The sequence below is a fragment of the Aquarana catesbeiana genome, linkage group LG12, assembly GCF_042186555.1.
Source record: "Aquarana catesbeiana isolate 2022-GZ linkage group LG12, ASM4218655v1, whole genome shotgun sequence".
Taxonomy (NCBI): Eukaryota; Metazoa; Chordata; class Amphibia; order Anura; family Ranidae; genus Aquarana; species Aquarana catesbeiana.
In genome coordinates, this window is record NC_133335.1 from 123,404,902 (window position 1) to 123,549,080 (window position 144,179).

At 44.1% G+C, this 144,179-nt stretch overlaps 1 protein-coding gene across 1 annotated transcript; it reads right to left on the minus strand.

Annotated features, from left to right (window-relative positions):
* Positions 1 to 13,369: 13,369 nt before the first annotated feature.
* PSMB3 (proteasome 20S subunit beta 3) lies at positions 13,370 to 79,716 on the minus strand. Its single transcript, XM_073608315.1, has 6 exons — positions 79,559 to 79,716; positions 77,893 to 78,077; positions 76,683 to 76,790; positions 45,375 to 45,552; positions 44,152 to 44,246; positions 13,370 to 13,485 (listed from the first exon to the last, which is right to left on the minus strand). Exons 1-6 carry the CDS (start codon positions 79,559 to 79,561, stop codon positions 13,437 to 13,439), a joined length of 618 nt encoding a protein of 205 aa, XP_073464416.1. The 5' UTR covers positions 79,562 to 79,716; the 3' UTR covers positions 13,370 to 13,436.
* Positions 79,717 to 144,179: the final 64,463 nt, after the last annotated feature.

Genomic DNA, 144,179 nt, shown 5'->3' on the forward strand with positions numbered 1-144,179 from the left:
CCGACCGTAGTCACATGGTAGACAACAACAAGAGAACAAAAGGAAGTAGCAGACAAAAACCATTTTCCTGCCAAAACCAAAAATTTCTCCCCAAAAAATTACACATTTGAGATACTAAATGAACGCTTAGACAAACATTTAAAAGTGTTAAAGTTACAAAAAAGCACAACTTAGGAACACATGCTATCCAATGAAACAACCAAGCCACATAACCCACAATTACACGGCTGTAACATACCATCTCTTCTCAAACTCAGTTCACATCAGCTTTCGCAGGAACAAGACATTGAGGGACACAGACAGTGAATGCATGTATGTCTGTTCAGAACATTATAGTTCCCCTCCCCCAGCCCCTTTCAACACAAAAACAACAATGCCTGCCCCTTCACTAAACTCATGGCATCTTTACAAACAGGTTCAGCTACTTACAAAACTACTCAGCCACACACACATTGCAGGCTGCAAATAATCCCAATTCATACATTTCTATTTCACATATGCATTACAAACTTGTTACACAGCCTACATAATAAAACCTACAACTGCAAAATCTGTTTAAGCATGACATGAATTATATTAGCAGCATTGAATTTATCTACAGATATTTTCCTTCCAGAAGCAGTATGCTGGATACAAAAAAATACGGATGAACTTTGTGTCGTAAATTACTGAAAACGAACAACTTTCTTTTTTCTACAGTTTAAATAACTTCTAACTCCCTAAGCTCATTCATGGCGCTATCCAGCTGAGGTACATATTCAAAAGAATATAAAAAAGATTAATGAATCTTGCCTTCCACACACACACTCACTCACTGCCAATAACATTTAGAACTTTGATGCTAAAGTCAATCAGTCACCATAGATGTATCAAGCCCTAGCCTCTCCACAAAAGACACATACAATCATTCACATAGGGATTCATTTTACACCTCACACAAAAAAACCACACACACACACACTTAACTCATATAAATATAAATCCTCCTATCAAATACTAATAACAAGTGTCACGAAATCAAAGATATGACACAGAAAGTTCTAATTATATTTGTATGGAAGATACATACCATTTCCATATTCATCATACACTATGCAGAATTCAGCATCAGTTGCATACTTCTTACAATTCACTCATCGAACTAACACATAGGGTCCTTCCACACCAATGTTTTTACAACCACTACAGACTTATTCTATCCTAATTTGGGAGATGATCAGTCTCCCTCACACATACAACATTCCCTAACAGTCTACAAAGATTACAAATAAATTAACTTACATTTGTGAGCATTCATTAACAAAATGTCATTATCTTCTGTTTTCTATATAGCAATACACAGTCACTCCACCTAGCAAAGTATGCATACACATGAACACAAATTCCTGACTATATATAAATATTCACAGAATTATTAAAACTGACAGGTTAGTTAGTAAATACTTATGGACAGCAGTGCTCAGAGTAAAGCCAATAGGCACCGTACGCGCATACGTCTCCTTACCAAAACGCTTGCCACGGCGATCAGGAATGTCTCAACCTGATCTTAACTCAGTTAGTACACAGACCGTTACAACAGATACATATAAACACATACACTTATAGCACAAAGACGATACATACCTTTTAACTTTGTTAACAAATGGAGCTCCAAAACCTTTACCTCATTTACCTGTCAGGACTTACCTCTCCTGACATTTCTAAACTCATGAGTATTATTTTACACCACAATTTTTTATGTTCAATATTATACAAAACAAAGGTACCTTTTTCTACTAGGAACTAGGAACTACATATTAGTACTCATCCTAAAAAAAATATTTAACTTAGGCTTTCCATGGATCTGATAACCCCAAAGCCTTCTCCTGATTGATTACCAATCCAGGAAACAAACATGCATGTTAATGCAGGTTCTCCAGGGGTCTTTAAGTCCCCAAAACCTCATCCAGACTTAAATTCGCAGTCCAGGGAACCAACATGCATGTTAACATAGGTTCTCCAGGGGTCCTAAATCCCCAAAACCTCTTCCTGACTAATTTTTGCAGTCCAGGGAACCAACATGCATGTTAAACCTAGGTTTACATAGGGAGTAATTAACCCTCTACAGGGGTACCCCTTCGGAAAAGAAAGAATTGAAAGAAAAGGAAAAGAGAGAAGAAGAAAAAAATAAATACGTTTTCTACCCAGGGTATCTCATCCTGTACAATGTACTTTAAGGCACCTACAGTTGAGAAAACCCAACCTGCCATCACAAAGATCTGCCTGGTGGACAGCGATACCCCAACAACCACCTGCCCCTCCTAGCGCTAGCAAAACACGGCACAACACAATGCAGAACTAACAATAGGTATCTGCTAACCTGATATAAATTGCGCAAAATTGTGTTGAGCTCAGTGCCTCACCAGCATGGAGTTAGGCAAGATCGGAGTTGAGGTTATGCTGTCCCCGTACGGGCCACCAAATGAAGTAGAATAGTATCGAACCAGCCAGAACTTCAGCAATGCAGGTTTAACAGCTGATAACATACAGGTTTATGTTCAAAGTATTACAAAATACAGGTCTAATTTATACAGTTTCTTACAATGCAAGCATATTAGATATAGGTATTCTTATCCTCTAACCAAATTGAAACAATTGTGAATTGTTCTCACCATGAACCAGAATGGGTCTTTTCTGCCAATTCTTGGGAACCCATCACCTGATAGGGACCAGTCGATCGGCCGGGGGTCTGGTCCCCTCACAGAGTTCTGGGTTCCAGCTCAACCAAGTTCGTGAGGGAAATTCACCTGAGACCACATTCTGGAACAAGTTAAGAAGTCTTCTCTGACTCGTACGAGGAGACAAGTTACAGACAGATACTTGCCCATTGGTTCTGACCTCTATGACCCTTGCAATAGGGCAGTATACACAGAGTTCAGCCTTATGAGCTCCTATCTGACTTGTCTGTCTAACAATTGTAGAGCTTGCATTTATATACCCTTTTACAAGTCTTATCTCAACCATCTCTCTTACATATGATCGGTCGCTAAGATCTACGTCAATGTAACATTGACCAGATGTGTTATATGTTTCACTATATGTATGTATTTTAACAGTTTTAATGAGGGCACAAGCAGACCTTTGTTTGACCCTGTCAAACTTAATTGAATGTACTGTACATAACTTTAATTATTTCTAAACCACCTGTTTTCTTATCTTTATCTGTCTGATTTATATGCATTTCAAAGACTTGAGACAATTCTATATAACTTGAATCTATTCTAATGAACTTTCACCCAGTATACTATCTTAAAACATTTTCGAGAACACCTGTGTACAAGTACTTGTCATAAAGCAGAGGTCATTTAAAGTTCAACACTTAAAAATGAAGAATTTCTAAATCTATGGAAAACACAGTATACATTATCAAAGATTAATAATTTCTGCTTTACTTATTGAATAATAATATTGATACAACAACTACTATATAATAATAATATGAATAATAGTTATATTATCAATAAAACATATGCAAATCAATATGAATAATATGAAATACATTGGCTAATATGAGATTCTACAACAATTCAAAGAAGCTGCCCATGTAAGTGAAACAGGCCATTGTAAGGCTTCTGAAACAAAACAAATCCATCAGATAGCAGCAACATTAGGAGTGGCCAAATCAACCGTTTGGTACATTCTGAGGAAAGAACTGGTGAGCTCAGCAAAATAAAAAGGCCTGGACATCCACGGAAGACAACAGTGGTGGATCCTTTCTATGGTAAAGAAAATCCCATTCACAACATCCAGAGTGAAGGACACTCTCCAGGAGGTGGGCGTTTTATCATCAAAGTCTACAATCAAGAGAAGACTTCACAAAAGCAAATACAGAGGGTTCACCACAAGGTGCAAACCATTATAAGCCTGAATAATAGAAAAGCCAGATTAGACTTTGCCAAAAAACATCTAAAAAAGCCAGACCAGTTCTGAAAAAGCATTCTTTGGACGGATGAAACTAAGATGAATGTGTACCAGAATGATTGGAAGAAAAAAGTGTGGAAAAGGCTTGGAACAGCTCTCATGATCCAAAGCACACATCATCTGTAAAATATGGTGGAGGCAGTGTGATGGCATGGGCATGCATGGCTTCCATGGTGCATGGTGTTTATTGATGATGTGACAGAAGCAGCTGGATGAATTCTGCAGTGTTTGGAGATATACTATCAGCCCAAATTCAGCCAAATGCAGTAAAGTTGATTGGATGGCGCTTCACAGTACAGAATCGACAATGATCCAAAACATACTGCAGAAGCAACCCAGGAGCTTTTGAAGGAAAATAAGTGGAATATTCTGCAATGGCTCAATCCCCAGATGAAGGCAAAACCAAAGGCAGAAAGACCCATAAACAAAGAACAGCTGAAGACAGCTGCAGTTAGAGCCTGGCAAAGCATCAGAAAGGAGGAAACCCAGTCGTTGGTAATGACTTCAGGCAGCCATTGCCAGTAAAGGATTCTCAATATATATATATATATATATATATATTATTAAAAATTAACAATTTGTTTATGATTATATTCATTTATCCAATTACATTTTAGCCCCTGTAAATGGGGGGACTGTGTATAAAAATGGTTGCAGTTCCCACAATTTGTACTTGATATTTATGTTCAACCCCTTGAATTAAAGCTGAAAGTCTGCACTATACATTTGTATTGTTTCGTTTTAATTTTCATTCTGGTGGCACACAGAGCCAAACGTATGAAAATTGTGCCTCTGTCCAAATATATATGGACTTAACTGTATATCAAGCCCCCCCCCCCCCCGAGGTCATATCCACCATCACTTCTGCTGAAAGCTACCCACTGAGGAGGTAAAGGGACATGCTTGAAAGTCTTGCCTACAACTGTGGTCATTAGGCCTAACATCAGCCTGTTCTGCAAAGGTAAGCAAATTGGAGGTGAAACCCTTTTTCAAACATGGTGCCACAGCACTGTGGATTTTGGTGCAAGAAAATACGCACATCTCAGCAGATGCATGAGGGTGTCATTAAAAATTAAAGGCAGTGCTGTGTATCTGCTAAAGGGCAATACGTTTCTGTGGTGTCAGGAAAGCGATTCTGCATGCGGTCACAACACACACAAATGTGAGAGCAGGCTAAATGTTTTAGTTACATTGGTGGTCAGTGTAAATCTTCTCATTATATTGAGGTTTGGTGTAGAATCCTTTTATTCACACTAGTGGCCAGTGTGGAGGTCCCACTTACATTGGTGGCCAGTGTAAAATCCCTCCTTACATTGGTGGTTACTGTGAATGCTCCTATTACATTAGCGGTCAGTGTAAATCCCCATTACATACAAAGATCACTAATGTAATGGAGATTTACACTGACCACTAGGACAGTGCAAATCCCCATTACATTAGTGGTCAGTGTAAATCCCCATTACATTGGTGGCCAGTGTAGAGACTCCTCTTTATATTGGTAATCGATAAAAAAAATCCATACTTGCATTTGTGGTCAGTTTCAAATGCTCACTGACATTGGTGGTCCATGTAGAAGCCCCCTCTAAATTGGTGGGGAGTTATACTGGGATGATGCCCGCAGCTGCAGGCATCATCCCGGTACTGTTTTTAAGAGCCGGCAATTGGCTTTCCAAGTATAACAACCGATGCGGCTAAAAGCTGTTCAGCTGTTATACCGGAGGAGCGGGAGGGGACGTCCCCCCTCCCGTCGCCTCCCGCCGCTCTTACAAGGCCTCCAGATCCACCGGGAGGCCCGATCACCAATCCGCCGCCTCCAGCGGCTACTGACAGTCTGGAGCGAAGCCGTGAGCGGCTTCGTTCCAGCCTCCCAATAGTAAACACGGAAGCTACGTCATGACGTCACTTCCTGTTCACTCAGCTGCCAATGGCGCAAGTTTTAAAAAAAATATACAGTATTCAAAATCGCAGAAAAGGCAATCTGAATACTGTGAAGTGCAAAGGAGGGATCGGGGGTCTTTTATATCCCCGATCCCTCCATAAAGAGTACCTGTCACCACCTATTACTGTCACAAGGGATGTTTACATTCCTTGTGACAGCAATAAAAGTGATCAAAATTTTTTTTTTTTTAAACACAATTTATAAATATAAAAATAAATAAAATAAATAAGAAAAATTTTTTTTTTTTTAAAGCGCCCCCGTGAGCTCGCGCAACAAAGAAAAATGCATACGGAAGTCGCGCCCACATATGTAAACGGTGTTCAAATCACACATGTGAGGTATCGCCGCAATTGTCTGAGCGAGAGCAATAATTCTAGCACTAGACCTCCTCTGTAACTCTAACCTGGTAACCATAAAAAAAATTTAAAGCGTCGCCTATGGAGATTTTTAGGTACTGTAGTTTTTCGCCATTCCACAAGTGCATGCAATTATGTGTGACATGTTTGGTATCTATTTACTCGGCGTAACATCATCTTTCATATTATTCAAAAAAATTGGGCTAACTTTACGGTTTGGTTCTTTTAAAATTCATGAAAGTGTCAATTTTCCCAAAAAGTTGCATTTAAAACACCGCTGCACAAATACCGTGTGATAAAAAATATTGTAACAATCACCATTTTATTCTCTAGATTCTCTGCTAAAAAAATATATATATATATATATATATATATATATATATATATATATATATATATATAATGTTTGGGGGCTCTAAGTATTTTTCTAGCAAAAAACACAGATTTTAACTTGAGTTAAGAAGGGAATGAAGGGATTTTAACGGTGCAAGTGAACTAGACATAGAAAAGTTTTTCATAAAAAGGTACAATTTTTAATTCAACCATTAAAAAACATACAGTTTGTACAAAATTCATGAAATTTCAGTTTAAATAAAAACACAGTGGTCAAATAGGGTTAGAGTGTACAAATAACTTGGAAGATGATATAGTTGCATACTAGCCCGACATGTTTCGCATTGTTGCTTTATCAAGGGATATGCAAACTGAAGATGACATCATTTAACACTCCTATTGATTCTAGGAAAAATAAAAATTGCAAAAATTGACATTATGATTTGCACACAAAGTCAAGATAACACACATATTAGCCATAAACTAGCGCAATGTCGTCTCTGAAACAGCATTGAAAAGATGCTTACCCCCACAATGACCCAGAAACCTTTGTCGCTACCAGCGTGCACCAACCTGGACCAGGACCGGGATGAGGCCGAAGGTGGAACCACAGGGGACAGAAAGGTGGAGCTGTATATGGATTATAAAGTTCAGTGTGTCACAAGGGGAACTATTTGGTGGTGTTAAACGAGTAAATATATAACTACATTTTGTGGCTGTCAATGTAGTGAAGTATTTATTAGCTTATTGAGATTTTTGATCAAATTTTTGATCAATAATCACGGGGGATAGGAAGGAGTTAATTAGCTCAAGGGTGAAAGAACTCTCTAGCACTTACTCAATTGATTGGTCAGAGCAGCACCTGTAAGGTGGAGGCAGTCATCAGTGTCTATTAGGTTGTAGTTATAGGAAGTGATTCAGTAATGCTGATAAAGAAAGAAAAAACACAATCATAAAGATAGGGACTTTGCTGGGGATAAGGATAAAGAAAAGGAGAATCCGCTCTTTAAATAAATCACTGACAAAAATATAAGAGACACAGGGATGATAAATGGTAAATAAGAAATTAACGCAGATTGGTGTTTGTAGAGCAGTGTGTGGTAAGCTTACCAGTCACTAGCACTGCTGGAAAATGAGCTCCATCCTCCGGCGCTGACAGATTGGACTGTCAGATGAGCCAGCTTAAGTGCTGTCCCCCATCGAGCTGGCGTGTGACGTCACCAGCTCGATGCGGACGTGAAGGCGCCATTGCGCATGCCCGGGGAACCGAGATTCCCATCTTACTACAAGTCCCACGGGGCACAGCGGCCACGACCAGAGCCGACATGCGCAGTAGCTACGCATGACCTCCTAGTGCACCGCCCCGCCCGGACTGCAGGGATGGGAAGCGGGGCACAGAGGTGACCCACTGATGGAATTGATTTCCCAGGGAGCACGGCGCAATGTGGGCACATCTCAGGGATGTGCCCCGGGCGTCCGTATGGTTGCGATAGGCCACCCTGACACCGGGAAGAGGGCTGGGAGCGACCTGGCAGAGGGAAACCAGGGAGGCAACCGATCGGATGGAAAAGGACCACACACATCTCAATCCGATCAGTGAATCAGAGGAACAAAGCACTGTGAAAAAACACACAAAATAAATCAAACAATTATATACAGACATTAAGTTTATTACACATTTAAATCTATATCTAAATCAAAGGTTATATATTTGTAAGTACAAGCGATACATAATAGGAAAGAAAATAATATATTTAAACTAAAATTGGAGACTGATAGGGAGGGAGGAAAAAGTGGGGGAGGGAAGGGGGGGGGGAAACAAGGGAAGAAGGGTGAGTGTCAGATGAAAAAAGACACAGGTTATACTGGGAAATAGACTGAAAAACAAAATTAATGAAAAGTACTCCCCCCCCCCCTTCCCTCCCCCCCTTATTTTTGTCAGTGATTTATTTAAAGAGCGGATTCTCCTTTTCTAACATGTTAATAATGAGACAATGTGTCCATTACCATCTAGTTAAGTTTTACTGGATGATGTGTACTTAAACCTCGGCTATCAATTTTAGCTTTACTATAGTCCACTTGTTTATATTCCCTAGTCTCTTAAATTAACAAATTAACTCTTTATCCCCAGCAAAGTCCCTATCTTTATGATTGTGTTTTTTCTTTCTTTATCAGCATTACTGAATCACTTCCTATAACTACAACCTAATAGACACTGATGACTGCCTCCACCTTACAGGTGCTGCTCTGACCAATCAATTAAGTGCTAGAGAGTTCTTTCACCCTTGAGCTAATTAACTCCTTCCTATCCCCCGTGATTATTGATAAAAAATTTGATCAAAAATCTCAATAAGCTAATAAATACTTCACTACATTGACAGCCACAAAATGTAGTTATATATTTACTCGTTTAACACCACCAAATAGTTCCCCTTGTGACACACTGAACTTTATAATCCATATACAGCTCCACCTTTCTGTCCCCTGTGGTTGCACTTTCGGCCTCATCCCGGTCCTAGTCCAGGTTGGTGCACGCTGGTAGCGACAAAGGTTTCTGGGTCATTGTGGGGGTAAGCATCTTTTCAATGCTGTTTCAGAGACGACATTGCGCTAGTTTATGGCTAATATGTGTGTTATCTTGACTTTGTGTGCAAATCATAATGTCAATTTTTGCAATTTTTATTTTTCCTAGAATCAATAGGAGTGTTAAATGATGTCATCTTCAGTTTGCATATCCCTTGATAAAGCGACAATGCGAAACATGTCGGGCTAGTATGCAACTATATCATCTTCCAAGTTATTTGTACAATCTAACCCTTTTTGACCACTGTGTTTTTATTTAAACTGAAATTTCATGAATTTTGTACAAACTGTATGCTTTTTAATGGTTGAATTAAAAATTGTACCTTTTTATGAAAATGTCTAGTTCACTTGCACCGTTAAAATCCCTTCATTCCCTTCTTAACTCATAATCATGTTCAGGGATGTGGTGCTTATGTCTTAGGGTGTTTTACCCGTATTCGAAACCAAAACCTTAGTATACAGATTTTAACTTGTAAACACCAAATGTCAAAAATAGGCTTAGTCATGAAAGGGTTAAACCTCATTTGCCATGTAGTTGCCCACCCCATTAATTTTTTCAGATCTTTTTGTAAGGTTTCCACATCCTGCAGAGAAGTTATTGCCCTGCTTAGCTTAGTATCGTCTGCAAATAAGAGATTGAACTGTTTATCCCATCCTCCAGGTCGTTTATGAGCAAAATAAATAGGATTGGTCCCAGCACAGAACCCTGGGGGACACCACTACCCACCTCTGACCATTCCGAGTACTCCTCATTTTTCACGCCCCTGTAGCCAGTTTTCAATCCATGTACTCACCTTATGGTCCATTCCAATGGACCTTATTTTATACAGTAAACGTTTATGGGGAACTGCGTCAAATGCTTTTGCAAAATCCAGATACACCACGTCTACAGGCCTTCCTTTATCTAGATGGCAACTCACTTCCTCATAGAAAGTTAATAGATTGGTTTGGCAACGATTCTTCATGGATCCATGCTGATTACTGCGAACGATACCGTTCTCGTTACTAAAATATCAGTCAGTGAGCGATAATGATACACTGTAACCTCTCGCAACTAATCACAAATGGGGGCAAGGAAAATGTTTGCCCAGGGTCCAATCAATATTAAAGATGGCCCTGCTCTCTCTCATTGCAGAGAGGAAAAAAATGAGTAAAAAAAATAACAAATAAAAAAAATACCTAGATCAAGGTTTGTGCCAGGCTCAAGGCCAGTATTTTTTGGGCAGGATTTATTTATTTTAAATTAGTATCAGTTAGTGTCCATGTGTTTTAGGTAGGATAAAGTAAAAAACTGTGCACTATTGTTTCTGGGCTGTACTACAGGTACAAACAACTAACATACAGGGGTATTGCTGTGATCGTGAGGAGCAGAATTTATTTTGGGTTGTTCTTTGGTGGAAGGTTATGGTAGTAGCAAGAAATATATATATTTTTTTAACTATTTTGGGCCAGTAGTCTTTGATAAAAAGGTATACATTACCAATTTGTCCTTAAAAAAACGCGGTATAATCCACCTGAATGCAGAAAGTAGTCATGATATGTACAGTTTTACGAACACATGTCAAAGTTGCAAAATTGTGCTTAGGCATTAACATTTGTTTTACCCTTAAGCGCGATGGGGTTAATTTTTTGTTCAGAATACTACACTGAGTTTATTCCCATTTTTTTTGGACACAAGTCTCTGGAAGAGCAAAGTCGAAAAACATGGATGGAGAAGAAAGTCACAGACACTTGGAGATTGCGTCGTTTGACCTGTATATAATTAAGGGCCATGTGCTCTGGTGAGAATTTAAGAATTATAATAATAGAGGAAGATATAAGGAAATGCAATAAATTGTTTTATGGACATGGTCATTTAAAGGGTAACTAAAGGTTAGTTTTTTTTTAAACATGTCATACTTACCTCCCCCGGTCCTCCTCTTCTGGGGTCCCTCAGCGGCGCTCCTGGCTCCTCCTATTCTTGAGTGACCTGTTGGAGAGCCGATCACCCTTTGGCACTTGTACGGACATGCTCCCGTGTGCTGCTGCGTTTATTGACAGACGCCCCCGCGTCATTGTGTTTGATCGACAGCAGCAGGAGCCAATGGATGCGCTGCTATCAATCTATCCGATCAGGACCCGAGACACCAGCTGGATCGACCGGGTTCAGGTAAGTAAAAGGGGGCTCTGTGGAAAATGTACACATATTGCAGAGAAAGATAGTACAACCCTGCGGTAGGAAAATTATATCTGCTTACCAGATACCAATGACTCCTTTACTTAAAAAGAGTCATTAGTGCTTGCGCAGGGTTGTGCCTGCTCACATAGGACGACTGGATGCTGGGTGGTACTTAAGCAAAAAGACCCTTCCGGCCCCGATAGTTCAGACATGGGATATGTGGAAAATAAAAATAGCTTCCATAGTGTAAAACCGTTTATTAAAATGATAAGAAAAACAGATAAAAGTCCAAATGGCCACTTACATTTGTGGGTGCCTACCTGGCACTGGGGCTGCTCACTTGTCTAGGTAGGATTAGGATCGGGATCCCATCGCATCGAGGTTCGGCGTGCGTTCCCCCGGCATGAGTAGCAAACCAGAGAACCGGACGTAGGTGGAGATCACTTGACCACGTACCGCTCCGACGTACGTTTCGTAAGAACGTCTTCAGGGAAGCGCCTCTGAAGACGTTCTTACGAAACGTACGTTGGAGCGGTACGTTCCCTGCAGACGTTCTTACGAAACGTACGTCGGAGCGGTACGTGGTCACGTGATCTCCACCTATGTCCGGTTCTCTGGTTTGCTACTCACGCCGGGTGAAACGCACGCCGAACCTCAAGACGATGCGACGGGATACCGATCCTATTTCTACCTAGACAAGCAAGCAGCCCCAGTGACGGGTAGGCACCCACAAATGTAATCGCCCATTTGGCCTTTTATCTGTTTTTCTTATTTTAATAAACGGTTTTACACTATGGAAGCTATTATGGTTTTCCACATATCCCATGCCTGAACTATCGAGGCCAGAAGGGTCTTTTTGCCTAATTACCACCCAGCATCCAGTCGTCCTATGTGAGCAGGCACAACCCTGCACAAGCACTAATGACTCTCTTTTTAAGTAAAGGAGTCATTGGTATCTGGGAAGCAGATATCATTTTCCTACCGCAAGGTGTACTATCTTTCTCTCTTGGTGAAGGAATCTTTACTTGTGAACATCAAGAAATCAATCTAATTTAGAAGAAACTTATTTTCCTGTGTGTCACTCTCTATCAAGATAGTCCACTGCTGAGACTGTGTCATTGTCACTGATCATTGTGTGTCACTTTATATTATGTGACGTTGCTACATATTTACTATTATTGGTTTTCACTCTTTACTTCTCAATTTTTTGTGAGAAGTCCTAGCTAATAATTTCCTTTTTCCTATCACATTAGCTTTTATTTTTCACCTAATCTAGTCACTAGCGCCCCCTTATTTACTCACTTACAATCTGATCATTATATGTTCAAGTTGGGAAGCAGCTTGGTTTGGTCATTTAATCTTTTTAGACATTACTTACCTTATTTGGCACGGAGTTCTTCTCTTTTTCTTAATCATATTGCAGAGAGGTACTGATTTAATTTTTTTCCTTCATAAGCTTTAAAAGTGACATAACAAGAGTAGCTAAGGCTCTGGATGAAGCATCTTTGATCTCTCTAGCCTCAGCAAGATTATAAGAAAAGACATGCTGTAGCAGATTGTTGGGTACAGCTGCCCCTAGTCAGCTTCTTACTTTTAGAATTTTTATTTTACTAGTCACTGCAATACACGCACATATATTATATATATATATATATATATATATATATTATAATATATACACACACAATATATTAAAAGTATTGGGATGCCTGCATTTACACACACAAACTTTGATTGCATTGAAGTCTTAGTCCATAGGGTTCAATATTGAGTTGGCCCACCCTTTGCAGCTAGAACAGCTTCAACTCTTCTGGGAAGGCTGTCCACAAGGTTTAGGAGTGTCTATGGGAATGTTTGACCATTCTTCCAGAAGCGTATTTGTGAGGTGAGGCCCTGTTGTGGACAAGAAGGCCTGGTTTGCAGTCTCTCTAATTTATCCCAATATTTTTGGTGTGTGTGTGTGTGTGTGTGTGTGTGTGTGTGTGTGTGTGTGTGTGTGTGTGTGTGGTTTTGCCAAAAATAAAAACAAAAACGCAAAGATCCACCAAAAACGTGATTTATTAGAAAGAAAAAAAAAAATGGTTACAGTGTTCAGTTTCAGGAAAAGTTAATCCATGCGTGCCTTCAGTGTCCGTGTAGTAACCTTATCTTTTTCTCTGTAAAGATAGAAGTTCAAATTTTAGTCTTCAAATTGGGTTTCACAAAATTTTATATATAGGAGAATCTATAACAATCATTTCACAGAATCACATTCTTTTATTGATTTCTGACTTCAAGATATTTTCCAGAAAAATTGAAAAACATACATAAATACACAGTATCTCACAAAAGTGAGTACACCCCACACATTTTTGTAAATATTTTATTATATCTTTTCATGTGACAACACTGAAGAAATTACACTTTGCTACAATGTAAAGGAGTGAGTGTACAGCTTGTATAACAGTGTAAATTTGCTGTCCCCTCAAATTAACTCAACACACAGCCATTAATGTCTAAACCGCTGGCAACAAAAGTGAGCACACCCCCAAGTGAAGATGTCCAAATTGGGCCCAATTAGCCATCTTCCTTCCCTGGTGTCATATGACTCGTCAGTGTTACAAGGTCTCAGGTGTGAATGGGGAGCAGGTGTGTTAAATTTGGCGTCATCGCTCTCACTCTCTCATACTGGTCACTGGAAGATTAACATGGCACCTCATGTCGAAGAACTCTGAGGATCTGAAAAAAAGAATTGTTGCTCCACATAAAGCTGGCCTAGGCTATAAGAAGATTGCCAAGACCCTGAAACTGAGCTGCAGCACGGTGGCCAAGACCATACAGTGGTTTAACAGGACAGGTTCCACTTAGAACTAGGGCTGAAACAACTAATCGATTATGAAAATAGTTGTCAACTATTTTCATAATCGATTAATCAGCCAGCCGATTAGTTGGCCGGCATACAGAATGCATTATTTGTTTACATATCAGGAAACACAGTGCAGCACACTTACAGTTCAGCACACCATCCATACGTGTCAGTAAGTGCCTGAGAACTTGCGAATGTGAATGTGTGAGGAGCAATGTCTCATAGGACATGTAGTCCTGGGCAGGAAGTGAGTGGATCTAAAGGCAGAAGTTTTTTTACCTTGCTATAGGGGCTCACTATACTATAACTTGCAGCTTGCTATTGGGGCACTTTAAAGGCAGGAGAAGCCAGAAGCAATCGGTGGGGGACCCCAGAAGAGAAGAATTGGGGCTGCTCTGTGCAAAACTATTACACAGAGAAGGTAAGTATAACATGTTTGTTTTAAAAAAAAAATACTTTAAAGACTGTGCAGGGAAGATCAGCATCTGACCCCAGAGAAGGTGGAGGCTGATAGACTAGAGGTAATAGAAGGCATACCTATTACATTTAAAGTAAACTTTTACATGGGGGCAGGGCACATTTCAGGTTGCATTACATGCGCCCCAGCGTGAAAGGGGTCTAAATAAAAAATGTGATCTCCGAGTCTGATGATATTTACCAGATTCAACCTCCAATAGTATATACAGTATATCTCTTCTGTCTGTTATTCTCAGAGTGGATTAGAGATTTTGCTCCATAATCATATAGTTGGTTAGTTATATTTACCACTGCATATAGATTTTTAAGAATAAATTGCCTTTTTTTTTTTAAACTTTACATATTAAATTATACGCCACTTTTTTTAAGGTTATTATCCGATTAATCGAAACAATAAATTGGCCAACTAATCGATTATTAAAATAATCGTTAGTTGCAGCCCTACTTAGAACAGGCCTCGCCATGGTCGACCAAGCAAGTTGAGGGCACATGCTCAGCGTCATATCCAGAGGTTGTCTTTGGGAAATAGACATACGAGTGCTGCCAGCATTGCTGCAGTGGTTGAAGGGGTGGGGGGGTCAGCCTGTTAGTGCTCAGACCAGACGCCGCACACTGCATCAAATTGGTCTGCATAGCTGTCATCCCAGAAGGAAGCCTTTTCTAAAGATGATACAGAAGAAAGCCCGCAAACAGTTTGCTGAAGACAAGCAGACTAAGGGCATAGATTACTGGAACCATGCCCTGTGGTCTGATAAGACCAAGATAAACTTATTTGGTTCAGATGGTGTCAAGCGTGTGCCTACAGTCAAGCATGGTGGTGGGAGTGTCATGGTTTAGGGCTGCATGAGTGCTGCTGGCACTGGGGAGCTACAGTTTATTGAGGGAACCATGAATGCCAACCTGTACTGTGACATTAATGGTCAGCAAGTACCCTAGGCCTACACTTGAAGCACCACCACTACGCCTATGCGAGAAAAAATAAACTTATACAGCGTAGCTGGCACTTTAAAAAGTGCAAAAATGTGAAAAAATTTTTTAAACCTCTAACCAAAATGAGATAAAAATAGTAGCGCTAAAATTAATAATAAAGTGAACGTAAATATACATTTCTGAACATACAATAATAACCACCCTGTGACAAGTGTGAAAATAGGAGAACAAATAATCTATAATAAAACAACCATAATCTTACAGTACTAAAGCTTTATGTGATGTCTTCTCAAATCTTCCACCACACCACTATGTGACAGTGATTTCACTCCCTTCAGATAGCGCACTCACCAGCTTCCAATGCCTTACACTTCTCTGCTTGGCTATAGCGCTTTCAACCACACACAAAAGGGGTTAAGTGAATTCCAGAATCCAGCCGTGAACATCAATCGGGATCTCTCTTCAAATATCATTATATGTAGAAATACAGATTTGCATATCTGCAAATAAACAAAAATAAAAAAAATAGTATTGTGGTTGCGATCAAATATTTGCACCTGCAATCAAAAGAGCGTGGTTTCACCTTCTGACCCGGAAATGAGTCATTGTAAGCATCCGGAATTTCCTGTGCTGGTCAGGATCTCCATCTAGGTGGACATGGCGAGAAACCACACTCTTTTGATTGCAGGTGCAAATATTTGATCGTAACCACAATTCAAATTTTTTTTATTTTTATTTGCAGCTATGCAAATCTGTATTTCTACATATAATGATATTTGAAAAGAGATCCCGATTGATGTTCACGGCTGGATTCTGGAATTTACTTAACCCCTTTTGTGTGTGGTTGAAAGCGCTATAGCCAAGCACGGAAGTGTAAGGCATTGGAAGCTGCTGAGTGCGCTATCTGAAGGGAGTGAAATCACTGTCGCATAGTGGGGTGGTGGAAGATTTGAGAATACATCACATAAAGCTTTAGTACTGGAAGATTATGGACGTTTTATTATAGATTTGTTCTCCTATTTTCACACTTGTCACAGGGTGGTTATTATTTATTGTTGTATATTCAGCAATTTATATTTACTTTCACTTTATTAATTTTAGCGCCACTATTTTTATCTCATTTTGGTTAGAGGTTTAAATATTTTTCACATGTACTGTGACATCCTGAAGCAGAGCATGATCCCCTCCCTTCGGAGACTGAAGGGAGGGGATCAAACACACCTCCAAGACCACCACTGCCTTGCTAAAAAAAGCTGAGGGTAAAGGTGATGGACTGGTCAAGCATGTCCCCAGACCTAAACCCTATTGAGCATCCTCAAACGGAAGGTAGAGGAGCACAAGGTCTCCAACATCCACCAGCTCGGTGATGTCGTCATGGAGGAGTGGAAGAGGACTCCAGTGGCAACCTGTGAAGCTCTGGTGAAGTCCGTGCCCAAGAGGGTTAGTTCAGTGCTGGAAAATAATGGTGGCTTCACAAAATATTGACACTTTGGGCCCAATTTGGACATTTTCACTTAAGGGTGTACTTTTGTTGCCAGACATTAATGGCTGTGTGTTGAGTTATTTTGAGTGGGCAGCAAATTTACACTGTTATACAAGCTGTACACTCACTACTTTACATTGTAACAAAGTGTCATTTCTTCAGTGTTGTCGCATGAAAAGATATAATAAAATATTTACAAAAATGTGAGGGGTGTACTCACTTTTCTGAGATACTGTGGTTAGATAGAATGTTTGGGGTTCTGAGTAATTTCCTAGAAAAATAAATGATTTTTACATGTAGGAGAGGAATGCCAGAATTGGCCCGGTAGGGAAGTGGTTAAGGATGTTCTGTACTCAGACTGTGCTCACCCCGAAAAGGCATTTGCTCTGCCAAAAAAGGTTTGTTCAAGAGGAACTACAGTATGCTCACATAATTTGTAATAAAAACATCTTTGCCATTCTGATGCTTCCCTCCAACCACTTTGCATATTATGTTATATATACACTGCGACTCCGTACTTGCCAAATATGCTGCAGAAAATCTCCCTCCACTATGTCTGGCTGCAGCCATTTTAACTGTGGGCAGCTGAAGCTGCTGCCTGTTCACTTCCTGGACTTACACAGACACACATCTCCAGCTTTCATTGGACCTCTTATGACTGACTCATCCCCCCCCCCCCCCCGGCAAACTCTCACAAGAGTCAGAGTGCTGTGCATGAGGTCATAAGCCTAGGCTAATGACCAGACAAGAAATGGGAAGTGGGCTGTATAAAGTATTTACTGGCAGAAAAAAAATGTTTTACTATCCAAAAGTTAAAGCAACAAGGGCAGAAGATTTAATAGAATGGAAAGTTGCAAAAATGACTGAAGGTCCGCTTTCAGCAATACCACACGGAGAGCGAGTTCACCAACTAATGGGTGTTCAGTAGATCTGGCGATTTCTTATCTCAATCAGAACCTGGAGGATGGGGTAAACAGTTCAATCTCTGTATTTGCAGAACATACTAAGCTAAGCAGGGCAATAACTTCTCCGCAGGATGTGGAAACCTTGCAAAAAAATCTGAACAAATTAATGGGGTGGGCAACTACATGGCAAATGAGGTTCAATGTAGAAAAATGTAAAATAATGCATTTGGGTGGCAAAAATATGAATGCAATCTATACACTGGGGGCAGAACCTCTGTGGGAATCTAGGATGGAAAAGGACCTGGGGGTCCTAGTAGATGATGCAATGCCAAGCTGCTGCTAACAAAGCAAACCGAATATTGGCATGCATTAAAAAGGGGATTAATTCCAGAGATAAAACAATAATTCTCCCGCTCTACAAGACTCTGGTCCGGCCCCACCTAGAGTATGCTGTCCAGTTCTGGGCACCAGTCCTCAGGAAGGATGTACTGGAAATGGAGCGAGTACAAAGGGCAACAAAGCTAATAAAGGGTCTGGAGGATATTGGTTATGAGGAAAGGTTGCGAGCACTGAACTTATTCTCTCTGGAGAAGAGACACTTGGAGAGGGGATATGATTTCAATTTACAAATACCATACTGGTGACCCCACAATAGGGATAAAACTTTTTAGCGGAAGGGAGTTTAACAAGACACGTGGCCACTCATTAAAATTAGAAGAAAAGAGGTTTAACCTTAACCCAGTAAAGAGGGTTCTTTACTGTAAGAGCGGCAAGGATGTGGAATTCCCTTCCACAGGCGGTGGTCTCAGCGGGGGGCATCGATAGTTTCAAGAAACTATTACCTGAACGACCACAACATACAGGGATATACAAGGTAATACTGACATATAATCACACACATAGATTGGACTTGATGGACTTGTGTCTTTTTTCGACCTCACCTACTATGTAATCCCACATGTCCCGTAGGTGATGTCCTGTATTTAAAGATGCTTTGGACTAGTGTCTGGAGGCATTATCTAACCACCTCAATACTGGGCACTTTCACCCCTTTCCTACCCAGACCAATTTTCAGCGCTCTCACTATTTGAATGAGAATTGCAACACTGTATCCAAATGAAATTATAATTTTCACACATATAGAGCTTTCTTTTGGTGGTATTTAACCCGGAAGATTTGGCTGCTCAATGACCAGAGCACTTTTTACAATTTGGCACTGCGCTGCTTTAACTGGTAATTGCACGTTCATGCAATGTTGTACCCAAACAAATTTTGCGTCCTTTTTTTTCCCCACAAATAGCTTTCTTTTGATGGTATTTGATTGCCTGTGCGATTTTTATTTTTTGCGATAAATGGAAAAAGACCGAAAATTTTGAAAAAAAAAATATATATATATTTTCTACTTTTTGTTATAAAAAAAAAAAAAAAATCTAATAAACTAAAATTTCAGCATACATTTAGCCCAAAATGTATTCAGCCACATGTCTTTGGTAAAAAAAAAAGTCAATAAGCGTATGTTTGCGCAAAAGTTATAGCGTCTACAAACTAGGGTACATTTTCTGGAATTTACGCAGCTTTTAGTTTATGACTGCCAATCTCATTTCTTGAGGTGCTAAAATGGGGCAGTACAACCCCGACCCCCCCCAAATGACCCCATTTTGGAAAGTAGACACAGGGAAATTGCTGAGAGGCATGTTGAGTCCATGGAATATTTTATCACCACAGGGGGTTTTAGTTTTTGCGCTACAAATGAAAAAAAAAAAAAGAAGAATGAAAATTATGAAAAAATAAAGTTGCAGTTTGTTATAAAATTTTGGAAACAAGTAGTTTTTCCCTTGATAAATTTTGATCAAAATTTATACTGCTACATTTCTTTGGTAAAAATAACCCAAATCAATGTATATTATTTAGTCTGTGTAAAAGCTAGAGTCAAGCTATGGTACCAAACATTGAAATTTAATTGATCACAGCTGATGTACGGGCCTCATTTCTTGAGGCCCCAACAGAGGGGTAGGCAACCTCAGCACTCCAGCTGTGGTGAAACTACAAATCCCATCATGCCTCTGTCTCTAAGAGTCAGGCCTGAGATTGTGCCCCAACATGTCAAGACAGTACAAATAACCCCCCCCCCCCCCAAAATGACCCCCCTTTTTTTTTTAAAGCAGCCCATCAAAGGTATTTGGAAAGAGGCATGACAAATTTTTGAAGTTGTAATTTTTTCCCACAACTCTTTGTAAAATTAAGAAATTATTTTTTTTTTCCCACAAAAATGTCATAATTTATTAATCACACACGGCATTGGCATACTTGCAACTACACCCCAAAACACATTCTGCTACTCGTGCTGAGGATGGCGATAAAGTAGCACAACAGCCACAAAGAGCATCTTCAGCCATTATCCACTTTAAAGGCTAGATCACACCAGATTCAGCTCTGTGCGCTTTTTTTCTGCACTAAAAATGCATGCACCGTGTTTTCCATGTATTCCAATGGGTCTAGTTCACACCATGCAGTCAGTTTCCGGAAACTGACTGCATGGTATGAACTACAGCCATAGGAATACAGGGAAAACACTGTGCATGCATTTTGTGCAGAAAAAAAGCGCACAAAACTGCACGGAACTGCATCTGGTGTGAACTGGCCCTAAAAGGAGAAGTATGGGAATGCAAAAATAGGTAGTACATGCTACCTTCATACCTGCATTGCATTTCTTTCTTTCCCTAGTCTTTTTTCTTTTTTGCAGAATAGTCTTTTGAAATGTCCAGAATCAGCCTCTAATGGTGTTCTCTCAGTTCAAAAGTTTCCAAGGGGTGGACACAGCTCCAAAATCCAGCCACTCCTTCACTCCCTCCCTCTGGAGGACATGTGGGTGTGATTGGTGAAGAGGTGCACACCCAGGCTGCTATCTACAAGGAGCACGGTTTTCACGTGCCTCTGTTTCCATGGCAGCGTGTCCCCAGCTAAAACCTGGAAGCAGGGGCAGTGTGACTGCAAGTCTCCTCTGCAAAACTTCAACACCTCTCCCCTGGGCTTTGATGTTCCTGTGTCCTCTGAATCCCCACCACTGATACTGATGTAATCTCTATCCCCACCACTGCTGATGTCCTCCCTATCCCCACAACTGCCACTGATGTCATCCTTATCCCCACAACTGCCACTGACGTCATCCTTATCCCCACACCAACACTACTGATGTAATCTCTATCCCCACCACTGCCACTGATTTATTTATTTTATTTATTCCAGGTACTTATATAGCGCTGTCAATTTTCGCAGCACTTTACATATACATTGTACAGTCACATCAGTCCCTACCCTCAAGGAGCTTACAATCTAAGGTCCCTATCTCACATTCATACTAGGGACAATTTAGACAGGATCCAATTAACCTACCAGCATGTCTTTGGAGTGTGGGAGGAAACCAGAGTACCCGGAGGAAACCAACGCAGGCACAGGGAGCACATGCAAACTCCAGGCAGGTAGTGTCGTGGTTGGGATTTGAACCAGCGACCCTTCTTACTGCTAGGCGAGAGTGCTACCCACTACACCACTGTGCCGCCCTAATGCACTGATGTCATCCTTAACCCCACCACTGATGTCATCCTCATCTCCACACCACCACTGCTACTGACATAATCTCTATACCCGCCACTGCTGTCGTCATCCCCATCCCCGCCACTGATGTCATCCCTATCCTCACCACTGCTACTGATCTCACCCACACCTCCACTGATGTCATCCACCTCCCTATCCCCACCACCGCTGATGTCACCCCTATCCCCACCACCGCCACTGATGTCACCCACATCCCCACCACCGCCACTGATGTCATCCCTATCCCAACCACCACTGTTACTGATGTCATCCCTATCCCCACCAGTGCCACTGATGTCATCCCCACCAGTGCCACTGATGTCATCCCTATCCCAACCACCGCTGTTACTGATGTCATCCCTATCCCCACCAGTGCCACTGATGTCATCCCCATCCCCACCAGTGCCACTGATGTCATCCCCATCCTCACCAGTGCCACTGATGTCATCCCTATCCCCACCAGTGCCACTGATGTCATCCCTATCCCAACCACCACTGTTACTGATGTCATCCCTATCCCCACCAGTGCCACTGATGTCATCCCTATCCCCACCAGTGCCACTGATGTCATCCCTATCCCCACCAGTGCCACTGATGTCATCCCTATCCTCACCACTGCCACTGATGTCATCCCTATCCCCACCACTGCCACTGATGTCATCCCTATCCCCACCACTGCCACTGATGTCATCCCTATCCCCACCACTGCCACTGATGTCATCCCTATCCCCACCACTGTCGTCATCCCTATGCCCCACCATGTAGGCAATGCTGACAAAAGCCAGTGCTGGATTTTACTTTAACCACTTCAATACAGAGCATTTTTACCCCCTTTCTGCCCAGACCAATTTTCAGCTTTCAGTGCTGTAACATTTTCAATGACAATTGCGCGGTCATGCAACACTGTACCCATATGAAATTTTGATCATTTTTTTCCCCACAAATAGAGCTTTCTTTTGGTTTATATTTTATCACCTCTGCGGTCTTCATTTTTTGCACTATAAAACAAAAAACAAAAAAAAGAGCGACAATTTTTGAAAAAAAAAAAAAAAAAAAACCCACAATATTTTTTTTACTTTTTGCTATAATAAATATCCCAATTAAAAAAAATAAAAAAAAATAATAATAAGTAAAATTTCTTCCTCAGTTTAGGCCGCTATGCTACATATTTTTGGTAAAAAAATAAATTATAATATAATTAGGGCTGAAACAACTAATCGATTAATCGACAACTAATCGATTATGAAATTAATCGATTTCTAATTTAATAATCGATTAATCGGCCAGTAACACAATGTGGTTAAAAATAAAACTAAAATGAGCCCTTTATAGTGCAAAAAGAGCAAATAATCACTACTGTAACTATTTCTTTCACAGTAAAAAAAATGAACAGTAGTGATTATTTGCTTTTTTGTACTATAAACGGCTAATATTCGTTTAACCCCATTATGTTACTAAATGTCTTACACCTGGTTCACATCTGTGTGTTTTTTGGTGCGTTTTGCAGAAACGCACTACAGTTCATTAACACGGTTTCCTTTGGGACACGTTCATATCTATGCTTTTTCAGCCGGTGCGTATTTGGAAAGCGCCAGTGACTTTTTTTTTTTTTTACGCAAAACAGTGCTTTTTTGGTTCAACATACTTCAATGGAGAAGCAAAATCACGTGCACAAAAATCAAAATGCACAGCAAAGAGCACTGCATAAACAGATCAAAAGCAAACTGCATAGGTGTGCACCGAGCCTTATGCTGGCCATACCGATCAATTTTCAGATGAGAATATTCAGACGAAAAATCTTTGTACATTCGATGAATGAAAGAATGTTTGAAATTTTCACTTGTTTTTAACATTCTGTTTTAAAAATAATTGTAATTTCTGAACGAAAACCACATAGACTGATAATTCCTTTCACCAAGAAGTTTATTACTTCCAAATTTTCCCATTACTGTGGTTGAAAATGAACCCCCTAACGATTAGAAAATCAAGCGTTCTTATCTCTCCTCTAATAGTATATACAGTATATCTCCTCTGTCTTTTATTCTCAGAGTGGATTAGATATTTTACTCCCTAACCATATAGTTGGCTATTTTTATTTACCACTGCATAGAGATATTTAAGAATAAATTGCCTTTTTTTAAAACTTTACATTTTAACTAAATTATACACCACACTTTTTTTTAAGGTTATTAGCCGATTAATTGAAACAATAATCGACCAACTAATCGATTATAAAAATAATCGTTAGTTGCAGCCCTAAATATAATATATATATGCAAAAGTTATAGCACCTACAAAAAAGGGAATAGATTTATGTAGATTTTTTTTTTTTTTTTTTTTTTTTTTACTAGTAATGGCAGCGATCTTCGATTTTTGTCAGGACTGATATTGCAGCGGATAAAAATTGGACACATGACGCTATTTTGGGACCATGGACAATTATACAGCGATCAGTGCTATAAACATGCACCGATTACTGTATAAATGTCACTGGCAGGGAAGGGGTTAACATTAGCGGGCAATCAAGGGGTTAAATGTGTTATCTAGGGAGAGATTCTAACTCTTGGGGGAGGGGACTGACTGGGGGAGGTGACCAATCGGTGTTCCTATATACACAAGGAAAACACGATCTGTCTCCTTCCCCCTGACAGGAGGTGGATCTGTGCGTTTACACACACAGATCCACGTCCCTGTTCTGTGACAAGCAATCGCGGGTGCCTGGCGGACATCACGGCCGCCGGGCATGTGCATCGGCTCCCAAGTGACACGGCGGGAGCGTGTGCCCCCTAGACGGCCGGGAAGCTGAGGATGTCATATGACGGCCGCCCAGGATGAGAGAGCCACCTTGCGGCCGTCAAATTACGATACGCGGGATGGGAAGTGGTTAAAAATGTATTCTTTTGTATTAGATCTTTCTGTCTGCAACGGGGGGGGAGGTAGATCTGTGTGTTGTGTGAAGTCTCGGGAAAGAGCAGAGAGCAGACATCAAGCAAGATGACAGAAAAATGGGTGTGATCCAGACTCCCCATTGTCGTATGACTCTTCAAGAAAGATTTGTAGATATCAGCAGCTCATAAGGATTAGGATTAAGCAAAAAAAAAAAAAAAAAAAAAAAAAGAAGAAGGAAACCCTGTATTTTTGCTAGAAAATGACTTAGAATCCCCAAACGTTATAGATTTTTGTAGCGGAGGCCCTAGAGAATAAATGGTGGGTTTTGCAAATGTTTTGGATGCAATTTTACACACTAACGCATAAATACATTTTATTGAATGTCAATGCACAGAGACAATATAATATACAAATTTTTGGTAAAATATAAAATACGGTGCTGCGCCGGGTAAATAGATAACAAACATATCATGCTTTAAAATTGTGCACGCTTGTGAAATGGCGCCAAGCTTCGATATTTAAAAAAGCTCCATAGGAGCCGCTTTATAAGCCTTTATTGGTTACCAGTTTGGAGTTACACAGGAGGTCTGGTGCTAGAATTCCTGCTCTCGCTCTGATGTTCGCGGTGATACCTCACACGTGTGGTGCGATCACTGTTTATGTATGCATACAGGACCAACGTGTGCGTTTGCCTTTGCAGATATCACAATGGAACACTATTGCAGATGTTTTTTGTACTGGTACAGGTGTTTTGTGCACTGGTAGAGATGTGATGGGGCACTGACAGATGTTTTTGTACACTAGTACAGATGTTCAGGGGGACACTGACAGATGTTTTGTGCACTGGTACAGATGTGATGGGGACACTGATAGAGGTTTATGGGAGCAGGGACAGTGGTACTTGGTGTGTGGGGATCTGTGACGGCACTGAGTGTAAAACTATTTCTTACACACAGAGCTGTCAGACGTTGCAGATTCCCCCACACGGAGCTCTCACTGAGCACAGCAGAGAGAACACTCACAGAGACATGTGTCTGTTTACAATGTGAAGGCTGCGATTGGACACAGCCGTCACATGGTCAGGAGGGCCAATCACAGCGCCAATATTGGCTGTACCGTGATCACAGCCATCATAGGAACGAGCGGCCGCCCGATCTGAGGGACGTTCCTGAATGAAAGGCCGACCCCGGCCATTTATGTGCAGTGGCTGGGTGGGAAGAAGTTAAAGCCTCATTGCCTTGATGGGGCAGCTTAGCGGCTGGCGATTGCAGCTATAAGTGTCTGTCAAGGTCTTGCATGACAGGAGAGGGGGACCCTTCTAGTGAAGAGATACCGATTTAAAAACAGGAACCTGGAAGATTTTGCTCATGCACTTAGCTTCTCAGTGGGACACCCTCTGGTCTGGGAGTTTTGCACGTACAGGATTTGATGGCTGCAGTCTTGGTCAGCGGAGTCACCCTGCAAGAGGCATGTGGAACTTTACATTTTCAAGGAGAATATTTGTTTAGCCCTGCTCTGAATGATTGCATCCAGAAGATGCACAGTCCAGGAACAGCAGGGGAAGGGAAGGGGATCACCGCTCCAGGTGGATATGTGGATACAAGACTCTCCTCATTCCGGAATATAGCCTTTATTCTAAAAAGTCCAACAGACACAAATCATAGCAAAAAAAATGGGACAAACGAGCTGACACGTTTCACACTTAACAGTGCTTAGTCATAGCTACCCTACCACCAAGAGTGATGCAATATATATATATACTAAAATATTTCAGATATGTGACTCCATGTGTAGTTAATTGAGTCCAATTACTGAATTAGATATTCAATTAAGAGAAACCCTTGATTAGCAAACATGATCAACATGTGCGATTTAGGGGAGTGCACATGAAATTGTGAATTCAGTGTGAAGATTAAACAAATACTTTAATAATAAATTAAGATTAAACCAAACTAAAATAAAGTGTCTAAATAGATTTTTTTAATAAATTGTTCCAATGAACTGTGAATATATCTAATAAATATATAAATATTAAAATTATATAAATATATTTTCCAAAACATGCTTAGTCGCAGAAATATATGGAGTTAAATGAATAAATATGTGCTGTCTAACACCAACTATGTCTAAGGAACATGTAGTCATATATATTTCGTATATATATTTTTAGGAGATCCACCAGGTCTCTGTTGTATATGCGATATGTGCATCATGAAGTCACATATGTTCCGAAAAATGTTTCCCACTATTATGACTAGACTCATGGTGGTTTGCATGGGTTGTAGTGTAGACATTGTGTATTGATAGCTCTTGTGATTATATCTGGAATTTCAATTATATATTATCTGTGAGTATAGGGGTGTGCGGTCAGTTTGGTGGATACATGCATTTTTTGACATACATATAAGACCTCATCAGCCATGAGTCATGGGGATGTTTTTATTAACATTAATATATTAACATTTAGCATCAAACATGAGCAGTGAATGCATTTTCTGATGAAATGTGTATCTGATGCCTTGTTTGGGTGTGTACATTGTTACATAGGTGTCGGGACTGAGCAGTAAGCGTGCCTTGCTAATTAATTTTTATTCAATGCTTTATCTAGGGGGAGACACGCTAGGTTTTGTGATGGTTGCTATGCCAACACTCGTGTGAGTGTTGTTGCGGGTTCGTTGGATGCTAGCAGTAATTACATATATGCCCGGCCTATTATACATAGGATATGTCTGTGTACTTAGACATGTTTATCTAGGGACGTATTTGGTTATGACATTGACTTATTGAGTTTAGGTTTATCACACATTGCTAGCTATTAGCATGTCCCAGATAAGATTTACCATTTAGGTTTCAGTTTACAATGTTTCATGAAATCAACATTGTTGTGTGTATGCCCGTCCTTAATGGGAAGTGTGGCAAAACTCTGGCCGTCTCTGACCACTCTGTACACATAGTCTTGTGGATATGAGTGGGAGTATTATCCACAGATGGGTTTTCATCTACATGTTGGCAGTCTAGTTAGCCATTACGACTCTAAGCAGGACATGTCCTGAACATTATGAACCATTGGGAGGTTTGAGTGAGGATACGTCTACAAATTAACATGATTGGCTGTACGTGGCTATGTCTTCCATTGTCTGTTTCCATTAATAATAATCTCTTCCCTCTGCTCGTTTCCCTTTGCCTGTTTTTTTGTCTTCCTCTTCCCTTTCCCCTTTACCAGTGTAGAGTGGTTGATTTGGTTTTGCATTCATTTGTATCCATTCACATAATTGGATCCTGCTTTCATGTTAGACAAACTTATTAACAATGTTTCACATCTAATCCAATATTTTCACTAGCAGCCGACATTTTGCAATTCTTGGAGGTTTGCGACGCCGGCATGGGTGTAGATCATAGTTCGTGTGTCGGACATGACTAGTGATTCTTTTATAGAGGTTTGTTCCTATAGACATTTTGTATGCACATTTACATAGATTGCATATTTACAGCGTTACAACATGAGAATGCAAGATCCTTATCCAGTACCTTGTTTAATAGTTGTAGATTCACAATGGTTGCAGTGTTGACATCGTTGCAGATTGCTGTATCGATGCCGAACACTAGCAGCCACTACACATTAGGTCGATTGCGGTAATGATTGGAATGCAGACATATGGAGTGTGTGTGTGTGTGTGTGTGTGTGTGTGTGTGTGTGTGTAGATTTTTCATTAGAATACAACCTTGATTATTTTTTTTTGTGCTTGTGGTATGATGGCTCCCGTTTCCTTGATTATTTGGCCAGCTACCATTTATTTTTTTTCTATTTTTTGGTTAAAGGTAGTCCCCGGATCTCCCAAATCGTCATATCTAGAGTGAGGGTTCTTGCTACACTCTCTCCCCATGACCATTTCCTTTGTCCACTAAATATAATAAAGAACATTTGCAACATAGTCTTCATATTTCAATGAATAGAATGATTCATAGGCTGGATTTGCCTATTAGTTCTTTTGGACATCACAAGAATGCTCATAGGTGTATGTATATTAGTGTTTTATCGTATCGTAGATTCACTAACAGGGATGTTAGCATATGCCAGAGACTTTTGTAAGTCTTTAGCTGACACTCTAGGATTCTTCTACACCTCATTGAGCAGTCTGCGCTGAGCTCTTGCAGTCATCTTTACAGGACGCCCGCTCCTAGGGAGAGTAGCAGCAGTGCTGAACTTTCTCCATTTATAGACAATTTGTCTTACCGTGGACTGATGAACAGCAAGGCTTTTGGAGATACTTTTATAACCCTTTCCAGCTTTATGCAAGTCAACAATTCCTAATCGTAGGTCTTCTGAGAGCTCTTTTGTGCAAGGCATTATTCACATCAGGCAATGCTTCTTGTGAAAAGCAAACCCAGAACTGGTGTGTGTTTTTTATAGGGCAGGGCAGCTGTAACCAACACCTCCAATCTCATCTCATTGGTTGGACTCCAGTTGGCTGCCACCTCACTCCAATTAGCTCTTGGAGATCTCATTAGTCTAGGGGTTCACATACTTTTTCCACCTGCACTGTGAATATTTACATGGTGTGTTCAATAAAAACATGGTAACATTTAATTCTTTGTGTTGTATTCGTTTAAGCAGACTGTGATTGTCTATTGTTGTGACTTAGATGAAGATCAGATCACATTTTATGACCAATTTGTGCAGAAATTCATATCATTCCACATACTGTTTATTGCAACTGTATACAACAACAGACCTGGTGGATCTCATAAAAATATATATATATATATATATACACGAGATATATATGACAAGCTCCTTACACATAGTTGGTGTTAGACAGCATGTATTTATTCATTTAACTACATATATTTCTGTGACTAAGCATGTTCTGGAACATATACTATCTATCTATCTAAATTTTTTTTTTCCCCATCATCAACCCAGATTCATAATTGATTGTAATTGAGTCACTTATTTTCACCTTATTAAAATGTTTAGTTATTATCACATTTTGTTCACCAACTATTTAAGTGTTTACATATTTATTAGATATATTCACAGTTCATTGGAACAATTTATTAAAATAATCTAGACACTTTATTTTAGTCGGTTTAATCTTAATTTATTATAAAAGTATTTGTTTCATCTTCACACTGCATTCACACATTCATGTGCACTCCCCTAAATCGCACATGTTGATCGTGTTTGCTAATCAAGGGTTTCTTTTAATTGAAAATATATATATATTCATATATATATATATTCGCTTTTGGTGGTAGTGTAGCTATGACTAAGCACTCTTAAGTGTGAAACACGTCAGCTCATTTGTTCCATTTTTTGCTGTGGTTTGTATCTGTTGGACTTTTTAGAATAAAGGCTATATTCCGGAGTGCGGCTGTCCAGAACTTCCTTTTTGCTTCATTTTGCATCTATCCAGAATATATCAGGGGTGGGGGACAGTATTTTGTAAGCATGTTCATAACCCAGCCACTGCAATGAAAAATTCCTCTCACCAACCTCAGGCCTTGGGCCAAACCAAAGTCCAAGTTCTGTAAGAAACCATGGACTTCCAGACCTGCCAAGGTTGGTAGGCTGTAAACTGTCATGAACCTTGGAATACTGGATTGTCATAAGGCTTGGAATACTGAAGTATTTCTCCTTTGATTCTATTATACAGTGGGGGGGGATCTTCTGCCCTGTTTTAAGACTAACCCCCTCCAGACGGCTCCGTGGTCTGGAAGGAAGGCATTGTTCTGTGTTTGACTGTTTATGTACTTTAATTACCCCCTGGGGCTTCTCTGTGTCATTACACATATCAGTCCTCCTATTCAAGCTATCGGACCAATCCCTGCTGACCCTGTTTCAAGTCCTCATTTGCATGGGAAAGAGGACCTTAATTGAAGACTAAAGTGTACTATTGACCAATAGGAAAGTGGTTGTTGGGGGCAGGATGTTCAAACTGCTGTGTATAAAAGTGTGTTGTGTGCATCCAATAAAAGTGAGATTCCTGTTTGAACTTACATACAGCCTGCCTGGTGTTTGTTCTGAGCTATCACAACTGGATTTGAATGGCACATACCTGTAGTTCGATTCCCGGAGCATCGGATGACCGAACCATCAGACGTTGCAATCTGATTCAATAGCCACAGAGGAGTGTCGGGAGAGTGGAATCGAGCGAGCAGGGGCTCGTTACATAAACCCTCGTTTTTTTTCACCTTAATGCATCAAGGTGAAAAAATGTCTGACACTGACTGGCCCCTAGCCCCCCCTTACCCGCCCCCCCCGTTTTACTCACCTGAGCCCTCTCGTTCCCTGGGCAGAGACGCGATGTACCTCTCTGCCCAAGGTTCTCGGCTCTTGATTGGATAAATTGATAGCAGCGCAGTCATTGGCTCTCTGAAGGTCCGTATGTTTCCACCTGCCTCTGGGGGTCCCTCTATAGTTAGCTCACTTGTGGCTCTCTATGGTGGGTAGTGCCTCCACTATGGTGGTCCTGGGGTTCCCTCTCGGTATCCTCCGTGATGGTAGTGTATAAGGAAGAGACTCCTTTTGACAGTGTTTTAAAAGCATTTTCCCCACGGGCGAGCAAGCTTATAATCCTGCGACAGGGGCTCAATCCTGATGCGTAGGGTCACGCCAACGTGACTTCATCAGTGGATAACGACTGGCATAGATTATGTCCCTAAATAATGTGGTGAAGCAGCCATTTTCTAGTAGCCCCCTATTCTGTATTATAGCGGCCATATTCCCGTGGGTGTGTGGTCGGCCATTTTCTTGGGAGGTTGCGATCTAATATTCTCCCATATACCTATATTTTTAATTTAGGAAAACCTATGGGATAACTACTTAAGCTGGCGAGTGAAGGAATTGGCCCAGAGTCAAATGAACATGGATACATGGACTAGGGAAAAAAATAAAAAAAACATTTTAAAATGCGGAGCCCAGGGACACCGGAACAAATTTCTTAAATTATATATATTATTTTAAAAAATGGTAAATAGTCTAATAAGCAATAAAATGTATATACACATCAATAAATATATGAAGTATATAAAACGCGTATGAATCAAATTGATTATAAAAATATATAACTGCCCTGGAGTGCGCCATAACAGGGAAGGGAGGTTCCTGACCCTTAATGGCATACATTCGCACCATTGTCTGCCGAATCCAATGAGAAAGTGGCAGAGGAGGCCACCAATCCTTTCTTCGGACCATCCATGATCCCAAAGAGTGAATCAGATCTCTGAAAAGCAGCCATCAAAGAAAAGTACACACGTGGATCGCGCAAACCACGTCCAGGGAGTGCAGACACCTTCTGCAGAAAGGAAGGGGAAGGTCGAAGCACCACCTTGTCCTTGGGTAAAACCAGATAAGGCAGCTTGCAGAACAAAAGCTGTCAATTCCGACACCTGCCACACAGAGATAATAGCGACTAGGAGGGCACCTTTCTGCGAAAGCATAGCCAAGTGAATATCCGGATTCTCTCAAGGGAGGCTTCTGAAGAGCCGATAGCACCAAGTTCAAATCCCATGGTGGCAACAGAGTGCACAGGGGGGCACTACATGATGAACCCCCCCCCCCCCCCTGAATGACTTAGTTAGAAATACTGTCACCAGTAAGTCTAGGAGCCTTTCAGGACAGCCTTGGAGAGAGCGCAGCTCCTCCCATTTTCCAGGAAACACGCGCAGTCTTTAAATCCCCCATGGCCTCGGTTATTGTGTGGTCTCCGGCATACTGGAAAACAAAGCACAGAAAGCCACCATGATACTTAAACCACTTCTAAGATAAAAAGGGAGGGAAGTAACGGTTGTCCTGAAAGGCTCTTAGAAATACCATCACCGGTAAGTCTAATGCCCTGTACACACAATAGGATTTTCCAACAACAAATGTTGGATGTGAGCTTGTTGTTGGAAAGTCCGACCATGTGTATGCTCCATAGAACGTTTGTTGTCAGAATTTTCACCAACAAATGTTTGAGAGCAGGTTCTCAAATTTTCCGACAAATTCCGAGCGTGTGTATATAAGTCCGACGCACAAAAGTCCACGCATGCTCGGAATCAAGCAGAAGAGCTGCACTGGCTATTGAACTTCATTTTTCTTGGCTTGTCGTACATGTTGTACGTCACCGCGTTCTTGACGTTCGGAATTTCCGACATTTGTGTGACTGTGTGTATAAAAGTTTGAGCCAACATCCTTCGGGAAAAAAAATCCACTGTTTTGTTGTCGGAAAATCCTATCGTCTGTACACGGCACAAGTCTTTCTCAAATCTCCTTACAGGACAACCTTGGAGAGGATAACCGAAACTTACCCTAGGGGTGGGACCACTGCCGCAGCACCTTCCTGCCGAAGGCTTGATCTGTGGTGGATAGCAGGTCCAACCTATGTCGAAAAAGTTGGACCATGTGGCAGCCTTGCATATTTGTTCAGGCGTAGCACCGGCCCTTTTGGCCCAGGAAACTGACGCTGATCTTGTAGAATGAGCGGCAATACCTGAAGGGGGTATTTCTCCCTTAGCTTTGTAGGCCTCGGTGATCCTCCATGTAAGCCACCTGCCCAGAGTGCTTTTGGAAGCTTTCTTCCCTTTACGTGAACCTGAGAACATCACAAAGAGAGCACTTGATTTTCTAAATTCCTTGGTGACTGATAGAAAGTGTAGCAGGAATCTCCTCACATCCAGTGTGTGGAAAGCTTCTTCTCCTGAATTGGCAGAAGCTGAGGAAAAAGTGGGCAAGACTATTTCCTGCAAACGGTAAAAAGTTGGAGACCTTAGGTAAAAAAAAAAAAAAAAAAAAAAAAAACTGGATCGTTTTGAAGGATTACCTGTCCTAAAAAAACTTTTAGAAAGGGTTCTGCGACTGCCAGGGCCTGAAGCTCGCTGACTCTTCTTGCCGACGTGATGGCTACCAGAAAAATAGTTTTAAGGAATATGTTTTTAAAGGATGCTTCCTGTAAGGGTTTAAAATGGAGCTCAAGTGAGACCCTGCAAAACAGACAAATCCAACTGGGAAAAACTGTAAGGGCTACCGGCCTATTCCACGCAAGTGCCTAAAAAAAAAAAAAAATAAATAATAATCTTGAAATTGAGATCTCTCTGGATAGAGTCTTCTCGAAAAAAAACTTATAGAGCCGCCACCTGGGTTTTCAGGGTGCTGGCTGCCAGCCCCTGTTCCATTCCGTCAGAGAAATTCTAAGACTGACACTAAATTTTTGACCCGGAGGCCTTTAGAAGTGCAACAGGAATTTAACTTTTTCAAAACTTTCAGATATATAGCCCGAGTTACCTCCTTCCTACTGGGGAGTAGGGTCTTCACTAACTTAATCGGATAGTCCCTTGGCTTTTAGGAGGTCTTCTTCAGAAACCAAGCAGTTAGATATAACCGGTCCGCTTCCAGATGGTTCAGGTCCTCTCTCGGCGGCAGCTTCCATGGAGGTTTTGCGGCCAGATTTAGTAATGTTGCGAACCAGGGTCTTTTTGGCCAGAAGGGAGTGACCAGGATTAGATTGGCATTTTCTTCCCTGAATGTCCTTAGGACCAGCGGTATCAGGGGGCAGGGGGGAAAAGCATAGCACAGCTGGTAATGCCATGGATGGGCGAAAGCATCTATGCATACGGCCCGGTCTCGGTGGAGTGACAAAAACTTCTGTACTTTTGAGTTCTGTTGGCTTGCGAACAGATCTATTTGAGGTTGCCCCCATGCTTCGCAGATCAACAAGACTTCTTGGTTCAGACTCCACTCTGCTTCCACCACTCTTTCTGCTTAGTAGGTCTGCTAGCAGATTCTGGGATCCCTTTAGATGGACTGCTGACAATGAGTCCACATTTTATTCTGCCCAGGTAAGTAGCTGACTGGCCAGCTCCTGGAGTCCTCTGCTCCCGGTTCCTCCTTGTTTCAATACATAAGCTACTGCAGTGGTGTCCAAGAGAACCTGTACGTGTTGTCCCTTTACTGCTTGCTGAAAGGCTAGGAAACTGAGAAAAATGGCCCTCAGTTCCCGCCAATTTGAGCATTTTCGGGCTTCTGCTTCGAACCAGGCCCCCTGAGCAGTTTGGCTGTCCAGGTGGGCTCCACAACCCCAAGAACGCGCGTCTGTTAGACGCTTGTCTAGGGGAGAACCCAGGAGAGACCTCTTGCCGGATTGGTTGAAATCCTTCACCACCAGAGCGCCCGTTTTACGTTTGAGGTGAGCCTGATATGTTTTTCTAACAACTCCTGGTGCGAGCACTTTTGTAAGATATTCATCTGGAGAGGTCTGGAGTGTAGTCTGGCCCATTGTATGGCTGGGATCGACGCCGTGAGAAGTCCTAAAACTGCCATGGCTGATCAGACTGAAACAGATTGCATCTTCTCCATCCTCACTTGTAGCAGAAACACGTTTTGAAGCTCCGAGTTTATCGTATAGCCCAGGAACTTCATCTCCTGCGTTGGTTCTAGATTTGATTTTTCTAGATTCAGGAGCCACCCTAAGTTTTAAAGGTGAGCCTGAGACACCTGAAGATTTGTCGAGATCTGTTCTTTGGAGTCTGAAACTGTAACGAGCCCCTGCTCGCTCGATTCCACTCTCCCGACACTCCTCTGCGGCTATAGAATCAGATTGCAGATCGCAACATCTGATGGTTTGGTCATCCAATGCGCCGGGATTCGAACTACAGCTATGTGCCGATCGAATCCAGTTGTGATAGCTCAGAACAAACACCAGGCAGGCTGTATGTAAGTTCAAACAGGGATCTCCTCTTTATTGATGCACACAACACACTTTTATACACACCAGTTTGAACACCCCGCCCCCAACAACCACTTTCCTATTGGTCAATTGTAAAGTACACTTTAGTCTTCAATTAGGTCCTCTTTTCCATGCAAATGAGGACTTGAAACAGGGTCAGCAGGGATTGGTCCGATAGCTTGAATAGGAGGACTGATATGTGTAATGACACAGAGAAGCCCCAGGGGGTAATTAAAGTACATAAACAGTCAAATACCGAACAATGCCTTCCTTCGACCATGGAGCCGTTTGGAGGGGGTTAGCCTTAAAAGAGGGCAGAAGACCCCCCCACTGTGTAATAGAATCAAAGGAGAAATATGTCAGTATTCCAAGCTTCATGACAGAAACACAACAGGCCGTCCACATACGGGATGACCGAAATCCCCCTTAGCTTCAGAGGCTCCAGGGCTTCCACCATCATCTTTGTAAAGGTCCTGGGGAGGATGAAAGCCCGAACGGCAGAGCTCTGAATTGAAGATGCCAAACTGAAGTTCCTAGGTTGAGGGCCAGACGGAGAAAACATTGGGAAGCCGGAGCTATCGGGACGTGAAAATAGGCGTCCCTTAGATCTAGGGATGCCATGAAACAGTCTTGAGTCAGTAACTTTGTTAGATCATGTCCATCCAGAAATGTTTGTAATGGATCGATCTGTTCAGGATTTTCAAGTTCAGTATCAACCGATACTTTCCTGAAGGTTTTTTCGCCAAAAAGATGCGGGAATAGAAGCCCCGGCCTTCCTGATGTTTTGGGACCCGGATAATCACTTCCTGTTGAATCAGATCCTGCAGCAGGTTAATCATTGCGGAAGCTTTTTCTTGGTCCTTTGGAAGAGCTGTGACATAAAATCTGCTCGGGGGGGTTTTCTGAGAATTCCAGAGTGTACCCCTGGGAGATGACGTTTCTCACATACAGGTTTGTAGTTTTTCCCCACTGTAGGTGAAAGGCAGACATACAATCTTCCCCCCACGGGGGAAGGATTGTCATTTGTTCTTAGGGGGCTGGTCGGGGGGGGGGGGGGGATCTGAAGAGCACTCCTCTTACCTCTTTGGGAGGCCCAGCGCTTCTTCTGGTCTTGATCCCCATTTTTGAGGGGCTGTTGAACAGCACGAATAGTGTTCTTGATTGGTTGTTTCTTTTGGAAGGGAAAGCATTTGTCAGCTGTCCTGTCCAAGGTCTGGACCAAAAAGAAGATCACCTGAAAAAGGTTGGCCTCATAATTTTATCTTGGAAGCTGTGTCACCAGACCAAGTTTTTAGCCAGACAGCACGTCTGGCTGAGTTCACCAGCGCTGACGACCTTGCTGACCTCTTTACTGATTCAGCTGATGCATCAGCCATGTATTTTACTGCTTTCAGTATTAATGGAAAGGACTCCAAAAGTTCTTTCCGAGACGTACCCACTTCTACGTGGCACTTCAGCTTCTCCACCCAGCATTCTAGGTTTCATTGCGACAAGCGTGGAAGCCATGGCGGGTTTGAGGCTGGCCTATGTGGAATCCCACAGAGTCTGCTCTTTTATCCGTCACATCCTTCAGCGCCCCCATTTCCTTAAATGCTAGGTCTGTGCGACGGGAAATCTGCGAGAATGCGGCATCTACACAGGGTTTCTTATTTCATACCTCTGACTCCTTATCTTCGAAGGGAAACCTTCTCCTAAGGCTTTTGGAAAAGGGGCCTCTCAGGGTCCTTCCATTCTTTCTTCACTGCGTCCGAAAGGATTCTGTGGACTGGAAACACTATGTTTAGCGTCATCTAGTCCTTGGTACATTTTATCATGAACTGGCAGTTGTACCCTTTCCTCCTGGATCTCGAGGGTAGTGTAGATCGCTCTCAAAAGGTCATCCGCTTTCTCTAGTGATAGTTTGTACCTAGAGGCTCGGCTATCATCTTCCTCATCTGAATCCCTAAGGGAGGGAAGAGTACCTGTCCCCTCATCCCCTGAGTCAACGACCTCTGCTGATCTAGAGGTGAGTGCCCTAGGGCTGGACTGTGGATTCTGGGGCTCAACCTGGCCTGCTGGGCTCTGGACCAGCATAGATTTGACTGAACTCAATGCACTCTGCACACACAATCCTCAAGGTAAGCCTTCTCCCTCCACCTTGGAGAGTTCCAGCATGCGTTTCCACCATTGCAGAGGAAACAATAACTGATGCCATGGTGGAAGAGGAGGGATTTAAAGACGGCATGCGTTTCCTGGAAAATGCGCTGCGCTCTCTCCAAGGTTGTCCTGAAAGGCGATTTGAGAAAGTGTAAACCAAGAATGCGTGGCCAAGGGGCCCTGAATGAAAACAGCCAGAGCAGAGACTTAATCCTTGATCATGCTCAACACACGTTTCTGATCCACACCACGTTGGAGGAGGGCCAAACACCCGAGAAGGCGCAAGGATGGAACCCCCGGGCTTCACACCAAACAATATAGGCTTGCCAGGTGCGACGAGGAAAACATACAGGCCTTTAACATAGTCTGAATCAGAGCCAGAAAAAACCCAGTCAGTCATTTAGAACCTGCCTTTCAAGAGCCATGCCGTCAAAAACCAGCAATGGTAAAGCAGAGTGGAAGACCGGCCCTTGAGACAGAACATCCTCCCGAAGAGATAGCCGCCAGGGATCGTCCACCACCAACCGCATCACGTCGGCACGATCCCTTTGCCCTCAATCCTGCGTAATAGACAAAGAATTAGTCAGAGGGGAGGGAAGGAGTAAATGAGATGGTGGTGCTGTAGGAGCAGTACAAACGAATCGGTCGCATCTGCCAGAGGATCCAACGATCTTGCCACAAACCTGGCATCCCGCCTAAAAACGGAAGGTTTCACGAAGATCGACGTTTGGCATCCCCCAGTGAAGGTAGAGCTGATGGAACACCTCCGCATGTAGGGGCCGCTTGACCTGATTCAGCGTCTGAAGGCTGAGATAACTCACTTGCCAGTTTGATGCCTGGAATGTGTATGGTGGGCAAAGAAGGAACAATCCTATCCGCCTATCGCATGTGAGCCATCTCCTTTGACGCTGCTGCACTTCTTGTGGCTTCCCTGATGATTGACATATGCCACCGCAGTGGCGTTTTCTGACTGGATCCTGGTTGGCAGATCCTTTGGGCGATCGATCCGTTCAATGTGTCAGTGACAACCTGATCCCTCAATGCTCCAAGATATTGATGGGCAGTCAAGCTTCCTCCAGGATCCAGCGTCCCTGAGCCAAGTCCCACCCCAAGACTCCACCCCCACCTAATAGGCTGGCATCTGTTATGACCACCATCCAGCGGGTGGGGAAAAAAGGACTTTCCATTCCGCAGAGCGGGAAACCTCATCCAGAGAACATGCCCTTGTTGGTCTCTCTAGGTGAATCCGATTGTCCAGAGAGGCGAAAGACCTGTTCCACTTGAAAAAAGGATATTCTTTTGCAGTGTTCTCGTATGGAACTGGGCATACGAAACCGCTTTGAAGGTGGTCACCATCAGGGCTCAGACCTGCATGCAAAAATGCAGGGAGGGCCGCCTGCAAGTCATAAGCTGCTGGACCAGTGACCAGAGCTTCAGGAGTGTGTGTCTGACGGAAGTAACACCATGGCCCACTCCAAATCGAGGATCAGTCCCAGTTGAAAGGGTTAAAAAGGGTTAAACACCAACTTCCCAAGGAGCAGAATCCACCAAAAATCCTATGGAGAATGCATGGTGATCTTCACACTGTCTAGCAGGGATGAGCATGTCATCCAGGTAGCCGATCACAGCATACCTCCTTGTCTGAGCAAGGCCAGGACCGGAGGCAAGACCTTGGTAAACACCCGATATGCAGAAGTCAGGGCAAAGCTACAAATTGAGAATGCTCATCCCCAATAGTCAAGAGTGGGAAGCGCTGATGCCCCTCGCAAGTGGGAAGGCTGACTGCAGGTTGTATTTAAGCCCGCTCTCAAGCCTCCATTTCTTTTTGATGTTTCTTTCATGGACGATCGATGGGCGTAATTTCCGGGCAACTTGCTGATGTCACTTCCGGGTTTCGGATCAACATGGAGGTCGTGCGGCTGCAGCAGGCGTCGCTTCTCCACGCTTTCTCGCTCAGGGTTACAGGTATCGGGTGGGGAAGTACGGGCAGGGGAGTGGCCACAGTATCTTGGTGTGCCATTGGGGGGCAGAGCAAGGTCCGCTCCACATGGCATTTGGGGAGAGGGGTGGGTACTGTTGGGGGTTCCTCTGTCGGTGGGTGGTTTGTGGCATGGGAATGTCACACACACCTTGTTTCCATGAGGGATGGCGTCATCCGACACATGCTTCCACCACTGACTGTCAGACAGGTAGGGAGAGGACACTGGGTATTCAGGTGCAGTTGGTCAGTTGGGGGTTTGTGTCATTCTTGGCCACAGGTGGTTGTGGTGTCCCATCCTGTCACACTAGCAACGGGGGTCCCTGGTACGATGGCCATGTTGCTGGTGAGGGGGGTCTCTGCTGGACCCTGGCACCTCGGCAGGTTTTTAGGCTCAGAGAGGGCTGATGCGCGTTAGTGGGCATCTGGGGGAGAAGGGTTGTACAGAGTCCAGCGGCTTTCTTCCAGTGAGAGGTGACCAGTTCTTACACATTTTTTTGGCTTATGTTGGGCGTTTATTTCTTCTGGGCATCGGTTAAGTCAAAAGGGCAGCTCTGTGTTACCACCTTGTTTAACTTGTACCGGGATGAGCACTGCTTTCGGGGCACGACTCAAGAGCAGCCCACATCTGGCCATGGAATACCTGGGGGTGGGTAAGCTTAGGGTACCTCCCAGTACTCGGCACCCAGGCACCCCAGGCCCCTAGCATGGTTCAAGGGTGGTTCATCCCCATCCAAGCTCACGCCAACTACCACTTATTTATTTTTTTAAACCACAAAGAAAAAAACAAAAAAACAAACAAAAAAAAAAAAACAAAAAAAACACACATATCCTCAAACTGTAGGTAGGTCGTTTTACGCGTTAGGTGGGGAGTCATGCAATCGGCCTCATACGGTCTATATCCCCGTTTGGGTACTCTTATTTATTTATTTCAGGTACTTATATAGCGCCATCAATTTACGCAGCGCTTTACATATACCATTGTACATTCACATCAGTCTACAATCTAAGGTCCCTAACTCACATTCATACATACTAGGGAAAATTTAGACAGGATCCAATTAACCTACCAGCATGTCTTTGGAGCTTACCGCAGTTCGCGGCTCTAAGTGGTATCTAAGCATCTTACAAGGCTGCATCTCACGCATATATGTTTATTTTTTCAGGTTTCTGGTTGGAGTGTTTATGTGATCAGACAATCAGTGTTCAGTTTAGTGAGCTCAGCAAGTGTCATGTATTCAGTCATACATGGTTCGGGTTTCACAGATCCACATTTGTGTGTTCGCGTTAGAGCACGCGTTTCCCCACAGTGACGGTTGCACGGGTGTTAGGGTGAGACAGGACACTGGTGTGGTTTGGTATGGGTCATTGGAGGTTGTTGTGGGGTTGTGTTGATAGAGCCCTATTGGGTCAGTGTCTAGGTCTACATGACTTGGGTGCAGCATGGGTTTATACTCATCAGGTCCTCAGCGCATGGCTTGTGTCACAGTTATTGGTTCGGTTGACTGAGCCTCAGTTTAGCATGTGGGATTTTGGGGCAGCGCGGCCCACCACTTTGTTCCTTCTGTCAGCACAGCTCACATCCCGCTACGTCACTGGGGAGTAGCTAGTAAGGGCACCTGCCAGTTGTACCTAGCCATCTCACAGGTTGGTTGGCAGGGGTCACATAGTACACGTCTCATCCGGATGTGTAGGCGTGTAGAACCGTATCAACTAAGATAAATAGATTCAAACAGTCCTCTAAACTAATTTTGCATATGTCGGACAAGCTGCAAGAATTGGAAACAGCATATAGTGTAAACCCCAGCCCTGACAACCTTCAAAAGGGTTAAACTGCAAGCCCGGTTAGTTACACAACTGCATATAGAGAAAGCCAGACAACAAGTGTTCTTCTGTAAACAGCGTGTTTGAGCAAGGAGAACGAGCAGGGAAACTACTCGCGTACCTAGCCCATTTAAATGTCAAACCACCGGTGATAGTCTCCCTGACCACACCACAGGGTGATATCATTACTGACCCCCCCCCCCCAGGTAGCGGCAAAGTTCAAAACGTTTTATAGTGAACTGTATAAGACACAGAACACAAATACCCAACAAGACATTAAAAACTTATTTACATACTATACAATTCCCTAAACTTAATTCCGAACAAGTACAAATGCTTGAAGCACCTAGAACGCAGAATGACGTCACAGAGGCACTCTCAGTTATCCAAATTTAAGGCTCCAGGCCTGGACGGCCTGCCCCTAGAATTTTACAATACCTTTTCGGAGTTACTTATTCCTAAACTAAAACAATTGTACCACAACATCTTTGACAAGGGAGTACTCCCTCCCTCCATGCAAGAAGCACAAATAATAATCCTCCCCAAAGCCAGGGAAGAATCCCCACTACCCTGAATCATACGGTCCCTTTTCCCTGCTCCAGGTAGACATAAAAATACTGGCCAAGATACTCACCTCATGACTTATTGCAGTCATTCTCTCACTAGTACACCCTGATCAGACTGGCTTTATGCCGTGGAAGAACACGCCATGAACATTAGGAGACCATATTCAGGCCCAGCATGATAACTTTGTTACAAGGGTGGTGGTGGCCTTAGACACTGCCAAGGCCTTAGAATGGCCATACCTATGGGAGTGCCTCCGGGGGCATGGAATTGGGCCAAATTTCATCAAATGGGTGCAGCTTCTGTATCAGTCACCTAAAGCACGAGTATTTGTCAACGGATGGTTATCTGACCAATTCCCCCTCGAGAGGTGCCCTCTTTCCCCTCTTCTCTATGCCCTGGCAGCTGAACCTCTGGCCATTGCCATCAGGGTAGCGTGCGATGTGGATGGATTACGCCTGGGCACGTCTCTGGAAAAAAATAGGACTTTATGCAGACGACACCATACTGTATCTGGCGGACCAGGGACCATCACTGCAGGCGGCACTGGGAATCATTGAGAAGATGGAAAGTTTCTCTGGGCTGCGCATAAATTGGGATAAATCCCAGATCCTCCCCTTGGACCAATTTTCCCCCACCTTCCACATATCCAGACTTACCACTAGCTAGAGTAGACTCAATCAAATATTTGGGGGTGCAGGTCACGAGAAACCTGGGAGATTACAACACTCTTAACGTAGAACTGTTACCTAGCCTCACAACTATCTCACATGTATAATTATAATACGACTGATATGCAGCGCTATAGAGCTCTGGTGTGTGACAATCCAGTGAATTCACTGACATCCCCTATTCAGGCCATTCTTCGTGGAGGACAAGCACGTAGAAAATCTCCCCGATATAATGATGGTATGCTTTCACACCACCAAAAAGTATGGGAAATAACTCTGAAAAAACAAAAAAACAAACTGGGACACATTCACTCCCACACTCCTCTCCAATGTTTAATGTATACAGTATTTGTGCATTTCCAGTTAATAAAGTTGGTTTTCCCAAAAAAAAAAAAAAAAAACAAACACACACACACACACCTCTCAAATGACCAACTAACGGCTAAAACCAGCGGACACTATTCTGTACTACTTCTCCTGGATCTCTCTGCTGCCTTTGACACAGTGGACCACCCCCTCCTCAATAATAAACTCCACTCCTTTGGTCTCTGTGACTGTACTCTTTCGCTGGTTCTCATCCTACCTATCCCACCACTCCTTCAGTGTCACAACTCTACTTCCTCCTCTCCTCTACCTTTACCTTTCTCCGCTGGGGTCCCCCAAAGTTCTGTTCTTGGACCACTCCTTTTCTCAATCTACACCACCTCCCTGGGTCAGTTGATTGCCTCCCATGGCTTTAAATCTCAACTCTACGCTGATGACACCCAAATCTCTCTCTCCATCTGTCTCCTCACGCATCACCAACTTACTAGCAGACATATCAGCCTGGATGTCACATCACTTCCTCAAACTGAACCTATCCAAAACAGAGCTCATGATATTTCCTCCCTCAGGTGCCACTTCCCGATTTCTCTGTTAATATCAAACGGCTCAACTATCAACTTGTCCCCCCACGCCAAGGTCGTAGGTGTAATCCTGGACTCCGAACTAACCTTTCGACCCCACATCCTATCGCTATCCAAAATTTGCTGCCTCAACCTCCGCAACATCTCCAAGATACGCCCCTTCCTAACCAACGTCACCACAAAGCTTCTAATCCACTCCCTGGTCATCTTCCGCCTCAACTACTGCAACTCCCTCCTCATTGGCTTACCTCTAAATAGGCTATTCCCACTTCAGTTCATCATGAACGCTGCTGCCAGGCTCATCCACCTCACAAACCGCTCAGCCTCTGCTATACCCCTCTGCCAATCCCTCCATTGGCTGCCAACGAATTAAATTCAAGATACAACACCTTACAAAGCCATCCACAAACTGGCCCCCAGCTACATCACTAACCTAATCGTTCTCTTCGCTCCTCCAAAGACTTCTTGCTCTCAAACTCCCTTGTCGCCTCATCCCATGCTCGCCTTCAGGACTTCTCCAGAGCCTCTCCCATCCTCTGGAATGCTCTACCCCAATCTGTGCGATTTTCTCCTACTTTATCCACTTTCAGACGATCCCTGAAAACGCATCTCTTCGGAGAAGCCTATCTGGCCCCCACTTAACAACTGTATATTTATCTTCTCAATCAGCATATCGCCCACAGTTATTACCTAGTATCTCTTGACCGTCCCTCTTAGATTATAAGCTCTAAGGAGCAGGGCCCTCTGATTCCTACTGTATTAAGGTGTATTGTATTTGTACTGTCTACAATCAAGTTGTAAAGCGCTATGTAAACTATTGGAGCTATATAAATCCTGTATAATAATATAAATAATAATAAATAATATTTTGCCAATAAGGCAGATCTGTCAAGATTAAGAATAACTGGTACTCACATGATGTGTACAACCACCCCCATGCCAGACACAGCATCTCTGTCCACAGCATTCAGCATGGCCTGCGAGATGGTTTCAAAAAGGTCCTCTGGCTCCTTGAGGAAATAAGAGTATATTGTTGAGCAAAAAAGAAAAAAAAAAAAAAAAAAGTGGGAAATGAGAGTATATGATCAAGTAAACTTTTTGGTACTATAATGTTAACATTCACCTGGCAGTCCTTTTTGTCTGCCTGTTAAGCTTTTCTAAGTGTGCTGTTCCCTATTGGCATTTTTGTATTTTCATACAAAAAGTTTGAGATTCAACCTAAATGGATAAAAACAGGCAATAGCTACATCTTGATAGAGTGGAATACATTCATAAAGAACGGTGAATGGTAAAGCACAACCACTGTGCAGTGCAGCTCAATAGATTGCACAGTCCAACTGTGTTTTTAAAATGCTAAACACTCACTTATGTCCTATCCACCCAGGTACAGTATCTCACAAAAGTGAGTACACCCCTCACATTTTTGTAAATATTTTATTATATCTTTTCATGTGACAACACTGAAGAAATTACACTTTGCTACAATGTAAAGTAGTGAGTGGCTGTGCGAGTTATTTTGAGGGGACAGCAAATTTACACTGTTATGCAAGCTATACACTCACTACTTTACATTGTAGCAAAATGTAATTTCTTCAGTGTTGTCACATGAAAAGATATAAAATATTTACAAAAATGTGAGGGGTGTACTCAGATTTCTAAGGATACTGTATATCCCATTCAATGCAATGCTGTACATTTATGTGCAATGTGGTAAACCAGCCTTTACATTTGGATAGGCTGGGTGCTATGAAACAAGTTACCGCAATGCAACGAAGTGAATGGACTCAAAGTGGAACGTCACCTGAAAATTAAAGTTTTTCTTACTGTTTACCTCCTGCCAGCGTCCAATTGAAATGCACCATTGTTTTGGGTTAGGGGTGGAGGGGGAGGTGGTAGTGGAACCTTTTTTTTTTTTTTTTTTTTTTTTAATTAACAGGTACCATTTCCCCAATCCCATGTACCCACTTTCCTAATCCTTACCTACATGAGGTGAGGATAGAGTCATCTTGGGCTGCAGGACAATTTACTACAATCCAACAGGAATCTATGACCCGTATTTTCAAGCAGTGCAACCACTTTAATTTTATTTAAAATAAAAAGTATTATCTGGGCTACTCAACAAATCCTTCTATACTCACCAAGTCTGGCTCCCAGAGAGATTCACACATGCCATACATCTGTTCTGAACATGTCCCACTAACTACAAAGTCTTCAGTCTCCATTGGACATCCGATAAGATCCAGGGAGCAAATGAATGGCTCATAGGTCTTGGGGTCCAAACCAGCAATAACTGGTTCAATATAGTACGGACCAAATCTGGCAAGAAAACAAAGTATTTCTGAAAAACAAATCTAGATCAATGCATACGCTATATAGCAAAATCATCAAACTGTAGTCTCCAAGTAGAATTCTTACCCAAAAACATTTTTCCTTTTTTTGTATTAGATAAAACAGTATAAGAATAGAATATAACCTGGCTGCCTTCATTACTGTCTGTATCCCTAATGGAGAGATTTCCTCTCACTTCCTGTTTGGTCCCAGTAAAAAGTTACATAGTAGGTAAGGTTGAATAAAGACAATAGTCCATCCCGTTCAATCTGTGTAGGTGTACATGTGTCAGTGTTTATAGCAATACTCCCTGCTGCCACCACCAATTGTGGAAGAGCGTTCCATATCCTTACTGTCCTGACAGTGAAAAAAACCCCTTTGCAGTTTAAAGGAGTTGTAAATTCAGAAGTTTTTTTTTTTATCTTAATGCATTCTATGCATTAAGATAAAAAAAAAAAACTGTGTGTAGCAGCTTCCCCAGCACCCCCGAATTACTTACCTGAGCCCCATCTCTCTCCAGCCACGTCCACGAGTGTCTTAGCCGTTCGTTACGCTCCTCCCGATTGGCTGAAAGACAGCAGCGGCACCATTGGCTCCCGCTGCTGTCAGTCAATTAGCCAATCAGGGGAAAGGGGCTCTGTGTCTGAATGGACACAGAGCTGTGACTCAGCTCGGGTGCCCCCCCATAGCAAGCTGTGGGGGCACTTGATAGGAGGGAGGGGCCAGGAGCACCGAAGAGGGACCCGAAAAGAGGAGGATCCTGTCTGCTCTGTGCAAAGCCAACTGAGGAGCCAAGTAGAAACATGTTTTATTTTATTCTTTATTTGTAAACAAGACTTTACAATTTTAAAGTGATTATAAAGACTTTTTTTTTCCTCCCCTCTTAATATTACAAACATGTTATACTTACGTGCTCTGTTACAGTGGTTTTGCACAGGGCAGCCAAGATCCTCCTCTTCCCAGGTCCCTTTTCGGCTCTACTGGCCCCTCCCTCCTGTAGAGTGCCTCCACAGCAAGCAACTTGCTATGGGGGCACCCCAGCCGAGTCACAGCTCGTGTCTATTCAGTCCCAGAGCCTTGTTTCTGCCTCGCCCAGCTATCTCCTGTCTGGCTGACTTTGATTGACAGCAGCAGGAGCCAATGGCGCCACTACTGTGTCTCAGCCAATCAGGAGGAGTCCTGGATGACTGAGGAACTCGCGGACATCGCTGGAGGAAGATTGGGCTCAGGTAAGTAGTAGTAGGGGGTGCTGGAGGGCAGCTGCTGCAGACAGAGGGTTTTTAACTGGTTCCCGATCGGCTCACGTACCTATACTGCGGCACAATGGCACCGCTGTGCTAAGCCCCCTATGGGTACGGGGTCCCCTTTAAGAGCCGCCAGAGGCCATGAACGAGAGCCAGCTTGGGGATTTGTGTGTGTGTGTGTGTAAACACACAAATCCCTGATCCGTCAAGGGAGAGGAGACAGATTGTTTGCTCCTACTAAGTAGGAACAACGATCTGTCTCCTCTCCCAGTCAGTCATGTCCCCATACAGTTAAAACACATCTAAGGAACACACATTTACCCCTTGATCGCCTCCTAGTGTTAACCCCTTCCCTACCAGTGACATTTACACAGTAATCAGTGCATATTTATGTGTTGCTATGGCTATAGTGACTTTATTGCAATAATATGGAGTTAGATATATTATTTAAAACCATATGTTTTGAAGGAAGGAAGCTAGCCCCCCCCCCCCCCCCTTCATTGATTTGTAAAAAAAAAAAAAAAAAGAAAAAAGGAAGATAGGTTTTGGAGCTGAGCAGAGGAAGTTGGTGGGAGGAGCTTGGGGTCTTTTTGGAAAGAAACATGTGGTCAGACAAGGAGATGTGTTTGGAAAGACATGGCTACCAAGAAGCTGGAGAGTTTAAAAACTTTTGAGTTGGACTGTGCAAAGAACCATGAAGGCCATTACATCTTAAACCCCAAGTTGTTTACTTATTGCTTAGATTTGTAGGCATATTTTTGTAAGCAAAGTTGTGTTGTATTGTGTATCCTACAGTTGTATGTGCAGCTTTCCTGTTTAGTAAAGCTTGGATACACTACAGAAATTTAAGCTTTCTTGGTTTTACCGCAAGAACCTTAATAGATAAGACGCTCGTGCCAGGATTTGCAATAAAATCTCAACTGAAGCAGACCTGTTTTCTGTGGTGTGTTTTTTTTTTTTGCTTGTGCTGGGGGAAAATGCTGTGTACACTGTTTAGGAAGAGTAAGGCTGTAAAGGTTTCTGGTGTCCAGGAGGACTTGAAGGCGTGCACCCTTCTTACCTGGGCCAGAAATAGTCAGTGGATGTCTGTTGTAAAAGGAGCTGACTGGATATGCTTCTCCTTTGAACAGCGCGGGGGGGGGGGGGGGTCTGATCTTTCCTCAGATTTTAGTCTGTTCAGTAAGGGAGAGATGCAGGCAGTTGCTGCGTTTGGTTTGCTTCCTGCATGCTCTACATATTGAATCTGAAAAGTGGGAAAAGACAGAGTTAGAAAGATTTACTGAAGGAGCAGATTGCAGTAGCATCCAAGTGTTGGAAGAAACTGCAAGCAAGGCAAAAGATTTAGAAAGGAGGGTAATCAAAGTTAAACCTGCAGTGGCTTCAAAGTGTGTTCAAACCTCTGTAGGCCAAGCTGAAGATTTGAATGAGCGGTGTGCAGCCCCAACTGTGCAAGGAAACATGAAGGGCATTACATCTTAAACCCTAAGTTGAGTAACAGTTTAGTTTACTTATTGCTTATATTTGTAGGCATATTTTTGTAAGCTAGGAGTTGTGTTGTATTGTGTATCCTGCAGTTGTATGTGCAGCTTTCCTGTTTAGAAAAGCATTGATACACTACAAAAGTCTAAGCTTCCTTGGTTTTACTGCAAGAACCTTAAAATAGGATGCAAAGCATAACATTTATAGCACTGATCACTGTATAAATGGTCCCAAAAATGTGTTCAAAAAGTGTCCGATCTGTCGGGCGCAATACCGCTAAAAATCAGACCACCATCATTACAAGTAAAAAATAAATTAAAAGTCATAAATCTTTCCCAAAGTTTGTAGACGCTATAAAAAACTTTTGCGCAAACCACTCAATATACGCTTATTGCGTTTTTTTTTTTACCAAAAGTATGTAGAAGAATAAATATTGGCCTAAACTGATGAAGAAATTTGTTTTTGTTTAACCAGTTGCCGACGTCCTTGCCTGCCCGCGGGTAGGGGGGGTATGATCGGACTCCCCCCCCCCGGTGCCTGCGGCGGTCAGATTCAGGTCAGGGGCGATCAAAGGTGAGGGGGAGGCCACTCATTCGTGGCTCCCCCCTCGCGATCGCTCCTGGCCAATGACGGGCTTCCTCAGCTTCTGTAATGTAAACAGAAGCGGAGGAAGTGATGTCACTCTCCTCGAGCCGGTCTTTTCGTTCCGGCGCCGAGGAGAGAAGTAATCCAAGTAAGTTTGCATCAACACTACACTAACAGTAGAACACGCAGGCACACTTGTAACCCCCCAGTCACCCCCCTGTACCCCCTGTCACACTGACACCAATAGCAGTTTTTTTCTTCTGATTATTGCATTGGTGTCAGTTTGTGACAGTTATAAGTGTTAGGGCATTTAGGGTTAGCCCCCTTTAGGTCTGGGGTACCCCCATTTAGGTCTAGGGTACCCCCCTAACAAAGTTTTAACCACGTGATCACCCCCCGTCGCCAGTGTCACTAAGCGATCGTTTTTCTGATCGCTGTATTAGTGACACAGGGGACGCTAGTTAGGGAGGTAAGTATATAGGTTCGTCAGTGTTTTATAGCGACAGGGACTCCTATATACTACCTACTAAAGGTTTTAACCCCCTGATTGCCCCCTAGTTAACCCTTTCACCAGTGATCACCATATAATTGTTACGGGTGACGCTGGTTAGTTTGTTTCTTTATTATAGTTTATTATAGTTTTAGGGCACCCGCCGTTTATTACCTTAAAGGTTTAGCCCCCTGATCGCCCGGCGGTGATATAAGTTACGTTTTTAGGGTCAGATAAGGTCTGCGTCGCCCCAGGCAGCGTCAGGTTAGCGCCAGTACTACTAAAACCCATGCACGCAGCATACACCTCCCTTAGTTCTATAGTATCTGAACGGATCGATATCTGATCAGATCTACATTCCCCAGCAGTTTAGGGTCCCCCAAAAAAACGCAGTGTTAGCGGGATCAGCCCAGATACCTGCTAGCACCTGCGTTTTGCCCCTCGGCCCAGCCCACCCAAGTGCAGTATCGATCGATAACTGTCACTTACAAAAACACTAAGCACACATAACTGCAGCAGTCGCAGAGTCAGGCCTGATCCCTGCGATCGCTAACAGTTTTTTGGTAGCGTTTTGATACAGTCGCTGACAGTCAGGAGCTTTTTTGCCTGCGAGTCTTATTAGTGTACCCCTAAATTTAGAGCCCAAAATGGCAAATCGAAGGTACACTAGTGAAGAGGCCTACACGTTTCTGAGCATGACAGATAGTGAAGAGGAAGTCACTCATCTGTCAGATTCAGGCTCAGAATACGATCCTGTAGAGGACAGCGGCTCCATGACAGATAGCTCGGACGACGGAGTTGTGGTCCCTGCTAAGGTCAGGCGTACCAGACCCCAATCTTCTTCTTCTGTCCTTGAAGTGCAAGAACCGCAGGTCCCTCGTATGGAGCAGAGAAGAAGTAAAGCCGCTATTCCTTCTGGTGAACTGGCAAGCACCAGCGGCCTAGTACACCCTGGTCGTACATCCAGCACTGCAGTATCACGTGGTGATGTGGCGAGTCCCATAAGTGCAGTTCAAGCTGGTGAGGTGGCAAGCACTAGTAGTGTCCCGCTGCCACCAAGAAGACGAACACAGGCCCGTCGTGCCCATAGTGCCCTTTCTGCTGCATTTGCCAATCCGAATTGGGTACCCACCACTTCTGCAGCACCCGTACTGCCCCCATTCATTGGCCAACCCGGAATTCAGGTGGAAACAGTTGATTTTACACCACTGGATTTTTATTCACTGTTTTTCACCAAAGATCTCTATAGATCTATTGTGGACCAAAGCAATTTATACGCTGTCAACACATCGCCGCTAATCCCCAGTCCTCCCTTGCCAGAGATTGTAAACCAATTACGGTTTCCGAATTTAAGCTCTTTCTGGGCCTTTCCCTCAACATGGGCATAAATAAAAAGAGAGAGTTGCGGTCATATTGGTCCACTGACCCAATTTACCATATGCCCGTGTTCTCTGCCTCCATGGCTAGGGTACGATACGAGCAGATTTTGCGGTTCATGCACTTCAACGACAATGAACTCTGTCGTCCTCGTGGAGACCCTGAATACGATCGGCTCTACAAAATTCGGCCCCTCGTAAACCACTTCAACCAACGTTTTGCAGACTTGTTTACTCCCCATTAAGTTGTCTGCGTTGATGAGTCCCTGATTAAATTTTCTGTCCGCTTGTCACTCAAAAAGTACCTTCCCAGCAAGCGTGCCAGATACGGGGTCAAGATGTATAAGCTCTGTGACAGGGCCACAGGCTATACATGTAGTTTTATGGTTTACGAGGGCAAAGATAGTCACGTAGAGCCGACAAACTGCCCTGACTACATAGGAAGCGCTGGCAAGATAGTGTGGGACTTGGCATCACCCTTATTCGGAAAGGGGTACCATTTATATGTGGACAATTATTACACGAGCGTGCCACTTTAATCACTTTTTTGATCATCAAATTGGAGCATGTGGCACCGTGCGACCTAATCGCCGGGGCTTTCCCCAGCGGCTTGTAGATTCCCGTCTTAGGCTGGGGGAGAGAGCCTGCTTGCAGTGTAATAATTTGCTCGCTATGAAGTAGAGGGACAATAAGAATGTTTTCGTTCTTACCTCCCTTCATGCAGACACGACGGTCCAAATTACTACGGCGACTGGTGTTGTGGAGAAACCCCTCTGTGTCCACGAATATAACCAAAATATGGGAGGGGTGGACCTCAATGACCAGTTGTTGGCGCCGTACCTAACTGCCCGTAAGGCCAGACGCTGGTACAAAAAAGTGTCTGTATACTTATTTCAATTGGCTTTGCTGAACGCTCATGTGCTATACAGAGCTTCAGGACGGACTGGATCCTTCCTTAAATTCCAGGAAGAGATCATCAGAGCCCTTCTGTATCCAGACGGTGCTCCACCTCACCTTCCCCAACCAAATGCAGTAAGCCGGCTGCATGAGAGGCATTTTCAATATGTCCTCCCGAGTACCCCTACCCAACGAGCCCCCCAAAGAAAATGTGTCTGCAGAAAGCGCGGATTTAGGCGTGACATCCGGTATTAATGTCCCTCCTGTCCTGGCAATCCTGGTCTTTGCATTGGTGAATGTTTTGAGCGCTACCATACACTAGTTGAGTTTTAGCGTAGGGTACAGCATTGCACAGACTAGGACACACTTTCACAGGGTCTCCCAAGATGCCATCGCATTTTGAGAGACCCGAACCTGGAACCGTTACAAATTTAAAAGTTAGTTATAAAAAAAAAAAAAAAAAAAGTAAAAAAAAATTACACAAAAAAAAATAATAAAAAAAACAAAAATAGTTGTCGTTTTATTGTTCTCTCTCTCTCTATTTTCGCTCTATTGTTCTGCTCTTTTTTACTGTATTCTATTCTGCAATGTTTTATTGTTATGTTTTATCATGTTTGCTTTTCAGGTATGTAATTTTTTTATAGTTTACTGTGTTAACCATTTTTTTGTTTTCAGGTACGCCACTCAGCTGCAGCGCGGATTTATTTATCTTGACAGCAACAGCATTTGCTCCCACGATACATAAAGCCGTGACTCCAGCGCCGTCGGAGGTGATTTCACCACCACAGTTGCTTCAGCATATATGCCGAAGCGTGGGGGCAGCAGTGGGTGGAGGAGCGATTTGCTCCTGCCTTTTGTGGGAGGATGCCCCCATGCTTCGGCATATATAAACGGTGCATGTATGCCCATCATTAGAAGTGGGTGGGTGAAGGGAGGTATTCTAATAGTGGGCATACCCACCGATCAATATCTTTTTTTCGTTCAGCCCACAGGCTGCATGAAAAAAAAGTTTACAATATATGCCCAACAAGGACCAGCAAAGTACTGGTATGTGAGTGGTTATACCAGAATGATGCCTGCAGGTTTAGGTATCATTCTTTTCAGTCAGCAGTCGGCTTTCATGTAAAAGCAATCCTAGCGGCTAATTAGCCTCTAGACTGCTTTTACAAGCAGTGGGAGGGAATGACCCCCCACCGTCTTCCATGTTTTTCTCTGGCTCTCCTGTCCCAACAGGGAACCTGAGAATGCAGCCGGTGATTCAGCCAACTGACCATAGAGCTGATCAGAGAACAGAATGGCTCCAAACATCTCTATGGCCTAAGAAACCGGAAGCTACGAGCATTTCATGACTTCGATTTTGCCGGATGTAAACAGCGCCATTGGGAAATTGGGAAAGCATTTTATCACACCGATCTTGGTGTGGTCAGATGCTTTGAGGGCAGAGGAGAGATCTAGGGTCTAATAGACCCCAATTTTTTCAAAAAAAAGAGTACCTGTCACTACCTATTGCTATCATAGGGGATATTTACATTCCCCGAGATAACAATAAAAATTATTAAAAAAAAAAAAAAAAAAAAATGAGAGGAACAGTTTAAAAATGAGATAAAAAAAAAAAAAAAAAAAAAAAGCACCCGTCCCCCCCTGCTCTTGCGCAAAGGCGAACGCAAGCGTCGGTCTGGCGTCAAATGTTAACAGCAATTGCACCATGCATGTGAGGTATCACCGCGAAGGTCAGATCGAGGGCAGTAATTTTAGCAGTAGACCTCCTCTGTAAATCTAAAGTGGTAACCTATAAAGGCTTTTAAAAATGTATTTAGTTTGTCACCACTGCACGTTTGTGCGCAATTTTAAAGCATGTCATGTTTGGTATCCATGCACAACCCCCCCCCCAAATGACCCCATTTTGGAAAATAGACACCCCAAGCTATTTGCTGAGAGGTATAGTGAGTATTTTGCAGACCTCACTTTTTGTCACAAACTTTTAAAAATTGAAGAAAGAAAATTTTTCTGGTCTTTCTTCATTTTCAAAAACAAATGAGACCTGCAAAATACTCACCATGCCTCTCACCAAATAGCTTGGGGTGTCTACTTTCCAAAATGGGGTCATTTGGGGGGGGTTTGTGCCATCTTGGCATTTTATGGCCTTCAAAACTGTGATAGGTAGTGAGGAGTGAAATCAAAAATTTACGCCCTTAGAAATCCTGAAAGCGGTGCTTGGTTTTCGGGGCCCCGTACGCGGCTAGGCTCCCAAAAAGTCCCACATATGTGGTATCCTCATACTCAGAAGCAGCTAAATGTATTTTGGGGGTGCAATTCCACATAGCCCATGGCCTATGTGAGCAATATATCATTTAGTGACAACTTTTTGTAAATTTTTTTTTTTGTCATTATTCAATCACTTGGGGCAAAAAAATAAATATTCAATGGGCTCAACATACCTCTCAGCAATTTCCTTGGGGTGTCTACTTTCCAAAATGGGGTCATTTGCTAAAAGCTGTGTAAATTCCAGAAAATGTACCCTAGTTTGTAGACGCTATAACTTTTGTGCAAACCAATATAGATACGCTTATTGACATTTTTTTTTTACCAAAGACATGTGGCCGAATACATTTTGGCCTAAATGTATGACTAAAATTGGAGTTTATTGGTTTTTTTTTTTATAACAAAAAGTAGAAAATATCATTTTTTTTTTAAATATTTTCGGTCTTTTTCCGTTTATAGCGCAAAAAATAAAAAACGGCAGAGGTGATCAAATGCCATCAAAAGAAAGCTCTATTTGTGGGAAGAAAAGGACGCAAATTTCGTTTGGGTACAGCATTGCATGACCGCGCAATTAGCAGTTAAAGCGACGCAGTGCCAAATTATAAAAAGTGCTCTGGTCAGGAAGGGGGTAAATCCTTCCGGGGCTGAAGTGGTCAATTTTGGGGGATATTTATTCTAGCAAAAAAATAGTTTTTCTTCAAAATTGTTTTTTTTTTTTTTTTTTTTTTTTGTGCTATAAAAAACGAAAGACCCAGGAGGTGATGAAATACCACCAAAAGAAAGCTCTATTTGTGGGGGGGGGGAAAAAGGAATTTTGTTTGGGTACAGCGTTGCACGACCGCACAATTGTCAGTCAAAAACGACAAATTGTAAAAAGTGCTCTGGTCAGGAAGGGGGAAAAAAAAATCTTCCGGGCTGAAGTGGTTAATCTTAATGCATTAAGACAAAAAACCTTCTGACTTTACAACCACTTTAAAGTTAAACTGCTTAATCTTAAATCTCATTGTGTCGCCCTGTGTCCTCTTATGCTCCCTAAGACTGAATAGTATTTTTCCTACGTTGGAATCACCATTGGAGGTATTTGTAAATGGCCATCATGTTCCCTCTCAAGCGTCACTGCACTTCTTTGGACTCTCTCCAGCACATCCCTTCTTAGGGCTGGTGACCAGAACTGGACGGAATACTCCAGATGTGGCCTAACTAGAGTTTTATAAAGTGGCAAGATTATAGTTTTATCTCTGGAGTATATCCCCTTTTATATGCATGCTAAAATTCTGCTGGCTTTGCTAGCTGCAGCTTGACACTGCATACTATTGTTCAGTCTGTTATCTACTAGGACCCCCAGATCTCTCTCCATCTTTAATTCCCCCAGATGCTCTCCCTCTAGCAAATAGTTTGTGTTTATGTTTTTAGCTCCCCAAAGTACACGGCCCTTGACATTTCTCCACATTCTCATTTGCCACGTAACTACATTTGTAGCCCACCTAACAAAATATTCTTCAGGTCCTTGTGTAAAATTTCTATATCCTGAAGAAGTTATTACCCTACTTATTTTTATGTCGGAGATTGAGCCATTTATCCCATCCCCTATATCATTTATAAATAAAATTAAACAGAATTGGTCCCAAGACAGAGCCCTGGGGCACCCCACTTACCACTGCAGACCAGTCTGAGTACACGTTATTTATCACCACCCTTTGGACAAGCCCCTGTAACCAGTTTTCTATCCAAGAACAGACCTTATGGTCCATGCCTACAGACCTCAGGTTTGTAAGATTAGGCGTTTGTGGGGCACTGCATCGAATGCTTTTGCAAAAATCCAGAAACACCACATCCACAGGCCTACCTTTGTCCAGGTGGCAGCTCACTTCTTCATAGAAGGTTAACGGGTTGGTTTGGCAAGAACGACCTTTTGTAAACCCATGCCGAAAATGTGGCGTAAATCCTCAGCGCTCAATATATCAGAACTCACAGCGATGGTAAACCTTCACTATACATTTGAAAAAACGTTGGCTATTAGGGCCAACACCATTACCTAGTTTGAACGGACATGGAAAGACTGAAATCAAGCTGTTCCGGGTAAACCAGAAGTAAGATCTCTAAATGATTGTTGCCAACCCACTGTTGTATAGTTGCTTTCTATTGTTTTCATCGATTGCCTACAGTATTACTATACTATTTCATTTGTTATATTGTGCATACTCTGTATACTCTTGATTACCCTTATATCCCCTTTTAGACAGACAAGCTCTACTCCCATGTTGTATGAGGACTATGTACTACTACAGAAACTTCAACATTGGTGAACATACAGTGGATCACTTCCACGAACAAGACCATATGCACATTTTAGTAAATGATAAACAATAACTGAAAAACAAATAAATGGACTTCAAGGTCTAGAAGACTCGGCACCCCGCACAGCATTTTGACGGTATACACCTTTTAAATCCAAGTGTAGAGAGCAGGTATATCACATATAACACAAAGGGCTGAGCAGCAAGGGAGAGCAAAAGAAAAAACGTAAAGAAAATGGAGGAGAAGGGGGGGGGGGGGACCACCAGCCAATGAAATGAGCCAGTAATTTTTGTCAGAAAGACCCACAAGGGCTGGGTCCTCCATAGATTCGTTGCCTGGTCATCCACTGTCCATTGGTAAGTGAAGTGACGGACCTGGCATCTCTTAGTCCGGGACGGAAGGCCGGGTTCCCAACAACATGGGTCAGCGGCAAAGAAATTGTCGCGACTAAGAAATCACAGAAGGCTTTTTGGGAAATTCGCCACATCTCCCCAACAATGGGGTGGTCTAGGATCCGGCTTGACAAGTTCTTCTGGCACCAGGGCACCGAATCCAGCTGGGCCGCTGCCAGGATCTGTTCCACTTGTACCCACTGTTTCAGAGGACGGTGGCGACACCGGTCCAGGATTCATGTCAAATGGCAAGCCATGTTGTAGAGGTTGGCATCCAGCAAGGCCATGCCTCCCAGCAGCTTTGGCAATCTCAGAATAGACTGAGCCAGCCGTGGGGGTTTCTGTGCCCAGAAAAAAAAAAGTGACAAGAGCGCAGTTCACCGCCCTCAGGAAGGAACTAGGGATCTGGACAGCAAGGGCCTGCAGATGATAAAACAACCGGGGCATAATGTTCATTTTAACTATGCTACATCATCCAAACCAGGAGAACAATCCCTGCTGCCAGGACTGAAGGTCTTTTTTGATGGCCATCAGAAGGGGAGGAAAATTGCATGGGAAAATGTCTTCAACCTTACTTGGCAAAAGGATGCCCAGGTATTTGATGTGTGTAGTTGCCCCATTTGAAAGAGAAGTCCGCCTGAAGTAGTGTGGCTAGTGAGGCTGGCATGGAGATGTTCAGCACCTCCGATTTCTGGTAGTTGATTCGGAAAAAAAGGTGGTGCCCCATACGTCTTCAATTCCAATAGCAGATTTGGGATGGAAACCAAGGGGTTGGTCACGAAGAACAATCTGTCTGCAAACGCCGCAATTTTTGGGGACAGTGTGTCATCGAATCGAAGGCCTGCAATATTGGAATTATCCGTAATGGATCAGAAAAAGGGTTAGGATAAATATCCAGGGGGAACAGGGGGCACCCCTGTCTCATCTTATTGGCTATCCTGAAGGATGAGGAAAGGGGGCCGTTCACCTACACTTGAGCCGATAGGCGAGAGTAAATGGCATGTAAACAATTCATCATTTGCTGTCCCAAACCCAGCCACCGAAGAGTTTCTATCAGGAAGGGACAATTTACGCTGTTGAATGCCTTTTCGGTGTCAGTCGAGAAGAGAAACATTGGGGCCCTTCGTGTCTGATCAGCCTGAAATCAGGTTAGTCGCCTTGGTGGTGTTGTCCCAAGCCTCCCTTGCAGGTACAAAACCCAGTTGGTTGGAGTGGACTAGTCGAGGGATCAATTCCATTAAGCGTATCGATAGGATTTTGGTGAAGATTTTAAGATCTACGTTCAGGAGCGATATTGGCTGATAGTTTTTGCAACGTAGTGGGTCCTCACCCTCCTTTGCAGGCTTACATTATGATGATCCCAGTGTGCCAATCCGGGGGGGGGGGGGGTTGGTACACCCCTTCCCCAGTGGCATTATATATGCCGTAAGAAAACGTGGAGTCAAGAGATCCCCAAAGGTCTCATAAATACAAGGGGGAATACACATCTGGGCCCAGGGCATTGCCTGGTTGCATTCACGCTATCGCCAGCGCCACTTCATTCACGGAAAGGGAGGGGTGATCAATTCCTCAGGCAGACGAGGCAGTCCTGACCTTTGCAGGTACTCCTCAATGGCTCTCCGTTCAGAGGACTTCTCCCTCTCAGAAGTCAGGCGCGGAAGATTATAAAGCGAGGTATAATACCTGTGGAACGGGTCAGCTATCTCCTCCATAGCATGGACCTTTGTGTGACTGTCACTAAGAAGTTTGGGGACAAACGGATGGGCTTGTTGTGTTCAATGCCCTCAACAGTTTTTCGCATTTGTTGCTATATTCATAGAATATTCGTCGGCATTTAGCAATCACGACCTTGGCCCTGACTAAGGCAACGGAACGCAGTTGGTTTCTCAGATTCATATGGTCCGCTAGTGCCTGGACAACTAGCCATTTCTTATGAACGGCCTCCTGAGACCTGATCTTTTCCAAGAGATCGACTTTGTACTACACATTGGCCTTGCAACCTATCTGTATTTTGTACTTGATTGTTAAATGTTAAACCCAATAAAAATATGTATTGTTGGGGAAAAAATAAATGCATTAGCCAAAAAAAAAAAAAAAAAAAAAAACGAAACGAACGAAGCAACACCATCTAAAAGTTGGTTAGTATCAGTATATTCAATTTTTGTTCTAAAGTTTAGCTATGCTTTAAGCAAAACAATTGTAAAGGGCACATTATTGGATTCAGGTGTTGCATGCAAGTTTGTAGCAGGGAACCTTACTCTTGAAGGCCCCTTTCACACTGAAGCGCTGCTAAAACAGCCGCTAAAGCACCGGTTGTTTTTGTGGTGCTTTTCAGGCGCTAGCGGGGCACCCAATACGCAAAAAAAAAAAAAAAAATTTTTTTAAAAAGTTAGACTTAACCGGTAACTTGTTTTCCCTTATCGTCTTTCAGGACAGCACTTGAGAGAGAGTGACTCCTCCCCTTGCAAACAGGAAACACCTCTTCCACCAAACTTTAAAAGGAGGCTCCTTTCCACACATTGTCAGTTTTTGTGTTTCCTCTGGAGGGAACACTTCGTGGGGAAGTCAGGGCTCTCAGGTGCTGTCCTGGGAGCTCAGGTTTCCTGTGTTTTTTCACCAAATGCTTTTTACCTCATGAGAGCTGTTCCTCCCATTCCACAGCTGAGGTTAGGTGCTGCTGGCTGGGCTCCCTCTCCCTCTTCATCTGGGCTCAGGGTGAGTCTGACTGTCGTGGGCATCGCTCCTAGGCGGCGGCAAGACAGGCAGTGGCCGTTTACTATGTTTTTTTCTCAGGTCCATCGCCTGTTGCTTATTACACCGCCGCCATCTTGGGGTTGGCAGCAGGGCTCCATCCGCCGGAAGTGAGGCATCCGGGAAGGGGGCGGCGCCCACGGAACAGGCGTGCAGCGTCATTTCCGCCGGAAATCGCAGAGGGAAAGGGGAGGAATGGGGCTGGTGCCTATTTAGCGGTTCCGGTCCGGCAAACTGGCGCTATTGGAGTCCGGAACCGGCGTTTTAGCCACAAACACAGCAAGCGCTCCTCGATGGAATCGATGGCGGCAGCGAGTGGGACAGGCACAGGCACCAGCAAGGCCCAGGTAAGGGGCAGTTGCCAACATGAAACACCTCTTCCAACGAACTTTAAAAGGAGGCTCCTTCCCACATGTTGCTAGTAGTAGTAGTAGTAGTATTAGTAGTGAACCTCCAGTGCCAAGCTGGAACGCATAATCACAATATGGTTAGTCACAGCACACAAGACAAAAACAATAGAGAGGGTTGTTGCTGTCCTGAAAGACTCCTGGAAAACAAGTTACCGGTAAGTCTAACTTGAATTTTCCCTTAATGTCTTTCAGGACAGCACCTGAGAGGATAAAAGGCTTACCCCCTAGGGAGGAACCACAGCCTGTAGTAACTTTCTGCCAAAAGCCTGATCACCTGCTGACAGAAGGTCCAGTCTGTAATGACGGACAAACATTAAGTAAACTTGACCACATGGCCGCCTTACAATTTTAATCTGGGGTGGCAACAGCTTTTTCTGCCCATGTAGTGGCTTGAGCCCTTGTAGAGTGAGCTCTAATTCCCAGCGAGGGAGATAGACCCATCTGAGAATAGGCTACCAAAATAGCTGATTTAAGCCATCTGGCAATTGACTTCTTCAATGCTTGGTGGCCTTTTTTGTTTCCAGAAAAAATAACAAATAGAGAGTGAGGACCTGAAATCTTTCATTACTTCCAAGTAATGCAATAGGGTTAGTCTCACATCTAGGTTGTGAAACTGACCTTCCTTTTCTCCTGAAGGGTTTGAGCAAAATGTTGGCAGGATGATCTCCTGTGACCGATTCTGAAACGTTGCCACTTTTGGCAAAAAACCTGGATCTGTCTCAAGTACAATCCTATCTGGATAAATGGACAAAAAAAAAAAGGTTCCTTAACGGATTCTTCTTGCAGATGTGATTGCAACTAGAAATACAGTTTTGAAAGTCAAAATTCAAATTCTTCTGTTTGCTGTGGTTCAAACGGTTCCTTTGAGAGGGCTTGCAGAACCACTTTGAGATCCCATGTGGGAAAATGCTTAGCCGGAGCTGGTCTGGATCTGGTATATGCCTTGAAAAACCTTGTGACCAAAGTTTCTGAAGAAATTGATCTCTCAAGAAAAACCCCTAATGCGGCCACTTGCACTTTAAAAGTGCTGACTGCAAGACCCTTGGTCTGCACCCTTTTTGTAAGAATTCTAATATTGAAACAATGGTTTTCACATCTCTATTTTCTGAATGACACCAAGAAACCTAGACCTTCCACACTTTGGCATAAATAGCTCTAGTTACCTTTATCCTACTGGAAAGTACAGTGGTTATTAAAAGGTTCTGAAAAGCATTTGTTTCTTAGTATCTGCTCTTCAGATACCAGGCACTGCAGGCAGTGAGATTTAACCTGGCTACATCCGGGTGATGCACTGGGCCTTGTAGAAGCAAACCCTGTCTGAGAGGAAGCTGCCAAAATGGTTTGATTGCCATTTGTAAAAATGGTGGAAAACAAAAGCTCCCTTTGGCCAGAATAGAGTACCGGTAATTAAAATCGACACTTTTTCTGTATTTTGCTAAATACCAGTGGAATCAGCTGGAATGGGGGAAAGGCATAGCCCATGTGAAAATTCCAAGGGTGCGCCAAAGCATCTATTCCGAAAACCGTCGCTGATGTGAAGGGAAAAGAATTGCGGGAGCTGTGTGTTTTGCCTTGATGCAAACAGGTCCACTTGTGGATGGCCCCAGGCCCTGGTGATCTATGAAAAAACCTCTGTATTCAGGCTCCACTCTGCCTTTTGAACCTTCTGTCTGCTCAAAAAATCTGCCACTTTGTTTAATGCGCCTTTGAGATGGACTGCGGATAAGGACAGTAAATGGTTTTCCGCCCATTCCAGAATTTTTTTCTGACAGTAACTGAAGAGTTTTGCTTCTCGTGCCTCCCCGTTTGTTCAGGTAGGCTACGGTAGTGGCATTGTCCGATAGAATCTGGACATGGAAACCTAGGAGGTTTGGAGAGAAGGCAGCCAACCCTAAGGTGACTGCTTTTAACTCTCTCCAATTTGAAGATTTTTCTGTTTCGGTCTGTGACCATGTTCCCTGTGCCAAATCATGACCCATGTGGGTCCCCCCATCCCCATATACTGGCGCCTATGGCATAGTTTAGGTTAAAGTTCCCAAGGCTGACATAACTTTTCTAACCGACACCTGCTGATTCGATTGTAGTATAGTTACCACACTCTGGACTTTGATTTTTTTCTCTTCCAGTAGAAAAATTCTTTGTTCCACTGAATTTATTTGGTACCCCAGAAGTTGTACTTGCTGAGCCGGATTGAAGTTTGATTTCTGAATGTTCACTATCCAACCCAGGGATTCCAAATGACTGCGGGCCCTGCCCAGATCTTCTTGCAACTTTTCCCTGGACGGGCAAAGAAGAGGAAGACATCTAGATACGGGATTACCGCAATCCCTGAAGGCGAAGAGGGTTGAGGGCTTCTGCCATAACCTTTGTAAAGACGCGCAGAGTCGATGAAAGGCTGAAAGGAAGGGCCCTGTATTGCAGAGGTAGCACCTCCTTCCCCATATTGACCGCCAACTTCAGGAATTTCTGGACTGAGGTGCTATAGGAATATGTAGGTAAGCATCTCTCAAGTCGATCAAAGCCATAAAGCATTCCCTGGTCAGCATATTCCTGACCGTAAAGATTGAGTCCATACAAAACTTCTTGTATAGGACTGACTTGTTCAATGGTTTCAAGTTGAGAATCAAGCGGAAATTTCCAGATGGCTTTTTTTATCAGGAATATGAGAATAGAATCCCTGATAACGCTCCTCTGGAGACACTGGTGTCACAACCCTTTGATGCATGAGATCCTTTAACAGGTTCTGCATAGCCAGGGCCTTTGTTGAGTCCCTTGGTAGGTTTGTTACAAAGTATCTTTCCTGGTGCCTCCATGGCAGCATACCAATGGTTGGTTGCTCCGCCCCCGACCAACCCACAGGACCACTTTAACTCTATAAATAAAAGAGTTGTTCCTCCCCACCGTCATTCTTTTCGCTGTCCTCGTTCCTACAGGATCAAGCTCTCAGCCCTACCTCACCGCTTTACGGTGTGACCATTGCAGGTTCATGCTCTCCTGCCCATTGCTTGGGCTGCTAAAGGCGCCAGATAAGTATGGGAGCCCGTTTTTCTGTGGATCTTTTTGGGGTTTGGTGGGTTAACAGGAGCCAGTTTTTCTCCTATATATTCCATAGAACCATAGGAGCTCGGGTCATTCTCACTCGTCCTCGGCCCATACTTCCCGCAGTGGGCGCAAATCACCCCGACATACCTCTAGTAAACAGGACTCCCAGAACAGACCTGTGTATCCAGGAGAGAAAGCATGCTGGGTGTGTGGCAAACAAGCCCTCCCTGATAAATTGGTATGTGGTCAATGCCTCCTGGAAGCTCCAGGAGACAAAGAGAGAGAGAAACTTGAGTCAATGGAATCAAAAGAATGATCAAAGACTATCCGGGAATTAGCCTTATCCCAAGATCAAGTAACCCCACCCGCAGATGAAGCAGCGGTAAATACACCCAATCCACAGCCGGACACAGGTTATTTCTGAAAGCGATTCGGACGTGGGAGAAGAAAATGCTTCAGCTTTTGATTTTGCTCTAGTGGAACCCTTTATCAATGCAGTAAAGGAAGCAATCCAATTGGAGGAAGATCCAGAGCCTCCATCTAAAGCAAAGAAATATTTTCCACACCTGAAGAAAAAAAAAATTATCAACCTTCCCCTTAATGGAAGAAATAAAGGAAGTTGTGACAGATGAATGGCAGAAGGTGGATAAAAGACCCTTAGCTTACAATTGTTTTCTCAAATTATACCCACTTGCTGAAGCAGATGCCCAGCTTTTTGATTCGCTTACAACGGTAGATGCTTCAATTATGAGATTAGACAGGAATACAACACTGCCTCTAGAGGATGCGGTCTCTTTCAGGGATGTACTTGATCAAAGGATCGATTCAGATCTAAAAAAAAATCTTATCAAGCAGCAGGAGGGGCATGCAAGCCAGCAGTAGCCTTGACTTCAATCTCTCGGGCTACTAGAGTATGGTCAGACAATATTGAGACAGCCCCCAGACAGGGGGTGGAGTCTAACGAGATCATCAAGGCACTAGATGAGCTGAAGCTGGCCTCAGATTTCATGGCGGAGGCCGCCATTGATGTCCTGAAGTGTTCCTCCAGAGCTATGCTGTATTCCATCACTGCCAGAAGGGCATTGTGGCTAAAACCATGGTCAGCCGACCCAACCTCAAAACAATCATGGTGTCGCATACCATACAATGGGAAAGCTCTGTTCGGCGACAAAATGGATGTGGCAATTACCAGAGTCACAGGAGGGAAAAGTGGTCTAATTCCCCAGGACAGAAGCAGGAGGAAAAGATTTGTGTCACGTCCAGCTGGTCAGCAGAGAGCAAGAGACTCTAGAAGGTACCGCCTGGGCAGGGAGTACAGAAGAGGCTGGAAGGGCTCGCAGGCAACTTTCTTGAAAGCAGGGAAGCCTAAAGCCTCAACATCCACGGTTGAGGGCCAGAAGTCTTTTTGACTTCCTATCCACCCAAACCGCTCCAGTAGGAGCTCGGCTCAGGGCGTTCGCCCAGGCTTGGGTGGAGAATTGTACAGATCAGTGGGCAGTCTCCACTGTCATTCAGGGGCATTTTTGGACATTCAGAAAACGGCCCCCACCCTTTTCATTCCAGCCAAGGAAGATACCAACCTCCAAAGGAGAAGAGAGAGGTCCTTCTTCAGTATGTGCAAATTCTTATCCGACAGCAAGCAGTAGTTCCAGTTCCGGACTTGGAAAAACACTCAGGGTTCTATTCCCCAGTCTTTTTGGTCCAAAAAAAAAAATAAATAAATAAATCGGGAGGCTGGAGGCCCGTGTTGGGCCTGAAGAGGTTGAACAGATACATCCGTACAGAGCTTTTCAAAATGGAATCCTTATATACAGTGATCCTATCAGTACAGCCAAGGGATTGGATGGTCTCTATAGACCTTCAAGATGCATATCTCCATATACCTATCCTACAGCAGTTTCAACCTTTCCTACGATTCAAAGTAGGCGATTTACATCTACAGTTTCAATGCCTTCCGTTCTGGATCTCAACAGCTCCCAGAACCTTTACCAAGGTGCTAGTGGCAATCCTGGCTCCTCTTCGAGAAAAAGGGATTCGAGTGCTTCACTACCTAGACGACATCCTCATTCTATCCCAGCACAAAAGGAGCCTAGAAATACATGTACGGCTGGTCCTAGACACCCTAAGCAAGTTCGGGTGGTTAATCAATTACTTGAAAAGCCAGCTCACACCTACACAAAAGACGACATATCTAGGAGCACTTTTCAATACTCCAGAGAGAGCAGTTTCACTAGAAAAGATTCCTGCCCTGATAAGGAAGGTAAAGAAAGTATTGGCAAGCCATTCCATATTGGCATCAGACTGTCCGAGTCTCCTGGGCTCCCTTTCCTCTTGTATACCCATGGTGAAGTGGGCCAGATGGCACCTACAGGGATTCCAACTGGGCTTTCTGGCACAGTGGAGGAAGAATCGCCTGGATCACAGGATATTAGTCACATCTAGAACGAAGTCCAGTCTCTGGTGGTGGACGAGACCATCCAACCTGCATGTTCACTGTTCCCTAGGGCCCAACTCATGGACCATTCTTACCTCAGATGCAAGTCAGTTGGGCTAGGGTGCGCACTTCCAAGGTCAACTAGTCCAAGGGAGATGGCAGTTCAATTCGGAGGCGGTAGTATCGAACATACTGGAACTAAGGGCGGCATGGATGGCAATCCTATATTTAGCCACCTACCTAGAGGAAAATCCATACTCCTACAGATGGACAACAAAGCGGCAGTGGCCTATGTCCAGAACCAGGGGGGGGAACACACAGCAAGTCTCTACTCAGCGAAGTGACGCCCATTCTGACCTGGGCCAAGAGGAACTTAATCTGCGGGCCTCATACATCCCAGGGTCCGAGAACCAATTAGCCGACCATCGGTCAAGATCATTCGTCAACTACGAGTGGCCCCTGAATCCCAAGGTTTTCGATTGGATATGCCAACAATGGGGCACCCCCCAAATATACCCATTTGCCTCTCCACTCAACGCGAAGACGCCTCTATTCTTCTCAAGGTTCCCGTTCCCAGGGTCAGCGGGAATAGACGCTCTAGCCCAGCCTTGGAAATTTCAGAAAGGATACGCATTTCCTCCGCCTCCTCTGATATTGAGGTTTCTTCAGCACCTGACGAAGAAAGTCAGTCTTGGCAGTAATCCCATACTGGCCTAAGAGACCGTGGTTCACACTCCTAGTCAACTTGGTTGTGTGCAGACCGCTTCCTCTTCCACACCTGAACGACCTTCTGTCTCAAAACGACTTCTCTCACCCGCATCCGGAAATCCTAGACTTGAGGGTCTGGAAATTGAGCCGAAGAGGTTGGATGATTTAGGGTGCTCACATAATGTTATTCAAACACTTCTACAGGCAAGAAAATCTTCCACTAATTCCACCTATTACAGAATATGGAGAAAATTTATAGACCTGGCAGAGCTTAATCATTTCGATCCCCTGGATCCTGGGGTCCAGAATGTGCTTCTCTTCCTACAGAATGGCTTGGATCTAGGTTTAGGCCTAAACACTCTTAAGGTCCAGGTCTCGGCTCTTTCAGCCCTGACGGACACACGATGGGCTTTGAACCCTCTGGTCGAATGCTTTTTGAAGGCAGTCCTGAGATTGCGACCTCCCAGGAAAGCATTATACCCCAAATGGGACTTGACGATTGTGCTGGACGTCCTATCAAATCCTCCCTTTGCTCCCACAGAAGATTGCACCCTAGAGGACATTTCCTTAAAGGCAGTATTCTTGATTGCCATCACCTCGGCTCGCAGAGTATCGGAAATCCAAGCTCTAGGATCACGGGAACCTTACATCACCTTCTTCCCGGACAGGGTGGTTTTGCAACCCATCCATCAATTCATTCCTAAAGTACCTTCTCTCTACCATCTTAATCAGGAATGGGTTCTCCCAGCATTTGGAGAAGATCCAGAGTCTTCAAGATTACATGAGTTAGATGTAGCCAGATCCCGGAGACACAATTTAAAAACTCAACACAACAATTTCGCAAAGATCAAAGACTGTTTGTCATCCCAAAAGGCGACAGAAAGGGAATGGCAGCATCCAAGACGACCTTGGCAAGCTGGATCGTAAAATTAATCCAAAAGGGCCTATCGGGCTAGTGGTCTAACAGTCCCAGATGCGGTCAGCGCGCATTCCACTCGGGGAATGGCCTCCTCTTGGGCAGCATTGGCGCGGGTCTCCCCTGAGACAATTTGCCGAGCAGCTAGTTGGTCGTTATTCAACACTTTCATGTCTCACTATAGTGTAGACCCAGCGGTTCTTACTTCCCGGGAATTTGGGGAAAGAACCTTACAGATATCAAGGCTGTAGTTTTTCATTAAATTTCTTATTGCAGTACCCTCCCTGTAAGCGAGTTATTTACCATTGGTATGCTGCCATGGAGGCACCAGGAAAACGGAAAATTGAATACTTACCTTTCCTGGTGCCTACCCATGGCAGCATACACCCTCCCTTCAATAATCCTTAGTTTTCTGAGCTCTAGTTACAAGAATGACGGTGGGGAGGAACAACTCTTTTATTTATAGAGTTAAAGTGGTCCTGTGGGTTGGTCGGGGGTGGAGCAACCAACCATTGGTATGCTGCCATGGGTAGGCACCAGGAAAGGAAAATTACGGAAAGGTAAGTATTCAATTTTCCGTTTTCTGGAGGAAGATCCGAAAACTAATTTTGTAACCTTGGAACAGCATGCTCAAAATATATTGATTTTTTGTTATGCTGGCCCAATGGAGGGAGGAAGTTCTGAAGCCTTCCTCCCACTGGCAACAACAAGTCATTGAGTTTTGTTGGTTGACGCAGGAGGATGAAAAAGGACATTTCCTTTGCCCTTTCCCTTCTGCAATGATCAAATTCTTCTCTTGGGGTTTGGCATTTTGTTCTTGAGCCCTTTGAGATAAAAAAAAAAAAAAAAAAAAAACCCAAGCTTAACTGGCTGTTTTTTCTTTGTAACGGGAAATGACTTCTTTTTATCCGCTGTCCTATGTAGGACTGAATCTAAACCAGGTCCAAAAAGTAAATCTGCCAAGAACGGTAACCCACAAAGCTTATTTTTAGATGCCGCATCCCCCGGCCAGGTCTTTACCCACAATGCCCTCCTGGCCGAGTTAGTTAGGGCTACAGATCTTGCTGTCATTCTAATAGACTCTGCTGAAGCATGTGAAATAAAGGCCACTGCAGCTGACAAAGTTGAGAAAGAATCTGAAATTTCTTGCTTTGGCGAATCCGCTATAATATGGGCTTTGAGCTAATTCGCCCCAATATTCCATATTCCTGGAGACACAAGTAGTCGCCATAGCTGGTTTGAGATTACCCATGATGGATTGCCAAGCCATTTTAAGTTGTTGATCAATCCTTTTATCCATGGGATCTCTTCACACCCATATCCTCAAATGGTAGGTCAGTTGATCTTGAGACCTGGGAAAAGGCTGCATCGAGTTTTGGTGTTTTTATTCCAAAGCGCCTCTGGGTCTTCATCAAATGGAAAGCACCTTTTAAGGGCTTTAGGGAAAAAAAGGCTTTCATTCTGGTTCTGCCCATTCCTTCTTAATAGCCTCCGAAATGACTGAGTGCACAGGGAAAGTAACATTTTTAGGCTCACTGAGACCTGCATACATCCCGTCATGCAGAGATAATTCTTTTCTCTCCTCTTCTAGGCCCAGAGTAATATAAATTTCTTTTAACAGGCCATCTACCTGTTCTAAAGACAGTTTGTATTTAGAAGGTATATTTTCCATACCTTCCTCCTCATCCGAAGAGAGGAGAGAGACCCCATAGTAAAAATAAGGTAGTAGCACATCTGCCCCTTACCTGGTGCCTGTCCCACTTGCTGCCTCCATCGAGGAGCACTGTGTGCGCGTGCGGCTGGATGCCGCTTCCGGACTCCAAAAGCACCGCTGCGCCGGACCGGAACCAGCAAATATGCACCAGCCCCATTCCTCCCTTCTCCCCCTGCGACTTCCGGTGGAAATTACGCCGTGCGCCTGCTCCATGGATGCCACCCCTTCCGGATTCCTCACTTATGGCGGATGCAGTCACTGAATACCATTCCCAAGATGGCAGCAGCGTTAGAGAAAGCAGGCGGGAAAAAAAAAAAAAAAAAAAAAAAAAAAAAAAAAAAAGGGGAAGCATGTCCGCCTGCTCCTCTCGCCGCTGCCCAGGAGTGCCGCCCACAGCAGTCCCGGCACTTTGAAGAGGGAGAAGAAGCCCATCCAGCAGTCGGATACTTCACTCTGTGGATTGGGCGGAACAACTCTCTAAGGTAAGAAAAAACGGTGGAGCAGGAAGCTTGGCCTCATGTGGCAAGGAGCCTCCTTTTAAAGTTCGGTGGAAGAGATATTTCCTGTTGGCCAGTGGGAGGAGCCACTCTCAGGTGCTGTCCTAAAAGACGTTAAGGGGGGAAAAAAAAATAAATAGAAAATAAAAATTTACTTACCGAGAAAGTTTTTTTCCCCCAAGAGTCTTTCAGGACAGCACACTTGAGAGACCTCAGCTCCTCCCTTCTCAGGAGCCAGAGATTTAAGCCACACCATCCCACCAGCCCTTCATTTTTTTCACAAGTACCTCCAGCTAGTCTAGGGAGACACAAGAACACATCATACCAACCTTCATACTCCTAATGTTCTCACATCCTAGTTGCAAATTATTAGGGTGGGTACTGGTGCTGTCCTGAAAGACTCTTGGAAAAAACGTTACCGGTAAGTAATATAAAGAAAGTACTATTGCACTACCAAAAACCAAGTGTATGGATAACAGATAAGGTGCTAATAATAAAGTGCGTGTATATAAAGTGCTTAATTATTCCACAGCGAGTCTGATCTCTACAATAGGAATCCCCCATATCTGAGTGTGTTGCAGACAGTTGAAGAAGCCAGCTTAACAACTTTCAAAAAGAACGGATGTAAAATTGACCAGGGGCCATAACCACAGCTTGATCCATTCCATCTGCACTGTGTCAAATGTGTCTGCTACCCAGGCGTCTGGAACATATGCAGATCGGGAGACACTTTTCTCTAGGAAAAGACTGTGGAAACCGCATAAAACCTGCAGTGATTCCTTGGATCCTGTAAGGAAGATTCAGCAACAGTCTGGTCGTTTATCGATGCTCCACTAGACCCGTTGGGGTCTATCTATAAGGTGAGAGGCTAGCACCATTGGGGGAGGATTGCAGAAAGATATCTATACCATCTTATATCTGTAATTTGGACTCCTACATCTGTCCCCTTTACCCCTCATCTCTATTTGTCTACACTCTGAAATTGGGACTGATCATTTCTCTGAATCACCAGATTCCTTTGGATGCTTTTTATGTTAGATTATTCCTACGTAATTATTTATTTGTGGTTTGGTTTGATGTGATGCACTTCATTGGACTTTATTGCACTAGTGTTTAGTTATATATATTACTTGGATGTGATGCACTCTATAGGATATTGAACACTTTTTTGAGTCTCTCTTTATGAGTAGTACTTGAGATTTCTTGCTATTCATTTTATTTCTGCTTATTTAGTACTTTAGTGTTATGCTTTATTAATAGCGCTACTTCATATTATTTAAACGTTACCGGTAAGTAACTTTGATTTTCCCTCTTTTGTCTTTCAGGACAGCACACTTGAGGATAAGCGAGCATTTACCCTAGGGTGAGACTACTGCTTGCAGGACTTTACGCCCATAGGCCTGGTCCTGGGCAGACAGTAAATCCAGTCTGTAGTGCTTAACGAAAGTCTTAAAAGTTGACAATGTTGCTGCTCTGCAGATCTGTTCGAGTGTAGCACCAGCCCACTCTGCTTGTGAAGTTGCCATGGCCCTAGTGGAATGGGCCCTAATACCTTCCGGGACCTCCACCTCTTTTGCTATATAGGCCTGAGTAATGGCCAACCTCAGCCACCTGGCAATTATCTGTCTAGAGGCTTTGGACCCCTTCCTAGCCCCCGAAAAACAAAAAAAAAAAAAAAAAAAAGAAAAAAAAGAAGAAGAATCGGATCTTCTAAACTGTTCCGTAAACTCTAAGTACTTTAGTACGCATCTCCTAACTTCTGATCTGTGCCGGATCGGGTTTAAAAATTATCCAATCCTGAAAGATTTGAAAGAAAGGAGCCCTCATCGAGAGGTCCTCTAGCTCACCAACCCTCCTTGCGGTAGTGATTGCTACCAAAAACAAAAAAAAAAAACAAAAAAAAAACAAAAAAAAACCAAACAAACAGTCTTGAACATTAAAATTTTCACTGAACAAGACTTAATAGGCTCAAAGGGTTCCCCTGTAAGAGCCTGCAGTACCAGGGAGAGATCCCACATGGGAAAAGGATGGGAGCTGACTGGTCTTTGCCTACTTAAAGCTTTAAAGAACCTAGATATCCAAGGGTTCACTGCTAGTTGTTGTTCTAGGAACACACTTAGAGCAGAAACCTAGCCCTTAAGAGTGCTGAGGCCCAGACCCTTATCTACCCCACTCTGTAGGAACTCCAGAACTGCTACTGGACTGCGAACACTAAAGGAGCTCTCTGCGCACCAAGAATTGAACTTCTTCCAGACCTTTAAATAAATATTGCGTGCCTCTTCTTTCCTACAATTTAGAAGAGTCGCTATCAATCTTTTGGAGAACCCCTTACTTCTCAGCATTTCCTCCTCAGAAGCCAGGCTGCCAGATTCCACCTCTCCACCTGAGGACAGCAGATTGGGCCTAGATAGAGGAGGTCTTCCCAGACCGGCAAAAAACCAAGGAGGTTCCAAAGCCAACTCTTTTAGGATAGAAAAGCATGGCCTCCTGGGCCAGTGTGGTGCTATCAAGATCAGGGTCACGTTCTTTGACTGGAATTTTCTCAGGACTGCGGGTAACAGTACTTGGTAAAATGCCAGCTTTGAAAAAGAGCGTCCTCCCCTATTGCCCCGTCCCACCGGTTCAGAGAGAAGAAAAGGGGAGTTTTTGCGTTCTCCCTTGAAGCGAAGAGGTCCACGCAAGGGACCCCCCTCACTTTTTGATAATCATCTGGTAGATGACCTGACTCAGTACCCAGTCGATCTCTCTCAGCGTCCTCCAGCTGAGGAAGTCTGCCAGCTGGTTTAACTCCCCCTTTAGGTGTACTGCGAACAGAGAGAGCACAGTGACCTCGGCCCAGTTAAATATTGTTTCCGTTAGAACCCAAAAAGGGAACTGCTTCTGGTGCCCCCCTTGGTTGATGTAAGCAACCGCTGCGGAATTGTCTGAGCGGACCTGAAGGTGATGTCACTGGAGCTCCTGCTGAAAGGTTCTGAGAGCCAGAGAAATTGCTTTCAGCTCTCTCCAGTTCGAGGACTTCCCGCGTCCTCGACTCCCCAGGATCCTTGCGTCAGACTCACACCCAGGTGTGCTCCCCACCCTGTGCCGCTTGCGTCCGTTGTGATGACCTTGGACATTGGCAGTACCCATTCCAGACCCTGGGACAGATTTGCTGCCTTCCTCCACCACCACAGGGATCTCTTCACCCGTACCGGTATGAGAACCGTAGAATTCAAGGACCTTTGGGTGTGGTCCCAAACTTCCAGAATGAACCACTGCAAAGGGCGGAAATGTAACCCTGCCCACTTTACAGCTGGAAGGATAGCCGCCAGCAGCCCTAAGGCTGACATGGCCTTTCTTATTGAGATTGATTGATTTCTTTGTAGAACTGCCAGAGCCAAGTCTACCTTCAAAATTTTCCTCTGTGGGAGGAAGACCCTCGGCTGGGTTGAAGCCAGGATGTAACCTAGGAAGGTAACTTTCTGGGATGGGACTAGGTTGGATTTAGGAGACATCCCAGATGCTCCAACACACTCTTTGCCACCTGCAAATCCTGGACCAACTGCTCCGGTGAAGGAGCAAACAGGAGCAGGTCGTCCAGGTATGGGGGGGCGCGGCGGCGGGGAGAAAGCACAAAGGGGAGAGCCTGAAACTGTAGATGTATTGTTTTCTCCCCGGACTTTACTGCCAGTCTGAGAAATCTTTGACTACTCTCTGCAATCGGAATGTGCAGATAGGCGTCCCTTAAGTCTATGGATGCCATGTAGCAATCCGGAGGAAGCAGTGTCTTCACCGAGAAGATTGAATTCATGCGAAATCTTCTGTAAGTGATTGATCGATTGAGAGGCTTCAGGTACAGGATGAGCCTGAACTACCGAGGGTTTCTGAACCACAAAGACGTGAGAATAGAACCCTCTGCCTACCTCCCTAGGTGGGACCCGCACAGGGGCGGATCCAGGGGGGGGGGGGGGGGGCGCAACAGGGCATTTGCCCCCTCCGAGAATGTGAGTGAGTGGGCGGGCAGGCGTCGCTGCGGGTGAGAGCCGGCAGGTGGCTCCGAGCACGGGCGGCTCCGTTGGTGAGCAGCTGTGCGCAGCTCAGTGACAGTGTGTGAGCGGCTGCTGGCCAATTAGGGAGCCGGAGGGCGAGGGAGCAGAGAGATATCATCTCTCACCGCCCAGCGCCCGCCCTGCATCCCTGCAGTTCCGCCCTCACTGTGCAGTGTGCAGGCAGCCGCGGCAGCAGAGAGATTACATCATCTCTCTGCTGCCCCTGGGGCGGGATGCAGCGCTGACACGTCCGCTCAGGATGAGCCCTTTGTGCGCTCTGCTCTCTCTCCGCTCTCCCAGCGGCAGTAGCCAGCCCATTCCTCCCTGCCCAGAACTGAAGTCAGCGCAGGCTGGGAGGGGCGGGGCCGACACGCAGCGCTCAGCCCGTGGCGGCTCGGGTAGGTGGTGCTTGTCGAAAGGGCGGGCGTGGCTTGCGTTCAGCGCTGTTCTGGGAGATGAGTTCATTCACTGTCACAGGGGGCAGCGGCCAGCCAATCAGAGCGCGATCTGGGCACAAGGGGGGCAGCATGCAGCCAATCAGAGCATGATTTGGACATGGGGGTGGGGTCACCAGTTGAATAAGCCTGACTCTGGGACACAGCAAGAGACAATTATAGCAGGCAAGTGACAATCCCCAACGTGTGGCATGGGACGTGGCAAGTGACAGTGGCAAGTGAACACACTCGGGGCTCCCACTAATTCTATGGTGAGTTGAACCATTTCATTTTTTACAACAATGTAATAATAGTAATAATGCGTTTCAATCATCCTGATACCATAACAACCATGGTGCCGTGATGATTGAAGCGCTAACACCAGTCATTTCCCCGTTAAATTTACCCCCAAAAAACGTATTTTCTGGCAGTGCCCCTCCCGAGACTAGGCTCTGGATCCACCCCTGGACCCGCGAGACTACTTCCTGCTGCTCCAATTCCTCCAGAGAAGAAAGTAGTGCCGTCGCCTTTTCCGCACACTTTGGCAGGTTTGTAACTAGAAGCCTGTGTGTGTGGGGGGGGGGGGCTTGAGAATTCCAGTCTGTATCCTCTCCTCACAATACCTAGGATATACTGATTGGAGGTTGACTGATTCCCATTGTGGGATGAAGGCCCCCAGTCTTCCCCCCACCAGGATTAACTTGTCATTGGCACTTTCGGGGCTGTTCAGGAGGGCGAAAAACTTCTCCCCCACGCCCCCTGCCCTTGTTGGACCAGACTTATTTCTGAGACTCCGTCCTCGGAAAACTAAACTTCTTTTGAGGATGAGTCTTCTTTTTAGACTGTTCCCCCGGTTTTTTCTTTAAGGGAAAGGCCTTTATCATATTTGACGCATTGTCCCCTTGCCAGGTTTTCAACCATAGAGCTCTCCTGGCGAATTGGCCAGGGCGGAGGATCTAGCAGACATGCGGACCGACTCCGCTGAGGCATCCGCAATGTAACCGACCCCTTTTAAAAGCATGGGGAAGGAGGAGAGAATTGACTCCTTTGCAGTTCCTGCCTCGATATGAGCTTTTATATGTGTTAGACAGTGTTCCATGTTACGCGCCACCACTGTGACTGCCATGGCAGGCTTAAGATTCCCCAAGGAGCAATCCCAAGTCTTCTTGAGAAGGCAATCCATCCTCTTGTCAATGGGGTCTGCTAATACCCCCATATCTTCAAAAGCTAAATCAGTCTTTCTGGACACTTGAGAAAAAGCTGCATCCAGCCTTGGTGACTTATTCCAGACAGCCGCTTCATCCTCTGAAAAGGAGAATCTGCATTTTAGTGCCCTGGAAAAAAGGGTTTCCTCTCTGGATCTCGCCATTCTTTCTTGACGGCCTCAACCAGGACCTCAAGTACTGGAAAAACCCTTCTCTTCTGTTCTCCAAGACCTTCGTACATTTGATCATGGAGTGACAGCGTTTTTTTTCTCCTCTTGGATACCTAGAGTGGTGTGAATGGCTCCCAAGAGCTCTTCCACTTCCTCTAAGGAGGGTTTATAAATCGGGAGGTTTTGGTGGATTTACCATCCATTTTCTCTCCATCTGACTCCCTTGAGGAGTCTGAGGATGCACTGTCAGGATCATCCTCTAATGCCCTCAGGTAACCCTCCACTGATAGAGGGACCTTGTGACGGAGGTTGACAGGTGCGACATCTTTCTGCGCTAGCAGAGGATAGGCTGGGGGTTGTGAGTGTTGAAAACTTGCGAACAACGTTTTAAAAGACTGAAAAGTGCTGGAAAGCTCCTTAACAGATGCAGCCAAGTCAGAACTTTGTTCTACCGAATGTTCTTTAACTAAACCCTCTATGCAATCCCTACACAAAACTTTACCCAGGAATCTCCCAAAGTACTTCTACATGAAGGGCACTTCCTTTTGGGATTGTGTGGGGGCTTAGACTTTTCAGTAGATTTCTGAAACGACAAAAAAGAAAAACAAAACTCCAAACACAGCCATCAGAATATGCCAACGCAAAAATAAAACACCAAACTGACACCGGGAGTGTACCCTCCCCAGGACCGACCCCCACCAGGGTCCCAGAAATACACCTCCTCCCCTCTGACCACCAAGAGGGGGACTCACCCGTGGAGCTAAACGGGAAGACCGTAAGGGAACACCACCCCAGGGTTCCACTTATCTTAGAGTGGCTGGTGTTGGAGTCACCCGGCACAGATCGGGAAGCGTCTGTCTCCGACACCCCTTCCAGACAGAAAGCAGTGTGGTCCGCCTTAGCTGCTCCTAATGCTGTCACTACAACCAAATGGAGCATTCACCAGCCTCCACGCCGCTCGCTTTACATCCCGCGGCTGGAACTGAAAACCTTGGGTCAAGCAGAAGTGCTCACCTCGCCGGAACTGAGGTCACCTGCCATCCGGCCCAGCTTAAGCTCCATGCTGACCGAGGGGAATGCCGCACTATCCACCTTTACCCAAAGGTACCGGTAAGGCGAGCACCCTGGCCTGCAACTTTCTCAAGAGAGGACAGGATGCGGGATCGCACTGTGCAGAGAACGGGCTCCCCAGCCCAGCTGCAGTGCTTGAGAGGCCTCTGTCCCTCCTTCCAGAAATCACCGGCCTCTGCCTCCCCAGCTGTAACTGGCCCTTGGTTCCTAGCAGTGTCTCCCTGTTGGAGGAAACACCAAAACTGAAGGATTGGAGGGATGGTGTGGCTTAAATCTCTGGTGGAGGCGGTGTTTCCTGAGAAGGGAGGAGCTGAGGTCTCTCAAGTGTGCTGTCCTGAAAGACGAAAGAGGGAAAAACGTTTTTCCGCGCTTTCAAAACGCTTTTAAAGGCACTTTGACAGGGGCATTTTTGAAGCGCTATTTATAGCGCTCCAAAGATGATGCTTACAGGACTTTTTCTAACGTCCCACAAGCGCATCGCCCCTGTGTGGTGTGAAAGCACCTGCTCAAATGAATGGGAGGCAGTTTTCAGGTGCCATTTTTAGCGCTAAAGTGCTTGAAAACCGCCTCAGTGTGAAAGGGGTCTAAATCACTGCCTTGAAACCAGAAATGCAGCTCAGTCAAGCAACAGGTGCTTTCCAGTGATCCCAATTACACCAGCCACTGCCATTCGGACAGTCTTCAAATATAGTTTAAATACTCATGCATCTCTTACCTTCTCTCATATAGCAAGTTAGCCACCATGCTTTTAAAAGTTTTGGGTTTTATATGGCGACCTTCTTTCAGCTCATAAAGATTTAATCTGAACTTCAGACGCTGTGCTCTACAAAAATAAATACATACAGTTTTAACAGACAGGATATTTGGCATATTGTAACTAAAGTCTCTATTACATGGATGGGTAATGTGGATTCATAAATTCTCATGACCACTGTTCAAGACTGCTCCAACTGTAGTACACCGCAAATAAGGCGCATTACAACTATAGTGCCCAATCACTAGTGTCAGCAGGAGGGATGAGTGCACCTTGGTTAGTGGCAGGAAGGAGTGCACCTTGGTTAGTGGCAGGAAGGAGTGTCCCTTTGTCGGGATTATCAGTGGCAAGCACGGTGCCACATCATTTGTTTCAGAGGGGGCATTTATTACCCAAGGGCAAGTAAAGACAAGACAAGGGGTGCATCCAAACTGTGGGCTGAGGGTTTACTTCTACTTTAACATGATAAAATGTAACTGATTTTGGGCCCAATTCATTCAAATCTAAAATCAAAGCGATATTAAATCCAAAACCAAAAAATGTACTATATTGCAGCTAACCAATCATTAGCTACATTCATTTTTTTTTTTTTAAGGCTTTTTCACATCTACTTTCCTCCCGATTAAGATCTGGTCAGTAACATACCTTCTGCATTATACAGACACCCCTCTGGATGCAGGAGCAAGCACAGCGGGCAGATTTGGACAGCAGCATTGCAAGTCTGGGGGGGGGGGGGGGGGTCGGGGGGAGAGGAGAAGTGTTATAACAAATTGCATCTGAACTCCAGCTAAAATTTTATAGTCAGTTACAGCAACCCCCCCCCCCCCTTTTGGGATAATTTTTTGGGTGCAATACCACTTTAAGCACACACCTTAAAAATTGGGTCGTCTCATTTAGATTTACAAGACAGCCCATCCAGTAGGACATAATTTGAATTAATTATCTAGGCAGGTTTCCATACTGACCACATATAATGAAAGCTGCATTAAATCATTTTTCAAGCACCACACACATACATCACTGGTCAGTGACCTGGCCCTTGAGGGATCTCATTTTTGTGATGGTGGGCAATGCTAATTTGAAATATGTAATGTATTACAATGTTAGACCAAAGAACGTTCTATTATGCTCTAGTATGATATCTGTTTTCAGTTGCCAGCAAAACCCTTACACTGTCTGCACATCAGTTGCTAAGCCAGCCAGTCCAATATACAATCGATCCCCCATGGGAAAGATCTTCTGGAAGTCTGTTGTCACCATCTGAGCTTGAATTCCAAAGCGTTTATCAGCAGCTATAGCAACACAGCTTTTTCCTTTCATGGCCATGACGGCCCCTCCATTATAGGTCATAATAGACTAAATAAAAGTAGAAGAAAATAAAAATTAGATACAAACTCTATAGTACTATGAATCAAAAATATTTTTGCAAAAGAAGTACATGAATGCTATATTGGTGCATAGGGAGCTGGAATTTAGAGGGAAAAAAAAAAAAAGGAACAAAGGGGAACTTATCTTTCAAAGCGGAGTTCCACTTGTTTTTGTATTAAGGCTACTTTCACACTGAAGCATTTTACAGGCGTTTTTTGCGTTAAAAACCTGAAAAGCGCCTGCTTTCTGCAGCCCCAGTGCTTCACATTGGGGCAGTGCACTTGCAGGATGAGGAAAAAAAAAAGTCCTGCAAGCAGCATCTTTAGGGTGGTGCAGGAGCGGTGTATACACCGCTCCTGCACCACCCTTGCTATTGAAATCAATGGGCACCGCTACTGAAGTGCCTGCAAATCGATTCGGCAGCGGTGGTTTTAACCCTTTCTTCAGCCGCTAGCTGGGGTTAAAAGCATCCCGCTAATGGCTGAAAAGCACCGCTATAACAGAGGTAAACCGCTAATGCCCGTCCGCATGTGAAAGCAGCCTTAAAAAAAAAAAAATCACCAGCTGACTTTTGATAAACACACACTCACCTGTCCCACTGTCCAGTGATGCGGCCACCCGAAGCCTCGGTTCTCTCCCTGGCGCCGGGCATCACTAGTGTGGGCACCCAGCTGTGACAGCTTGTCCTGAATGGCCGTGCAATCTTCTGGGACCTGCGACCCGTCCCAGAAGATTGCAGGGAGGGGGGGGGAGCAGTCGTCGCAAGCAGAAATGAGAGCTGGGTACCTCTCAAAAATAGGTACCCACCCCCTCAAAAAAAAAAAAAAAAAAAAAAAAAAAAAAAAAAAAAAAAAAAAAAAGAAGACGAGGGGAGGACATTCCATGGGGTTAGGACTCCTTAAAGCGGAAGTTTTCCACTATTGTGATCAGGAGATCCATGAACAGAGCAGAATGAGTATGACGTGAGACCTACTTCTTTTCAAAAAAAAAAATTCTCACTGAGCTAAACAGACCCATGTTAGGTCTTTGGGCAAGCAATGGGTTCATTCACATAAACAGAAAAACTGCTGTATTTGGATGCAGATAGTTTTCTACAGATTTAAACACAGCACTAACCAATGAGCCTATACACTCAGCTGCATCTACATACAAAAATGTGAGCAGCTTATACATGCAAAGACGTGAGTACTTTAGACACGTATTTTACGCAGGAGCGTCTAGCTCTGCCAGCAAAAACCTTTCATGCAGAAAATACAAGCATGCCACATGAATGAGCCCCAAGTCTGAAAAACATAAAACGGACTCCAACTTTTTTTCAGACCTGGAAATACTTAGACCTCATACACCTATAGAGTGGTGCGACTTATGTTGTGCTTAAAAAAATGCAGTCTCTGCTAGCCTAACTCCCATACGCCACAGCCCCCAGTCACATTGCAATGTAACCCCCTACACACAAACGCATCACTCACCATTTTGATTCCCGTGTACCTGCCTTCTTCTACCCAAAACTGAAACTAACAACCTTTCCCAGAAGCGACACTTGGACACGCCTGCCACAAGCTGATAGGCACCGCCACAATCTGGTTTAGCGCCGATTCGTTTAGGGACCTGTCGGTCACACGTGATTGGTCGAGTCTACAAAAGGAGGCGGCAGAAAATGAAATACGCGCAGTCATAGAGGGCCGCGGTGGTTGCTGGTTATAGGAAGGACGTACAGAGGGTTCTATAGCGTTGTGGGATAATGGTGAAGTGCGGCGGAAATGACGTTACAATGGGGGTGCTATAAAAGAATAGTACTCTGATTACAACTAGGTACTTCAGAGCAATGTATACAAGTCGTAGAGCTGTGATATTTGGTGACAGTAAAGTATAAGTGAAAAGGTAACATAAGCATTCTTTCACACCTGAGCAAAACATACACCTACCAATTTTGTAGATTTTTTTGGGCAATTTATAGGTATTTTTTTAAGCTTTGTGAGAGGGTTTTTGCTATCAAGCTTTAAGACCATAAACTATATCATCTGATTGTACAATCTTCTTTAGCGCTGCCATCAATGATTCATAGCTCCCAACTGTCCCTGATTTGGAGGTACTGTCCCTGATTTGGAACAAAGTCCATCTGTCCCTCTTTCTTCCTCATTTTGATCTGATCTATAAAGCTGTATATAAAATGCTCTATTTATCTTTCAAATAGTGTTTCCCAGTGATATAACCTTCATCCAATTTCTGAGGCGTTTTTCAGGCGCTTTAGCGCTAAAAATAGCGCCTGAAAAAAGCCTCAGCTGCAATCCCAGTGTGAAAGCTCGAGAGCTTTCACACTGGGGCGATGCGCTGACAGGGCATCACAAAAAGTCCTGCCTGCAGCTTCTTTGCAACGGTGGAGGAGCTCCTCCACCGCACCTGCCCATTGAAATCAATGGGGCAGCGCTGCCATACTGCCGGCAAAGCACCGCTGCAACATCGTTTTGCGGGCGGATTGAACCCTTTTTCGGCTGCTAGCGGGGGTTAAAAGCGTCAGTAAAGCGGTGCTAAAAATAGCGCCGCTGACGCCCGGGCGCTGCGAGTGTGAAAGCACTCTAAAGGAATAGAGCTAAAAAAAAAAAAAAAAAAAAAAAGCACTTGTGGGTTGTCTAATCATTTTTTGGTATAATTCAGCTTTAAGGGGGCGTGACAGGGGGTGTATCCTATGCTTACATACTTTTGCTAATTAGTGTCCCTAGTTCCCACCTCAGAAAGTTGGGAGGTATGAACGATGTAGTGCAAGGGCCTGCCAGACTGGATACAGGTGTTTTGGAAAGATTAGGTGGGCCTCAATATAATATAGTTTCAACTTTAGGGGTTGTATGGCAACCTTTAAAAGGGAAAAAGAAAAAAGGAGGGCGCACCGACCTAGTGAATTACCACTGGTAAAGCTTTATTAAAGCATAAAAACAGCAAAATGTATACTCACAAACAAGCATTAGTAAAAGGCATTGACAATTGAGCAGATTTGCTGTTCTGAACACCGACAAGCCAGGATCTGACTTCGAGTGGATCAAACGATACCTCAAAATGGCTGACGCGTTTTAGGGGAGAACCCCTATTCTTCAGAGCCTAAGCGGGCTACTCTCTCGCAGTGACCTCTATATATGTTTGCGCACCCCAATCACCGTCAACACCCACCCACATATGTCACGCCCACCCACATTGACTGGCCCTCCCTGGCTCCACCCGAACAATCATATGCATAACCATTAGGGGCTTCATAGTAAACGATGCCCCCATATACTTAACCAGATAATAAGATTAATAATATACAATACAGCATTCTGACCAAAGGAGAAAGTGTACATGGGAAGACAATGCAACCTCCCATGGGGAAGTGATCAGGCTCATCTTACCTGCGCCCCCTCCACCCTTGTCCCATGCTATAGGGGAGTAGGAAAGAGTTAGGGTGAACCATACTAGGCACCATGAAGCCTCCAGATGCTGCCCCTGATGGGTGGAATGCACGCCGCTCAGATAACCAGGAAGTGCGGGTATACCTGCGTTGCACCCGCGACTTCCGGTCAACCTTGGCGTCACTTCCGTATCCGCACGTGCAAATGATGAGGCTGCGTGCGCAGTAGATGTGGCCAGGAAGTGCAGGAGTGATTGCATTCCACCCGCTACTTCTGGCCGCTGATGAGGTTACATCTGCCCGAGCAGTACATTGGTGTGTATTGACGTGTATGCATAATGCCAAATGCACACACCCACACTCATTGCCTGCTCCGGACTACCCCCTCCACTGGCCAAATGCTGAAGTACAACATACACTCAACTAAAAAGGAAGGGGCTAGATGCTGCAAAGCAGTTGAGGCACGCAAACACATACAGAGAGTATAGGGAAAAGGCCCAATGGCAATCAGTATGGTCCACAGAAGTGACCATCCATAGATTAGTAGAAAAAAAATGTTAAATAAAATGAAGTAATAAAAACTATTAAAAACTTTCTATAAAAAGCAAAGATCAACTGCTTAAACCAAGCATAAGTGTTCTGGGCTCATAAATACTGTAGCAACGTATCAAGTGGATACCCCACTTGGTAGTGGTCTACAGTATAGCCACTATTAGGGGCATAGTAATCCCCACTTTATAATCTTAAAAACAATTTAAAAGGAACCCTCTTGTATATACTGCAGGATGCTAATATGGACTATAATACTACGGAAAAGCCATTTGCCCCCTTATATCTTATATCATAAATTTAAAATTGAATATATGTAGGCTAAAATGAAATTAAATACATACTGTTACAAAATTGGCATATTCTAAATTTCTATCAAGCTAACCAATCTAGAACTAAAAACTACACGTGACATTTCTATCTATTCTAAAACCTTACTGTCTAAGGGCCTAAATCAAGATCTCAACACATAATGACCAATACTCAACAGAAGGGCCCATCTCCCTCTAGATACCAGTAACCCTTCAGATCCCATGGCTACAAAGTAGATGTCATGAAACAGGAAGAGAGGGTGGGACTTTATATGAGATGCACGTGTAACTCCATCCCTAATTATATAGAATAGGAGGATTTTGGGACTTTACATGAAGCATGAATTCAAGGCTAGCAAGCAGTGATTGTAAAACAATAGGTTTTATTTTTACAGCCGTAAATGACACAATGTATTAGTAGTAATATCATACCTAATTTCATGGACAAGCATATATGTAGCAAGACCAGGCAGGCAATCATAAAGCATGTCAACAGTATATAAAAAAGTCATCCACATCAGTAATATCACCTGGGACAGCATGTAGCAAAATATTTTACAGTCTATCGCAGTTAAAAAATTATTAATTATGAAACACGTAGAGCCAACTTGTAGGGCATGTAGCATCTGTGATCTTCTGCATCCCACTACCTCAGCTCCCGCGGGGGACTCCTCTAGCGGTCCCTGCCCTCGGGCCGCACAGTCCTGACCAATGTGAGTATACAGAGAGATTTTACTTGCCCTCCATAATCAGTATCTCTCTTTCCCTGGGGCGATCATGAAACAATGGTTATATTAATTATATGTCTTATTATAGATACATGCAGCATCCGCCCCTGAAGAGTGGGCATACATCCCACAAAACGCGTCGGTCACACACAGATGCTACATGTCCTACAAGTTGGCTCTACTTTATGTTTCATAATTAATAATAATATTTTTTAACTGCGATAGACTGTAAAATATTTTGCTACATGCTGTCCCAGGTGATTTTACTGATGTGGATGACTTTTTTATATACTATGATATGTAATTAATTTTGATACCGTTCACATGCTTTATGATTGCCTGCCTGGTCTTGCTACATATATGCTTGTCCATGAAATTATGTATGATATTACTACTGGTACATTGTGTTGTTTATGGCTGTAAAAATAAAACCAATTGTTTTACAATTACTGCTTGCTAGCCTTGAATTCATGCCTCATGTAAAGTCCCAAAATTGTCCTATTAAAAGTAGAAATCATAGACCAAACCCCACTGAATAGTGGGGCCAGACCTCCATAAATAGTAGTCATGTCACAAGAGGGTCTGTGGTTAAAAAACACAATGGACAAGCACGATCATCCTGTCTACACCACAGGGAATTCAAAAGGCTCTACAAGGACTGCAAATGTCATACGACATTGTGCAGTTCAGTTTCCTCATTCAAGCCCTTCGGAGCCAAAGTCCCTAAAGTAAAGATCCAATAAGCCTCTCTTGTACTCAGTATCTGGTGCTTTTTACCACTATCCAGATAATTTGGCATGGCCGCTATACCAAACACCCTAAGGCCGTCTGTACTGCTGCCATGGACTTCCTTAAAGTGTCTCGGTACTTAGTATTTATCTTTCTCTGTCAAGATAATGCTTCTATGCTCATTCAGTATATGGGGGCATCGTTTGCTATGAAGCCCCTAATGGTGATGCATATGATTGTTCGGGTGGAGCCAGGGAGGGCCAGTCAATGTGGGTGGGCGTGACATATGTGGGTGGGTGTTGACGGTGATTGGGGTGCGCAGACACATATATAGAGGTCACTGCGAGAGAGTAGCCATTGCCCGCTTAAGCTCTGAAGAAAGGGCTTCTCCCCTGAAACGCGTCAGCCATCTTGAGGTATTGTTTGATCCACTCGACGTCAGGTCCTGGCTTGTTGATGTTCAGAACAGCGAACCTGCTCAATTGTCAATGCCTTTTACTTATGCTTGCTTGTGAGTATACATTTTGCTGTTTTTATGCTTTAATAAAGCTTTACCAGTGGTAATGCACTAGGTCGGTGCATTACCACTTTACCTCCTTTTTTCTTTTTTCCTTTAGTTCATGAATACCCATTATTCTGAGAAGGGCTGCAAGACGGCAGGCATTATTATATAAAGTTGGTCGCACCACGCACTGAGGAACTAGACACCCGAGCGCAGGAGAGATTTATAACCTTTAAAAGGTAACTCCACTTTAGTGGGAAAAAATAGCAAATAAAAAAAAAAAAATATGAATATAGCGCATCCCTCAAATTTTTCACTTGCATTTTGCGAGTTGAAAATGAGGGCTAGCGAGTATGGGCTGCCTTGGAGCGGGGGGGGTGGCAAGCACCGCCGGCAGGCAGGGTTGAATGGGAGCCATTCTCCCAGCGATCGCCCCTGGGAAGAGAGAGGAGAGCAGGCGGCCGGATCATAAGCACGCAGAGGAACATCACATCACACCTTTCATTAGAATTGCAGAGTGTTCCCTGCACTCGCTGTCACACACAGCCCTGCTCCTGGCCTGGGTACTTTGATAGATAGATCACCCGTGCTGGTATGTGTGACCTGTATCAAAGTACTGGGGCCAAGAGGCGGGACTGTATATGACGGCGAGCGCCAGGAACACATGGCATATCAAATGAAAGCTGTTACAGCGATGTCCCTCTGCATTCTGATGATCCGACCGGCAATCCTCTTCCTCTCCTCTCTCTTCCCCTGCTCAGTTAGGCTGCATTAATGGATACAGGTAGGCTGCATTAATGGACACAGGTAGGCTGCATTAATGGAAATAGGTAGGCTGCATTGTTGGACATAGGTAGGCTGCATTGATGGAAATAGGTAGGCTGCATTGTTGGACACGGGTAGGCTGTATTGTTGGACAAAGGTAGGTAGCATTGATGGACAGAGGTAGGCTGCATTGTTGGACACAAGTAGGCTGCATTGATGGACACAGGTAGGCTGCATTATTGGACACAGGTAGGCTGCATTGATAGACACAGGTAGGCTGCATTGTTGGACACAGGTAGGCTGCATTGTTGGACACAGGTAGGCTGCATTGATGGACACAGGTAGGCTGCATTGTTGGACACAGGTATGCCGCGTACACACGGTCGGATTTTCTGACAACAAATGTTCAATGGGAGCTTGTTGTCGGAAATTCCGACCATGTATAGGCTCCATCGGACATTTTCCGTCAGAATTTCCGACAAACAAAATTTGAAATCTGGATCTCAAATTTTCTGACAACAAAATCTGTTCTCTTAAATTCCGATCGTGTGTACACAATTCCGACGCACAAAGTTCCATGCATGCTCTGAATCAATTACGAGATGGAAGCACTCGGTCTGGTAAAACTAGCGTTCCTAATGGAGATAGCACATTCGTCACGCTGCAAATTTTAAAATCTTTTAATGCAGTGCTAGAATAATGAAGTTGTTTTGCTGCTTATATTCACACAGAGTTCTGACAACCTGATTTCTTTATTATTTCTCGTGATCTCATGAACAATTTTTAATTTTTTTATTTTTTTTATCCAGATCTCCTATTTTTTTTTTTTATAGTGATCTCCATAATTTTTTTTCTTTCGTTTTGTGTCAAGTTACCACAACACCATTATTATTTTGTATTTTTTAAGCTCAAGGAGGTTGGTGTTGGTGTCCCTTGTTAATTTGACATTGTATTTTTTAAATGTACCTGCCTACTTACAAACAAACTGTCCTTTTTGAAGTAAAACACATAGGCAAGTATTTGTGAAAAATAAATAGCTATTTATTATGGGTCATAACAAAATAAAGAGGAAGGCAATGCTGGAGAAACTGGTGAAAATTGCGAAGCCTTTGTACCCCAGGGCAGGCATCAATTATTTTACAGTCAAAAATGTTGGCCAGAGGAGTCCTTATAATAGTAAGCACAATCCAGTCCAGGAATACAAGAGATCAGGAACAGCAGCAGATGACATATCTGTCCCCAGGCTGTGGTCCTAAAACAGCCTGCGTCTTTTGTCAGACCAGACTGAACCCAGGCCATCACTTTCTTGTCTTCCTTCCACGCTTTCTTCCACGCTTGCTTCTAGGCTATAGCTCTGGTGTTGTAGTTGTGGCAGGAGGTGGAGCAGGAGGAGGAGGAGGACCATGGTTGAACTCACAAACATGGCTTTGGCTTGTGAGTTCGCCCCTCAACCCCTATTTAGGGCTTGTAACATAACTTCCTCACATAAGAGGCGTTGGCCCTCCTCCATTTCCTGCATTTTGCAGGCTGCCATGTGGGCATAGTCGTCTTGATTATTGGGGGGGTTATATTATTATATGTATGTACACATACAGTCAATATTAATATAATTGTCCCACATAAATCGGTGAACATATTACAACAGGGGGGTTCTGTGGGCTGTAGTAGCCTTCCAAAATAGGCCAAGTGCTGCCTCCTCCAGGTTAATCCTCTTCCTGGGACTTTTTTTTGGAAGGCGGGGGGGAGAGACCTGCGATTCGGGCAGGCTACTGTGGCCGGCCACCTCCTGGCTGCCACTTACCCCCACCACCTCCTAGCTGACACTTTCCACGGCCTCCTCCTGGCTGAGACTTTCCTGTGAATGAAAAGGGACATAGTTTTAGTTTTTGACTCATCAATCACACACAATTTTCAGCTCATGACTGTTGCAAATTGAATGTTAATAAATAGAAAATACTATCATTCTGACCCCCATCATTTTTCATTCTTGTCCCAATCATTTGTGGCCACTACTATCTATTGATATGTAAAACACTTTGTAAAATCAGAAATTACTGATCGATAATAACATCTAGTTAACATCATTAATGATTTGACTAGAAATATGTTGAACAATGCTATACCTGGCTTAAGCTGGGCTCCTTCACTTCTTCCTGGCTGGAAGGTCCAGGTTGGACATCGGAAGCCTCAGCTGAGGTGGAAGAAAGCCTTGAAGGAAGATTGGAGAGTGCTGGCCTGGGTTCAGTCTGGCCTGCCAGAAAATGCAGTCTGTCATAGTACCACGGCCTGGGTACACAAATGTCATCTGCTGCAGCTCCTGATCTCTGGAAATCCAGGACCTTCTTGCGCTCCCTATTATAAGTGCTCCTCATGTCACCATTAGGGCCTTCAAATAGGGGATGTCTGCCATGGGGATCACCGGCTTCACAAATTCCAGCAAATTGATCCAGTGCTGCCTTCCTTTTTGGTTTATTGTTATAAAAGGGGTGGTTTACCTGCCACAGACAGGGCAGCTCCCTGTACATATCAGGGAATATGGGGATAAAGTCCTCATCATTGAATAGATCAATTTTCTCTGCAAGACACAACACAAGACAAATCCTAATGTCAGGCTAAACTCTTCTAATCTTGTCCCAATATAGGCCTCAATCTAGAAGCAGTATAGGCACCAAGTTAAACTTGTACCTTCATTAGAACGATCGGCGCTTCTGCTACACCTTCCTCCACTCACAGATCGTACATACGGCGCACGCGTGTTATGCTTTATATACACTGCGCATGCGTGAAACTCCATCCACACCTGACATTCTTTCTAGTCTATTCCCCGCCCTTTGTCTTTCGGCGCAGTGGGAGATCACATGGCGGAGAAAGAGCAAGTGCATGCAGACAGCAGCAGCAACAACGAAAGGCCGTAGCCGCGAACGTCCCGATCCCAGGAGGAGATTTAAGGCCTCAAATATGTCCTTTATAGAGATGGTGGAGATGGTGGACATCTTGAAGAGGGCCGACTATGATGGGAAGCATGGACCTTACCCAAACCCAAATGTCAGAAAGGCCAAGATCATGACTAAAGCTATGAAAAGTCTGCACAGGAATTTTGGGGTACGACGATCCAAGGATCAATTGAGGAAACACTGGTCAGACCTGAAATTGAGGGAGCAGGATCAGTACAGAAAGATCAAGAGAGTTCTTCAAAAAAGTAAGTAGTCGTCGTGTGTTCCTATTATTATTATTACTTGCATGCTGCTACATGTGCTTTTCTTTACTGTTGTAAAGGTTAAAATGGGAAGTTTCAGGTTCGTGGGCACAGTAATCGTTCGTAGTAAACATTGTTTGTTCGCCCACTAATACAATGATTTGGGAGATCCAGCTTAACTACATTTGTTCAGGCCTATTTGTATTAAAAGAAGTTTATGACATTGTTGTCTAGATGGGTTTGTACTAAAATGAAATGCAAACTTGATTCAGTGTAAGGAGAGGACACTCAGTAGCTGTTTACACATCTGGATGCAGGAGCATTAGTGTGGGACACCAGAACAAACTTTTTAGGGTGTCCCACACAGGTGCTTCAGTGGATACTAGGGGTGTCTCCATGTGTGAAAATTGTACAAAAAAGGTAAGTATTCCAGCTTTGTAAAGGGAAAAAAATAATGTCTTCAGCTTGTAACTCTGCCAAAAAAGACATTATATGACACTTCCAAGCAATGTTTCATATTATTACTATTTCTCGCCTCAAATATCTGTGTGCTAAGTATACCTTTTTTATTCACATAGGGGAGAAAAGACTCGGGACATCTGAGGACACCAGGGACCCCCCACCTCCTAAAGAAAAGCAAATCCCCACACCACAACCAGAAGATGTGGAGGAAGGAGAGGTTTATGAAGTGAGCGAAATAGTGACCACAACAGGTGAGTGTCTGAGACCACAGCTTCAGGTAATAGATGGATGCCTGCATATTTCTAATAAATGGTATGTTTTTTTATTTTAGGTCAGGGATCCTCAAACTACGGCCCTCCAGCTGTTACGGAACTACACATCCCATGAGGCATTGTAAAACAAGGACATTCACAGACATAACTAGGCATGGTGGGAATTGTAGTTCCTAAATAACTGGAGGGCAGTAGTTTGAAGACCCCTGTTTTAGGTGATGTGGATGTTGTGGAAGAAGAATCTCATTTCACAAGTGCAAGTGCACACGTCCTCATTGGGGAGATTATGGTGTGCAATAGGGATGAGCGGAACACCCCCCTGTTCGGTTCGCACCAGAACCTGCGAACGGACCGAAAGTTTGCGCGAACTTTAGAACCCCATTAAAGTCTATGGGACTCGAACGTTCAAAATCAAAAGTGCTAATTTTAAAGGCTAATATGCAAGTTATTGTCCTAAAAAGGGTTTAGGGACACGGGTCCTGCCCCAGGGGACATGTATCAATGCAACAAAAAGTTTTAAAAACGGCCGTTTTTTCGGGAGCATTGATTTTATTGAAGTGAAAAAAAAAAGTGAAATATTCCTTTAAATATCGTACCTGGGGGGTGTCTATAGTATGTCTGTAAAGTGGCGCGTGTTTCCCGTGCTTAGAACAGTCTCTGCACAAAATGACATTTTTAAAGGAATAAAAGTCATTTAAAACTGCTTACGGCTTTAATGTAATGTCGGGTCCCGGCAATATGGATGAAAATCAGTGGGACAAACGGCATGGGTACCTCCTCCCCCCAGTCCATTACGAGGCCCTTTGGGTCTTGTATGGATATTAAGGGGAACCCCAAGCCCAAATTAAAAAAAGGAAAGGCGTGGGGCCCCCAGGCCTTATATACTCTGAACAGCAGTATACAGGCGGTGCAAACAAGACAGGGACTGTAGGTTTGTTGTTAAGTAGAATCTGTTTGTAATTTTGAACTGGTACATTTTTAAAGTGTAGCTCCAGCCAAAAAATCTATTTTTAAGCTTTTTGGAAAACATAGGGAAGGGTTATCACCCTGTAACATTTGTTTTGCTGTCTGTGCGCCTCTTCAGAAGATTTCACCTCACTTTCTGTCCCAATGACAAATGTTTTTTTGAAAATTTGGAGTTTTTAGTGAAACAAGGATTGGTGATAAAGCATCAGTGAAGAGGAGACACGTTTTTCCCATATTAACTCTTACAGGAGAGAATTTCCCTTCCTAGGGGGTAGATTTCATCTCACTTCCTGTTGTCTCCCTCCATTTGCAAATAGGAGTTGTTTGTAAGTTGGATGTTTGAAAGTAGGGGTCTGCCCTATATACTCTGCAGAAATTGGGGCCTTAGGTGTTGGTGTTACCACAACACAGTAAGCCCTCAAAGTTACTATTGGTGGGCGCAGGAACGGGCCGTGCTGTGAAATATTAGATCAAGAATTGTAATTACATGCCATTGTTGAACATTAGTAGAAAAATTGGGCCTTTGGTGGTGGTAGTGGTGGTGCTGGTGCCACAACACTGTAAGTCCTCACAGTTACTCTTGGTGGGCGCTGGAACAGGCCCTGCTGTGAAATATTATATCAAGAATTGTAATTACATGCACCTGTTGAACAGGGGCAGAAAAATTGGGCCTTTGGTGGTGGTGGTGTTACCACAACACTGTAAGCCCTTACAGTTACTTTTGGTGGGCGCAGGAATGCACCTTGCTGTGAAATATTAGATCAAGAATTGTAATTACATGTCCTTGTTGAACATGGGCAGAAAACAGAAAAATTGGGCCTTACGTACTGTGCCACAACACTACAACCCCTCACAGATGCTTTAGTTGAAGCACAGGAATGAGCCCTGCGGCAAAGTATTGCATCAAAAATTGTAATTATACGCCCCTGTTAAACAGGGGCTGAAAATTTGGGCCTTGGGCACTGGTGCTGGTGCCACAACACTGCAACCCTTCACAGATACTCTAGTTGGAGTGCAGGAATGAGCCCTGCTGCAAAGTATTGCATCAAAAATTTTAATTATACGCCCCTGTTGTGCCTTGGCTACTGGTGGCGGTGCCCAGAACCAAAAATGTTCTTACAAGCTATCAGTATGAAAATTGAGAAGGAAGAGGATTGTGACTCAGCATAACAGGATAGTCACTCAGCATCAGCATAGGCAGTCTTGAAGGTATCTCATATTAAAAAAAAATCAATCGGTTACATCAGCATCAGGTGCTTGGTAGCTGTTGATCCAAGAATGATTCATTTTTATGAAGGTCAGCCGATCGACCGATCCGGTGGACAGGCGCACCATGTGATCGGTTACAAATCCTCCAGCAGCACTGAATGTGTGTTCCGAAAGAATGCTGGATGCAGGACAGGCCAGTAGCTAAATTGCATACTGTGCAAGCTCTGGCCAGTGATCCATCCTCAAGACCCAGTAACCCAGAGGATTTTCGGTGGGAAAGGTGTCCAAGTCTGATCTTGCCCCTAGGTAATCCTGCACCATGTGAATCAGACGCTGGCGATGGTTGCTGGAACCGATTAGACCTTGGGGCTGGGGACTAAAAATTTGTCTGAACGCATCGGTCAGATGGCCACCTTCTCCACCGCTCCTTCTATGACTGACCGAAGCCTCAGCAACACGTTGTCCAGGAGGACCAGGAAATTGTAACCTCCCAGGCTCTGGAAACGCGTTGCACAAACCTTTCTGCAAGGCCTCCCGAAGATGTTTCATCCTCTGCTCCCTCTGCGACGGCAAGATAAGGTCCGCAACCTTACCCTTGTAACATGGATCAAGGAGGTCAGGAGGAGGGAACTTATTTAGCGGGACTTTAAGGGTGCCAACGAAAGGGGGAGATAGTAATAATAATGTAATGCTCGACAGTAGGTATGTAAGGGTTAATGATTTTATTGTTACATACAAAACTACAATATGAGTTATGCGCACATGTTCAGAATTACATCTGTATCCCACCTTCTTTACTTCATTTCACCTATATTTATATATATATATATATATATATATATATATATATATATATATATATATATATATATATATATATATATATATATTTCGTCTGTACATCTCCCTACTAGACATTGGCTCCCAAACCCTGGCATCTTCCGGTCTTTCGATATCCATTGCTTTTATATATGTAAGTAAATGTTCCTTCCTCGGATATGCATTTACAATCCTACACTATTCCCTGCACAGTTGATCAACCCTTCTTCTTTGCTTCTCATCTATCTTTCAGATTATCTCCTTATCCTATTTCTCCTACACTTCCCAATACAACTTCCATGCTCACCTTCCCACTTCAATTACCCATTTCCTTTCTCTCCCACCCTAACCCTTCCCCCCCATTCCCATTCAACCCCCCCACCCCCCACTCCCTTTTCCACCTTCCTCCTCCCTTCCCCCTCTCTCCCCCCTCCCTTCTTTCCCATCTTCCTTCCCCCTTCCCCCCTCTTCCCCCTCCCCTTTCTCCCCCTCCTTTACTTCTCCCCCTCCTCCCTTTTTTCTTTCCTCTCTTTTTTTCTTCTATCGAGTTAGAACACATACTTCAATGTATTTACACATTTACACGTATATCAATTTTTTGGTTAGATTTCAGCTGACAAGCTCATCTGGGTATCTTCCTACACCTTAACATACCACCTAGCGAGGATTTCCTTTGTTATCACACCAATTCGCAGGTATGACATCTGCATATGGGTGAGCTTTCTGTTGATGTACCTAGCGGTCGACAGTATACCTTAATGTATTTGTATGTCAATAATTTTACCATTCTGTATTACACTTCGAACTAATGTAATGTTTGTATTTCATTTTATCGCATGCAGTGTTACATCTATTCTTATTTTAAAACATCCCCTGATGTGCGCATAACTCATATTGTAGTTTTATGATGTTTTGTATGTAACAATAAAATCATTATCCCTTACATACCTACTGTCGAGCATTACATTATTATTACTATCTCCCTTTTTCATTGGCACCCTTAAAGTCCCGCTAAATAAGTTCCCTCCTCCTGGCATTTATATACAGGGATGTCGGTGCCTTTTATTTGCCATTGCCACCCACCCATATAATTACCCCGTATTTCAGGTGTTGTACCACACCGCCAAAGCCTCTATGGCTGGGTGACATTGTCCTCTCATTTTAATTTTTATTTCCAGTATATTCATTTTGGTTCATTTATTTTCTCCTTTTCCATTTTGAATAGCTATATCTATAGAAGTATAAAAAATCTCAATTACCTTATTTAAGATGTATGCCATGTGACTATATGTATCCAAAGAGTGCGTACTTTAATGTACTAACCATGCACTACTAATGTATTAATTTACTAAATATTAATGGTTTAATACTTCCTATGTATTTATTGCTTTTTCAATCCAATTCTTATTCCATATTGTATTGTTTGTTAAGTTAACCTGATGGCTTTGCTCAATGCATTTTTTTTTTGTATTATTTGTGGTGTCTGACGACCACTTGGTCCTATCGCATTTTCCTCCCCAATATGCCTAACCTGTCATCCCTTCTTGTCTCCCTCATTCCCCTTATTTTCAATGGTATAACCCAAACACACACCCCTTATACACTCCATTATCATATTCATGCCCTTTATTATTTAATAATAATTCCATGGGTTTCTTCGGACTGTAAATGATCCCTTGAAGACTGCTGCTGATGCTGAGTGCCAGGCTCCATCTCCATGCTGACACAATCCTCCTCCTCGTCCTCTTCCTGTGTGATCGGCGGGCACGCAGGAACACTGTCTGGATAAAGGGGGCCTTGAGAGCTAAGGAAGTCCTCCTCTTCCTGCCTCTGTTCTGCCTCAAGTGCCCTGTCCATTATTTCATGCAGCGTGTGCTCCAATAGGTAGACAAGAGGGACAGTGTCACTGATGCATGCACTGTCACTGCTCACCATCCTCGTGGCCTCCTCAAATGGTGACAAGACAGTGCATGCATCCCTGATCATAGCCCACTGGCGTGGGGAAAAAAAACCAAGGTCCCCTGACCCTGTCCTGGTGCCATAGTCGCATAGGTACTCATTGATGGCCCTCTGCTGTGTGTGCAGCCGCTGCAGCATGGCCAATGTTGAGTTCCACCTGGTGGGCATGTCACAGATTAGGCGGTTCTTGGGCAGGTTAAATTCCTTTTGGAGGTCAGCCAGCGGAGCACTAGCATTATATGACCTGCGGAAATGCACACAGACTTTCCTGGCCTGCCTCAGGACATCCTGTAAGCCCGGGTACCTGCCCAAGAACCGCTGCACCACCAAGTTAAGGACGTGAGCCAAACAGGGAACATGGGTCAGTTGTCCCTGTCGGAGGGCGGGGAGGAGATTGGTGCCAGTGTCGCAAACCACCATACCTGCCTTAAGCTGGCGTGGCGTCAACCACCTCTGAACCTGCCCTGCAGAGCTGACAGAATCTCTGCCCCAGTGTGGCTCCTGTCCTCCAAGCACACCAGCTCAAGCACCGCATGGCATCTTTTTGCCTGCGTGGTTGCGTAGCCCATTGAACGCCTATGGAGCACCGCTGGTTCCGAGGACAAATCAGCATAGGAAGAGGCCATGGAGGAGTAAGAAGAGGAGGGGGTGGAGGAGAGAGGTGTGGCAGAATTACCACTAGTAGAATTTTGGAGGTGTGGTGGCGGAACAACCTCCAACACTACTGCACCCTGTCCTGCATCCTTCCCAGCTGCCAGAAGAGTCACCCAGTGCGTGGTGAAAGATAGGTAACATCCCTGTCCATGCCTGCTGGACCATGAGTCAGCGGTAATATACACCTTACCACTGACCGCCCTGTCCAGCGAGGCCAAGACATTGCCTTCCACATGCCGGTAGAGAGCCGGAATCGCCTTCCATGAGGAAAAGTGGCGTTTGGGAACCTGCCACTGAGGAACCGCACATTCCACAAACTCATGGAAGGGGGCAGAGTCTACCAACTGAAAAGGCAGCAGTTGAAGTGCTAGCAATTTAGCCAAGCTAGCATTCAATCGCTGGGCATGTGGATGGCTGGGAGCGAACTTCTTTCGGCGGTGCAGCAGCTAGAGCAGGGAAATTTGCCTGGTACAATCTGACGTCGGTGTACCAATAGCAGATTGCCCGTAAGTACTTGGCTGTGACACACCTAATTCTACACCTTCATTCCTCTCAGTGCAGGTTTCAGAGAGGACTGAAGGTATAGTGAGGTTGGAGATCCCAGCTGATGAGGAGCAAGGAGAGGTCCGCTTTGTTCTTTGGTGTGGGTCTTTTAGGTACTCTTGCCAACGAACTGCATGGCAGGTCGACATATGTCTGGTCAAGCATGTGGTGCCCAAGCAGGTGATGTTTTGGCCATGTGAGATACGCTTGAGACATATGTTGCAAATAGCAGCGGTGGGATCTGATGCACTCGTCTCAAAAAAGGCCCACACCAAAGAACTTTTGGAATAACGCGCAGAGACAGCAGCGCCCTGCACATGCGGAGCTCTGCAGTGTGATGCAGTCGGTGTGCTGCCCTTAAACTGGCCCCTGGAGGGCATCCTGCCTCGTTGGAGATGTGCCTCCTCTTCCTCCTCCTCTCTCCTATCAGGCACCCACGTGGAGTCAGTGACCTCATCATCCCCTCCCTCCTCATCACTGGAGCAAAGCTGGCAGCATGCTGCAGCTGGGGGAACATGACTGCCAGATTGTTGTCCTTCTTGGGCACCCCCTCTCTCTGGGCTCACATTACTGCCTTCCTCTAGCTGGGTACCATCATCGGAGCCTTCAAAACGCTGGGCATCCTCCTGGAGCATGTACCCACACTGTGGTCAAACAGTGCGGGGGACTCCTCAGGAGGACATGGTGAGGCTAGGGAAAGAGTGACTGATGCCATTGAGCCAAAGGAAGAGGCCACGTTGGCTGCTGCTTTGCCAGACAAAATATCCTGAGCCTGGGTGAGAGAGGATAAGGAGGATGAGGACGGCTTGTTCATCCACTCTACCAAGTCTTCTGCATGTTGCGGCTCAACACGGCCAGCTGCCGAAAAAAAGTACAAGCGTGTCCCACAGCCACGTGCTGATGAGGATGCACCGTCTCCAAGACCAGCACTGTTGCCTCTAGACACAGAGCCTGCTTGCCCTCTTTTATTGGCTTGTGACTGTCTGCCTCTCCTTGTTGGCCTTCCAGACATACTAATGGCCTGCAGTGAGATGTAGCTGCACAAAGCTGGGATGTATATATATATACTGATACCGCAGCTAGCAGAATCAACTGCCTGCCTGTAGTATTATTAGTATGAGAACACCAGCAATTGTCTTCAGGTAGCTTTAGGTGCACACTGTGCAGAGGACACAGTACACTAACTGTAAATACTGTAGCTGCCTGCCTGCGGTATTAATAGGATCAGAACAACAGCAATTGTCTTCAGGTAGCTTTAGATGCACACAGTGCAGAGGAGACAGTACACTAACTGTAAATACTGTAGCTGCCTGCCTGTTAGGGATGAACTTCGAGTTCAAGTCGAACTCATGTTCGACTCTAACATCGGCTGTTCCCCAGTTTGCCGAACAGAGAACAATTTGGGGTGTTTGCGGCAAATTCGAAAGCCGCGGAAACCCTTTAAAAGTCTATGGGAGAAATCAAAAGTGCTAATTTTAAAGGCTTATATGCATGATATTGCCATAAAAAGTGTTTGGGGACCTGGGTCCTGCCCCAGGGGACATGGATCATTGCAAAAAAAAGTTTTAAAAAACTCAGTTTTTTCGGGAGCAGTGATTTTCTTGTACAAAGGTTTTTATTGAACATAAAAGTCGTCAAGAAAAATACAAAAAACAATGGTGGGCACACCATGTAAACACATCTGCAATAAGATTGCGGATATATAACAAATGTAACAATATTAGACATAACAAATCTTACACGGTCTTGAGGTTCAGGAGAGTTTGCATGAGGTCTGCGGGTTTTATGAATATATCAACCTGTTGAATTATTGCAAGGGGTGCTTAAGATTAGAAAAATTCCTATTACAGATTGGGTAGACTTTGAATGTTTAGTGTCTTAATGTGAAAGAGACCATATGGAGCTGAGTAACAATTTTTTAGGGAGCAGTGATTTTAATAATGCTTAAAATGTGTAATATTCCTTTAAATTTCGTACCTGGGGGGTGTCTATAGTATGCCTGTAAAGGGGCGCATGTTTCCCGTGTTTAGAACAGTCTGACAGCTAAATGACATTTCAAAGGAAAAAAAGTCATTTAAAACTACTTGCGGCTATTAATGAATTGTCGGTCCGACAATACACATAAAAGTTCATTGATAAAAACGGCATGGGAATTCCCCACAGGGGAACCCCGAACCAAAATTTTTTTTAAAAATGGCGTGGGGGTCCCTCTAAATTCCATACCAGGCCCTTCAGGTCTGGTATGGATATTAAGGGGAACCCCGGCCAAAATTTAAAAAAAAAATGGCGTGGGGGTCCCTCTCAAAATCTATACCAGACCCTTCAGGTCTGGTATGGATTTTAAGGGGAACCCTGCGCCCAAATTTTTTTAAAAAATGGCGTGGGGTCCCCCCAAAAATCCATACCAGAACCTTATCCGAGCACGCAACCTGGCAGGCTGCAGGAAAAGAGGGGGGATGAGAGAGCGCCCCCCCTCCTGAACTGTACCAGGCCACATGCCCTCAACATTGGGAGGGTGCTTTGGGGTAGCCCCCCAAAGCACGTTGTCCCCATGTTGATGGGGACAAGGGCCTCATCCCCACAAACCTTGCCCGGTTGTTGTGGGGGTCTGCGGGCAGGGGGCTTATCGGAATCTGGAAGCCCCCTTTAACAAGGGGACCCCCAGATCCCAGCCCCCCCGCGTGAAATGGTAAGGGGGTACAAGAGTACCCCTACCATTTCACAAAAAAACTGTCAAAAATGACAAGAGACAGTTTTTGACAATTCCTTTATTTATAGTCTTCTTTTTTCCATCTTCTTTCTTCTATCTTCCTTCGGTTTCTTCCTCCATCTTCTTCTTCCTCTGGTTCTTCTGGTTCTTCCTCCGGTGTTCTCGTCCGGCATCTTCCTCCCTGGCATCTTCTTCCCTTCTTCTCGGGCCGCTCCGCATCCATGATGGGAGGCTCCCGCTGTGTGACGCTTCTGACGGTTCTTAAATAACTGAGGGCGGGGCCACCCAGTGACCCCGCCCCCCTCTGACGCACGGGGACTTGACGGGGACTTCCCTATGGGGTCACGGGGAAAGCCTCAGGGAAGTCTCCGTCAAGTCTCGTGCGTCAGAGGGGGGCGGGGTTACTGGGTGGCCCCGCCCTCCGTTATTTAAGAACCGTCAGAAGACGAGAAGCATCACACAGCGGGAGTCTCCCATCATGGATGCGGACCGGCCCAAGAAGAAGAAGGGAAGAACACGCCACGGAGGAAGATGCCGGACGAGAACACTGGAGGAAGAACCAGAAGAACCAGAAGAAGATGGAGGAAGATAGAAAGATAGAAGAAAGAAGATGGAAAAAAGAAGACTTTTAATAAAGGAATTGTCAAAAACTGTATCTTGTCATTTTTAAAAAAAATTTTTGTGAAATGGTAGAGGTACTTTTGTACCCCCTTACCATTTCACACAGGGGGGGGCGGGATCTGGGGTCCCTTATTAAAGGGGGCTTCCAGATTCCGATAAGCTTCCCGCCCGCAGACCCCCACAACCACCGGGCAAGGGTTGTGGGGATGAGGCCCTTGTCCCCATCAACATGGGGACAAGGTGCTTTGGGGGGCTACCCCAAAGTACCCTCCCAATGTTGAGGGCATGTGGCCTGGTACGGTTCAGGAGGGGGGGCGCTCTCTCGTCCCCCCTCTTTTCCTGCGGCCTGCCAGGTTGCGTGCTCGGATAAGGGTCTGGTATGGATTTTTGGGGGGGACCCCACGCCATTTTTTTTTTTTATTCTGGCGCGGGGTTTACCTTAAAATCCATACCAGACCTGAAGGGTCTGGTATAGATTTTGAGGGGGACCCCCACGCCATTTTTTTAAAAATTTTGGCCGGGGTTCCCCTTAATATCCATACCAGACCTGAAGGGCCTGGTATGCAATTTACGGGCAACCCCCACGCCATTTTTTTTTTAATTTTGTTCGGGGTTCCCCTGTGGGGAATTCCCATGCCGTTTTTATCAATGAACTTTTATGTGTATTGTCGGACCGACAATTCATTAATAGCCGCAAGTAGTTTTAAATGACTTTTTTACCTTTAAAATGTCATTTTGCTGTCAGACTGCTCTAAACACGGGAAACATGCGCCCCTTTACAGGCATACTATAGACACCCCGCAGATACGAAATTTAAAGGAATATTACACTTTCATTGTTTCACTTTAAGCATTATTAAAATCACTGGTCCCGAAAAAACAGCTGTTTATAAAACTTTTTTTACATTGATCCATGTCCCCTGGGGCAGGACCCAGGTCACCAAACACTTTTTATGACAATAACTTGCATATAAGCCTTTAAAATTAGCACTTTTGATTATTCATGTTCGAGTCCCATAGACTTTAACGGTGTTTGCGTGTTTGAACAAATTTTTTGCCTGTTCGCATGTTCTGGTGCGAACTGAACAGGGGGGTGTTCGGCTCATCCCTACTGCCTGTGCTATTAATAGGATCAGAACAACAGCAATAGTCTTCCGGTAGCTTTAGGTGCACACTGTGCAGAGGACGCAGTACACGAACTGTAAATACTGCAGCTGCTTGCCTGTGGTATTAATAGGATCAGAATAACAGCAATTGTCTTCAGGTAGCTTTAGGTGCACACTGTGCAGAGGACACAGTACATTAATTGTAAATACTGTAGCTGCCTGCCTGTGGTATTAATAGGATCAGAACAACAGCAATTGTCTTCAGGTAGCTTTAGGTGCACACTGTGCAGAGGACGCAGTACACTAACTGTAAATACTGCGGCTGCCTGCCTGTGGTACTAATAGGATCAGAAGAACAACACCAGTTTTCTTCAGGTAGCTTTAGGTGCACACTGTGCAGAGGACGCAGTACACTAACTGTAAATACTGTAGCTGCCTGCCTGTGGTATTAATAGGATCAGAGCAACATCAGTTGTCTTCAGGTAGCTTTAGGTGCACACTGTGCAGAGGACGTAGTACACTAACTGTAAATACTGTAGCTGCCTGCCTGTGGTATTAATAGGATCAGAAGAACGCCACCAGTTTTCTTCAGGTAGCTTTAGGTGCACACTGTGCAGAAGACGCACTACACTAGCTGTAAATACTGCAGCTGCCTGCGGTACTAATAGGATTAGAAGAACACCACCAATTTTCTTCAGGTAGCTTTAGGTGCACACTGTGCAGAGGACGCACTACACTAACTGTAAATACTGCAGCTGCCTGCGGTACTAATAGGATCAGAAGAACACCACCAATTTTCTTCAGGTAGCTTTAGGTGAACACTGTGCAGAGGACACACTACACGACACACTACACTAACTGTAAATACTGCAGCTGCCTGCGGTACTAATAGGATAAGAAGAACACCACCAATTTTCTTCAGGTAGCTTTAGGTGCACACTGTGCAGAGGATGCACTACACTAACTGTAAAAACTGTGGCTAATAGGACTAATAGGATCAGAAGAACACCAGTAATTTTCTTCAGGTAGCTGTACATACTGTAAAAACACCTGCCTGCCTGTCAGTAGGAAGAGAATAACAGGAACGGATCTAGCTAAACTGAATACAGTGTATATACACACAACACCAAGGATATATATATATATATATATATATATACACAATACACTGTAAGTGCAGCTAACTGACTCGCCTGCCTACTCTATCTAACTTAAATCAAATGACACTGTCTCTCTGTTTATCTCTCTGCCGCTGCTGCAACACACTGCACAAGGCCTCCACGCAGACGGCCTTATATAGTGTGGGTCATGTACTAAACCCCCTGAGCCATATTTGGCCAAAGCCACCATGGCTTTAGCCAATTACGGCTCTCTGTACAGACGGCGCTGTGATTGGCCAAACATGTGGGTCATAGTGCATGCTTGGCCAATCATCAGCCAGCAATGAATTGCGATGCCGCAGTGAATTATGGGCCGTGACACGACACTCGAATTTGGCGCGAACGGCCCATAGCGTTCGAAATTCGGTGAACAGTCGAACATGCGATGTTCGAGTCGAACATGGGTTCCACTCGAACTCGAAGCTCATCCCTAGTGTGCAATCGTGATTTACAGAAGATCAAGGAAGACATCAATGATGTGGAAAAAAGGCTCAAAACCATCATTGATTTTTTAGGCAGAATCTAAAACACCTCAAAATTCTTCTAGTTTGTTTGGATTTTTATTATTTTCACACATTTTAAATATTTTTTAGAAAGCTAAATTTTAAGATGCGCACAGTGTGTCAACATGTGCTATCTGCCATCACGGGATATCAAGGTACGCGTTTTGGGGGTGCAACCCCTTTCTCGCAACTAAAGTAGATGAGAGGAAGGGGTTTCACCCCTGAAACAGGTCCATTGATCCCCCATGATGGAAGCTAGCACATGTTGACATTAGGCATGGGATCAGGAGGGAAATCCCCATCATCTCTCAATTTGTGTGCATCTTCAAAATTTGGCTTTCACAGGGGTGACATCACTTCATCTGATGAAGGCAATATCAACACAGTTTGGACATACTAATGTTTGATATTGCCTTCACCTTGTCAAAGTTGAACTTTGTAAGTTCTTGAGTTGTGTATTGTTTTATGGTTTTAAACATGCCTGTTTTAATACAAAAAAGGCTATTTGTACTGTCAAAAACAACAATGTTATTACTAAAATATGTTGGTTTGTTCAAAAACCCACAAACTGAAGAGCAATAACGATCGGAAAAGCACGATGCTGAAAAGCGCGAATCGTCTCTCACCGAACTTCTACTAACACGAGATTAGCAGAAGGAGCCCAAAGGTTGGCGCACTGGCTATTGAACTTCCCTTTTCTAGTGCCGTCGTACGTGTTGTACGTCACCGCGTTCTTGACGTTCGGAAGTTTCTGACAAGATTTGTGTGACCGTGTGTATGCAATACAACTTTGAGCCAACATCCGTGTGAAAAAAAACATGGATTTTGTTGTCGGAATGTGCGATCGTGTGTACACAGCAGTAGGCTGCATTGATGGATACAGGTAGCCTGCATTGAGGGACACAGGTAGACTGCATTGTTGGGCACAGGCACAGGTGCCTTGCAAAAGTATCCACTCCCCCTGGCATTTTTCATGTTTTGTTGCTTCGCAACCTGGAATTAACATGGATTGTTTAAGGAATTGCTTCATTAAAATTACAGAACATTTGAAGATTTTTTTTTTATTGTGAAGCAAACAACAAATAGGACAAAATAACAGAAAAAGTCCATGTGCATAACTATTCACCCCCCTAAGTCAATACTTTGTGAAGCCACCTTTTGTGGCTATCACAGCTCCAATCACTTTGGATAAGTCTCTATGAGCTTGCCACATTTTACCACTGGGATTTTTGCCCATTCCTTCTTGCAAAAGCTCCAGCTCCTTCAAGTTGGATGGTTTGCACTTGTGAACAGCAATCTTTAAGTCTGACCAGAGATTTTTTTATTGGATTGAGGTTTGGGCTTTGACTAGGCCATTCTAATGCCGCGTACACACGATCGGACTTTATGGCATACTTGGTCCGGCGTACTGGATTTCGTCGGACAATTCGATCGTGTGTGGGCTCCAGCGGACTTCGTTTTCTCCAAAGTTTGACGGACTTAGATTTGAAACATGTTTCAAATCTGTCCGACGGACTCGAGTCCGGTCGAAAAGTCAGCTCGTCTGTATGCTAGTCCGACAGACAAAAAACGATGCTAGGGCAGCTATTGGCTACTGGCTATGAACTTCCTTGTTTTAGTCCAGTTGTACGTCATCACATATGAATCCGTCAGACTTTGGTTGATTGTGTGTAGGCAAGTCCGTTCATTCGGAAAGTCCGTCGTAAAGTACGTCAAAAAGTACGCCGGACAAAGTCTGCCGTAAAGTCCGCTCGTGTGTACGCGGCATAACACATTTACATGTTTCCCCTTAAACCACTCAAGTGTTGCTTTAACAGTGTGTTTGGGGTCATTGTCCTGCTGGAAGGTGAACCTCCGTCCTAGCCTCAAATCACACACAGAGTGGTACAGATATTGCTCAAGAATATCCCTGTATTTAGCACCATCCATCTTTCCCTCAACTCTGACCAGTTTCCCAGTCCTGACTGCTGAAAAACATCCCCAGAGCATGATGCTGCCACCACCATGTTTCACTGTGGGGATGGTGTTCTTTGGGTGATGTTACATAGTTAGTCAGGTTGAAAAAAGACACAAGTCCATCCAGTCCAACCATAAAAAAAAAAAAAAAAAAAAAAAAAAAAGTACAATCCAATATACCCAATACTATACCCACAGTTGATCCAGAGGAAGGCAAAAAACCCCAGCAGAGCATGCTCCAATTTGCTACAGCAGGGGAAAAAATTCCTTCCTGATCCCAGAGAGGCAATCGGATTTTCCCTGGATCAACTTTACCTATAAATGTCAGTACCCAGTTATATTATGTACATTTAGGAAAGTATCCAGGCCTTTCTTAAAGCAATCTACTGAGCTGGCCAGAACCACCTCTGGAGGGAGTCTATTCCACATTTTCACAGCTCTTACTGTGAAGAAACCTTTCCGTATTTGGAGATGAAATCTCTTTTCCTCCAGTCGTAAAGAGTGCCCCCTTGTCCTCTGTGTTGACCGTAAAGTGAATAACTCAACACCAAGTTCACTATATGGACCCCTTATATATTTAAACATGTTGATCATATCCCCCCTTATTCTCCTCTTCTCAAGAGTGAACAAATTCAGTTCCTCTAATCTTTCCTCATAGCTGAGCTCCCCCATGCCTCTTATCAGTTTGGTTGCCCTTCTCTGCACTTTCTCCAGTTCCCCGATATCCTTTTTGAGAACTGGTGTCCAAAACTGAACTGCATATTCCAGATGAGGTCTTACTAATGATTTGAACAGGGGCAAAATGATATCTCTCTCTCTGGAGTCCATACCTCTCTTAATACAAGAAAGAACTTTGCTCGCTTTGGAAACCGCAGCTTGGCATTGCATGCTATTATTGAGTTTATGATCTACCAAAACCCCCAGATCCTTCTCCACTACAGATTCCCCCAGTTGTACTCCCCCTAGCATGTATGATGCATGCATATTCTTAGCCCCCAAGTGCATAACTTTACATTTCTCAACATTAAACCTCATCTGCCACATAGTCGCCCAATTAGACAGAGCATTGAGGTCAGCTTGTAAATTGGAGACATCCTGTAAGGACGTTATTCCACTGCATAGCTTGGTGTCATCTGCAAAGACAGAAATGTTACTTTTGATCCCAGATCCAATATCATTTATAAAGATATTAAAGAGTAAGGGTCCCAGCACTGAACCTTGGGGTACACCACTGATAACCTTAGACCATTCAGAGTAAGAATCATTAACCACTACTCTCTGAATTCTGTCTTTTAGCCAGTTTTCTATCCATTTACAAACTGATATTTCCAAGCCTGTAGACTTTACCTTACACATGAGCCGTGTGTGCGGAACTGTATCAAACGCTTTTGCAAAATCCAAATAAACCACGTCCACAGCCACCCCTCTGTCCAAGGTTTTACTTACCTCTTCATAAAAAGAAATCAGGTTTGTCTGACAACTTCTGTCTTTCATGAACCCATGCTGTCTGTTGCTTAAAATGTTTTTTTCCAGCACGAACTCGTCTATGTGGTCTTTTATTAAACGCTCCAGTATCTTCCCGACTATAGAAGTTAAACTAACAGGTCTATAGTTACTTGGTAAAGACTTTGATCCCTTTTTAAATATAGGCACCACGTTCGCCCTGCGCCAATCCAGCGGTACTATTCCCGTCATTAATGAGTCCCTAAAAATTAGATACAATGGCTTTGAAATTACAGAGCTCAATTCTTTTAGGATCCGTGGGTGGATGCCATCAGGTCCAGGTGCTTTATCCACCTTTATTCTGTCTAAATATTTCTGGACCATATCCCTTTTGAGCCATTGTGGATCATTGGGGGCTGTGTCAATACCACCCCCCTTATGGACATGAGCTTCCCCATGCTCTTTTGTATATACAGAGCTGAAGAAAGTATTTAATAAATTAGCCTTCTCCTTGTCCCCAGTCACCCACTCTAGATTATTTTGTAAAGGGCCTACATGCTCAGACCTGACCTTTTTACTATTAATATATTTGAAGAATTTTTTGGGGTTTGTCCTACTATTTTTTGCGATCTCTCATTCATTTTGAATTTTTGCACCCTTGATTTCCTTTTTACATATTCTGTTAAATTCTTTGTAGCATTTAAATGACACTAGTGTTCCTTCATTTTTATATTTTTTAAAAGCTCTTTTCTTATTGTTTATAGCTTTTCTAACTTTGACCGTGAGCCACATAGGTTTTCTTTTTAGCCTTTTAAACTTATTGCCCATGGGAATATACTTTGCAGTGAGGTCCCAAACAGTCTTTTTGAAGAATTCCCATTTCTGTTCTATGTTTATCGCTGCCAATATTCCCTCCCAGTCTAAGTCCTCGAGAGCAGCCCTCATCCTTGGAAAATTTGCTCTCTTGAAGTTAAGTGTTTTTATCTTTCCCTTATGTATTTCTTGTTTACAGCTAACATCAAATGAAATCATGTTATGGTCACTGCTACCCAGGTGTTCCTTTATCTGCACATTAGTAATAAGCTCTGCATGGTTTGAGATTACCAGGTCCAACAGAGCTTCATTCCTAGTTGGGGCCTCAATAAACTGGACCATAAAATTGTCCTGTACTAGGTTTATAAATTTTTGCCCTTTAACTGTCCCAGCAGTGCCATTACTCCAGTCAATTTCTGGGTAGTTAAAATCTCCCATTATTATCACTGTCCCAGCCCTTGCAGCCCTTTCCATCTGTGCAAGGAGCTGAGTCTCCACCTCCTCGTTAACATTGGGTGGTCTATAAAACTCCAATGATTAACTTTGAACTACGCCCATCTATATGTAGTTCCACCCATAATGCTTCAGACTCATCACACTCTCCATCAATCAGGTCCTCTTTCACACTTGCTTTGAGATCACTTCTCACATAGAGACAGACCCCGCCACCTTTCCTTTTTACCCTGTCTCTCCGAAAGAGTGCATAGCCAGGAATATTAATAGCCCAGTCATGTGAGGATTGAAGCCAAGTTTCAGCAATACCGATTACATCATAGTTCACTTCATGCACCAGAGCTTCCAACTCACCTATTTTGCTTGGCAGACTTCTGGCATTGGTGAACAAACACTTTAATGCATTATTACATTTTGGTCTGGTGTTTTTCATATATTTTTTAGTAGTACAAATGGCACTACAGTTTCCAATGGCTGATTGCAACATGGGAAATTTCTTGACACCTGCCATAACCCTCCCCCCATCTGTCCCCATTCCACCCTCCATTAATGTCTGACCCCTAACTGACCTGTCTTCTTGTTGGGTTTGTGCCAGACATAGCGTTTTTTTTGATGGCCAAAAAGTTCAATTTTAGTCTCATCAGACCAGAGCACCTTCCTCCATACATTTTGGGAGTCTCCCACATGCCTTTTCGCAAACTCAAAACGTGCCATTTTGTTTTTTGCTGAAAGTAATGGCTTTCTTCTGGCCACTCTGCCATAAAGCCCAACTCTGTGGAGCATACGGCTTATTGTCGTGCTATGTACAGATACTCCAGTCTCTGCTGTGGAACTCTGCAGCTCCTCCAGGGTTACCTTAGGTCTCTGTGCTGCCTCTCTGATTAATGCCCTCCTTGCCCGGTCCGTGAGTTTTGGTGTGCAGCCATCTCTTGGCAGGTTTGCTGTTGTGCCATGTACTTTCCATTTGGTTATGATAAATTTGATGGTGCTCCTAGGGATCATTAAAGATTTGGATATTTTTTTATAACCTAACCCTGGCTTGTACTTCTCAACAACATTGTCTCTTACTTGTTTGGAGAGTTCCTTGGTCTTTATGGCAGTGTTGGTTAGTGGTGCCTCTTGGTTAGGTGTTGCAGCCTCTGGGACCTTTCAAAAAGGTGTGTGTATGTAATGACAGATCATGTGACACTTTGATTGCACACAGGTGGACATCATTTCACTAATTATGTGACTTCTGAAGGTAACTGGTTGCACCAGAGATTTTTATGGGTTTCATAACAAAGGGGGTGAATACATACGCACATGCCAATTACCAGTTTTTTATTTCTGAAAAATAGTTTTATGTATATATTTTTCTAATTTTACTTCACCAACTTAGACTATTGTGTTCTGATCCATCACATATAATTCAGATTAAAAAAACATTGAACTAAAGGCTGTAATGTAACAGAATAGGTAAAAAGCCAAGGGGATGAATACTTTTTCAAGGCACTATAGGCTGCATTGTTGGGCACAGGTGAAGCAGCATTGATGGACACAGGTAGGCTGCATTGTTGGGCACAGGTAGGCTGCATTGTTGGGCACAGATGAAGCGGCATTGATGGACACAGGTAGGTTGCATTGTTGGGCACAGGTGAAGCGGCTTTGATGGATACAGGTAGGCTGCATTGTTGTACACAGGTGAAGTGGCATTGATGGACACAGGTAGGCTGCATTGTTGGGCACAGGTGAAGTGGCTTTGATGGACACAGGTAGGCTGCACTGTTGGGCACAGGTGAAGCGGCATTGATGGACACAGGTAGGTTGCATTGTTGGGCACAAGTGAGGCTGCATTGATGAGCTGTCAGGTCACCTGAGGCTAGGTGACAGATGCACACCGTTGGGATCAGGAGTGCACCGCAGGGTAGTGGACCCTACGGCTGACTGCTGTGGATGGGAGTCAGGGTGCTAAGGAAGGCAGGGCCGCTGGAACACCAACACGGATCCCACCGGGGTTAGAGCATAAGATTGCCTAGGGCGCGGAGTCTAAGAGCCAGCAGATGTTCACCAGAGCCTCTAGTGGTGAGGATGGACTGGGCTGCAAATGGCTCCAGGTCGTGACCCCCAGGGTCCCCTAGCTCACGCCCACAGTAGGCATGAATGCCTATAGAATGCCTCTGCAGAGTCGGAAATCCAAAATTTGGCTAACCTCATACCCCTGATTATCCTCAGAGACCGGCGCTGCGGTAGAGAGAGGACGAGAGAACTTATTGAGACTAAAGGCTTCAGAAGGGCAACATGGAAGGAGTTATGACCCGTACACACGGTCGGACTTTGTTCGGACATTCTGACAACGAAATCCTAGGATTTTTTTCGACGGATGTTGGCTCAAACTTGTCTTGCATACACACGGTCACACAAAGTTGTCGGAAAATCCGATCGTTCTAAACGCGGTGACGTAAAACACGTATGTTGGGACTATAAACGGGGCAGTGGCCAATAGCTTTCATCTCTTTATTTATTCTGAGCATGTGTGGCACTTTGTCCGTCGGATTTGTGTACACACGATCGGAATTTCCGACAACAGATTTTGTTGACAAGCAAAGAAAATATTTCCACCGCTCAGGCTGACACTGACCCAGGTGTAAGTAGAAGTTTCAGAGCAGAAGAGCTCCAGGTGCTGGCTGAACAGATTTTGTTGTCGGAAAATTTTATATCCTGCTCTCAAACTTTGTGTGTCGGAAAATCTGATGGAAAATGTGTGATGGAGCCTACACACGGTCAGAATTTCCGACAACAAGGTCCTATCACACATTTTCCATCGGAAAATCCGACCGTGTGTACAGGGCATTAGAGATTTTGAGGCTTTTGGGAATCTGGAGCTTGAAACAAACCGGATTCAGTTTAGAAGTTATGGTGTATGGACCAATGAATCTTGGGGCAAATTTGAGAGAAGGAACCCGGAGTCTGATGTTGCTGGTGGAGAGCCAGACTTTGTCTCCTGGCTGTAGAGAGTGGCCTTGAGGCTAGCAGGAAGGGACCAGTTGGTAATAGCCAAGACCTTTCTGGGATCCATGCAAAGATCCAAACTAGAAACAAAACATCCCAGAAACAGGACCTCAGAAAATTCAAAGGAACATTTCTCCAGCTTGGCATAGAGATTATTCTCTCTAAGGCGCTGAAATATGGTGGGGACATGGTTTCTGTGAGCAAGCAGATTTTCGGAAAAGATGAGAATGTCATCCAGATAGATGACAACAAACTGGTACAGTAGATCCCTGAAGATTTCATTGACAAAGTTCTGGAACACAGCTGGAGCATTACACAAACCAAAAGGCATAACCAGGTATTCAGAATGCCCATCCCTAGTGTTAAACGCAGTCTTTCATTCACTCCTTCCCGTATTCAAATTAGATTGTATGCACCTCTGGGATCCAACTTGGTGAAAATAGAAGCCCCCTTCAACCTGTCGAATAGCTCAGATATTAGAGGTAAGGGGTATCGGTTTTTGATAGTCACTGCGTTTAAACCTCGATAGTCGATGCAGGGTCTGAGGGTACTATCCTTTTTGGCAACGAAAAAGAACCCTGCTCCTGCAGGCGACGAGGATTTCCAGATGAAACCTCTCTCCATATTCTCGGCCATGGCCTGGGTCTCTGGAATGGACAGAGGGTAGGTACGACCCCTGGGCAGAGTTGCTCCAGGGACAAGGTCAATAGCACAGTCAAAAGATCTGTGGGGAGGAAGCACCTCAGCAGACTTCTTACAGAACACATCCCGGTAATCGCTGTATACCGCGGGAAGATCAGAAGATATGGATGTGGTAGCAATGGGAAGTCTCTCCTTGGGGGCCACCTTGAGAAGACAGGACAAGAAACACGAAGGACCCCAAGCCAGGATCTGCCCAGAGACCCAGTCCACATGTGGAAAGTGGAGCTGTAGACAAGGAAGGCCCAATACAATGGGGGTAGAGGCCTTGGGTAGAATGAGGAAGATAATCCACTCCTGGTGGAGTATCCCTACCAACATCCTAATAGGTAGCGTCTGGAAACGGATAGGGCCCCCTGGGAGCACAGTGCCATCAATTGCAGAGACTACCAGTGGTGTAACGAGGGGAGAAAGGGTAAGCTTCATAGAAGAAGTAGTTCTCCAATCCATAAAATTGCCGGCAGCCCCGGAGTCCAGATATGCTAGGACCGATTGGGGAGAAGTGCCTACATGGAGGAACACCGGAAGAAGAAGACGAGAAGGTGATGTTTCTGGGTCCAATACTCCATCTCCTAAATGTATTAGACTCGAGTGTTTCCCGGACGAAGCGAGCAGGAGTCACGAAAATGACCCTTGCCCCCACAATAAAGACACAAGCCCAGGGTTCTGCATCTAGCACATTCTTCGGGGGTTAGTCTGGTCCGGCCCAGCTGCATAGGTTCCTCAGCAGGCAGAGGATGCGCCACAGGGTGACGGGGAAGAGTTCAGGCTGACTAGGACCTAGGGCAGTGATGGCGAACCTATGGCACGCGTGCCACAGCTGGCACGTAGAGCCATCTCTGTGGGCACGCGAGAGGGTCCAGGTTTACGGCGGGGAGAACACGGCAGCAAGCAGCGGCGAGGTGCAGGAAATAATCTGCACAAGTGAGTGGGCGGATCCGCAGCCTCCGTGTGGAATGCTACAGGCCTAACAGCTAGGGGGGGAGAGAAGCAAACAGCGGCGAGGTGTAGGAAACTGTCTGCACAAGTGAGTGGGCGGCCCCACATCCTCCGCGTGGTAGGCTACAGGCCTGACAGCACGGGAGGGAGAGAAGAGAAGAGCTTCGCCGCTTAATTTTATGGCCGAAGAGGGGCATCCCTGGTGCCTTCCGGAGCCTGGACTCCTCAAACCTCCAACAGTGAGGCCCGGAGAACAAACTGACTGTGGGCCTGGAAGACGAGGACAGGCGAGAAGCGCAGGCTGTGAGGGAGCCGCTGGATGAAACAGAGCAGAGGGCTCTCCCGAATCAAGGATGGAGACAGGTACTGTGCCCCCCCTCTGTGTGCCCCCCCTCTGTGTGTCCCCCCTCTGTGTGTGTGTGTGTCCCTCTCTGTGTGTGCCCCCCTCTGTGTGTGTGTGTCCCCTCTGTGTGTGTGTCCCCCCTCTGTGTGTGTCCCCTCTCTGTGTGTCCCCCCTCTGTGTGTGTCCCCTCTCTGTGTCTGTGTGTGTGTCCCCTCTGTGTGTGTCCCCCCTCTGTGTGTGTCCCCTCTGTGTGTGTGTGTGTCCCCTCTGTGTGTGTGTGTGTCCCCCCTCTGTGTGTGTGTGTGTCCCTCTGTGTGTGTCCCCTCTCTGTGTGTGTCCCCTCTCTGTGTGTGTCCCCTCTGTGTGTGTGTGTGTCCCCCCTCTGTGTGTGTCCCCTCTGTGTGTGTGTCCCCTCTGTGTGTGTGTGTGTCCCCTCTGTGCGTGTGTGTCCCCTCTGTGTGTGTGTCCCCTCTGTGTGTGTGTCCCCCCTCTCTGTGTGTGTGTGTCCCCTCTCTGTGCGTGTGTGTCCCCTCTCTGTGCGTGTGTCCCCCCCTCTCTGTGTGTGTCCCCGCTCTGTGTTTTTCCCCCTCTCTGTGTGTCTCCTCCCTCTTTCTGTCCCCCCTCCCTCTCAGCATCTCTCACACCCCTCTCTCTCTCTGTCTCTCCTCTCTCTGTGTTTCTCTCTCTCTCTCTCTGCCCCCCTCTCTCTCTGTCCCCCCCTCTCTCTGTGTCCCCCCCTCTCTCTGTGTCTCCCCTCTCTCTCTCTGTCCCCCTATCTCTCTGTGTCTCCCCTCTCTCTCTGTGTCCCCCTATCTCTCTGTGTCTCCCCTCTCTCTCTGTGTCCCCCCTATCTCTCTCTGTCCCCCCTCTCTCTCTGTGTCTCCCCTCTCTCTCTGTGTCCCCCCATCTCTCTCTGTCCCCCCCTCTCTCTCTGTGTTCCCCCTATCTCTCTCTGTCCCCCCCTCTCTCTGTGTCCCCCCCCTCTCTCTCTCTCTCTGTCCCCCCATCTCTCTCTGTCCCCCTCTCTCTGTGTCCCCCCTATCTCTCTCTGTCCCCTCCCTCTCTCACACACACAACCTCTCTCTCTCTCTCTCTCTCTCTCTCTCTCTCTCTCACACACATACAACCTCTCTCTCACACATACAACCTCTCTCTCTCTCTCTTTTACACACACCCCCATCTCTCTCACACACCCCCTCTCTTTCGCTCAGCACCCCTCTCTCGCGAATTGCCATGTTGGCACTTTGCAACACAAAACCAACTTATTTTTTTCAGTTTGGGCACTCAGGCTCAAAAAGGTTCGCCATCACTGACCTAGGGAATGCTGGCGTCTTTTTTCTAGGGACCTCTCCTGGAAACGAATGTCAATCTGATTGCACAAGGAAATTACATTGTCCAGATCGGCGGGGATGGCTCTTCCTGCTAATTCGTCCTTCACTCGGTCAGAGAGGCCATGTAAAAAGGTTGCGACCAGAGCCTCATTGTTCCAGCTCAATTCAGCTGTGAGGATACGGAACTGAAGCGTATATTGTCCCACTGAACAAGATTCTTGGCGAAGGCATAAAAGGGCACTAGCCGCTGAAGAAACCCAAGCTGGATCCTCGAAGATATTACAAAAGAGCTTCAAGAAGTCTGACAGGCTGGAAACCACCGGATCATTCTTCTCCCACAGGGGGGCAGCCCAGACTAAAGCTTCACCGGAGAGGAGGGAAATGATATAGGCTACCTTAGCCCGATCAGACAGAAAGTTTTGAGGTTGGAGCTCAAAATGAATGGTGCATTGGCTGAGGAAGCCCCTGCAGACCTTGGAGTCCCCAGAGAAATGGGACGGAGCTGGCAGTAATAATGAATGCGTGGCTGCGACTGGTGCGATATGTGCAGCTGCTGATTGTACTTGAGGCTGCAGGTTCAGGGTTCCCAAAGAGGCCTGGAGCTGCTTGAATGCGGGAAGCCAGATCTTGAAGAAATCGCATCACCTGAGTCTGATTAGATTCCTGGGTCTCGAGTCTGCGAACTATGCCGTGCAATGGATCGGCTGCAGGAAGCGGCACGTCAGCTGGGTCCATGGCTGATCAAACTTTCAGGTCACCTGAGGCTAGGTGACAGATGCACACCGTTGGGATCAGGAGTGCACCGCAAGGTAGTGGATCCTACGGCTGACTGCTGCGGATAGGAGTAAGGGTGGTAAGGAAGGCAGGGCCACTGGAACACCAACACTGATCCCACTGGGGTTAGAGTGTAAGATTCCCTAGGGCGTGGAGTCTAAGAGCCAGCAGGTGTTCACCAGAGCCACTAGTGGTGAGGATGGACTGGGCTGCAATTGGCTTCAGGTCACGATCCCCAAGGTCCCCTAGCTTGCGCCTACAGTAGGCAACAGGAGGATAGGGATAGTAAGGGAATAAGCCAAGGTCGGGGCCACAAGCAGACAAGGACAACAGAGTACACGCCAAAGGTTCAGGGTCACAGACAAACAGGGATAGTCGGGCCAAAAGGTCAGAGTCACAAGCAGACAGGAATAGTTGAGAACACGCCAAGGTCGGTAACAGAAACAAACCTAGAGCACGCGGCAAGCAGGAAACAGGAAGCCAAACACACAAAGTTGATCAGCAGGGCTGGCCTGCAGTGCACAGGTTAATATAGATCTGGGGTGGAGCCATGCTTAGAGGAGAGATTATAAAAGCAGTCAGGTGAGGGTGGCTGGTCTTTAGAGATGAACACATGGTGAGAGGTAAACTGACAGACAAACTCTATTGCATAACCATGACATGAGCACAGATAAGGTTGTTGTTAATATTTATTTTTGTAACTTAATTCTGCATAAAACATTTAAGTGTCATTTCATGAGATAATTTATGAGGGCATGTTTAGGGGCGGGCAGGTTATTATTATTACTATTATTATACAGGATTTATATAGCGCCAACAGTTTACGCAGCGCTTTACAATATAAAAGGGAGACAATACAGTTATAATACAATAAAATACAAGAGGATTAAGAAGGCCCTGCTCAGAAGAGCTTACAATCTAATAGGGTGGGGCAGTTGGTACAAAAGTTTGTAACTGTGGGGAATGAGCTGGTGGAAGTGGTAGGAGATTAGTTGGAGACATGATAGGCTTTCCTGAAGAGATGAGTTTTCAGGGATTGCCTGAAGGTAGCAAGAGTAGGGGATAGCCGGATAGATGGAGGTAGCGAGTTCCAGAGGATGGGAGAGGCTCTGGAGAAATCTTGGAGACGAGCATGGGAGGAGGAGATGAGAGAGCTTGAAAGCAGGAGGTCTTGAGAAGAGCAGAGAGGTCAATTTGGGTGATATTTGGAGACAAGATTAGTGATGTAGCTCGGGGCAGAGTTGTGAATGGCTTTGTATTTTGAATTTAATTCGCTGGGTGATTGGGAGCCAGTGTAGGGATTGGAGTAGAGGGTTGGCAGACACTGAGCGGTTCGTAAGGTGGATAAGTCTGGCAGCAGCATTCATGATAGACTGAAGAGGGGATAGCCTATGGAGAGGTAAGCCAATGAGAAGGGAGTTGCAATAGTCAAGGCGCGAGATAACAAGGGAGTGAATGAGGAGCTTGGTGGTTTCATTTGTTAAAAAGGGGCGAATTTTAGAGATGTTACAGAGGTGAATTCTACAAACTTTTGACAACGATTGGATTTGAGGCTGAAATGACAATTCAGAGTCTAGGATTACACCTAGTACCCTGGCGTGAGGGGAGGGACTGATGGTTGCATTGTTGATTTTGATGGAAAAGTCATGGAGGGGGGCACGGGCGGGGGGGAATATTAATAGCTCAGTTTTAGAGATATTTAGTTTAAGGAAGTGGTGCGACATCCAATAGTAATGCGAGAGGAGACTGAAGGAGTGAGGTGGGGAGTAGACAGATAGATTTAGGTGTCATCAGCGTATAAGTGGTATTGGAAGCCGTGGGCAGTTATTAAGTGACCAAGGGAGGAGGTGTAGATAGAGAAGAGAAGGGGTCCAAGAACCGAGCCTTGGGGGACCCCCACAGAAAGGGGCAATGGAGAGGAGGAGACATAGTTGTAGGTGACACTGAAGGAGCGCTGTGATAAATAGGCAGAGAACCAGGATAGAGCAGAATCTCAGAGGCCAAGGGAATGTAGTTTATTGAGAAGGAGTGGATGGTCAACAGTATCAAAGGCCGCAGAGAGGTCAAGTAGTAGGAGTATGGAGTACTGGCTGTTGGTTTTAGCAGTTAGTAAATCGTTAGTGAGTTTTAGTAAGGCAGTTTCCGTGGAGTGCTGCGAGCAAAAGCCAGACTGTAAGGGGTTAAGAAGGTTATTTTCATTAAGGTAGGAGCTGAGACGGTTGTAGACTAAGCGTTCTAGAAGTTTAGAGGTGAATGGGAGCAATGAGATGGGTCTTAAGTTGTTCAGGTCGGTAGGGTCCAGTGAGGGCTTTTTAAGAATGGGAGTGATCTGCGCATGTTTTAGAGGGGAGGGGAAGATGCCACTAGAGAGGGAGAGATTGAAGATGTGGGTGAGGGAGCATAGGATAGAAGAAGAGGGTGACCGTAGTAATTGTGAGGGAACAGGATCCAAGGGACAATTGGTTAGGTGGGCATCCGAGAAAATTTTTGTAACCTTTTCAGTAGTAGCCAATTCAAAAGAGGAGAGTGTTGAATGTGCTGCTAGGCAAGGTATGTTGGGTGGGGAAGACGTACGCACAGTGGAGATGTCCTCACGAATTGCATCGATCTTGTCTTTGAAGTGATTGGCAATTTCTTGGGCAGTGAGTGAGTTAGTGGGTAGAGGGGGTGGTGGACGAAGCAGAGAGTTAAAGGTTGAGAAGAGCCAACGGGGACTGGATGACAAGGAATTAATAAGAGAGACAAAGTAGGCTTGTTTGGCAGCATGGAGGCATGAATTGTATTTTAGAAGGGCAGATTTATATAGGGTGAAGTCTTGCAGGCATTTGGTTTTATGCCACAGTCGTTCAAGAGCACGGCAATGTCTCTTGAGATTTCTAGTGTTGTCAGTTTGCCAGGGTTGTAAGGGTCGGGGCCTGATTCTGCGTGTGGTTAGAGGAGCAAGTGCATCTAGTGATGATGAGAGTAAACTGTTGTAGACAGAGGTGGGCAGGTCAGGGCAGGACAGGGGAGAGATTATGTCATATAGGTGGTCAGTAGCAGAATAGAGAAAAGAAGGGTTAAAGTGGTGAAGGTTTCTACAAGTAATTGTTTGCTGCTTGGAGGGATGGGTGGTTGGAGGCAAGGATACAGTGAAAGTAATGAGGTTGTGATCAGAGAGAGGAAAGGGGGTGTTGGTGAGGTTGCCAGGGTTGCAGAGATGGGAGAATACAAGGTCAAGGGTATTACCATTGGAGTGAGTGGAAGTATGTGTCCATTGGGTTAGGTCAAAAGATGAGGTTAAGTCGAGAAGTTTAGCTGTAGTTGGGCTGTTAACATTGACAGGAATGTTAAAGTCACCAAGAATAATGGTGGGTATTTCAGAGGAGAGAAAGTAGGGTAGACAGGCAGCAAAGTCATCAAGACAGCGCGATACCGGTCCTGGAGGCCTATAAATTGCTGCAATCCTCAGAGAAATGAGAGAAAACAGACGAATACAGTGCATCTCGAAAGAAGAGAGGAATAGAGAGGGAGGGACAGGAAGGACTTGGAAGATGCTTTGTGGGGATAGAAGGAAGCCAACTCCACCTCCTTTCTGTCTGTTGGGTCTGGGGGAGTGAGTCCAATGGAGACCACCATGGGAGAGGGCAGCAGGAGAAGCTGAGTCAAAATTTTGAAGCCAGGTTTCTGTTATGGCGAGTATGTTCAAGCCATGAGAGATGAAGAGGTCATGTACAGATGTTAGCTTGTTACAGATGGAGCGGGCATTCCAAAGGGCGCATGAGGTTGGTGGGGTGCTTTGAGGAAGCAGGGGGATAGAAATTAAACTGAGTGGATGGCGGTGGTTGCCAGAGGGGGAGGGGTATTGGATATGTGGTTTGCATTTGGAAAATGGTGGACCAGGATTAGGAGAAATGTCACCTGAGACTAGGAGAAGGAGGAGGGTGAGGAAGGCAAGGTGGGAGTGGGATGTGCATGAGCGCACGTGTCTAGTGGCCCTGGTGTTTATGTCAGCATGTGGGTGCAGCAAATGCAGGAGATGATGGGTGCCATAGTAGGGAGAGGGTAGGAGTGAGGGTGATATGTGCATGCTGCAGGGAAGAGAGGAGGGGTACAGTAAAGATAATTTGAGGATAGAAGACACCAATGTGAGAAGGAAGAGAATAAGGAGCATGTTAGTGGATAGAGAGTGGGAAACTAACCTAATATAAAATAAATGTCAAAGCTGGTTTGCTTGTCGTCTTGCAGAGTGGAGCAGAGTTTTTGTTGTTGTTCATGCAGCTTTAGTTATCCTGCTTTTGTTAAACTGCATCGGTGAAACTGCGCATCACTCGTGACAGAGCCACTCAGGACAGAGCCATGATGTCTGCGCCTTGCCCCTGTCTGCGCCACCCCATAAGCTGCCATAAATTTATAGGGAGACTAAGCTGGGATGCATTTCTCAGTTGGTCATTATTGGGTCTGATGTGAGACACCTGAATATGGGGAGGAGATGGCCAGTACCAGACCAGACCAGCTACAGACACAGGCTAGGGTCGTAAAGCTAATTACCTCTCTTGATCACTCAAGCCACATGGAGTTGAGAATCAATCACCAGTAATATTGCTATTGCATTGTGTTTGTTATAGAGCTAGCATTAAATATGGAAGTTTAAAGATATGACAGCAGGAGACAATTACCAAAAATATGTAACAGCAAAGTCAGCAAAGTCAGTTCAGTAGAGATGTACAGATGGATAGGAGACAATTACCAAAAATATGTAACAGCAAAGTCAGTTCAGTAGAGATGTACAGATGGATAGGAGACAATTACCAAAAATATGTAACAGCAAAGTCAGTTCAGTAGAGATGTACAGATGGATAGGAGACAATTACCAAAAATATGTAACAGCAAAGTCAGTTCAGTAGAGGTTAGGGGTTGGGTGCGGCAACTAGTGGCAAGTAACCCTTAAGGCCTGGCTAGTAGCTCAGGACTTGAAATTTTGAGCCCTGATATAGCATATACAATTGCGACTAAAGGCATATTGTATTTGAATGTTATTAAAAAATACTTTTCCTTTTCAATCTGCAGTGCTGTCATTTTTTTCTAACATGCAATGCAATATGGCAACCTGGAGGTGTTCTGCACACAGATGGTGTTCAAAATGCCCCCTGAAAATATAATTTCCTGTTTGTGTGATTGGCTTACTGATTTTCCCAGAAGTCTGCTCAAGATAAATGTAAGATTTTTGTCATCCCCTGCAACAGAAATGTCATTTTTGGTGAAATAGTCCCTAAAGGAAATAACATCTAAAAGGAAGCAGACCCCGCCACTTTCCTCAGAGCCCTGTAGGTGCAGCAGATGACTGATAATTATAAAATCACTCCTATTAGATTCGCTCTACACATGGACACAGACTAATAGCTATTTCGTCAGAATAACATAAGATAGGAACCCGCAACAAAGTTTGTTAAAATTCTGGCAATGTACATAGTTCACCACAGGGGAATGTTTTTTTCAAAAAAAGAGGAGTTACTCTTTAAGCTTTTCTTTGCTGGGGGGAGAGTGGTTCTAGAAGAGGAGTTTTTCAGAGGCAAAATCACATGTTGCAAATTTGCAGGTGCACTGAGTGAAGTCAACTGAGTGTGTCAATTGAGTGTACAGTGTGAACAGGGAAATTAGAAATAATGGGATTCTGCATATCGATTTTAGTCAGGCATAGAGATACAAGCTGAAAAACACTGAAGTTGGAAAGGTGGCTACCTGCTATACAATTTGGCAGCAGTTGATAATTAATTTTTTTTTTTTTTATTTTGCGACTCCAACGTATGTTAGAAAAGAAATCAACAGAACAATCCTGTGGGTTGGAAGGAGGGGCCTGATGTGAGAGCTGGACGGACGCAGCTGCTGACCCGGGGGAAGCACGCGAACCCTCTCTGACATGAGCTTGTGAGGGAAAGGATCCCTTCCCTGCTTCCTTCTCCCCCCAATATCCCCTGCCCAGTCGGGAGTCTCCGTGGAAACTTCTGCGGAAGCGCCTGTGAGAGAGTGCAGCAGCTCCGGAGGTGGGCACACAGATCGACTGCACCTCCAGGGGTTCGCCTAGCGGCCGGAGCACGGGGGTAGTGGCTGGGCTGAGGAGCGGGCTGCATGTGTGCAGAGACACCAGAGCTTGGAGGAGGAGATGTCTCCGGCAACTGGCAAAGCATTCAGCTAATGTAAAGCAGCAGGGAGGAGAGCGTACTTGGCACAGCACCGGCCTCAGTCCGGAGGAGAGAGAGAAGAGGCGGTGAGAGGTCAGGGGGCTCGCTGGACTGCCAGTCAGGGGATGCTCCCCACGGAGACCGGGACCCCCCCCGTTTTCCCGGGCTTCTCTGGTTTTCTATGGCCCCCAGGAGCAGGGCTGAATCGTAACAGGAGAAGTTTCTGATAAGTAGCAGCTGCAAGGAATCAATTGGAACCTCTGAGGAACCGAAACATCAAGAGGTGAATGGCTATGTCTTTCTACATATTACATTTGGACTGAACGGATTAAAGTGACACAGGGAGTTGTCCCTTTTGTACACCTTTAGCTTGCTATAGACTGACGGTATAGACTAACTACCAGACTTCTTGTCTGGGCCAGTATTGGAGAACTATTTACATAAGAATTCAGATGTAATATTGATGCAATATTAATGCAAAGTCTAAACTGAAGTCTAAACCGAAAGGTGTTCGGTCCAAGAGCACTTCAGGACATGTCAACTGAGTATTGAATGTTTGAGTAATACACCAACTGCCTAGAAGACAGTATATATTCTGTGGAGGGAGGGTAGGTAGACCCTCTCATGCACTGTGATGGCATACTGGTGAAATGGTGAACAGAGACTGATAATAATCAGCAAATACAGGTGGGGGATACAGGAGAAGGACATATACCAATCTACAAAGCCACTCCCCCCCTCAACGACATGAGGCCTTCCATGCCCAGTAGTATAGATCGGAAAAGTCGAACAATATATATCCATGTGAATGGTCATCCCGGACTTGTATTCAACTGACAAATTAATTAACAAAACAGAATGAGGGGGAAACCAGTAAGGGGGGCAGGTGCGAACCCCCCCGAAAGTGAGTGCGAGTTCTGGTTCTATAAAGAAATATATGACAGCGGCACAGAGAGCCCTGGGAAACAGACATGGGCTAAAAGTAAGCCATTGGAGAGTGAACAAAAAGATGGTCAGAGGAAACAACCCAGGGATTTAGATACAATAGACATAACAACAGGAATAAGTGCTGAGCCAGAAGAAAACTTTGTAGCTGAACCCAGACAAAAAAAACAACAATTGCCAACTAAGGGAGACATGGCAAAGATGTCTGCAAGATTGGAATCATCCATCAAATCAGATTCTAAGAAGGGTGGATGGAACAGAAGCGCAGTTGGAATCACAAATGTCCAACATAAAAATGCTAAAAGACCAGATGGAAGAACTACAGAGAGAACATAGATATACAATGTATAGGCTGGAAGACCAGGAAAACCGTAATCGAGGGAAAAATCTCAGAATAAGGGGAGTACCAGATCTGCAGGAGGAAGATCTACAAGAAAAATAGACACAATATTTGGGCATAGGCTGGGCTTAACAGGGACAGAAAAAATAAAGTTTGAAAGGGTCCATCGAATTAGAAAGCCAGCTGGCCTAGCAGTAGAAATACCAGGAGATATAATTGCGCGATTTCACAATTTTCAGGATAAAGAGCAGATCTGGGTGAGTTTAAAAAATAAACAGCCGATTAAGTATGAAGAGATCACTCTGCAGATCTTCTTAGACTTAGCAGCGGAGACCAGGAGAAGAACACTTAAACCCTTACTGGAGCACCTGAAGATAAATAATATACAATATTCTTGGGGCTTCCTAGCCTGCCTAATAGGGAGAAAAAAAGGACGGCCGGCAATTCTTAGATATCCAGAAGATACTGCCAGCTTCTGTAACAGACTGGATATACCATTAGTCGAGATACCAGGCTGGTGGGAAGCACAAGAGAGCACCCCACTTACGGAAGAATCGAGATGGCACCTTATTTCAAAAAAGAAACTGACTGCAGCACAGAAGAAAAAATGATAGAATGATGGGTCTAGGAGGTGGAATGGGGGTGGGGGGGTGGGAGTAAGAGACAGCAGATGTTGTAACATGGTTGGGGAGAGGGGACGTGCAAGGGGTTTCCCTAGCCGGGGGAGTAGCGGGTCTGTTAATGGACCACAGGCAGAGTTCAACCTCTGGGGGGAGAACCGATGGGCCAGGAGGGGATGGAGGGCCTCGGATCTAATGGCCATGGGGAGGCTAAATATCCCCCAAATGGAGATTGGGAGGGAAGATGGGGATGTGGGAAATAGGGGTATCTCTCTGGCATGGTTCAAGAAAAACGGAAGTAAATCAAAGGTCTGTGTTCACTGTGCTCCTGGGGAAGGAATGGAGGGGAGCTGGGAAGTGGGGATTTGGAGCACAGAAAACAAAGATGACCACCCTTAAACTTATGACATATAATGTACGTGGGTTAAACACTCCCATAAAAAGATATAATACAATAAGAGAGATTAAGCTTTATAAAGCAGACATAGTTCTTTTACAGGAGACACACATTTCACATGACTCTAACCTTAAAATAATCTCAAAAGATTACCCAGTCTGGTATTATGGGGACTCCCCAACAAAACGAGCTAAGGGAGTAGCTATAGGATTTGTCAGAGGGGTAAGGTTAATGTTGGATAATAGAAGGACGGACACGGAAGGGCGATATTTACTCCTGAGGGGCAGAATAAATGAGGTGGAGTACTCCCTGGAAAATATCTATTGCCCAAACATTAATCCAATAAAATACTTAATAGATGTCATAAAAAATGTATGGAATTTAAGAGAGGAGGAGCCATTATGGGCGGAGACTTTAACTTCTGTATGGTACTTGGGTTTGATAGTACGTCAAGTGCACAGAGGACTGGGAACATACAGAGGAAGTTATTAAAAAAAGATTTTACATCAGAATCAACTGATGGACACATGGAGAATACAACATGCTAAACGCCAGGACTATACGTTCCACTCCTCTGTGCATGGGACGTACTCAAGAATTGATTTCTTCTTGATGGAGCACAGGTTGCTCGAGACAGTAATTAACACGAATACTGAAATCTCAACTCTACCCGAACATGCCCCAGTTATTATGAGAATAAAGATTGAGGGAAATCAAAATAAGCCACACTCCTGGAGATTAAATGAAGAACTATTACAGGATAAAGTCGCGGAAGAAAAGATCAGGCGGGAGTTAGAGCAGTACTTTAAAATTAATCATACAGAAAAAAACAGGGAATAAAGAAATCTGAACGGCACTTTATAAGCAATCCTAGAATAACTCTTCCTAACTTAATGAAAATGTTAAAACAATATGGAGAAATATCTAACTTTAAAATGAATCCGGCCAAATCTGAGATTCTAAACATTAATGTACAAAAAAGGAGGTGCAGACCTATCAAGAGGAGTTCCCATTTATCTGGAGAGATAAAGAATTCAAATACTTGGGTGTAAAGATTACAACTTCCCTGGAGATGCTTTATCAATCTAATTTTTTACCACTACTAAATGATATCAAACTAAAATTATGTAAAATTGCATCAAGACATGTGTGATGGCTGGGGAGAATTAATATCTTTAAAATTAGTATCTTACCAAAGATCATGTATAAATTTCAAATGCTGCCGATCCCCCCCCCACAAGTATACTTTAAAACATTGAATACTATACTCCTAAGGTTCATCTGGCAAGGAAAAAAGCCACGGATTAGCTTATCAGTGTTAACTAGGGATACGAGACAGGGGGGTCTGGGGGTACCAGACCTTAAGAATTACCACAAGGCAGTTCTCCTTTTACGGGTAATAGATTGGGCAAAAAACAACAAAGACAAAAGATGGGTGGAAATGGAAAGTACAATTAGTAAGGCTGTATTGGGGAAAATAATATGGATTCCTGCACTGTTGAGGAACTTAGAGGAGAATACACATAAGATGACACAGAAAGCACTAGAGATATGGGATTTGACACATAAAAAACAAAATTGGGGATATAATTCTCCATTTATACCACTTAAAGACACTGATTATTTTCCACTGGGGAAAGGAAGTTTGTTCGGAAATTGGATTAAGATAGAGAATGCACAATTAAGAGATGTAATGGTGAAGGGTAGAATTTGCACGTTCCAGGAGTTAAAACCAAAAAAGGATTTGATGGCAATAGATGAGTGGCGGTATTTCCAGCTGAAACATTTCTTTGAGTTCTTGCCCCAACCAGTGCGGTCAGTAGATAATTTGCTCTCGATGGAGAAACTTTGCTCGGCCACAGTAAGAAGGAAGGGGATCTCTAGAATGGAATGGGTTGGAAAGACCGCCATACATCGGCAAATGGGAAGAGGAACTGGGCACACAGGTGAACAATAAAGAGATGGGAAAAATTTTGAGAATGGCACATGTAACGTCAATTGACAGCAACAGGATAGAGATGGGTTTTAAAAGTTTAGCACGCTGGTCTATAACCTCAGACAAGGCTCATAAATATCAAGGGGAGATCTCGCAATTTTGCTGGAGGGGATGTAAAGAACCTGGAACCATGTCCCATATTTGGTGGACCTGTCCAAAAATTAGAATATATTGGAGAGACGTATTGCAGACAATAAAAGATATAACTAAAGTGGAGGTTCCTGAGGACCCGTAGGAGTGCTTGTTCCACCTGACGAAAACTCCATCTAACCAAAAGTGGGAACTGTGGTCCCTACACTGCTAAACGCGGCGAAAAGTCTAATCCCCAGGCAGTGGCAGGACCCAGAGAGTCCTGCACTGATGAGTTGGTGTAATAAAGTAAAAAAAAAATTATAGTCTGGAGTATCTGAGATCTAGTGGGGAGGAGGGATGGGCAGGATTTGAAGAAAAGTGGAATGATTGGGTTAAATTTAGGTATATAATTAGGTTTGCAGAAAAAATGGGAGACTTGTGAGAAGAGGATAAGTGAAAGGGTACAGTTGGGGACAAGTAGTTAGGAACCATGTCCAGAATGGGGGGGGGGATGGGTGGGAAGGGGGACGGGGGTGGGGGGAGGGGGGAAGTTGTTATTTGTATTTGATGAGGTATTGATGAGAAGTTTATTTTGACTGGTTGTTTGTATGTCATCATGTCATCAGAAACAAAAGAAAATTTAATAAAGAGATTGAAAAAAAAAGAAAAGAAATCAAGAGTATATTGGAACAAGTGGTATTTTCTCAAGTATATTGATGAAAAGGTCTCATCTTGGGGTTTGAGAATACAAACATTTCCCAACATTAATAAGATAGAATGAGATTTTAGATCAAACTGGGAAGAGAACCTACAGGCATGCTCCATCAAAATTATGGATTTGCTTTGTCAACAGTATTCCCTAGAATTAGAATTGTTAGATAGAGAAATTGTAAAACTTTACCAAGACAATGAAAATTTAGTTTCAAACCCCTTATTTAATTCACGAGAATTGACTCTAAAGAGCAATTTGGAAACCTTTGTGACTGAAATCTTAAACACGAAAAAAGAAATTTATGCGTGACAAAATGGCATATGATCACAATACAGTGTAATGCCGCGTACACACGGTCAGAATTTTTGACAGAAAGAGTCCGATGGAAGCTTTTCATGGTATATTCCGATCATGTGTATGCCCCATCTGACTTTTTCCGTCGAAAATTCAGACGGACTTAGATAGAGAGCATGTTCTATATTTTTCCGAAGGAAAAAATTATTATCCGAAAAATCGCTCGTCTGTATGCTGTTCCGACGCATTAAAAACGATGCATGCTCTGAAGCAAGTACGAGACGGAAGCGGTCTGGTCTGGTAAAACTAGCGTTCGTAATGGAGATAGCACATTCCTCACGCTGCAAATTCTTCGATCTTTTAATGCAGCGCATTCTTTTGTGCTTCGTAATGCTAGAATAATGAAGTTGTTTTGCTGCTAATATTCACAGAGTTCTGACAAACTTTTTTCTTTATTATTTCTCGTGATCTCATGAATAATCTTTTTTTTTTTTAAAGCCAGATCTCTATAATAATGTTTAGAATTAATTTTTATAGTCATCTTTTTTCTTTTTTTTTATTTCATCAAGATCTCCTGTTTTTTTATTATTGAAAAATTATTTTCTAGTGATCTCCATAATTTTTTTTTTTTGTGTGTGTCAAGTTTCCAGAATAACATTATTAGCTTGTATTTTTTAACCTCAAGGAGGTTGGTTGTTGTCCCTTGTTAATTTGACATTGTCTTTTTGAAATGTACCTGCCTATACACAAACAAACTGTCCCTTTTGTAGAAAAACACGCAGGCAAGTATTTGTGAAAAATTAAATCTACATTTATTCTGGGTAACAAAATAGAGAGGAAGGCAACGCTGGAGAAACTTTTCGAGTTTGCAAAGCCTTTTGGCCCCCAGTCTGTGGAAAATAAAATTGTTAGCTTGAGGAGTCCATATAATTTGGAGCCCAATCTGGTCCAGGACTCTGAGAGATCAGGACCAGCAGAAGATGATATCTATGTCCCCAGGCTGTGGTACTACACCAGCCTGCGTATTCTATCAGACCAGACTGAAGCCAGTTCATCACTTTCTTCTCTTCACTGCAGCCTTCCCTCCACTCTTCCCTGCAGCCTTCCCTGCAGCCTTCCTTGGAGGCTGTGGCTCTGGTGGTGGACTTGTGGCAGGAGGAGGAGGAGAAGGAGGATGGGCGAGCTCACATACGTGGCTGTTCTCAGTCAGCTGGCCCCTCAACCCCTTCTGAAGGGCCTGAGCAAAAATTCCCTCACAGAGGAAGCGTTGCCCGGTCTCCAATTTCTGCAATCTAGTGGCTAGATAGCAGCCATAGGCCTCTTCAGCATCGGGGGGGCTTCTGAGGACATAACTTGCTTCCCTAATGAGGCCCAGTGCTGCCTCCTCCGTGATTGTCCCCTTCCTGGGCCTTTTTTTGTAAGGCGGAGGGGAGGCACCTGTGATTGGGTGAGGCCACTGGGCCCGCCCACCTCCTGGCTGATACTGGGCCTGCCCACCTCCTGGCTGACACTGGGCATGGCCTCCTCCTGCCTGCCACTTTCCAGACCCTCCTCCTGGCTGGGCTCATCCTGTGTATAAAAAAGGGACATAGTTTTAGTTTTTGGTTCATCAATCACACACAATTTTCAGCTCATGACTTGCAAATTGAATGTTAATAAATAGAAAAGACTATCATTCTGATCTCAGCATTTTTCATTCTTGTCCCAAACATTTTTGGCCACTACTGTCTATTGCTACGTAAATCACTTTTTTTAATCATCCATTTGTTATCAATTAAAAACATCTAGTTTACATCATTAATATTAGGACAATAAATATGTATAAAAATAATATACCTGGCTCCAGCTGGGCGCATCCACTTCTTCCAGGATGGAAGGCCCAGGTTGTTCTTCATCAGCTTCTGCTGGGGTTGAGGGAGGGGTGGAGGGAAGGCTGCAGGGAAGGGTAGAAAGGGATTTCCTGGCTTCAGTCTGGTCGTCCAGAAACCACAGTTTGTTGAAGTACCACAGCCTGGGTACATACACTTGCGCTGCTGCTGCTCCTGATCTGAGTGATTTCTGGATCTTATTATGCTCCTTCTTATACATGTTCCTCAAGATCCCAATTTTCTTTTCTAAGAAAACGATGGTTGCATCGGGGACCTGAGTCTTCACAAATTCCAGAAGTTTCTCCAGCGTTGACCTCCTAGCTTGTTTATTATAATATAAGCTGTGTTTTACCTCCCACAAATTCCTCATCTCCCTGTACCTATGAAACTGGCCATGGATTCTGGGTCCTTAAAGTGATTCATATTTGCTGTAAGACAATACACAAGACAAAAACACTAATGTCAGCCTAAGCTCTCATAATCTTATCCCAATATAGGCCTCAATCTTAAAGCAGTATAGGCCATTGATGGCCCAAGTTAAAATTTTACCTTCGTTTAGGATGCTCGCCACTTCCGTCCCTCCTTCCTCCGCACACAGATCATACGTACGACACATGCGTGTTAGCTTGATATACACTGCGCATGCGTGAAACTCCGCCCACGGCACCCGCCCCTGACGTTCTTTGTAGAATATTTCCCACCCCTTCTCTTTCGGCGCCCAGTAGGAACGACATGGCGGAGACACAGCAGGTGTGTGTTAATTCTAGTAATGAGGAGGAGGAAAGCCCGGAGACAGAAACGTCCCGGTCCCAGAGGAGAAGATTTAAGGCCTCAAATATGGCCTTTATAGAGATGGTGGACATCTTGAGGAGGAAAGACTATGATGGGAAGCATGGACCATACACCAACCCTAATGAGAGAAAGGCCAAGATCATGACTAAAGTTGTAAAGAGTCTGCACAGGCATTTTGGGGTACGACGATCCAAGGAGCAATTGAGGAAACACTGGTCAGACCTGAAACTGAGGGAGCAGGATCAGTATAGAAGAATCAAGAGAGTGCTTCTAAAACGTAAGTACTTGTCGTGTGTTCCTATCATTATTATTATATTTGCATGCTTCTCCATGTGCTTTTCTTTACTGTTGTACAGTTTAAAATGGCGACTTTCATATTCGTGGGCACAGTAATCGGTCGTAGGAAACATCATTCACTCATTAAATACGATGTTTTGGGCAGATACAGGTTAAATACATTTGGTCATGCCTATTTGTATAAAAATAAGTTTTGTACATTGCTGTCTAGATGTGTTTGTAACTAGAATGAAATGCAAGCTTGATTCAGTGTAATGTAAGGAGAGGACACTCAGCAGCTGTTTACACATCTGGACTAAGGAGCACTGGTGTGGGACACAAGAACAAACTTTTTAGGGTGTCCCATACAGGTACTCCAGTGGATACTTGGGGTGTCTCCATGTGTGAAAATTGTCACAAAAAGGTAAGTATTCCAGCTTTGGTAAGGTAAAAAATCATATCTTCAGCTTGGAACTCTGCCCAAAACAGACAACTGCAGCCCACTTCCCAGCAATGTTTCATATTCCTATTTCTGGACTCAAATATCTGTGTGCTAAGTATACCTTTGGTTTCATTCTCATAGGGGAGAAAAGACTCAGAGGACACCACTCAGAGGACACCAGGAACCCCACACCAAGGGTAACTCAGCACACCACACTCCGAGGATCTGGAGGAAGGAGAGGTGGAGGAAGTGGGCGAAATTGTCACCACAACAGGTGAGTGTCTGACACCCCAGCTTCAGGTAATATATGTATGCCTGCATATTTATAATACATGTTTTTACTCAAATTTTTAGGTGATGTGCTGGTTGTGGAAGAGAAAGCTCAACATTTCACAAGTGACAGTGCACAAATCCTAATCCAGGACATCATGGTGTGGAATCATGAAATAGACATCATAAGCAATAAACTCAATGTTCTTGAACAACAAATGAAGAACATGATGTGTTGGGGAGAATATAAATATCTTCCAAATGCCACCATTTTAATTATTTTGGACTAAACAAAAATATTTTTTGTACATTTTAAAAGCCAAATTTTGAAGATGCACACGGTGTCTCAACATGTGCTATCTGCCATCAGGGGATATCAATGTACGCGTTTTGTGGGTGCAACCCCTTTCTCGTAACTCTAGTGGTTGCAAAACACGTCCATTTATCCCCCATGATGGGAGATGGCACATGTTGACATTAGGCATGGGATCAGGAGGGAAATACCCATTTTGACTCCCAAATTGTGTGCATCTTCAAAATTTGGCTTTTACAGGGGTGACATCACCCCATCTGATGAAGGCAATATCAACACATTTTTGACACTATAATGTCTGATATTGCCTTCAGTTTTTATACGTTGAACTTTGTAAGTTCCAGAGTTGTGTATGTTATGTTTTGAAACATGCCTGTTTATACTAAAAAAAAAAAAATTGTAAAAAACTTGAGAAAAAAAAATTATTTTACACGGAAATTTTATAACGCACATGTGAATGTGCACAGAGTAAAAAGTTTCATCATCAACAATGTGTGGCTTCTTCTTCCAATGCTCAATACCAGTTTTGGAAGTAATTTTGTGTTTACAGTGACAATGGGGCTTATTTACTAAAGGAAAATCCACTTGGTGCACTAGGAGAACCTAGGAGACAGCTAAAAAGAAACACAAGCAATAAAGAAAATTCTAGATTTTATCAGATTTTTTTTTTTTTTTTTATTAAAAAATTATTTAGACATTGTCTGGCATAGCAATGGCCCCCCTACCCATAAAAGAATTGACATATTTCTGGCGAACTTCACGGGCGCTTTGGGGTGCCAAGCCGGGACGGCCAGTACCAAGGCCTGTCAGGGGATTAGCAGGAACTATGGCCTCATGTCCAACTGAGGCAAGATAATTTTGGGCATTTTTCCGTAAAAAATTGTGCAATATGCAGCAGGATAATATGATGTGGTTAATTTTGTAGTCCGCCATATGTATTGCTGTCAGAAACAGGCGGAACCACAACAGCCAGCGGACCCACAATCTTCCAAAGAGCACAAAAAAATTGAAAGTAAAGTATGAAGAATTAAAAATATGATGAATTGGGGGTAAGTTTAATAAATATAAGGATAATAATAGTCAAACCATATAAAAAAATATTAGTACTTTTGCACATAACATTGCAAGCAGATTACACAAAAACATTCTTGCCCAACATCAGTATAACATTTATTTTAAGGAGTATTTAAAGACAAAAATATAAGGCCCACTTATCAGATTCCTCACTACCTCTGATGGACCATTGTAAAAATTTTTTGGGGGGGGAGGGAGGGCTCAAGCTGAGTTTGGGATCCAAAAAAAAAAGCCTCTGGCACTCTGCCTGAATTTAAGGGCAACGGGGGGCGTGGCTTAGCAATGGCCGAGTGAAGACACAATCTGGAGGAGCTCCCAGCTTAACTCAGCCCAAAACGGCCACACAACAGCTAAACTCTATATGAACACGGCATGAGCATCCCCCACAGGTACAGGACACGATCAGCATCCCGGGGGCACAGAATCCAGAACTCCCAAACTGGAATTCAGCACTACTTCAGGAACACACAGAGAACCTCATCTGGTGCCATTGTGAAGGCGCCATGAGTCAGCAATAAGGAGATGAACACCGGCACACTGACAAGCTCCGCAATGGCAACTACGCTGCAAGGCGACCTCTCAGGGACACCGGCGGTGTTCCACTCTGATGTGGCGGGGCTGACACAGAATCGGAGCCATCTAGATGAAGACCTCCGTGCCCTGTTGCAGGCCCTCCCCACACGGGTGGACATTGAGGCCTTGATCCTACGGATAGAGGAGGCACACAGCAGGGACCTGACAGAAGTGAGATCAGAATTACACACACTCATGGATCATGCAGTGAGCGGAGAGACGTCAGTCTCCTCGCTGGAGAACCGTGTGCAGGCACTAGAATGAGCGCAGGACACGCATGCCATAGAGACCCAGGAGATGCAGTTGCATTTAGAAGAAATGGAAGACCGCAGTCACCGTAATAATCTGCGACTGGAAACACCTCCACCCTCTCTAGAAATAGATCGGGTACACCGCACACTTAGCCCCAAATGAGCTGACCCGGACAGGCCTTGTGATGTACTATGCTGCTTACATCGCCACTCGCAAAAAGAGAGCATCCTCCACAAATCATGGGAACGCGGCGATATTGAATTTGACGGGGTGCACATCCAAATCTTACCAGATCTTTCCACAGCAACATTGCAAAGGAGAGCACTGCTAAAACCAGCGTTGGAAGTGGCGAGAAGACATGGCTGCATTTACAGATGGGGATACCCCTTAGCAGTGATATCCCGCAAGGCACAAATCTCCTTCACGTTGAGAACACCGGCAGACCTACCGGCGTTCTTCACATTCCTGGAGGCAGAACCAGTCCATGTACCGAACTGGCTAAAGAAGATTCCAAAACCAATGGGACGCTCGGGCCCCAGCAGAGGCAGACCTTATCAGCCTGCCCAAGACCGGAGACCCAGAGGGGGACCCCGAGCGCATTCCACCAACAGGTCACGTGAGTCATAAGAACACACCATAGTCATTTTCCCTTGTTACACACAGACTGATTGTCTGCTTGGGACCGCTGTCCCCTCATGGACCCAGATAGCAACTCCACCGTTCTATATAACAACTTCACTCCCGTCTTTCCTCCCCCCCACCCCTCCCCCCTTCCCTCATGTCCCCCCTGAGCTCATCCTCATAATGTGTATCCCAGTGCTTTTTAATCTCATTTTTTAATTTTCTTATTTTTTTTCCCCCATTTTTTATTTCTATTTTTATTTTTTATTTTTATGTTTCATTTTTATTTTTTATTTTTATTTTAATTTTATATTTACTTTTATTTTTATACTTATTTTTATTTTTATTTCTATTTTTTATTGTTTTTTCCTATTTTTATTTTTCATTTTATTTTTTATTTTTATTTCATTTTTAATTTTCCACATTTTTTCATCTTTTAAATAAATGTTTTAACTCTAATTCCACTTACTATTATTATCCTTATATTTATTAAACTTACCCCCAATTCATCATATTTTTAATTCTTCATACTTTACTTTCAATTTTTTTGTGCTTTTTGGAAGATTGTGGGTCCGCTGGCTGTTGTGGTTCCACAGTCACAGACCTCCAGCCCATACACTTTAACCTAATTGCCTAATTGCCTCCACTATATATTCAAGCTGCTCTCCTCCAGGGAGCAAAAAGGCCAGTAGATGGAGCTGTGAGCCCCGAGCGCGTAGCCTGTACTATCCCTGTATCATCCCCAACACCAGCCTGGATGTTTGCCGTGCATCAGTGACGTCATTTCCGCTTCTGCGCTCCAGAGTGGTCAGCTTGGAGCTTTCCATGCACTGGATGCAGCGGTTCAGCCTGTTTACAGACTCCACACCCAGACGCCTGAAGGAATGAAATCTGAGCCGGTAACAAGATAACAACACATCCCAGTACACTTCCCATCTCAAAGAAACACCTCCACCCTGCGAACCAGTAAGTGTAATTGTTACACTAACTTTAATTTTTGCATAAACAAGCTACCACAGTTGGCGCCTCCACACCCCTCCTTTTTTCAACATTGATTATCAACAGAGGTAATGGACACCCTCTGAGGATGGCTGCCTCCTCATTCTAGAATTTACCTGCCTTATGTTAATGTGCTATTATAGCTACCATTGTACTATTTACCTTAGACATCACATGCTGCGGAGCGCCGGAGACCCCCCCCCTTTTTGTTACCCAGGGACCCTGATTCTACTTTGGCTCCTAATGTTTTAATGTTTTATCCCTATGGGGACCCTCTGCCGAACACCCCCCCCCCCCCCGGAGCAAGGAATGAGTGACTTTTACGGGGAAAAAGGAAATCTTTACAGTTCCCTCTGTTACCGAAATTTGGCTATACGCAGAGCACACAGCCAAATCTCCTGTTTCTAATAATAATAACAATTTTGTCTAATGATATAAATGCATCTCATCTTCTGATCGTATGCCATCCTCTGGTGTGGCCCTCCTCTGGTGTGTGCCCCTTCCCCACAAACAGACACAACACATCCTTGCGTTCTCAGCTCCAGCATCCCTCTGCCAGCAAGCCCCCCCCACCTAGCAGTGTCCTGGCTCTTTATTAACATAACAGGAAGTCCCAAAACCTTCACTAGCTATAGCTCTGGCTTTGCCTTGTAGGGACCTAAATCTTATCCATATGGGCCTGAACTTTGTCACTACTATCCCTGATCCAGATATAACAATCTTTACTTATGAATTACCAGAAACCCCCTTGGACTGTGGGAAATTCCTTGTAGCTTCAACAGTTACATGAAGACATCCCATCCTTAATGAATGAGAAATTGTTCAAGCGTTTCATAAGCTCAAGCCCCCACCGTGTACAAGCAATTCCCTTCCAGCTGTCCCTGCCATTCTTACCTTCTCTCGCACCATCAGATCCTCACGATCGGCCGCAACATAAGATGCTGGGATGAGTTTCACCAGCACACATGAACCTCTTGCCTTACGGGAAATTACTTTATAAGCTGTAGATCTGCATTAATACCAAACTACATTTGAAGCACACTTGTGGGCTACCTAGTTATCCCGATACCAAAGCTGGCAAGAACCAGAGCTATTGTTAAAATTATAATTAATTTTACCCTCTAGAAATGTTTTGTTGTTAAGTTCTATTGACAAGTGTCTGTTGATTTTACTAGTCTGTCAAAACTCCTCACACCAATATGAACGTCACATATAGCATGTACCGCTGTCATCGCTGGGGCACTAATACCCGACCATGTGTCCTGTTCTCTTTCTTAGCTAGTTGGGATGCTTTTCATCATTACCCTTGCTAAAATTTATTAAACAAAAAAAATAAATAAACGAAGATACTCCTCTACTCTTTGTGGTTGATCCGCTTCTTGCAGTGGCTGGCGTGGTCTCATCCCTCAAGCTTCTTTACAATGACCCAGTCACCTGGTTGGAAAGACTGTAAACTGGTTATTGTGTCAGGGTCCAGGATTGGCTCGTGAACCCTGTGGTGGACTTTTTGAAAATCATGTTACAGTGACTGCACCCACCTCATCAGCTGAGAATGTAGGTGACAGCAAATGAGGAAAGTACAATTCTGTTTTTGGTTGACCTCCAAACAAACCTCATATGACAATAAGGCTATGTTTCCACTAGTGCATTCCAAAAGTCGCGCGATTTACACTGCGACTTTGCGATGCGATTTGTGGTGCGATTTGTTATGACTTTAAAAACGACTTTGTGCGACTTGGATGTTCTGCGATTTAGTCATAGTGATGTAATTCCTTATCCTGCTTAGTTATTTCCCCTTCCTCTTTCATTGTCACGTGTTGTATGTTTGTTAGCAAACATGATGGCTATGCAATATGTTGGGTCAGCAGTCATTTTGGCTGCTGTAGCAGCATTTATAGATGAAGAAGAGGAGGATAACCGGAGGAGGAGAAGGCATAGGTTTTGGATCCATCCCATCATCGCCCATAGGGAAGTGAGAGGCCAGTTTGGGGTCCTTTACAACGACCTCCGTGCTCATGATGACAAATTCTTCAACTACACAAGGATGTCAATTAGAAGGTGAGAACATTTTTTGATGTCAACTTGCAAATGCTGCCAGATATATTTAGGAAAATGTGTATATGCCTGGTCAGTATGACTCTTTTTAGAATTTTTAGGTTTGAATAGCTAGAAGTGTTAACCATAACCTGATCAAATTGTTTTAAAAATGGAACTCCATTTTTAAATGTTTGATTTTTACATTGTCAATGTAGATAATAGCCATATTTTTTCTTTTTACAGTTTTGATGAATTGTTAGCTTTGCTCTCTAGCCATCTAGAGCGACAAAACACAAGTTTCCGAAGGAGTATTCCAGCTGTTGAAAGACTCATTATAACATTGAGGTAACTTTTCATACCTACTTTTTCTTCTTCTTAACTTCTATGTGGCATTTGGATATCCACATCATTCTTTCATCCTCTTTACATGAAGTAAAAAAATAAATACTAGCATGTAATTGTGCGTGAGATTGTTTTTACAATATTAACTGTGCCTCTACATCACCAGTGTCTTTCTCCTGCTCCTCTTCTTCCTTCACTTGCTCAGGCACCTCCTTCCTAGCTCATTTTTTTTAGTTTATTGAAGTAGCTTAGTGTAAATATGTATCATTATAATAAACTGTATGTACTTTTCCATTTTAGGTATGGTACCTGGCAACTGGACATTCCTTTGCAAGTTTGCATTATGAGTTTTTGAATATTGTCCACGATACCTGCAGAGACATCTGGAATGTCCTTAGGGATTTGGTCCTGAAGAAGCCCACTTGCGAAGATTGTTGCAAGATAGTGGAAGTTTTCTGGGATCGTTGCAATTTCCCAAATTGTCTCGGGGCAATTGACGGAAAACATATGAGGGTAGTGATGCCTATCGGCAGTGGAACCAAATACTTTAACTACAAAAAATATTTTTCTTTTGTATTACTAGCAGTGGCTGATGCCAATTATTGTTTTAGCTATATAGACATAGGATCATATGGCAGCAGCTCAGACTCCAGTATTTTCCAAAGATCATCGTTTGGAAGAATGTTGAGGGAAAATGGTCTGGACCTGCCACAGGACTGTCCGTTGCCAGGAACAAATGGGCCGCCAATGCCATTTGTGTATGTTGGGGATGAGGCCTTTGCTCTCAGTGAGCATCTATTAAGGCCTTATTCCAATAGGTGTCTGAGTGAAGAGAAGCGAATCTTCAATTACTGGTTAACGAGGGCAAGACGAGTGGTAGAATGTTCATTTGGCATTTTAGCCAACAAGTGGCGTTTGCTACATACACCGATTAATTTTAAACTTGAGAATGCAATATCTGCAGTAAAAGCAGCATGTGTGCTTCATAATTTTATTAGAATTCATGATGGCTATCTTTTTGAAGATTCCCTCATGCACGATCTGGAAGGTGCACAATGGAGTGCCAGTAGGGGCACCACCAATGGTGCCACTGTGCGTGAGGGATTCTCGTCGTATTTTATGTCTGCTGCTGGTTCTGTCCCCTGGCAGCAGGATGCCATTGCATAATGTATGTCATGCATTTTATTGTAATATTATTTAGATGTTTGTTATGTTTCATTGCATCCAAATGCAGAATAACAGGTCTTTAACACAAATTCGAAAAAAGGATAAGTAGAAAATGCATAATGTAACCAGAATAATTTTTATTTTCCTGAATTTTGTGCAAGAATGCACCAAATTTTTTTTTTTTTTGGTTTTGGTGAACTACTTTTTAACAAGCACAACAAATATTAAAATAATAAAATATTTCACTTTGAACAACACAAAAATAAAAGTCATAAAAAATTAAATATATAATCTGAATCTTTTTTACAAGACAAATCTTTTTGCAAGGCAAAAATAAAGAAATAAGTTCCATGAACTCAAAAATTCAACAGTTGTTGTTTTGGCCTCCTCAACCAACCCAAAAATATAGAACAAGTCTTAAACATACTGCAAAAATAATAGAAAATTACAATTTCTTGTATGTTTTGTTTTCAGTGGTCCCGGAAACTGAACTATTGGTTGGTCCAGGAAAATCCACTGATGGACCAGGGTAATATTTCCTTTCAAGAAAAGGCAGAACCTGACTGGGTGTAGGCTGCCTAAGTTGGTGAGTGGTTGGGGGGCCAAGGGTAGAGGTAGTGGGGGCAGGAATTGGATGCAACATGCGTGGCCTTGAGGGATTCAGCATATTACCATACTGGTCACAGTATGGACGGTTTATTGGTGGAGCATACTGTGTACTTGGAAAGTGAGTGTATTGTTGATAAGGGGGATATTGGGGAAGGGGGGTTGCATATACGCTGAGGATGTTGTTGGCCCCTCACCCACAAATGATTGAGCAGTTGATATCAAAGCCATCCTGAGTGCATATTTTTTCTCAGGGGGTACCTGTTTACATATGCCTAAAATTACAGTGAGAAATGCTGTGTCTTCACACTGGTTTTCAGCCATTTTAGTGGACATCTGACTGACTACATCTAAAATTTTATCCATGGGTTTCACAGGCCGGGCACTTCCCCTTGAAGATCTTCGCAAAGGCCTAAAGACATTGCTAGGCCCTGGTTCTGCATCCTCCTCATTCATTGAGTTTGATGTTGACCTTGATTCATCTACGAACAGTTCCTTGTCAACATTGTCTTGGAATTGTTCTTGCTCCTCCTCCGCAGCAGCTTCCTCTGACTCATCTGCTGCTGCCAAACCCTGTGTGCTGTCTTCCCAGCTTGCTTGGGTTCTGAAATACAAATCACATATTTTTAAAGTAAGCATTACAATTTTATATGTACAATTTGTAACATATGCCTGCTGATAACTTACTCTCGCATTTCCAACACTGGTTTTAAAAAATCAAGATCCCCGGCATGGGCATATGGGGCTAATCTTTTTGAGCCGGAACCACTCCTTCCTTCTTTTAATTTTTGTAAGTACCGGTTGTAGCAGTCTTTGAGACTTCTCCATCGAGTTTGTAACAAGTGCACTACAAAATATAAAGCAAATAATAAATTAAAACAAAAAACTTTATTAACTGCCTATAGGTCATTCATTTGCTAGGCTGCATAATTGATATGGATGGTGTTAAAACAACTGCTAAATATATTACCCATGACACCTGCATAATTTGCCATGTGCTGGAGGATGTTGACAGGGCCATCTTTAATATTATTTAATATTATTAGGACCGTGGTCAAATATTATTTGCTGGCCCACACACACACACAGATTTACTTTCCTGCAGCCACAGGTTACAGGAAAGTAACTATATAAATTCCACCATCAACACAGATAGTGTTGACAGGGGATTCCCTCCTGCCAAACCATTGTGATCTCCTGGCAGGAGAAGTGGTCCCCACCAAGAAAACACAGTGCACATTGTTAACACACACCCATTGGTTGCAGAATATTTAAATAGGTGCAAGGCGCAAAGTGCTAAGCAGCATATATCAACCACTTACTTTTTGAAGAACGTTCTGTGGCTGATAAAGAGTCCCAGGTCTCATAATATATGCGAGCCACTTCCAACCATGCTCTCTCCTTCTTTGCATGATCTTTGTAACCTGGATCTCTGAGGTCATATATTGCCGGACGTTGTCTGACAAGCCTAATAATTTCCTCATTGTCATGAACTTGTCGCTTGTTTTTTCTAGCCCTAGGCATGCTTCCTGCTGTCTTCCACACTCACATACATCAATATAGGAAGTGATGTATTTGGAAGGAGCAGAGATCATGTGCTTCCGTAGACTTCCGTGGAAGTCGCAACAAAGTCGCGGTGTCAGACATGCACATATGACTGCATTGCGACTTAATACCTTTCTATGGAGAACAAGTCACACCGAAGACGGAACAAAGTAGTGCAAGAACCTTTTTTGGAGTCGCTGCGACTTGAGTCGCACCAATTAGAATGGGGACCATTGAAATACATGGGTTTTGACTTGTCATGCGACTTGACATGTGTCAAGTCGCAAAACAACTCGCAGTAGTGGAAACAGAGCCTTACCCAGACATCGGGACTGTGGTCACTGTATAACCTGTGCGTGGCCTACCATCTGGAGTGTAATACCTGGAACCAGTGACAAAAAAGGTTCTTAGCATCTGGAATGGGAGCCTACTTCACCAGACTGCTGCTTGCTGATTCAAATTCTATCAAAGAAAGACAGTCTTGGCACAAACTTGGTTAGAATTAGAGCGGTTAGTATTGTTGGTTTGAAAATGTGTCATTCTCACCACTCTCATCCCCCCTTTTCTTCCCTCCTCATTACAAACTGGAGGAAGACATGCAGGGTTTAGAATGGTGCAGAACAAAACAGTGAAATAGCCTATGATACTTTTACCTTCTTATACACCTGTATATACACTTCCAGAAACTCTTTGGACCTGAAAAGATACTTATAAACAAAAGTTATTACTCTATCCTTCAAAGAATGGTAAACAATACAACATTCATGTACATTGGTAAATTGTCACTGACATTCCTCAAAACCGATAATGACTAAACCCTCTGTAAGTCTTACTTTCACGTTTTTACTTAAAATACAACAGCCGCGACACGTAAGAGGGCTGTCGCGGTAGATTCAAACATGTTACTACATACAAACATTGAAAAGAGACAAACATTTAGATACAAATGTGGAGGAGATATTTCATAGTTCCCAAAAACGAAAATGAAAAAAATTAAAACGACCAGATGGAATGCTGCCTTCACTCTTTTAGCGATAGAAAAAGAATACAAATTGAAAAGTACGAGAGCATTTCGAAATCTTTGCATGGATCAGCCACACAAAGTTCAAAAACAGGCCTGTGTATTTTTAATACTACGCATCCATCAACTCACTCAACATTACAGATTTCTGAAGCCACAGTCGCGCTACATCAACTCCAGAGGGATACCCAAAATAATATCCTTGGACCACCTATGTCAATCTTTCTGGGGTTTAATGGCCTTTTCCTCAGAACTAGACTCCATGCTCTTGTGCATCCGTTTGACTGTGGGAAGCCTCGCATTCCTTCCCTTGCACGGACTGCCATTGCCCATGGCGATTTGAATCGGCTTATCGTCTTACCCCTGCGTCCAGGGAAACCCTTGCACCCATTTCGGAGACCACCGCCCGGTGTCTTCTTACACGGTGGATTAACGGGCTACAACCACTATTAGTCACTCAACTAGAAACACTAAACTGAGGCATCAACTCTATGGCTTGTTGTCCCAACACTTTTGGCACAGAACTACAGAGTACCACTCTTTTAACAACCAAACTATTAACTATGCCAAATGATTCGCCAACAACCACAGATCAACCCCCGAATTAAGTCTCTACCCCTCACAGTGTATGCATACACAAGCGCATTGCGCTGTACGACCATACACTGCGTCGCCAGACAAATCTACACAGAGCACTTTTGCCTGCTTCTTTTACAAAACACTGCAGCTTCTCTCTGTACCTTGATATTACGACAATAACTTGGATGCCTCCTGTTTGCTCTCTACCCAAAACTGTATTACAGTATAAAACTAAAAAGACAGCTGGGAGATATTTAAAACACTTTCAAACGCCAGTATTTTCCCATTGTCCTTCCAAGCACAAATCTCATTTGCTTGTGTGATATCCCAAGCTCCCCCCCCCCCCCACCAACTTCCGGTGGATACATAAAATGCTGAGAATAACTTCCTGTTGTATGCCAGGCTCTAAAAAAAAAACTTAAACTGGTTTATTTACATATCAATGTACAGGAAAAGGGAGGGGAGGGGAGGCATAGCCCCATCACCTTGTCTATCAGGACACCAAAAAAAAAAATCCATGGCTAACATCATATAGATTTCAACAATTAAAAAAAACTTTTGTCAAGTTTTGTCTCCCCCAAGTATAAAAGGTGGGGGAGAGGGAAGATGTGGGTCACCGCAGAGACATGTCATGGACTGTGACCAGGAGAGCCCCCAAAACGGTGAAGGGAACCCACAAGGATGGACTGGACAAAGTGTAGACCCAGAAAGGGACATCTGGGGCCTGTTGAAGGCCCTCCCCACTAAAAGTGATATTCAGCAATTAATAAATGCAGTTGAACAATCTTGTATGCAAGCAGTAGCAAGCGTAAAAGAGGACGTCAGGGACCTGGGATACAGAGTAGAGGGGATGGAAAAAGAACAAGAAGTTATTATACAAGCTGTGACGGAAACTCAAGAGTCCATGAAAAAATATGAAGAAACTTTAAATGCATACAGGGACCAGCTGGATGAATACGAGAATAGGGATAAACGCCAAAATATACATATAAAGGGACTGAAAGAGTCAATCACAGCGACAGAACTAGCCCCAGTGGCACAAAAAGTGTTTGGACAGATTTTAGGGGATCAAGCCCCTAATGTTATAGAAATAGACTGGATACACCGGGCCCACTCCAAGAGTACAAAAACTGACGTACCCAGAGATGTAATATGTAAAGTTCACAAATATGCAGTGAAGGAGAGTATAATGAAGATGGCACGTGATAACCCTAGGATTACATTTGAAGGTTCAAACATAGCTCTGTACCCAGATATATCGAAAAGGACTCTCTTTAAACGTGGGGCGGTTCGCCCACTGCTGGAAATTTTATGGAAGGCGGAGATCAAGTATAGGTGGGGGTTCCCTTTCAGTCTAACAGCTTCCAGGAATGGAAGAACCGCAACATTGCGAAGGAAGGATGATCTAAAAGTATTTGTGGAAAAATTAGACCTCCCGATGGTGGACTTTGTGGACTGGAGAATAAGTTGTCTAGGGCCCCCCCTACAATGAACAGAGAAATGGCAAGAAGTACCAGCAAAGGTTAATAGGGGAATAGCCCAGAGAAGGACTTAAAGGACTTGGAGGACTTTTTTTTTTTTTTCTTTTGTTTGTTTGTCCTTCCCACTCAGGAGGGGGTTAATAGAGTAATGCCGGGGAGGGGGGGGGATTGGAAGGGAAGGTGTAGTGGAAATGTGTACCTTAGGTAGGTCAATAGGTCAGCCCCAATGGAAGGGGAGAATAATCCTGCGGAAGGCAGGGAAGGGAGGTAGCAGGCGCACAGGAGGTGTGGGTGTGCGCAAGCTAAATACCCGATTTTTAGAAATACCCCTAATGAAAGGTTTGTGGTATGGGAGGACAGGATGTAAGTATGTAAGGTATATATTTATGATATACAAGTGGTATATTTTTTGTTTTTTTTGTGTTTTTTGTTCGGAAGTGATGAATGACGGGGAGGGGGGGTAGAAGGGGGGGTGGGATTGGCAGAGGAGAAGATAGAGAACAAGGGCAAGGGGCTGGGTGTTCTAAAAATGAAATAAAATGACAGCCATTTTGAAAATTTTGTCATATAATGTGAGGGGTTTGAATTCACCAATTAAAAGAGGGCGCTTATGGGCTGAGCTGCAACATTGGGGAGCTGATGTTGTTTTCCTGCAGGAGACCCATTTCAAGAGCAGCTCAATTCCAAGCTTACCCCAGAATGTACTGAATCAGTGGTATCATGCAGTATCCCCAATAGCGAGGGCAAGAGGGGTCACAATTGCGTTCAAAAAATTGTGCCCATGGACTACGGAGACCCTGCAAAGTGACCCAGAAGGTCAGTACTTGTTTGTAAAGGGTACGCTACAGGGGAGAAGATATACCTTTGCTTCAATATATTCGCCCAGTGTTGGGACAGCTAACTTTCTGGTTAAAGTATTTAGAAAACTGGAAGAATTTAAGGAAGGGTGTGTAGTGGTAGGAGGAGATTTTAATATGGTGTTAGAGCCGAGTATAGATACCTCTACGGGTAGAACTGCTGTGTCTTTTAAAGCCATAAAGCGGGTTAAGCAAACCTTACGCTCTCAACATCTAGTGGATACTTGGAGAGCTTTACATCCAGGTATCAGGGATTATAGCTATTACTCTAAAATACACGATATGTATTCACGGCTAGACCTCTTTTTGGTGGATCAATTCTACTTGGGGAATGTCAGCACAAGTACAATTGAACCAATAACTATGTCTGACCATGCTCCAATAATTTTGACCCTTCAACCAACTCAAATGACTCGGGCGGAACGAACTTGGCGTCTGAACGAGTCATTGTTGGATAAAGAAGACATAGTGGAGAAATTAAGGGTTAGGATAAAGGAGTATTTCGAAATAAATAAAACGGAAGGAGTGTCAGATCAAGTGGTGTGGGAAGCACACAAAGCGGTTGTGAGGGGGGACTTAATTGCCTTTGGCACATATATGAAAAAGGAAAGCAAAAGGGAAATGGATGAATTACTAGAGAAGATCAGAACCCTAGAAATAAAGCATAAGGAAAATCTCGATCCAGTGGATGGTAGATGTCTGGAGAGTGTACGGGCAGAGCTTGCGCAATATTTAGAATATAAAGCGAAGAACAAAATTAGGTTTTTCGCAAATAGAGCATATGAACAAGGAAATAAATGCGGTAGGCTACTGGCAAAACAACTTAAAAAACAACAGGACTCCAGACACGTGCACAGCTTACTAGTTCAGGGTAGGAAAATAATAGACACAAAGGCGATAGCAAAAGAATTTAGTAAAATTTATGAGGTACTATATAACATCTCGAAAACAGAACCATCTGAAGAAGGGGAAAGCAAGGAACAAAGGAGAGATAAGATCGAGGATTACATTGAGAACGCAGACATGCCCATACTAACTAGAGAAACCTCCGAGATTATGGAATGCCCAATCACGGTGGAAGAGTTGAGCAGAGTGATAGCAGCCCTACCCCCAGGGAAAAGCCCAGGCCCGGATGGGCTGACAAACATATATTACAAGAAATTTCTCCCAATTTTGGTAAAGCCACTTTGTGATTATTTCAACTCTATGGGTGCTGGAAATCCACTCTCCTCAGAAGCATCACTGGCGTACATAACGGTTTTGCCAAAAGAGGGAAAAGATCCCCAGGTATGTGCCAATTACAGGCCAATCTCTCTGCTGAACTCAGACACCAAGATACTGGCAAAAATTCTGGCCCTGAGACTACAGGAAGATGTAGGAGATTTAGTGCACCCAGATCAAGCAGGGTTTGTAAAGGGGCGAGAAGCAAGAGATAACACCACCCGCGCACTCCATATACTGCATTGGATGCAACATGGCCCAGGTGAAGCCCCAGGAATCACTCTGTCGATGGATGCGGAGAAAGCCTTTGACAGAGTGAACTGGGGCTTTATGAGAGAGGTACTGGGGAGGATAGGACTGGGGGAGAGGATGCTGGGATGGATTATGGCACTATACACAAAACCAAGAGCAAGAATTAAGGTAAATGGGACAGTATCTGAATGCTTTAACATACAAAACGGTACCAGGCAGGGGTGTCCACTGTCCCCATTGATATTTGCAATAGTAATGGAACCTTTTTTGCGTAGAATTAGAAAGAATAAGGAGATAGCGGGGACGCACATAGGCCATACGGAACATAAAGTAGCAGCATATGCGGACGATTTATTATTTTTTCTGTCCGCTCCCCAGACATCTATAGCCGCATTAATGGTAGAAGTACAGAAATTTGGAAGGGTGTCTGGCTTTAAGATTAATTTCGAGAAATCAGTCATCCTTCCCAGTCATGTCCCAGCGGAGATGGAGAGAACACTGAAGGAGAAATACCCATTTATATGGAACAGGGAGTCGCTGACATACCTGGGGGTACAGATAAGCGCAGACTATGAACTATTGTTGGAGCATAATTATGGCTCATTAGTGAAAGAAATAACAGAAGAACTAAAGAAATGGAAGAGGAAATACTTGACCTGGTTCGGAAGACTCAGTGCCATAAAAATGAGTATACTGCCCAGAATAGTTTATGTGCTACGTACAGTGCCAATCAGGTTGCCGGCGAGTCTCCTTAAACAAATGCGTCGGCAATTTTGGCCTTTGTGTGGAACGATAAAAGGCCTAGACTGGCGTACGACATTTTAAGAAGGAGTAGAGCGGAGGGTGGCCTAGGACTCCCGGATATAACATCTTATTATAAGGCCATGGCGCTAGTTAGAATAATAGACTTGTGCCATGACCTAGATAGAAAACCATGGGTACAGGCAGAAATGATGATGGCAGGGAGAAACCTGGCAGGAGCACCATGGATCCAAGGGTCACTGAGAGGGCTGTCACAATGGACATCACCAATAACCCTGAATACATTAGGAGTATGGGATAGAATGAGACCTCCCCACTGACT

Excerpts from the sequence above, each read along its gene's own strand:
- PSMB3 (XM_073608315.1), bottom strand. Across the intron at positions 76,791-77,892 it reads GCAACTGATGTGCAGACAGT|AGCACAGCGTCTGAAGTTCA; the intron begins GTAAGGGTTTTG and ends TTATTTTTGTAG. Across the intron at positions 45,553-76,682 it reads AACTTGCTATATGAGAGAAG|ATTTGGTCCGTACTATATTG; the intron begins GTAAGAGATGCA and ends TTTTCTTGCCAG.